Genomic DNA, 120,821 nt, shown 5'->3' with positions numbered 1-120,821 from the left:
CTGGTCCTGGGGTCCGGGGTGTGTCCTGGTCGCAGTGAAGGCTCCCGGTCCTGTGCTCTGCTCAGAGCCTGGCTTGCGTCCACCGCACCCCCAAAAGCCCTGGGCTCAACACCCCAAAGCAGGGCTCTTGGGCCTCGGTCCCTGCTTCCTTACTCAGCGTATGCCGCAAAAGCTCATCTGGGGTCCTGACCTGGGAGCCCCGCAAAGGTGACCTTAGGAACTGGGCTGCGCACACCCTCGCTGGGTAATGAAGACGAGACACAATGGAGTTCAGGAAACACTCGGTCATTCAGGACGAGCCCAGGAGGACACGGAGACGTGTGGGGGGAGCAGCCGCGCGCCAAGGAGAGCGGGCACGAGGGCTGCATCTGCAGAGCGGGGAGCCCAGGGGCTCCAAGGGGAGCAGGAGGAAGCGGGGGAAGGAGGCTCCGGAAGCCCCAGCCAGACATGGCTGGGACCGCGGCTACAGGGGTGCGGAGCCGCACGCTTCCACGTGCAAGACACCGGCTGTGCCCACGCGCCGCGGCCACCGCCGGGGCCTACGCCACCCTTCCTCCCGTCACGCTGGGGCCCTGCGGCGACTCTATCTCTGGGAAGGAAGCCACGTCGGTCTCACGGCTGCCCCGGAAGCCACAGGCCCCCCTAGAAGAGCTCCAAGACGGCCACGGCCGTGCTGTGCCCGAAGATGAAGGTGCCGAGCAGCACGGAGAGCGCCCCCCACAGCTCCAGGCAGCACCTGCCGAGGGACACCCCGTCAGCGCCAGCTCCACGCGCCACACCCACAGGCCCATGCGCACGGACGCGCGTGAGCCGAGGCCCAGCGTTCTCATCCACCCCGACCCGAGACTCGCCTCATAGCTTTGTTCCTCATCCCAGTGTTTCACCAAAGAAATGCAGGAGGGACAACGTTTAACCCCGCTTGCGCTCCACTCTGCACCCACTGATTCGCCCTCCCCCAGGTCCGGGGAGGCAGGGGGGAGCTCACCCACAAACTTCCCAGTGAGGCCACAGTGTCTGTGTGTCTGTGGCCAGGAAGAGCTGGAAGATGGCAGCAAATGGCCAGACCGCCAGAGACTCTGGCCCCTTCACGGAGGCTGGACGGGACCCCTGCCACGGAAGGGGCCTCCTCGGCCGCTCAGGGTGGGGGGGGGGAGGCTGGGGCAGGAGTGACTGGCTGAAGCACTGCCTGCCGGTCCCTGACAGACTGGAGGACCACAGCCGCGAGAACATCACAGAGAAAGCACCTCCGTTAAGAACTGCTGAGCTTGGGGCTGGGGAGGTGGCTCAGCGGTAGAGCGCTTGCCTTGCATGCATGAGGCCCTGGGTTCGATTCCTCAGCACCACATAAGCAGAAAAAGCTGGAAGTGGCGCTGTGGCTCCAGTGGTAGAGTGCTAGCCTTGAGCTGAAGAGCTGAGAGACAGCGCCCAGGCCCAGAGTTCAGGCCCCATGACTGGCAAAAAAAAAACCCCAAAACAAAAAACAACAACAACAAAGAACTGCTGAGCTTGGACCACGTGAGACAGAGCAGCGGCTCCCGCAGAGTGCTGCAGGGCATGGGCTATTCGGGGGCACTGTGGGGCATGGGCTGTTCACGGGGCACTGTGGGGCACGGGCTATTCGGGAGACTCTGCGGGGCACGGGCTATTCGGGAGACTCTGCGGGGCATGGGCTGTTCACGGGGCACTGTGGGGCACGGGCTATTCAGGGGGCCAGATGGCCAGGGCCAGCCGCAGCCCTGAGTGGGGCTTAAAGATGCCCAGAGCAACTCTCATGAGTGCAGACGTGGCCAGGCCACACCTGCGGCTGGAGCAGAGCCAGCTCGGGCTCATGGATCCGGAGGACAGGGCCACGTGAGCCCAGGCTGTGCCGGCCACACTCCAGGCCCCATCCACCGCGTCCCCCTGGGACCTGTGTGACCCGACTTGGAGATGAGTCACTCAAATGCAATGAAAGAGGCCACCTGGTGCAGCATGGGCCCTGCAATCCTTCTTCTAGAAGGATCTTTGAGAGCCAGAGACCAGAGAGAAACCACACAGAGATGGCAAGGGTCACAGGGACTGGTGTGACGCAGCCACAAACCAAGGGACACCTGGAGAGCTGTGGACAGCACGGCCTGCCCGCCTCACGTTAATGTGTGAGTGTGTGTGAGAGTGTGTGAGAGTGTGTGAGAGTGTGTGAGTGTGTGTGAGAGTGTGTGAGTGTGTGTGAGTGTGTGTGTGTGAGTGTGTGTGAGAGTGTGTGTGAGTGTGTGAGTGTGTGTGTGTGTGTGTGAGTGTGTGTGTGTGTGAGTTGTGCGAGTGTGAGTGAGTGTGAGTGTGTGTGAGTGCGTGTGTGTGTGTGTGTGCTCATTGGCCATCTGCGGTCACTACAGCAGCTGAGAGCCAGCGCAGGGCCCGCCTGTCTCCCCTCCGTGTGCACATCTGCGCAGCGGGAATCAGGTTCACTCGGGTCCCGGACCCAGAGGGCCAGGACCAGCCCTGGCCGTGTCCAGCTGCAAAGCCAGCTTCCTGACTCCTCCTCCTCTGGGGGGCAGGGTGGAAGCCCTGCCCCCGCCCCCAGCAACACACAGCCACCAGGCCCCTGTGAGACAGGACCGGCCCGTGCCCCCGTCCTGCCCTGGGGCTGAGCCCCCCCACAGACCCCTGAAGGCTGAGGGACAGGAGCTGGGCCCCGCCACCCAGAGGGGGCCGCGGCACACCGGGGCTTTTGGAATGTGGGTGAGGAGGATGGGCACGCCCACGGGGGCACTCACTGCACTCCTGGTCCCACAGGCTCCACGTCCGCCGCACAGATGAGACACAGACCTGTGGGGGAGACACGGGTCGCCCGATGCCCCTTGTCAGACCACGGGCTGGGGTCCGGGGTCCCCGGGACCTGAGAGGGCTCTCCCCACAGGTGGCCCTGGCTCAGGCTTGCTGAGCGTTCAGGGGTGAGGACCCCAGCTCAGCACCCCAAAACAAGCCAGCCAGGAGGCTGGTAAGGACATGCGCTCTGGGCAGCCTGTGAGGAGATGGGGCGCATCAGACCCTGCACTCCCACCCCAGGTCACTCCCTGCGCCCCTCCTCAGCACCCCCACTCCCCACACCCTGCGCCGTCCACAGTGCAGCCCGACCTGTGGGCGGGGGGACACCACAGCAGAGGCCACCCAGGAGTCTCAGCCTCCCGCGAACCTGGCGTTCCCACGCCCTGGGTCTCCAGCCTCCGGTACTCAGCCCCTGGCCCTTGATTCCACCATTTCCCCAGGCTAGAGGCTACCTACATGGCCGGCCGGCCCTACTGCTCACTGGGGGGCCCCGGCCCTGCTTCCTCTGAACCCTAAGAACTCGCAGCTTTTGCAGACACAGAACCCCTCTGTGACCTGCAGTGCCCTGTGGCTGTAGCCATTCAGGTTTCCTGGCTGTGGCTACCCTTGTGGGACTAGAACCTTCCAGAACCTGGACCTCTCACACACAGGGAGTCTGCGCAGAGACGGGCCGGGCGGGGAGGACCAACACCCACCCGGGAAGATGAAGATGAAGAAGGCGCTGACGCCCCCGACGGCGCGGGTGATCTGGCTGAGGTCGGGCAGCACCAGGGCCAGGGCCAGCGTCGCAGCCACCCACAGGACAGTCAGCGGCAGCCGCACCCACGGCCCCGAGGGGTCGGCCAGCGCCCGGGGACCCTGCGCGCCCCAGCTCCTCTTCCAGAAGTCCTGCAGCACGGACCTGCAGCGTGCGGACACATTCACCCCTCCACAGCTGGCCGGGGTCCCCGCGCCCCGGACCAGGCGTCCCCGCTGCTCCCCCACCGGCTCCGCCCGGCCGGGCAGGGCGCCCACCATCAGCCCCCCCCCCACGCCCGGCCCGGCCCGGCCTCACCTCCCCAGGAAGAGCACGATGGGGTAGACCGTCACAATGGAGACCGCGAAGAGCACACGGGCCACGAGGACAGCCACGTCGTCCTCAGGGTAGGACATCAAGATGTCCGAGGACACCTCTGTCCCGAAGGTCAGGAAGCCGTAAACCCCTGCAGGAGAGCCAGGGCGCCGGGGTGCTGAGATTAGAAAAGTGCCTCCTCTTCCCAGCATCTCAAGGTGCTCATGGTGGAAGGTTCTAGAAGGTTCTGTTCTGCTCTTTCCCAAGGCTGCCCAGTTGGAGGACTAGACCACAGACTTGCCCCTGCCAAGGTCTGGAGGTGGAGGAAAGAAAAGGTGCCAGCCTCGAGAGCAGACACCTGTCGGGGTGGGCCCAGAACCTGGGTCTGTGCGGTGGACGTGCTGTGCAGCCTCGGGCATGTCAGAGCCCTCTCCGGGCTGCACTGCCATCCTTGCCTGTCACCGTGGGAGCACATGTCCTCTCCCACCTCCTCTCTGAACGGGCAGGCGCGTGGGAGGCCGCCGGAGCAGAGGCAGGGGCTCAGCCCTGAACGCGTAGCGCGAAGCCAAGGCTGGGCTCCGCTGTCCCATCTATGAAATGGGCACTAAGGGTTCAACAGCCCGGGAGGCAAAGGGCCGGGCCGGGCACGCAGCAGGCTCTAGACCCCCGGCCCGCTCCTCTGCCCTCTGCCCTCTGCCCCCCGACCCCGCAGGCCCACCTGTCAGCGAGTAGACCACACAGCAGGCCAGCAGGGACAGCACGGAGAGCAGGACCCAGTGGCAGAGGCTCTGCCGACGCATGCTGCGGTAGATGGACACGGCCGCCTCGTGGCACTGGAGGGCAGAGGCGGGCTCAGGGAGGGGCCCGGGGGAGGGCACCCCCACAGCATGGGGGAAAAGACCAGACGAGAACCGCAGACCCCGGAGCAGAAGACACTCCCAGAGGCACTGGGAGCTCAAACGGTCCTGAGGTTCAAGTCCCAGGCAGGGGCCCCGGGATTTCTGGGCCAACATGTTGGGAGGGGGCGGGTCCCGGGGGGGGAGGGCTGCCCGGGGCACCTCCCGCCTCCAGCTTGCCCTTCTGCCCCCCATTTATGACCACTGGAACTGTCTCAAATGCCCCCGGGGACCCGCCACCCCAGTGGGACCAGGGTGGTGCAGTGTAGAGAGTGGGGAGGGTCTGGGAAGGGTGGGGAGGGTCTGGGAGGGTGGGGAGGGTCTGGGAAGGGTGGGGAGGGTCTGGGAAGGGTGGGGAGGGTCTGAGAGGGTGGGGTGTGGTCTAGCAGGGTGGGGAGGGGTCTCGGAGGGGTGGGGAGGGCCTGGGAGGGTGGGGTGTGGTCTAGCAGGGTGGGGAAGGGTCTGGGAGGGGTCTGGGAGGGGTAGGGAGGGTCTAGCAGGGTGGGTGTGGTCTAGCAGGGTGAGGAGGGTCTAGCAGGGTGAGGAGGGTCTAGCAGGGTGGATGTGGTCTAGCAGGGTGGGTGTGGTCTAGCAGGGTGAAGAGGGTCTGGGAGGGTGGCGACGCCTGGCAGGGACTGTCAAGGTCTGTGGAGTTACATGGAACATCCAATGCAGACTCTCACAGGGAACGTACACAGCCAATGCAGATCGCATTTCTCACCCCAGGGTGGGCTGTGGCGTGTTCTGTGACTGAGGGGAAGAGAGTCCCCCCTACACAGTCCTGGGTCTGTCCCTTCCCAGACCCCACCACTATGCTGTCTCTCAGAATGGGGTGCCTCCTCCCCCATGTCTCTCCCTGAACTTAGACTGCCTACACCCTGATTGGTGGCCCCAGGGCTTTGCCCGAGCTGTTCCCTGGGGCTCCCCTTCTACCAGCCCCTACTCATGCTGAGGGGAGCAATCTCCTCTCATGGGGTTCCATGAATTCAGCTCTGCCTTGTCCGGGTCTGCCTTGCTCAGGGCTCTACCGCAGGACAAGCGCAGCACAGCCCAGCTGACCACCATTCTGGGGTCACCCATGAACACCCCCTCAAGTCCACTAGTGGCAGAAGCTTCCCTCTAATCAGCCCTGGGTCCCACCCCACTTTGATGCCAGGCCTACATGGTGGAAGGTGGGCTGCTGTGCCCGCCAGGCACAGACGTATCTGAACCCATTTGGGGAAGGCGGATTGGGCACCTGTGCTTTCCGCTCTGGGCGTCTCTGGGGCCACGGGAGAGCTTGGGCAGGCAGTGGGGGTCACCCTGGCCTCCCGTGAGCGGCGTGGCACCCCGTGGGTAAGTTGCCAGAAAAGCAGAAGTGGCGCTATGGCTCCAAGTGGTAGAGCACTCACCTTGAGTGAAAAAGCTCAGGGACAGAACCCAGGCCCTGAGTTCAAGCCCCACAACCGACCAAAAGAATACAAATAAATAAATGCAAATAAAAACAAAAACTAGCTGGGTGCTGGCAGCTTATGCCTGGAAGCCCAGCTACATGGGAGACCGAGGTGGGGAGAATTATGGTTTGAGGCCAGCCCAGACACACACAAAGACCCTATCTCAAGCACCAGCTGGGGGTAGTGGCATGCAGCCATCATTCCAGTACACGTGAGGCTGAGATTAGAAGGATCATGGTTCCAGCCAAACCTGAGCCAAAGGTTCACGAGGGGATCTCCATCTCAGTGGAAGAAGATGGGCATAGTGACCGGTACCTGTCATCCCAACTACGAATGGACACCACAGCCCAGGCATGAGCCCAGGCAGGAGGTGAGAGACCTGACCTCAGAGTCAGCAGCACAGGAGAGCCAGGGCCTGGCTCAGACCCTTCTGTGCCTCTTCCAGAGCCATCTACAGAACCGGCCTCAGCCGTTCTGTGGCTCACCTGTGTTTTGTTCTCTACCTGGAGGGCCTGCCTAGCAAATGAGAGGCCCTGAGTTCAAATATCAGTACCTCCACCAATAATAATAGTAAGCAGGTTGCTGGTGGCTCACGCCTGTCATCCTTGCTACTCAGGAGGCTGAGATCTGAGGATCACGGTTCAGAGCCAGCCCAGGCAGGAAGGCCGGTGAGACTCTTATCTCCAATAAACCATTAGAAAACTGGAAGTGGCGCTGTAGCTCAAGTGGTAGAGCTCTCGCCTTGAGCTGAAGAGCTGAGGGACAGCGCCCAAGCCCAGAGTTCAAGCCCTACAACTGACCAAAATAATCATAATAATAATTATTATAACCACAGATTTCAGAAGTTCCAGAAGCCGGTGCAGCCAGAACAGACCTTGAAGCCATCTGCTCCTCCTGGCCTGGCCTGGCCTGGCACGTGCACTCACGTTTGGGGGAGAGAGGACACCTTGGAACCAGGCCAGGGATCCTGATCACACGGCCACCTCCACCCAGCCTCAGCCCTACCCCCGACCCCTGGCTCTCCAAGGCAGAGCCTGCCACCTCGCCCTGCCAGCTCTCCCTCCCAGCCCCGGCGCAGCAGCCTGTGTCCCTGGAAACCACAGGCAGCCTGGTTGCTAGGGGAAGCGAAGGGGAGCCGGGCAGAGGTGAGCAGCGAGCATCTGGTAGGCCGCGCCGGCTTCCGCACCATGTGCTCGGGCCAGGAGAGGGGCAGTTATGCTAAATCCAGATGACAGCTGACGGCTAACACCGGGCTGTGCAGCTTTCAAAATATTGCGTGTGCAGAAGAAATGTGAGAAAGTCACGTGGGCTTGGCGGAGCCCCAGAAACCACACTGTTAAAAGGAAGAGAAATCAGAAATGTTTCCGATTTTTTTTTTCCTCCAAAATGGTTCTCACAAACACAAGAGGAAGAAAGAGGAGGCAGCTGGCACACGAGGGACCAGGACGCCAGGGCTGCAAAGCCGGCACTGCTGGAGGAGCTGATGAGCTCGACCCCTCCTTGGGTGTGGAGGTGCTGGTGGAGGGCAGGGTTTTCAGAGACGGAAGCTACCTTCCTCCAGTGAGCTGCGGCAGGTACGGTTTCCCAAAGGCAGCGCTGCTCTCTGAGCTGCCTGGGGCTTCACCCGGTCCCAGGTGGGCCTCCTGGGCTTCGCTCTGGACCTGCAGGCCTCCCTGCCCAGGCGCCTCCCTCTCCCGCCAGGTCCCTCTCCCTCCCGCCACAGTCCTAGGAGCATCTGCCAAGAGGCTCTGGTCCCGGTCCCCATGCTCAGTCCCCAGCCAGCAAGTGCAGGGCTGCAGATGCTGACACCACAGGTGGGGGACAGTTCCCAGTTTCAGTGACAACTCGCGCCTCCTAGAGAGCCCAGACGCTGTGTGCGCAGTCTCCAGCTGACAGCTGCTGGAAGCCATTAAGCGCTAAGTCCTCAAATGTCCCCCTCCCTCCCCCAAACAGGGAGCCACACGGTCCCCAGGGATCAGGGAGCCTCTGGAAATACCACAGTGGACGCTTACCTGAAACCCGAAGCAGATGGTGGGAAAGACACTGAGCGCAGAGGCCCAGGAGACGGGGCTGTGGGGAGACAAGAACAGGGAGTGTGGGGGTCTGAATCAGCCTGAACTGGCTCTGCGGGTGCTCTGCCGCTTGTGCCACGCCCCCACTCCCCCACTTTAGCTATCTTTCAGATAGGGCCTTGCACTCTCTTGCTCAAGCTGTCCTCAGAGGGCGATCCTCCCACCCCTGCTCCTGCCTTCCTGCCTCCACAGGAGCACGCCGCCACCCCCAGGGCACTGATGGAGAGCAGTTTACTAACTTCTTGCAAGGGTTGTTCTTGAACTGTGATCTTTCTAATCTCGACACCCTGGCTGAGAGGATGAATTTAAAGAAGAGCAGAGACACATGACCACGTGGGCTGTAGGTGTGTTCGCAGTGTTTATGGCCAGCTTTGGGGATGGAAAGGAGGTTTATTAAATGTTGCACTTGCTAAATCTGGCTCTGCTGACATTTGGCAAGATGACATTCTCCACGTGGGCAGGACTCGGGCAAGGCAGCAGCTAGGGGAGCTGCCTTCCCACCTCTCCTCGCGCGCGCGTGCGCACGCGCGCACACACACACACACACACACACACACACACACACACATGACTGCCTCCTCCCCAGGCCAGCCACCTCCATCCGGCGCGCCTCCCACAGCCCAGGCCGCTTTGTTCTCATCCAAACTACTCAGAGGACGAGGCGTGCAAGGGCACACTCTCACGCCCTCTCTGGGGTCTTTGCCTGGTGGGCCTGGTCCCTGTGTCAGCAGCCCCACGTGCCTGCCTCCGGCATGCTCAGAGGACATGCGACAGAAGGGTCAGGAGCAGCACCCCTCTGCCTGGTCCTGTTTCTGTCTCGCTGCCTGTCTGTCTGTCTCTCTGCCTGCCTGCCTGCATGTCTGTCTCTGTCTCTATCTCTTTCTGTCTCTCTGTCTCTGTCCCTGTCCCTGTCTCTATCTCTATCTCTGTCTCTGTCTCTTTCTATCTCTCTGTCTCTGTCTCTGTCTCTTTCTGTCTCTGTCTCTCTGTCTCTATCTCTGTCCCTGTCCCTGTCTGTCTCTGTCTCTGTCTCTTTCTGTCTCTGTCTCTGTCTCTGTCCCTGTCCCTGTCTGTCTCTGTTTCTGTCTCTGTCTCTCTGTCTTTCTCTCTCTGTGCAGGTATGCGGAGAGTTGTATTGGGGTAGCCAAGATTACAGGAATGAGTTACCATGCCCATTTGGTCCCATTTCTTCCCCTGACCCCCACAGAACATAGCAGGTGATCTCTTTCGGAGAAAATCAGGTCACACCTTGTGCTTCAACAGAACTCCAATCCCTGTCCCGGCTCCAGGTCTCTCCGCGATACCCTACCCCGCTTGCTGCCTGGCGCGGCTCCCTCTGTCCCTAGAAGCTGTCTCTGCTGCCTCTGCCTGAACCTAGAAGCCCGCCCCAGCTGGGGTAGCCTTTAGTGCCTTCGTGCACAACTAGGTCTGGTCCTTTATTTCTTGTTTCTTTCTTTTTGTGCCAGTCTAGGGCTTGACCTCAGGGCCTGGGCACTGTCCCTGAGCTTTTTTGCTCAAGGCTAGCACTCTATCACTTGAGCCACAGCTCCACTTCTGACTTTTTGCTGGCTTATTAGAGGCTCATGGACTGTCCTGCCTGAGCTGGCTTTGGCCTCTGATCTGATCTCAGATCTCAGCCTCATGAGTAGCTAGGATGACAGGTGTGAGCTGCTGTGCCTGGCTAATGACGCACGCTTTGGCAGAGAAGGGGCCTTGGGGCCACTCTCCCCTCGCCCGAGCCGTCGGGGCCTCACACAAGGGGCCCAGGCTCTGTGGTGGACCTGGGCCCTCCCAGGCTCTGCGGTGGACTGGGCCCGCTTCTCCCGCGGGAAGCAGGGAAAGCCGTTCTCACAAACTCACCTTGGCAAAGGCAGAGGCTCCCGCAGCAGCCCCGGAGGCCGAAGGTAGTACTGCATCGTGACGACCAGAGCCAGGTAGCAGGCAGCCAAGGTGCCCAGGATGCTGCCGTGGAGAGGGGCAGCGTCAGCGGCCGCTCAGCCGCACCCTGCCAGAGGCGTGGGCAGCCCCGTACCTGGTGTACTTCTGGAAAGCGATCTCCCTGGGTGCCGACAGGGGCAGGATGACCAGCACGGACAGCAGGGGCAGCGTGAAGCGCTGGGTAGCGTACCAGGGCTGGGGGTCCCCGAGCAGGAGGGAGTCACACACTGGCGGGGACAGGGGCAGGCGCTGAGGCAGCAAGCACAGCGCGGCCACGCAGGACAGGCACAGGGGCCTCAAGAAGGAAGGAGCCAGAACCTCCCAGAAATCCATTCCACGAGCGCTCGGGAGCTCTGCCCAGGGCCCCATCCCTGCTCCTGTGGCATTCTCGCTGGCCACAGGCCCTTTCTGGCTTGCGCAGGAGCTCCGCGGCTGTGTGGGCTGTGCACGCTGCCGGGGGTTTGGCCATCCTAAGGGAGACGCTTCGCGCCTCACTTCCGTTCTGCTGCTACGCGATAACCTGAATCGATGCTAAGGAAGAGCTAAATAATGCTGTTGTCCACCTTGGCCTAATGGAAGTTTCCAGCATCCTGCACCCACCAACATACAGAACATCTGTTCTCTTGACCCGTTGGACTGAGCGCAAGCTGGGACCAGGCCTCAACAATCTAAATCACCCCAAGGATGCTCTCTGCCCATGATACAATTGAGACAGAAACCAAGCAGGGATCTGGAAAACTCCAGACTGAAATGAAATAATCCAAACATTTGACAAGTCAAGGAAGAAACAGTGGGGGAAAAAAAATCAGCAAAAAAACCCAATCCCGGTTCCGGTGGCTCATGCCTGTAATCCTGGCTGAGATCTGAGGATCACGGTTCAAAGCCAGCCAAGAGCAGGAAAGTCTTTGAGTTTCTTAACTCCACTAAATTACTCAGAAAAAGTTGCAAGTGGCGCTGTGGCTCAAGTGGTAGAGCACCAGCCTTGAGCACAGAGAGGCTCAGGGACAGCGCCCAGGCCCTGAGTTCAAGCCCCAAGACCAGCAGAAAATAAAATTTAAAAAAATATACTTTGGCATAAAAGTGAAAAAAAGAACATACTAGAACTGGTTAAGACGCAGCAAAAGCAGCACTTAGTGGAAGAGTCTCACTAGGAGGCGAGAAGCTGGGGTTGTGGGGGAGAGTTCCGGGGGTCTCTGTGAGGTATTCATGCCATGGCTTGTTTTCCCATCTGTAAAAGGGATTATGTCTTCGAGACACCCTCGCTGCAGCCTCAGTCCCCTCATGTGTGTCTACCTGTGATAATACACTCACTCTCCCTTCCCTGCCCTTTTGCTGTCCCCACCCCCGGGGGGGGGGAGCCAGTGTCTACTGTCCCCGCGTCTACTGTCCACCTGCGTCCCAGCACAGCACTCACGCTTCTCCAGCTGGTCCCCGATCACCCTGAGGAAGGCCACGGAGATCATGAGCAGGTTGAGCAGGAAGCAGGCCTCACACAGCTTCCCCATGGCCGGGCCACACAGCTCGCGGACCACACCCTGGTAGGAGTCCTGGCCGCTGACGGAGGCTGCATAGCCCAGGATGGCCAGCCCACTGGTCAGGAAGACCAAGGAGACCTGCAAGAAGGACCGCAGGACTCCAGCATGCTGCACCGAGGCCTCAACCTCCCCAGAGACAGGCCAGGGCCCCGCCCCGCCTCGCCCCTTCCCACCCTTCTAGTCTGCCAGCCTGTGTCTGCATCTATGCTTCTAACACGGCTCAGCCTCGGCCGGACAGAGGAGACAGCAGAAAGCCAGGGGTGACATGGCTCTCCAGAGCTGGCTGGAGAGGCAGAGTGGGTGGTTAGGAACACAAGGCGGAGCAGGCCTGCCTGGGCCCCAAATCCAGCTGTGAAGTGCCAGCTGTGAAGTGGGAGCAGGCCTGGGGTGCTGGTGATGCCTTCCGCTTGGTGACCTGCCCGGGCGGTGCTCGTCCTTCCCACCACCTCCCGCTGCCTCTACGTCAGCTCTGATGTTTTGTTCCCACATTTTCAGACATACAGGAGGGGTGCAACCCACACAGCAGGCCATCTCTCCAGGGTCCAGGAGAAGCCCCGCCTCTGCCATGTGGCCCCGCCCACAGAACCATGCCCATGCAAAGCCCCGCCCACCGAGCCCCAGACCCCATTCCTTTGTTTACCCCTCCCACACCCAACCCAAGCCCGGCCACTACAGTGTGGCGGGGCCAGCCAGCCCAGCCGTGGTGTGTTGCGTTGGGTAGTGGTGATTTGTGCCAGCCCCGCAGCACATCCAGTCCTCAGTGCTATGCTCCAGGAAGACCGCAGGGTCTTTTCAAATTAGCATCTAGCCCTGGTGAGCTGCCGGGCACGTGGCACAGGGGGCACACAGTGCAAGGCAGACATGTGCGGTTGAAGGGACAGGAGAGGAACAGGCGCCTCGGCCCACCAGTCCCTGCTCCCAGAGCTGATGACCACGAAGTGACCGCACCCAGACACCCCATCTGCACCAGCGAGAGGGGGAATGCTTGAGGAGGGTGCTCTAGAAGTCTGTGAAGCCGGCTTCTAGACCAGGTACCTTAGGCTGCCCAGGCACTACCCCGGATGGCCTCCGCCCAACGGCCTCATTAGCAGAGAGGGGGCCGCCATCTTGCAGAACAAGACAGGGGATCCTACCTGGGAAAGCCACAGCAGTGCCTGCCTGTCCCTGGAGGCCCGGGGACTTACCAGCACCACCAGGAAGGTGGGCAGCACGCCTCCCGCCTGGTGGAAGGCCCAGGGGAAGTTGAGCAGGCCAGCTCCCAGTGCGGACTTGATGAGAATGAAGACGGCGCCCAGCGAGGACAAGCTGGGGGTGACGGCCTCAGGGTGAGGCTTCTCTGTTAGGCCTCTGTTCCCTTGGGTCTGCCCCTCCATGGCTGTCCTGACAAAGGACAGAAGCTAAGGGCCATCTTCACCCCTCTTCTTCCCCAGCTTCCCAAAGTCTCCTCTCCTCAGACCCAACCCTCCCCCCTCCCCCCGCTAGACCCTCACCTCAGCCATAGCCTGAACATGACAGTTTCGTTTGCCCGGTGATTTCTGACCTCACCCCTTCTCCTCACCCTTCCCACTTTTTTTTTTTTTTTTTTTTTTTGCCAGTCATGGTGCCTGAACTCTGGGTCTGGGTGCTGTCCCTCAGCTCTTCAGCTCAAGGCTACTGCACCCTACCAGTCTGACCCTTCCCACTTTCTATCCCTTTTTCACTCCTGTGTGGGACTCCAAGGTGATCCTGACTCCCTCGTGTGGGCTGAACTCTGGGCCTGGGCGCTGTCCCTCAGCTCTTCAGCTCAAGGCTAGTGCTCTACCACTTGAGCCATAGTGCCACTTCTGGCTTTTTCTGCTTATGTGGTGCTGAGGAATCGAATCCAGGGCCTCATGCATGCAAGGCAAGCACCCTACCACTGAGCCACCTTCCCAGCCCCTTTCTTCCCTTGTTCAAACCACCAACCTCCTCCTAGGGAGCCTCAATCTCCCAACCTCCACCCACCCCTGCTTCTTAAGGTCCACACCCATCGTGCCCCCAGGCCCTCCTCCTTACCCCCAAACCCCGACTCCAAGGCAGCAGACAGCCCACGTCTGGGCCACAGCGCCGGGTGTCAGACTTCGTCCTGGTGCTTTGGCTGCAGTCTAGCTCTGGGGAGAGGCACTAATCAGCTGTTCATTAAGGGGGCCTGGAGGGCGTGTGACGGGATCCGGGTTCAAAGCCTAGAAGGGCAGGGACATAGGGGAGCAAGACCACCTATCCTGAGAGTGTCTAGCTCTGACTTCTGACCTGATCAGTGAGGCTCAAGACCTCCTACCACCCACCCAGGCCCCGCCCTGGGGTGGCGCCAGTCCAGCTGCCAGTTCAGGGGCTAAGCTCAGCCAGAAGCCCCTGGGGGCAGGCCCGCAGCAGCCCCACCCTCCACAGGTCCGAGGGTCAGCTGCTGCGCCCCTTGGCCTGCGGCCGGCCGAGCCCTCAGAAAGGCTGTGAGGTCCACAAGCACTCCCTCGGACATCCTCTCCCGTCCCTCCTGCTCCGGCTTCCAGGCAGACTGACCCTGGGCCAGCCGGGGCTGCCATTGTCCAGTGTGTGCTTCCCTGTATCTCTGGGAACACAGGCGTGTGTCACCGAGCCCAGCTATTGTGCTTCCCCTGTGGCTGGTATAATGGAGTCTCTTGAACTTTTTTACCTGGGCTGGCCCCAGGCGCACTCCCATGGAGAAATCTTGCCCTGGCAGGATGTCTACACCATGTCCTCCTTGGTTCCTCCGTGGGAAGATGGCCAGTGCGCGCTGAAGAGGGCGGTGAGGCCCGTGTGGCAGCCCAGGCTGGACGAGGGTCTGGACGACAGGCGGTGTTCACACAGACTGCTCCCTGCCCCTCCTCCAAAACCTGGCCTCCTGAGAAAGAAGATAAAGGGCCTTGCATCAGGTGGAGTCAGATGCTGCGGCCCGGGTACAACCCCCCTCCCCAGCCACCCACCACGGGTCCCTCGTTAGTTGCTCATTAATGTGCATGACTTGGAAATTGGCCGCTGGGCTGTGAAATCGCAAGCATCTGGAAGAAAATCTCTTAATTCGGGGGGGGGGGGTGTTGGTATCCGCCCTCTGCTGGCATCCCGGGCGGGCAGCATGGCCTTTGTGAGCTGCGCAGGGGCGCCCTGCGGTTCCCATCCCCCAGCACTGCCGGCCCCGGCCCTGGAGCAGAGGAGCACACCGCCAGCCTCTGCGCAGGAGCACCCCTGGCTGGCGAGCATTCTCCTCTATGTATTTGGAGCCAGCACAACTTGCTGGGTTGGCAGCTGCCCGCCAGGACTGCCCAAGAATCCTTCCTTCCTTCCCCATGGACCCGTGGCAGACGCCAGGCTGGGTTCCTCATGGGAAAGTGGACTCAGCTAGTTTCTCTGCGCTTACACCCATTAAGAAGTTCTGGATCTGATGAAGGCAGGTCTTGGGCCAGCAATGGTGTCTTTGTCTCCCCCACACCCTTGGCTTCTTGGGGCAGAGGCTGGGGGCTGTAAGGACAGCACCCCTACAGCAGCTTCCACGGTCCTCCACAGGAAATGTACAAGGGCCCCAAGATGTCTGTATCTCAACCTGGGGCATCCAGGTGGGCCTTGAGAGTAAGTGCCCTTGTAATAGGACGCGAGGGGTCAGAGGTCGGCCAGGGACGGTGATGGTGATGGGAAGACAGGGCAGAGGCTGGAGTGGAAGGCCTGGAAGACAGGATGGGGTGGAGAACGCGGGTGTGAGGCGGCCACCAGAGATGGGAAAGGCAGGGCCGACACAGCTGGGTGACAAACCTGCCACTCTCACCACTTTCCAGTGTGCATCTGAGTGGCTCTCAGTCACTCACAAGGCTGTGTAACTGTACACCAATTCCAGACCATTTCCATCACCTCAGAAGAAAGCCTCTTCCCATGGGCCCTGGCAACCACTAATCTGCTTTGTCTCCAGGGATTTGTCTGTCTGGGACCTTTCATGTAAATGTGATCACACACACACGTGCCCTTCCGTGCGTGCTAGGGCTTGGCGAGCCTCCCCGCTGCGTACCCTCGCTCCACCATCTGGGGGCTCTCCCCCACTGCTCCTAGCGGGGCTGAGGGGCCTCTGGAAGCTTTTCAACTAGGGTCCCAGGTGGCGTGCTCTCAAGTGGCAGGAGGGGGGAGTGGAGGGCCAGGCCCAGGACTCTTTCTAGGATTGCTTCTATTTTTAAACATCCAAGTTTTTAAGAATCTTAGTCATGGGGCTGGGAAGGTGGCTCAGGGGTAGAGCGCTTGCCTTGCATGCATGAGGCCCTGGGTTTGATTCCCCAGCACCACATATGCAAAAAGAAAAAGGCCAGAAGTGGCGCTGTGGCTCAAATGGTAGAGTGCTAGCCTTGAGCTGAAGAGCTGAGGGACAGCGCCCAGACCCAGAGTTCAGGCCCCACGACCAGACGACCCCCCCTCAAAAAAAAAAAAAAAAAAAGAATCTTAGTCTTTCTCTGAAATCTCCCATGTAATCTCTGGCAGCCATGTGAGAAACACTTGACGGTGCTCTGCGAATCTCCTCCTCCCTCTTCCATTGGGCTCCCTCTACCTGTGGCACCCCTGTGCTCCCGCACTCAGCCAGGCCAGCCCGTTTCTTTTGGGAGCCTGCGGCAGCCTTGCAGACTGGACATCTGAGCCTGCTGCTAGTCACGGCTCTGGGAGAGCTCGAGCTTTCTCTGCTGGGCTGGCTGGCCCTGGGGACTTCGCCTCAGTGGAGCTCCCGTGTCTCCAGGCAAGGACTGGACCTGAGTGTCCCATTCACAGGGCAGGACGGGGAGGAGCAGGGTTTCTCTGCTGTCACCACTCATATGGTTAAGGTCCCTGAGTGACCCTCCTTGGAGGGGACTCTTCTGCCAATCTGTGGCGGTGGCTAGCTATTGCCTTGATGGTCTTTTTTTTTTTTTTTTTTGTGGGTGCTTACTAAATGATGAATCCATACCAGAGACCCTCAGATGGGTTGGGGGAGCCACCAGTGTCACTTCCAGAGGCCTGGCTGGACCACATACCCAACAGCTCCTACCTGATGTTATTCAGCCAACACACTGCGCTCTGTAAGGCCCTGCCCGAGGCCCATGCAAGACCGTACACACACTGGGGCTATGAACAGTCTGAATCATCAATCTAGGGTCAGTCTGACAGCCTCTCTAGAACATTCCCCCCAGCCAGACCACTGAAATCCCGCTGCCATCATCCATCAAGGGCCACAAGCCTCCAGGACTCTTCTGAATAGTGCACCCTGTGGAGTCAGACAAGGGACCCCAGCACACGGGCAGCCACAGAGAAGCAGAAGAGCTGCACCTCAACAAAATGAAAACATCTAAGCTTCATAGGGTACCATAAGAAGGTGAAGAAAGGTCAGGGCAGGGCTCGAGCAGTACAGGGACTACCTCACAAGCACAAGGCCTTGAGTTCAAACCCCAGTACTGGGCTGGGAAGGTGGCTCAGCGGTAGAGCGCTTGCCTTGCATGCCTTAGGCCCTGGGTTTGATTCCTCAGCACCACATAAGCAAAAAGAGAAAAGCCGGAAGTGGTGCTGTGGCTCAAGTGGTAGAGCGCTAGCCTTGAGCTGAAGAGCTGAGGGACAGCACCCAGGCCCAGAGTTCAGGCCCCATGACCGGACCCAAAAACAAAAACAAAAACAAAAAACAAACCCCAGTACTGCCAAAAGAAAAATATACACACTTCCCCTGAAAAAAGTGAAGACACTCCATCAAAATGAAAAAGAACGTATTTGTTAGTCCAATAAGGACTTGTATTTGGAACATAAAATAAATTCTTAGTTTATTAATAAAAATTAAAACAATCCAATTAAAAAAGTAGATGAAGACTAGACATTCTCCACAAAGGAGATGCACAAATGGCCAAAGAACCCACAGGAAGATTCTCCATCTGACTAGGCTTTATGAACATGCAAACCAAGATGACAAGAGCACCGAGGCACTTGGGGGCCTAACCAGACAGCCACTTCTGCAGTACTGGCACACCACTTTACAAGGGGCCACACGGAGCAAGATTTCCCTGCTCCCAGTGCTGCTCACTGCAGCAGCATGGGACATCACACCCCAAGTGGCCCCTCCACAGCCATCAAAAAGCAGCTCACCTCCAGGAAGCTCACCTCCAAAAGAAGCAAGTTCTGACACGTGGGAGAACCTTGAAGCCAGGACACACAGTGAGAGAGAACAGCTACAAGGGCGCTATGTGGACACTCCGCTGAGATCACACAGGCAAATCCCCGACAGAGCTGGGGGGCTGGAAGGGGAAAAGATGGGTGACTGCTAATGGGGCTGTGGTTTGTCCTGGGACAGTGTTCTGGAGTTAGCATGCCAACTAGTGTTTGCATAACCTACTGGGTTATACACTGTAAAGTGGAACATCTTGGAACAATTAACAGGTTAACTCAGAATTCCTGCAGACTGTCATAAACAGAAATGGACAAGTGAAAGAACTTGTTACACAAATTTTCAGCTTCAGACAGGTTATGTATATTTATTGAAAATTCCTCACCAACAATGGTGAAATCAAGACCCCAAATTACAAAACATGATGGCAGTTGATACTTATAAAAATAAAGCAAAGGTCTATGTTTCACAGATTTGTGCAAGTTTCCTTCAAATCTGTCCTCTCATCCAAAAGGAGACCACGGAATCTGTGTTGTTTCTCATGGTGTAAGAGTAGAAAACTGCATTCCATTAACAAAAAAAATAGCTTTGCTTCAAATAGCACAAGTCTTTAAAGTGACTCTTCTCCACAATAAATATAGAAAATAGCCTTTAACAAGCGCATGTATCTTAGCTCAGTCAGGGCGGCTGAGCTTACGGAGAAAATATGTTGTCCTCTCAGGGCAGAGCCATCTCTGGTGCCTGGTCAGGCATGACACCACGTGAGGCTGACCGTGGAGTCCTTCTTACTGGTGCCCAGGGCCATGAGGTACTTCAGGAGGTACTGCGGACCTGGGTGCATCGGAGGAGGGGAGGCCCTGGCATGGGGACCCCTTGAAACACTGTCTGGGCTCTACTTGCCCACCAGGGTGATCAGGACAATGGTCAGCCAGACCGATGGTCACACTGACGGGGTCTTAGGTGGGTGGGCCTGCTGTATGAGCTGTGGGCGTTTTACCCTGGGCTTCCTCCGCTTCGGCCTGCTCTTGGCCTTATTGATCTGCACCACAAAGAAGGCCAGGACCACCATGGCTCCCAGGAAGGCAAAGACAGGGATGGTCTGGCCTACCTCCTGGTTGTAGCGGCCGGGCCTAATTCCTGCAAAGGGACAGGGAGGCAAGGATTAGCAGAACAGCCTTTCTGTAAGAGTTGCTCGTCAGAAGCTAAAGGCCAGTAGATTCATTAGCTGACCTGGCAAGGCGACCTCACTCTGCAGCCTGAGCCCAGTAACGGAGGCTGCTATGTGGTGTGGGGAGTGTGGGCAGGACAGAATGTACAGCTGCATGCTCCGCATCTGAGCATGAGCACTCCTGTGTGCATAAGGGACTTGGCTCCCAAAAGCACCTGAAGACAGTCAAGTCTCCATCTAGGGAGAAAGAGGGCAGGCCAAGGGCTGTTGGCCAGAGGCCCTGCAGCATGGAACACCTGGTTGGAGAACCGGGGCGCCCTGCAGCATGGGACACCTGGTTGGAGGATTGGGGCGCCCTGCCTGTGTGGGACATCTGGCTGGAGGACCCTTGTGGAGATGTTGCTGAGGAGTCCTAAGCTTGTCCCCATCACTGCACCCTAGGCCTGAGTCAACACACCAAGTCTCCAGGACTAGGTGGCAAAGACTAAGCCTATATGATTCCTGGAGTTCTTGGTCTGTTTTTTTTTTTTTTTTTTGGTCTGGTCGTGGGGCCTGAACTCTGGGCCTGGGTGCTGTCCCTCAGCTCTTCAGCTCAAGGCTAGTGCTCTACCACTTGAGCCACAGCGCCACTTCTGGCTTCTTTTTGCTTATGTGGTGCTGAGGAATCGAACCCAGGGCCTTGAGCATGCAAGGCAAGTGCTCTACCACTGAGCCACCTTCCCAGCCCCTTGGTCTATTTCTGAAGTCCAAAGAGCTCCCTATTGGGAACTGTGACCCGCCCCCCCGCCTCCCCCCCCCCCCCCCGAAGGTGAAGTTCCCAGAGCTGCTCTGTGCTCAGCTGAGTGACTTGGTATCAATGGTCTGGCTGAAGGAGAACCTGGCTACAAAGTCTACTTAGGCTTCAGTGTCCTCCAGGGTCAGGGCAGGACACACCTCAGGGCCACAGGGATCTCAGGCACTAGGGGCTGGGAGAAGAAACAGGAGACCTGCCACTGCACAGCTAGCTGCAGCAGGTAGCCTGAAGAACACAATACATGCTGGCTTGCACAACTTTCATAGGGTATGCAAATGACTAGAAACTTTAATAAAAGAAATGGAGAATGGACTTCGGAAAGAGTGCCATCTTCCTGCTCTTGGTCTTGCTGACCTGTATCACACACACGTGTCCAGGGCTATCATGGTTCCCAGGAAGGCAAACAGGGGTGGCCTGGCCCACCTCTGGAGGAGGGAGGACGGAGGGCAGACCGTGGGACAACTCAAAAGACTCAGCATGCGAGGAAGTGCCTAAGGGCTCACCTCCAGGAATGTCCCAGGCACCACTCTCTCCAGGGGACAAGGGTCTCACTTGAGGGCGATTCGATCGGAAGTTGGGTAATACCACTTTGTCCAGGTCGATGGAGAGTAACTTCTGGTGTTTCCAAAGATTACTTCAAAGAAATGATGAAAACAAAGATAACCAACTGCACCAGCCCAGGAAGCTTAACCCAAGCCTGAGAGCAACACGTGTCTACAGGTCACAGGGAAGGGCTTTGTCTGCCTAACTACCAGCTCAGCAGCCAGTGGGAGCCATCTTTTCCAGGCCAAAACCAACCTCGTGCCATAGACCTCAGGATTTGTAACATCCTGGGTTTGTAACACTGCACACCAGCCCCTCTCCACTCACAGCACTTCTGCAAGGAGCAGTGGATGGAGGAGCCCAAGTTCCACTCCCGAAGCAGTAAGAGAGTGGGCTCCACTTGAACTTCCTGAGGATGTACAGAGCACAGTGAGGACACCCCAACAACACATGAGAACTGGGCATCTTGTGCCCTTAAGGAAACCACCATCCACAGAAAGAACGGGATAAAACTCACGAGCAGCCAAGCAGTGAAGAGAAGCAACACCTGCCTGCTTGGGCTGAAGAGTGGCAGCCACCGATAAAGCATGCACGCTCTGTGCGGGACAAGGTGTCCTACGAGAGGCAGTGTGCTCTGGGGGAGGGACACGGGGCTCTGGGCGGGAGACATTTCTTTCTGTGAGAGGAACACAGCACACTGGGTGGGGACATTTCACTCTGTGAGAGGGACGTGGTGCTCTGGGTGGGAGACATTTCTCTCTGTGAGAGGAACACAGCACACTGGGTGGAGGACATTTCTGTGAGAGGGACGTGGTGCTCTGGGTGGAGGACATTTCGCTCTGTGAGGGACATTTTGCTCCATGAGAGGAATGTGTTGAGCGTTCAAGACATGGTTACTGCTGGTCTTGGTCTGAGGAACTTGTTTGAGCCAGTGCAACTAGACCTGAAGAGCATAGGGGCTGAGCACTGTAGACAGCAGCAGGCGACTCGGGAGGGCCAGTTCAACAGAGGGAAGAGCAGGCCTGCAGTTGGAGAATGCCTGGCTTTTCTGCTGCCATCAGGAGGGGCCGTTAGACACAGGGAGGAGCAGGCCTGCAGTTGGAGAATGCCCTGCTTTTCTGCTGTCATCAGGAAGCTGTCAGCGTGTGTCTGGTTGAATGAAGCCAAAGACAGCCGGTCCCAACAGCAGCACCAGGGTGGAGGTTAGGCTTTCCTAGGAGCAGGACTGGGAATTTCCAAGCCCATAACCTGCCTGTACTTGTGCACGACTTTATAGCTCTGGGGTAACCAGTCTGGACATTTAACTGACAGTCATGGAATCGGTCATATCTGGGCTGAGTGCGCAGGAGCCACTCTGGGTTCTAATGGTCACTCTACTCTGGAGCCCCATGACCTGGTGATGGCATTTCTCGGGGGAGCAGTCACAGTACCAGCATGCTCACATCACCACCACCGAAGTCTTTCAGAGAAGGCAGGTACAGGCAGAGCAACCTCCTCCTAGGGCTGAGGCTCCCAGTGCATCTAAGGACATTTCACACAGCACAGCCCCAGACCCTGCTGCTGGCCAACACTATACTCTAGTCTTCACAGATTCAGAGGTCTCTGAGGACTGAGAATAATTTCCCACTAGATGGGAAATGTGAGATAAATTGATGCAGCAGCACGTTAAGGAGCAGGGATTACTGAGGGTCAGTCAGAATCAAAACTGCAGGAGTTGGACTTTATCAGCACCTCCAATGCACCTCATGTTTGCTGGCTTATTTGATGTGGACGGTAGATAGCGAGGGCACCATTATCTGTTTCAGAGCCTTAAACAGCTTGTGGAGAATAATTGAGTTTCTGGAACTTTAGTGAACACTGACTGTCCTTTGAGTATGAGCTGCTGAGCATGTCTGGAATTTAAAGTCTGGCTTGAATGCCAGGATAATAGAGGGTTATAAATACATAGGGTGCAAAAATGGAAGCATGTCAGAAGTTTAAATAATGGGGTGACACTAGAATGGCAATGTATTCAGTAATTAAAAGTTTAGAGAGAAGACGCTGTGCTGTTCTAATCTCCTTGTTTGCGCTGAGGCGCACTCTGGGTGAAGACACAGCACAGGCTGACCAATTGCTGTTCACGTCAAGCAGAGAACACTTTGCCTCCAGTACGTGTGGAGCCCTGTCCACCATCCACACTGATCCCAGTAGGGGGAGGAAAAAGCGTGTAGAGGGATCTATTGTCAGCAGAAGTGGGGGCAAGGAAGTGGCACTCTGCTGATGGCAGTTCCTGGGATACCTGGCCCCCATCCTCCTCCTTTCATCCTGCTGGGGCAGGAGCACTGGAGAGAGGGAGAGCAGGGACTGGCTTATCCTGACCAAGAGAGACAGCGGTGGAACTTCATGGGTGGCAACTGGAGCGGGATGATTGGAGAAGAGGCGGGGGAGGGGGGAACAGGGCCACTCGGGCCCACAGACAGTGCTACACTGCTCAGTAGGCGGAGGTCAGGGATGGCACAAGAGGAGGTGCTCCCCTAGCAATACAACCAGCACGGAAGGTGAACGGTACCCACACACTCACCTGGGTGGGCTTCCATGGCAGAGGCCACACCCACAGGCAGTCTCCGCCCTGGCAAGTGACAAGAGCCTGTGTTTCACTTCATAGTGGACACCTCAGCAGGGAGTGCAACCGCAGAGGGTAATCACAAGCCCTACGCTGAGCCACAGTGGCTGCTTTGGGGGGGGGGGGGGGGGAGGTGTCTTGGGTTTTAAACAAGGACTGCCAGAGCAGCACAATGCTTATTTCCCAAGGCACTCTTTTGTGCCACCAAAAGGCAATATGGGACTCATCAGAAAATGACAAAGGAGTGAGTCACAGGCCCTGAGGGGCAAGGGAAAGGCACTGGCAGGCACTGACCTGGGCGCTGTCTCATTCAAAGGCTGGGGCTTGGCCCAGGACAAGTGTGGACAGGCTGGTAGTGGCCGAGGTTTCGGGTCTCCCAAGTGGGCTTCGAGAACCTTGGAGTAGCGATGAAGATGGTTTCCTGTGGCAGCAGCAAAAGCAACAAAAGAGCAGCCATCACCCAAGACGCCAGGGAGAAAATGGGCTTTGTGTCTGTGTGCCTGACTGCCGACATGTGTGCAGTCCCCCACATCCCTGCGTGCTTCCAAGGTCATCCCTGATGCCACCAGACAACAGGTGCAGCCCTGGCAGGCCAGCTGTTGCTAGTCACCTTTGAAGAAACAAATCTGACGCCAGTGCCATGGAACCACCTTTTTCTTGCATAATTTTTTTGGCCAAAGTGTGTGTGTGTGTGTGTGTGTGTGTGTGTGTGTGTGTGTGTGTGTGTGTGTGTGTGTGTGTGTGTGTGTGTGTGTGTGTGTGTGTGTGTGTGTGTGTGTGTAAAGTGTGTGTGTGTGTGTGTGTGTGTGTGTGTGTGTGTGTGTGTGTGTGTGTCCGTGTGTGTGTGTCCGGCAGTTTCTGGCCAAAGTGTATGTGTGTACCCCGCAGTTTCTGGCCAAAGTGTGTGTGTGTTCCCCACAGAACCACCTTTTTCTTGCATAATAATTTTCTGGCCAAAGTGTGTGTGTGTGTGTGTGTGTGTGCCTGCAGTTTCTGGTCAAAGTGTGTGTGTGTGTGTGTGTGTGTGTGTGTGTCCGCAGTTTCTAGCCAAACTGTGTGTGTGTGTGTGTGTGTGTGTGTGTGTGTGTCCTGCAGTTTCTGGCCAAAGTGTGTGTATACTCCGCAGTTTCTGGCCAAAGTGTGTGTGTGTGTGTGTCCCGCAGTTTCTGGCCAAAGTGTGTGTATACCCCGCAGTTTCTGGCCAAAGTGTGTGTGTGTGTGTGTGTGTGTGTGTGTGTGTGTCCGCTGTTTCTGGCCAAAGTGTGTGTGTGTGTGTGTGTGTGTCCCGCAGTTTCTGGCCAAAGTGTGTGTGTACCCCGCAGTTTCTGGCCAAAGTGTGTGTATACCCCGCAGTTTCTGGCCAAAGAGTGTGTGTGTACCCTGCAGTTTCAAAGGTTCTGACATCTCTTGGATGTGGGCCATCTTTTACTATAACTGCTAGCTACATGTGGCTGAGCAACTGGAATGGGTGGTGGCATATGTCAAAATGATGCTTTTGATGTTTTACACTAAAGTGATTAAAATAACTTTCACTTAAACTTTAGCCATAAAAATTTCTTTGGGGGAAGTGGTGCTGTGGCTCAAGTGGTAGAGCACTAGCCTTGAGCTGAAGAGCTGAGGACAGTGTTCAGGCCCAGAGTTCAAGCCCCATGACTGACAAAAAAAAAAAATGACTTTGGTTTTGTTTGTTCCTTTTTGAGGCAGGATCTTGTTATGAAGCTCTGGTTGACCCTAGACACTCCAGCTTCAGCCTTCTGAGCGCTAGGATTAGTCAGGTACCACTATGCCTGGTATCTTTAGCTCTATCTCCTTTCTGTGTTGCATAAGGCTGGCGGCCACACACTCAGCAGCAGTGTTCTACAGTTCCAGAACACCCGTGTGCTCATGGGAAATGAGCGTGCCCTTCACACAACTACTGGGTTATACCTATCCCTGCACAGCGCCCAGCCTGGTGTGTTATCTATCGAGTGCTATCCCTGTCCTTGTCCACTGCAGGGGCCTCATCTTGGTGGTAAGGGGGACGATGGATATAGATGACCACGCAGACCACAGTGCCTTCCATCCTGAGTCAGAGAGGATAGCCCCTGCACTCTCTCACCACCCAGTCAGCCCCCAGCAGCCAGCAAGGAAACACGGGCTGCTCACAGGCACACAGGCCCCACTGGCTACAGGACATGACTGATTCCCAACACAGCAATGCGGGGCTGGCTCTGTCTCCCTGCGGAGGCACCTGGGGGCTGCATACTCACCTTCCATCCTCTCGGGAGGGGCCGAGCCCACCCCGCTGGGAGGGCGCTGCCGGTTCCCCGAGTGGCTAAGGCTGGGAGGGGTCACCCCATAGGATGTATACTGCAGAAGGGCATCCAGAAGCCAAAAGCAGTCTGCAAAGGCAACAAGCATGCTGTTAAGGAATGAGTTGTAAAACCAGCTATCGTGGGCTGGGAAGGTGGCTCAGTGGTAGAGCACTTGCCTTGCATGCATGAGGCCCTGGGTTCGATTCCTCAGCACCACATAAGCAAAAAAGAAAAAAAACCGGAAGTGGCACTGTGGCTCAAGTGGTAAAGTGCTAGCCTTGAGCTGAAGAGCTGAGGGACAGCGCCAGGCCCAGAGTTCAGGCCCCATGACCGGGCCAAAAACAAAAACAAAAAAAAACCCAGCTATCGTCACAGGGAAGCAACAGAAAGCTAGCCCCCAGAACGAGGGGAAGGGGTTTAGGATGTCACAAGTACAGGTCCCCTCTTCCCACGAAGCATGTACTTTCCACTCAGTCCCCAGCCCATGTGCTCCACAGCTTCACCCCCAAGGGTCAGTGCAGGTCAGTACGACTGGGCTGGCTTGGCTATCTGGATGTCACACTCAGCCCTGGACCCTCATGACCAAGGACAGAGCAGGGTTCATGCAGAGACAGCAAGACCATGTGACATCCATGAGAAAACAATGGCCTGGAGAGTGGGGACCCCCAGACCAGGGGGCAGAGGGCAGGGCTGGACAGCATGACCAGCAACCAGGGGCAGAAAATGTGATTTACACTGTGAGAGGCACAGCCAGGGTGGCTGAGTTTCTGGGTCCCAGACACACAGTCAGGCCTTTTCTCAGGCCACCTCGCATCTCTGAGCCATACGATAGCTCCTTCCTCAGGGGGCTGTGATGCCCCATCAACACCACCCGGGCAACCTGACAGGAGAGTGCACTACATGCTCTTCTTGAAGCAGCACTTCTGGTCAAGGCGTGAAGCCCACAGAAGATGCTAAAAGCCACTGTTTGAAAGGCAGGGATACGACAGTCCTCTCAGGTATTTAAAATTTTAATAAAGCCTCTTACCAGGAGATCTCAGATCTTAAAAGAGCATCTCTGTGGAAACGAGACATTAATCTTCCATCTACTGTGACTCTAACCTCATTTTTTTAATTTCTAAAAACCCAGTCATATTCTAAGGCTTTACATAACACCTGAAACTTAGTCAGCCACAACTTTACATGGGAGCTGGGAGAGGTGCAATGCACCATGCTCAGCTCGAAAAGGAAGCCTGTGAACCCTGGGTGCTAACAGTCCCTTCCCTTCCCTGCCCTGCCCTGCCCTCCAGTGAGCTGGGAGGTCCTGGCTTCCTCTTACCAGTTAGGAAGGCAGAGCACCTTCACTACCCTACTTTAAAGTCTGTGTCCCAGCTCAAAAGCCTTTCATCCAGAAGACCCAAGACAAGAAGGGGGCTGAGTCCTCTCTCTTTGCCCCATCTTTATCTCCTGCTGGTCAGAGACAGCCATGAACAAGAGTGGACCAGAGCAGAATAGGGCACTCCCACATGGTTGCACTTGCAAAGTGCACCCTGCCCAGCAGGAAGCAAAAGCTGGGTCAGCTGAATCCAGGGCTTACACACAGGTCACCCTGGCCCACTGGCTGTGGGCTGGGAAGACAGGAGTGGCATTGAGGCCTGTAAAGGCAGTTTTCTTTTGCCTAAACCTATCAACCCTTAGATACTTATCAGAATATTGCAAGCAATTCCAGTCCCTGGAGCTCTCGAGCCTGCTGTCCCTGGCTCCTATGAGCAGGTGCTGTTCATTCACTAGCCTCTCAAAAACCCTTTCCAGGCACAAAGGAAATGTGGGGTTCCTGTGTCCAAGCCCCTGTGGTAGCTATTGTTGTTCTGGAGTACTGGGGACAGAACCCAGGGGCTCGTGCTTGTGTGTGGCAGGCAAGAGTTCACCCCCACAGCCCATCCCCTGCTTTATCTCACCCTTCTGTCGGTGACTATCATCCAAGCAATTGGAGTCTCCGTACAGCACAATCCGGCCTCCACCCTCAGACGGAACCTGATAAAGTCCCAAAATGGGGACATTTTCAACAACTGCCGTTTCCTGCTTTAAAACCTCCAATCCTGGAACAACACAACAATGAAACAGAAGAGGTTTTGTTGGGGAATTGTTTTCTAGATTTAATCTACGTGACCAAAAACAAAACCAAACAAAACCCTAATATTCAGTCAAAACAGTGCAAACTTTTAAGAACAGGAAAGCAGTATCTCAAGTCTCAATTTCAGTTTTAGTAAAATTCTACCAGTAGCTCTCACTACAGTGTTTTAAATATTTCCCTAATAATAACAAAACCTCTTCATAAGTCTATCTGTGGACACTTCCTTGTAGTGGGAGCTACTGGTGGAATTTTACTAAAAGCCACAAGTACAAATGTTCCATAAGGAAAGCATCCCTACCTCTGCCTCTACAGATGACACAGTGTGGAATGTTTAATGAGGAGGTTAAAATGGGATAAATGCATGGGCGGCAGCGTCAGGGGTATCGTGCAGTCTCCTCCCCCTCCCCAGAAGCCAGGGCTTGATGCAGCAACAATATCTAACAGGTCTATGGTAAGTGAGTGCTGCATTTCTGGCCCTCCCTGTATAGTCTCACAAGGAGCCAAGTAGAATAAAATGCAGTGTTCTCTGGAGGAGGGCAAGGTGGAGCAAGAGAATAGGAGAACTAGGGAAATGTACACCAAGTAGCCATTTGGCCTCCTGGCTTGATGAGATCCAGCATAACCTGGACTGTACCCCATGTCAAACCAAAGCAGTTGAGTTTTATTCTCAAACACCAAATAGACTGTGAATGGTTAAATCTACCTTTGATATACTACCCCTTCCCCCCCCACCCTGCCTGGTCAAAGCGATGAGCTGCCAGAGGGTAGCTAACTAATCCTGTGATCGTGCTTTTCACCTTTTCCCTGCACCCAGCACTGGAAGTACATGCCTATGAGAACTGCTTTTGTTAGGAAAATTACCACGGGGAACTGGGCTGAGGGCTTGGCAAAACATGATCAGTGTGTCCTTGTGACAGTTGAAATGTATCTCTAGGTAACAGAATTGTTAATGGACTGGCCTTGCCTTGAAGGGGAAAAAAAACCTGACAGTTAAAATATACCCCTAGGTAACAAGGATTGATCTGCCTTGAGGAAAGAAGAAAACCCTCCCAGGCAATATGAATTAAGTTCTATCTTGCAGCCATAAGCAGGTTATCTGAGAAATCTTAGTTTCATGTCTTCAGTGAATAAAACAGTCCCTAATTCTCAATTCCAGAGAATGGTCTCTTTACAGTGGTGGAGGGTAGGCATGCTGAAGACATCACTACCTGCACATGAGATGTGTGGGAAGACCATCCCCAGGTCCTCTTGCTGCCCTATGCTCCATGCCGGGCTTTCAAAGGCTTACCCCTGTTCCTCCCTACTCACCAGGCGGGCTCTGCACATAAAGCACTTGGTGATGTCATGGATACTGAGCTGGGGACTGACCTGCCTTCCTGGCAATGTCTGCCTGTAGCTGAAGCAGAATGCTAAAAGATGGTCAAATTTTTTCTAAAGTGATCTGGAAATTACCAAAGCAGAACCACCCATAGACAGAAACAACAAATATTTGAGCTTCCCTCTTGAAGGAATTCTGTTTCTTTTACAATGGCCCCTATATACGTATATTCAAATTACCAGCAAGAGCCAGGCTTACATTAAGTAGTATAGAAATACTACTGCAAGAAGTTTTAAAATGAATCGATAACAACAACAAATCCAGGCACTCGTGTCTAATGCCCATAATCCTAGCTTCTTGAGAAGTTGAGGAAGGAAGATAGCAGTTTGAGGCCAACCTGGGCAAAAAAGCTTATGAGACTGCCTTTCACCCCACAGCTGTGAGCGATGGTGTGTGTCCATCATCCCAAGGCACATGGAAGGGTGACTGGGATGCCAGCCTAGCCCCGGCAGAAAATCTGTAAGCAAGCCTGTTTCCATGGAAGGTAAGCTGACAGCATGCATGTCTGTCATTCCAAAAGACAAAGGGAAGCCATTGTAGGCTCAGTCATGTAGCCTAACCTAAAAGTAACCAGTAAAAAACAGGACTGGAGGCATACATACACAGCTCAGCAGTACCAAGCCAGCTGAGTTCAAATGTCTAGTACTGCCAATGAAAAGAAAGGCAAAGAAGGGCTGGGCTGTATGAAGCTCAGTGGCAAAGCGCTTGCCTAGCCAGTGCAAGGTCCTGGGTTTGACCCCCAGTACCAAAAAAGACAAAAAAAAAAAAAAAGGGCAAGGAGATCACACTGTTAATGGACCTTTCGGGGGTTGATGGAAATGTTCTCAAAAGCAGACTGTGCCATGTAGACAACTTTTGTGGATACACTAAAATTCATGGAACTGAGCAATTTAGAAGGGTGAATGCTATGCTGTGGGAGTGATATGCAAGAAAGCCATTGAAAGAAAGAGGGAGGGAGGGAGGAGGAAGAGGAGAGGAGAGGGTGGGAGATAAAGGGGAGAGGAGGAGGGAGGGAGAAGGTGGAAAAAGAGGGAAGCAAAAAACCTGGGAACAGCATTCTTTACCTTGGTCCTTAAAAGTCTGTGTTATGACAATGCCATCTTCTGGAAATTTAGCGATACTGCACCCAGATGCATAGTACACTAGAAAACAATTGTTCAGTCACAGGTGCACAGAAACCCCAAGCACTCCACCAACAGCTACTCATTTACATTCTTCACTAGTGCATTCTTGTCTCCCAACTGGATCTATTTGTAAGACTCTCTGTAATCTTGAGAATATACTGTTTCCTTGTCATACTGAAATTAAGTGATCTTCTCAAAATTCAAGTAAGAAACAGATTAATATACAGTGCCTGAACACAGGGCAAGTCAGAGAAGCCAGAAACACAGGGCAAGCTCAGTCAGGGCTCGAAGAGCCGGTCAAGAATAATTATCATTATATGGGCCACAAAAATCACAGCTAAAAATTTATGTGGGAGCAAATATTATTTTATAAGTAATCAGAACCTATGAGGCATTTCCTATTTGAGAATGAGTAGTGCATGAAGACTTTCAGTTTGTTTCCTGATGCTGGGGATAGACTCCAGGGCCTTGCACATTTTGGGTAAACACTCTTCCCTCTGAGCTACATGTCTAGCCTCAGAGGCAGTTCTGAAAGCACTGACTAATCCTTTCCAAATGCTAGAGTGCTTAGGAATCCCATTACCCTGGCTTTGAGACTTTGCTTTACTCACCCCTCCCCCTTGCTCATAGTACATAGCTCATGCCTACGCTCATACAGACATAAGCCTTACTGTCATGGCTGGCCAGGGTGAACTCCCCTTCGTATAGGCCATCACTGAATGCCATGTTCCATACAGACAGCAGCTCGTTCAGAGCTGGGATGTTGGCACCTCCTGTATCTGGCATCCACCACTGTCTGAAAGAAATGGCAACAGCAGAGAGGACAAGAAGTAAAAACCTACACATTTCATGTATCCCTGACAAAACTACACATCTCAGGTAACAATCCCATCCACACCCAAGTGTCAATGGGAACCAGTTGCTTGGTTTGAGAAAAACTTCAAACAACTGGCAACCCATGTGCAGAATATGGCAAGGCTTTATTTTATGGCATTAGAATCAGCACTTCACTGAAATGCACCACCTCTAACTGCTCAGCCACAATCAGAGAAACAAGGGAAAAGACACACGAAACTTACACAGTCAAGTCACAAGACTATACAGAAAAAAAAATCCAAATTTATTACAAATAATATATTTGCTAGTCTAGAGATCCTTGATCAACAGCTAATTAACTAGAAAGTCTCCAAAGTTTTTTAGGTACATTTTGAATTTGCCTACCTTACTATTAAAAGATACAGAATGGAACAGGACTAAACAGAAACTTAAAGCTTGAGTACCTAAGATCAACAAGGAAAGAGACCACCTCTAAACTGTGTGTTAGGTCAACGAGCATCTTTCCTTACAGGCAATTTCTTTCCATACAAAGAGCTTTTCCACTCCTGTTCTCTGCTACCCAGCAAGTCACAAAGGCATGCGCCACCTTGGCTGCTCCAGTACCTCGTGTTTTCATCATAGAACTTCACTTTTCTCATGACGGAAGTGTTATACCAGTCACTGAAGACCACGAGCGAGAGGCCATTGTCTACGTCCCTCCTCAGCTTGGTGATCTCCTCAGGGAAGTACTCCTCCTCACTGTCCACCATCAGCAAAGTCCCTAGGGACAAAGGGTCAAGGCTGAGGACAGCCACTTCTGATAGCAGGTGCCACTGTTTTAGGAACAGTGACAGTACTGACTTTTGATGTTGTTGTTGCTGCTCATGGAGCAAACTCGGGACCTGGATACTGTCCCTGAGCTCTTTTTCCTCAAGGATAGCCCTCTACCACTTGGAGCCATAGCACCACTTCTGGTTCTCTGGTGGTTAACTGGAGACAAAGATTTCACAGGCTTTCTTGACCAAGTTGGCTTGGAACCGTGCTCCCCAGATCTCAGTCTCATGAGTAGTTAGAATTACAGGCGTGAGCCACCAGCACCGGGCTGGTACTGACTTCTAATAGTTTGGTTTGGGCTACCCTGTAGTGAATGCCACAGGAGGAGGCAAGGAGTAAGAGAGCAGGCATTGCTAACTAGTGCTGGCTGCTCGAAGGAGTAAGATACAATTAAAACTAAAAACAAAAGCTGCAGACATCTCTGTCCCCCCATGTCTATCAACCCTGTGTTTAGTTGGGCATCGTGGCCATCATCACCAAGGATGTGTGCACATCATCAGAGCCTCCCTCCCGGTCTCCACTCGATGGGAGCCCCTGCCCAGGTTTCCTTCAATGGTTCACTTTCAGACATTTAACATGTGTCCAATGTGCGGCTCACCATACTGAGTGGCGTCAAAGCATGTGAAGGGAGCGCCAAGAACCTCCACAAAGTAGCCCATGCTTCTCACATGCTGGTACATATCCCTGAAGTTTGTGTGGATGTGATCCCCATTCCTGAAAAGCAAGAGCCACAGGGATAAAGGCCTGTCCTGTTACGGGATTGCCTCAGAAGTGCAGCCGTCTCTGAAGGAGCAGTGCCAGCCTGGGCAGAGGCAGCGTAGGGTGCACAGAAACAGCACTTCGGCTGTGGCAGAAAGCAAACAGCCAGCAGCCACTGCATCTGGCAATGAGCTTAGGGCATGGCCACAGGGAGGCAAGGAGGCTGGTCCACAGCCTGGAGGACAAGCGCCATGTCTTCTATCAGGGACAGCCTGAGTGAGACTGACTGACAGCACGGCCTACTTGATGTGGCTTCTCCAGCCCTCTCTGCCCACAGCTCTTGGCAAAACCAAGGGCCAGGCAAGTCAATGCTCCCCGGCCTCCCTCTAGAACCTGTTTCTACAGTAGCACAAGTGTGCTGGCTTCCCTGTAGGGGACAGCCCTCATATCCCCACATCCCTCTGCTCCTGTAACCCAATCTTCCAGTGCCTCCCGCTCCCTCTGATCCTGTACCCTAGTCAAATCTTCCAGCCTCCCATCCACCTATTTTAAACATGGACCTAAATACCTAACCTAAAGCAGAAACGTCTGGCTTTTGGGCCAAGAACAATGTGTCTCAGATGGCCTAGAAGGGACAGCAAGTGGGCAGGGGCGCGTGAGGGGCCACAGAGGGAAGCGGCTCAGTCTCTGCCAGATAAATGAGTCAGAAGAGGCATCAGGAGAGCTTGTTTTCATGTGACACTTGGGAAATGATCAAGAGAACAGAGTGACACAGGGAGGCAACATGGCATCCAGGTGCGGGATGCTGACGACATACTCAGGTGGGGGCAAAGGATGGAACACACAGCAGGACAGGGCCAGCTGAAGGTGACACTGACTGCATTTACTGGCTAACTGAATGAAGGAGGTGAGGGGAAATGATAACAAGGATTTTACAGCACAAATTAATTGCCAGTCCTGGGCACTGTCCCTGAGCTTTTTTGTTCAAAGCTAATGCTCCACCACTTGAGCCAAGCATTTCTGGCTTTTTGATGATTGATTGGAGAGAAGAGTCTCAGATTTTCCTGCCTGAGCTGGCTACAAACTGTGATCCTCAGATCTCAGCCTCCTGAGTAGCCAGGATTACAGATCTGAGCCATCAGTGCCCGGCTGCAGCAGAATTCCTCTAAGTTTATTTGTGAATATTTAGAAGAGAAGTCGAGATGTCCTCAAAGCATGGCAGAATTGCCAACAGGGCACCATGAGGACAGGGGTTTGGAGCGCATCAGTGCAAGGCAGATGCTTACCAGTCCAGGGGATCGTTTTTCATCCGTAAGTTGTCCCTGGGGAAATAGCCTGGTGGGTAGCGGAGGTTGTGGTACTGATCCCAGAGGACCCGCTTACTCCGAGGAGGGGTGGGAATTATTTTCACCTTAATTGGGAGCTTCACTGTTGAAGTCTGCTCAGCACCATTTTTCGCCTTGAAAAAGAAAACAAAAATCCCTCGAAATTTGGAATGTCCTTTTCCAGGAAAAACTCTTAGGTTTTTCAAGTTTAAAAATATCTCTTTTCTCTTATGTTTTCTTGAAACAGGGTCTCACTATGTAGCCCAGGCTGGTCTTGAATTCTCAATACTTCTGCCTCAGCCTCCCAAGTGCTGGGATTACAGGCATGCACTACCCAGTCTAGCTTAAAAAGGTCATTTCTAAAGCCAGGCACTGGTGGCTCACGCCTGTAATCCTAGCTACTCAGGAGGCTGAGATTTGAGGATCATGGTTCAAAGCCAGGCCGGGCAAGCAAAGTCCGTGAGACTCTTATCTCCAATAAACTACTAGAAAACCAGAAGTGGCGCTGTGGCTAAAGTGGTAGAGTGCTTGCCTTGAGCTGAAGAGCTGAGGGACAGCGCCCAAGCCCAGAGTTCAAGCCCCACGATCAACCGGAAAAAAAAAAAGGTCATTTCTACTTACTAGCTGAACCCACATTAAACACCAGGTAACAACAAACGTTCAGGTATCACAACTAATTTCATTCAAACTCAAGAGCTGAAGACTTAAAACTCAAAGCACTTTGTAAAAGGCCTGCTTCTGATGAGCCCAGGCATGTCCTTGGTGCTGTGGGGCCAACAACAAAGCCAGCAGCCTGTTCTCTATGAGGCTGGCCATCGATGCAGCCACTCTGGAGGCAGTGCATGATGGTCCAGGGCCATCCTATCTGCCACCTGTAGTTCACACCCAACCCTCAGCATCTTCCTCTCTTTCCTGGCTAGGGATGGTAAAAGGTCAAGAAAAACAGGCCCCTGCCTGACATGGACTTACTTCTGCCTCTGCTGGGGAGGCCACCGTGATCATGACATGGCCTTGGGCAATGCCTTCCCACGAAGCTGCCTTCTTGGTCACAGAAATGGAGATGGCCAGGTAGCCGGACCAAGGCCACAATACCGAGGAGGAGGAGAAAGCAACTTCAATGTTGTCTCCATTCTGTGGTAAGTAGGGCTGCCAGTCAGGCTGCAGGAAAACAGAAGCCAAGCCAAGGTGGAAATGAAATGCATACAGAAAACAGAAAGGCCTCATATCCTTCATTACCTACACTGGTTACTAGAAATATTTCAATAAGTTGGCAACTTGATACATGAATACCTAGAAGCCCGGGGGCTGTCTGAAAGATACCAGATAAGCCTGGAAAATACCGCTTCAAATAATCTTCCCGCATTACATAAAAAAGGGTGACACATGCACAGAAGCTGTTTGATAAGGAATTTTTACCTGAATAGAAAGCTTATGTAAATCAAAACACTCAGATTTGAGGTTAGATGTGAGTTTTATGCTGACAGATTCCAAGAACTAGAAAATTAAAATTGCATGGATTCGAATCCTTGCCTACCACACGATTTAAAAGTATGTATTTCAGATTAGGTATGGTAAGTCCTATTTTTTAAAACAGTGGCAGTGTTAGAAGAGTGGGGCTATATAAAGAATGTTCTAGTTTTTTTCCCAGGCCCTTATTGTTCTGATGTTTACTTAGCAAGTAAGCAGTGAACAAACTACAAAGAACTCTCCAAACCCAAAGGCCAAGGAGCAAAGTAATGACAGCGAGGCCTGCATCCCAGCCACCACGATGCAGATGGAGAAGTGATGGGGCCTAGCTGTCAGAAGCCACACTCGAGACACTGAAGCAAGAAAGTAAACAATGTCCTCACCTTTTGGGGCAGGACTGGCTACGAGAAACCCATGTCCCCTATAGAAGAGAAGGGCAACTTTCCTTTCTACACTTCAGGACAGATAACTAAGGCAAAATGTCTAGGCCATGCTAGGTCACCGTCCAGTCAGAGAAGCATCACCTTATCCACAATTCTCCCAGTGACACCCATGCCATTGAGGATGGTGACATTAACGATTGTTGGCATTCCTCCATAGTAGATGGGCTGTGAGCAGTAGGGCCACATGTAGGGACACTCAGTCAGGTCGATGTAGCTGGGGCTCAAGCTGGAATAAGGAAGAGTATGTCAGAAACACAGGCCTCTTAGTGACCGAGGAGCAGGAAACAGTGAACCATGGTCTGGCTTGCGGGGCTGATGTGATGTGAGGAGCTTGCTATGGGGCGCTCCTGGGTTCAGAAGGCTGCTAGGCAGTTGGTGGGAGCACCTGCCTCTGGAGGCTGGAACTGTGGAGCTGCTCTGGCTAACAGAGAACAAGTGTGTGGCCAGCCCCAATGGAAACCTAGACCGAGCCCCAGGAGAGTGTCCCCGCCTCAGAGCAGCCAGGAAGAAGGAGTTAGGAAGCTAAGCCAGGAGTTCTCGAGACTGTGCAACTGAGTTGTCCTCTTTCCCCACAGGTCCCTCTAAACTCTCACTGTGCTGCTGAAACTCACAACCATACACTCAGCTGAGTCCATGAGTGCTAGCAGAGCACAACCCACAGGGACATGGACAGAACTGGTGTGAGGGCTGGAGGAGTGATCAACACTTGTTTCAGTTTCCTTTATCTCAAATGAATCCTGCTGGGCCAGCTCCATTCCTAGTTCAGCACGAGGGGCATCTAACAAATGGGTATGGCCATGTGACAACAGAGAAACTCAGATCCACAACTAAATATGGTCCATAAATCTAAAATCACTTCAAAACAGACCAAAAAACAAAAAAAGCCCCCCTCAGACCCATCAAGAGAAAAGACCTGACAAAACAAGTGCCTGTCAGTCTCTAAGAAAGCCAGTTATGTGATAACGAAGGCTAGATGAGCTATCTAGGGTAGGAGGAAATCATGCCCCACAAAATGCAGTGAGTTTCCAGATCCTGGACAAAGAATGCAAGGGGAACGTGAAGGGCAGCGTCGTGGATTCCTTGTAAGACAGGCCTAGTGGTGGCACCTTACTTTTAACCTGTATTAAACGATATCAGCTAAGGTGGTGTCAGCGGGGAAAGCTGGAAACAAGTTCTTGAGGATTCTTTCTTGCAAAATTTCTGTAAATCTATGTTAAAAGTTTAAATATGCCAACAGGGAGTTGCCATTTTCTTTAACTACTTACACTGAAGGTAACAGAACTTAGGTGACTCAGTGGGTTGAGTTCTGCCGTCAGCACACTAGTAAAAGCCGCACCATAACCCAGAACTGAGCACCCAAATGCGAGGCTGAGTGTCCTTGAGGCTCTTATGTGCAGAGGGAAACATCCAAGGGACCAGTGAAGGAGAAAGGCCCACTGAGACCAGCACACCCACCTTGCCTGTGGCTTGTAGCTGTTGAGGATCTGATAGGCTCTAAGGAGATCCAGTTTGCCATGGCCTTGCTCAAACATGTTGGCTCCAGGAAGCCTCCGGGCTGATGCGATCAGGGCCTGCTTCATACTGGCAGGATTCACCAGCTCACGTTTCTGGACTGTGCTGCGGGAGAATAAAAATTTGCTCATTTCCTCTCAGTGAAAGAATGAAAACTGGACTGTCCCTAACTGCAAAGGTAGGGACTGGGTAGCCCTCCCAGTCTTGTTTCAGTTCTAACAGGAGTTTCTTGGGTGAAGCCGAGAAAAGTGACTGGCTGCTGCACCTGCCTCAGGATGAGCTGTTCAGGAAGTGACCTTCCAGATGGTTTTCTGAACAATGATTTTATCCAGCCTGTTTATGCAAAATTAAGTTTCCCAATAATGATGAAATCTATCACATAGGTATGATCCTCATGAGAGGGGTGAACACAATCTGGGACATCAGCTGGCTGGGGAAGAAAATGAGCATAAGCGGATGCTGGAGAGGGACTCAATGCAGGATGGGACAGAGGTGTGGGCTGGAGACCAAACCTTTGTCTTTTTGTTCCGGCATCTGGAGGATGAGTCACCCAGGTGGATGAGGCCTGGATGTGTGGACCTCGGACGCTTTCAGCATTTCACTGTCAGAATGCATCTTGGAAAACTAATACCCAGCTCTACCTAGCCAGGAACTTAGGTAGCTCTATCATTAAAACATTCATTGTGGTCTGTAACATTCATTTTTGGAGTCTTCATTTCAGGCATGAGTAGCAGGAAATGTTTCTCTTTTACTATTTGTCCCTATTTTAACTTTGTTTTACTAAAATAACTCCTTGCTATCATTAAAAAAAAATCCATTTTGGTCTACCTATAGATTTTATACAAGTAAATTTTAATCTCCAAGCTGGGAGGAAAAATCAATAGGCACAAAGCCTTGGAATATTTCTGCATGACAGTTTGGTCTCAGGGGTAGGCAAGTTTTCTAAATGGAAAATCTGACAGAAGGAGGAGACAGAGAACGATTAATTCTTAATGACAGAATAAAGTAACTGCTAGAAGCTATAGGTCAATAGCCCTCCTTCACTTCCTACCTATAAAGCAAAGGGAAAGGTCAGGCTCCACTTCCCTGTGGCTCAGCATCTATCATGAGCTATTGTCAAGCTACAAGGTATTCCTAACATCACAATAGGTGTTTTTATCTCCAGCAGGAGATGAAAGCAAAAGCTTTCCTTGATGCTGAAGCTGTCTGCAGTCACAGCTGTCACTGGGAATGGCGAGTTCCCATCTTCTCATCCCCCTCACTGGGCAGCACAGAGGTGACAGCTCCACTGAAGCTGGAACCCTCACTTCCTGCTAACAATCACAGCAGGTGGGCGAAGTGGACCGTGTTTTGTTACCAGAATGCACAACACTAGAAACAAGAGCCCTGGCTGAATCTCTGGCACTTGGCAAGAACAAAAGCATGAGCAAGCTATACAACCGGGCTTCCCTCCCCAACGCATCTCAATGTGTGCCTGCGGGAGAGAGCCACACTAATGGGAGAGATGATGTTTCTAGCAGCAAAGGCAACTCAGAGGCCACTGCAGCACTTTCTAGAACCTACCTCTGACCTGCAGGAGTGGACAGATACTTGACCCAAGTACTAATAAACAAAATAAATTCTGCCATCAGAAGCTAAAATAAACATGCAACTCACTTACTTAAAAAAAAAAAATTGAGGGGCTGGGAAGGTGGCTCAGTGGTAGAGTGCTTGCCTTGCATGCCTGAGGCCCTGAGTTCGATTCCTCAGCACCACATAAGAAAAAAGCCAGAAGTGGTGCTGTGGCTCAAGTGGTAGAGTGCTGGCCTTGAGCTGAAGAGCTGAGGGACAGTGTCCAAGCCCAGAGTTCAGTCCCCACGACCGGACCCCCCCCCCAAAAAAAAAAAATTGAGGATAGGAATGTAGCTCAGTGGTAGAGTGCTTGCCTAGCATCATGAAGCCTCAGGTTCGATTCCTTAGTACCACATACACAGAAAAAGCTGGAAGTGGTATTGTGGCTCAAGTGGTAGAGCGCTAGCCTTGAGCAAAAGAAGCTCAAGGACAGTGCCCAGGTGCTGAGTTCAATCAAGCCCCAGGACTGGCAAAAAAACAAACAAGAAACTACAACAAAAACAAGAGTGTCCAAATGTGGACCTCAGCTAAACAGAAGTCAATTTACTGAGGGATAGAGGGGTGAATACAAGCTCCAGAGGCTGGTGTTTAGCCCAGTGAGGGTGAGCCCACGAGGTTCACCTGACCACAGGCAGGGCAAGCAAGATTCCACCCTACCTCCCATGTCTGAGAGCTCTCTACCAGGCACACTATCTGCAGAGACGGGCCTGTGCCTCAGCTCTGCTCTGCCGTAGATGAGATTTAACAGGGAAGAACCCAGCCTGTCTCAGCCCCTCACGGTCCAGCCTGAGCTGCCACAAAAGCAAACAAGGACCAGCTGGGCGCCGCTGGCTCACGCCTGTCATCCCAGCCATCCAGGAGGCTGAGATCTGAGGATCACAGTTAAAAGCCACCCTGGGCAGAAACGTCCATGAGACTCTTATCTTCAATGAACCACCAGAAAACTGGAAGTGGTGCTGTGGTTCAAGTGGTAGTCTTCAGCTGAAGAGCACCCAGGCCCAGAGTTCAAGCCCCACAACGGACCAAAAACAAAAACAAAAAAAACCCAAACAAACAAGGGTCACTGAGAAGATGGACATGCTCACCTGCTTCACAACACTGCTATCTCTCTGTAACCACAACATCAGAGTGGGCATATTAAGTGGGTACAACAAAGCTGACGACTCCTAACAGAAACAGGACATGAAAAAGATGCAACTTCTTCCCCGACCAATACATGGCACTCAGGTGAAGAGAAAATGCACAGGTCTAGCACACAATGTATTTAAAACCGCAGTCAATAGCTATTCTCCACACACAGCGCTCTCTGGCTTCCTCCAGATTACAAGGTGCATTGGCATACATCACCTAACCCTAACAGTGGGGACCCTGCCTCTCCTGCAGAGATAGCACCAGTCTGCATGCCTTGAGCCCCAAACCCACTGTCTGCTCCACTGTTGCCCCTTTGCCCCAAGGTCAGATAGAGCTGACACTCTGTGCTGCACATGCTTACCTCACTAACAGGGTGACAGCGCCAGCGACCACTGGAGAGGCGACACTGGTCCCTGAGAGGGCCCTGCACCCCCCTTTCACACCAGAACCTCGCACTCCAGCACCATAGGTGACAATGTCAGGCTTCACACGACCATAGCCTCCTGGTAGTTCCTAGAAACAAGAACAGCTTGGTTTCCCCTGGAACCCAGGCACATAGCCACGTGGGGAAAGGAGTGAATAGATTAGGACAGAAACACAGGACTTCACACACTGAAACCTGAGGCAGCTACAGGCTCGAATCTGAAATTCCCTGTAAACCAGAAACAAGCTTCAGTGCTAGTGTGGGATTCAGAATCATTTTTAGTATGTTTTACAATACCCAGTAAAAGAAGACAGCCAAAAAACAAATTATTATTATTTTTGTCTGTCATGGGGCCTGAACTCTGGGCCTGGGCGCTGTCCCTCAGCTCTTCAGCTCAAGGCTAGCGCTCTACCACTTGAGCTACAGTGCCACTTCCGGTTTTCTGGTGGTTTATTGGAGATAAGAGTTTCACAGACTTTCCTGCCCGGGCTGGCTTTGAACAGCGATCCTCAGATCTAAGCCTCCTTAGTAGCTAGAATTACAGGCGTGAGACACTGGCGCCCGGCAACAAATTATTATTATTTTTTTTTGGTTGGTTGTGGGGCTTGAACTCTGGGCCTGGGCGCTGTCCCTCAGCTCTTCAGCTCAAGGTGAGCGCTCTACCACTTGAGCTACAGCGCCACTTCCGGTTTTCTGGTGGTTTATTGGAGATAGGAGTCTCACGGTCTCTCTTGCCCGGGCTGGCTTTGAACCACGATCCTCAGATCTCAGCCTCCTGAGTAGCTAGGATTACAGGCGTGAGCCACCAGCGCCCGGCAACAAATTATTTTTTAAGTGCTAGTATTTTAGCTAGTTGCTAAAACCAGACACTAGTCAATCTGAATAGAATTGAGAAACTACTCTCTTTAGATAAGTTTTAAATGTTAGAAAAATCAGAAAACTAAAAATTAGAAAAAAAGTAGCATATTTCTGTGTGTGTGTGTGTATGCATGCACATGGTCTGTTTCAAAGGGAAGAAGAAGCCAATGTAGAATGACCAAAGGCTCACAATAAACTTGCAGTCAGTTTAAGCACTTCTTAAGTCTCCTGAAATTTGGAGCAAAATGAGAAGTACAACAGAAGCTGATGTTCCTTTCATCCTTCCCCCCTTCCTTCTTTTTTCTTTTTGAGATACATTCTTATTATATAGCCTAGCTGGCCTTGAACTTGTTACCACCACACTTGGCCAGGATCTTAAATTCTGTTGAGAAAAAGCATACCAATGTCTCACAAAAGGAATGTAGGAGGATCTGTGGGCACCGAGGAAGACATGTCAGCCCAAGCACTCTCTGTAGGTAACTAAAGAACACTGCTCAGACTGCCACTAAAAAACAAGTCCCCGATGAGGGCCAAAGGCGTGACATCCCGTCACAGATCAATGAAGACGCCTACACAAGAGCCTGAGACTTGCACTGGCAGAGGCCAGGTCTCCTCTGACCGAGGAGTACAGATAAGGACACATGGCACAGCACCAGGTGTGGTCCCTGTGCTGAGTGGGGTCTCTGGCGTGCAGGCAGTGGCAAATCCAGCAGGTGGCATCCAGTGAATGCATCAGGAAGGGAGCCCTGGCAGCTGACAGAAGGGGGCACCCAGGAGCGCACAATGTCTTGCACTAAGGCTGCCATAGAAGACTATCCCATGGAGTTCTGCAGATGTGAATGAGTCCCAAGTGTGAATCTGGAGCCTTACTTGGGACCTCGAGTTGGAGGTCCTACGCAAAGTTTGAGCACCAAGAGATGACCTGACACCAAAGAATGCCAGGGCAGGTGTCCCCCAGCCATCTCAAGGGTCAGAGTACTTGAGTGTCACTCTGAGAAAGTTCCAAATTCCGAATCAAATTTCAAGGGCAAGGGAGGGTGAACTCACCATGAACCCACTGGGTTATAAACTTGCTGGGAGTCATTCTGATTGTGTGAAACTAAATACTATTATTTCCGTGTTAGCAGATTTCATATTAAGCTTTCTTACTGGATTTACTTTGAAAGGTGAAAAGCAAATCATCTCAGTTGCACTGAGGAGCCCTGAGGGTGAGTGAGCAGAGTCAGCTCACCTACGAGCAAGTTTTACTCAGAAACAAGCCAAGAGGAGGAGGAATTGGGAAATGGCCCTCAGAACCATTCACACCTCACAGTGGCTCTGGATGCTAGACTGAGACAGCACACACCAAAGGAGCTGGAAGTTCTGACTTCCTGAAGAGCACACGCCCGCAGCCCTGGCTGCTTATCTACTGTGTGCTAAGAAGTCCATCTCAAGGCTCACACCCAGGCTCTGGGGGCCAACGTTAGACTAGTACAGGAAAGCATACCCAAGTAGTCATTCCCCTGGAAGAAAAGCGGGCGATGTTATCTTCAAAGTCAATGCCACCCACTCCAATCACATCCATCTGATCAGCAGGATTATTCAGAGTGCTAAATTGGGACACACAAAAAAAAGGGGGGAGAGAAATAATTTACAATGAATCATTCAAACAAGGAAAAACACTGCCAGAAAAATCTAAAGCTTCCTTAGGTTCTTCTGTGACAAGACCTGTGCAGCTCTGACAGCCTGCTACCCTCCTCGGTCTTGTGAGATGCCATTGCCCTGGTCAACTCCACACTGTTTAACTACTACCTCTCACCTGCAGCGCTCTTCCTCTTTTCCCTCTTCTCCCTGTCACCTTACCACACAGGCAAGTTTCCTCTTTGACTCCAGGCTCCCTAACTTGCTCCTTACTCTGAACCTCCACGTGTGAACATGTCACAAATCCACCACCTAACTACATATCCTCACATCACTTCTGAGTTGTTCCAAGTGTACTCATTCTGCTTCCTCCACCAGATTAGCCCCAACAACATCACCGCAGAGGATGAAGCTTCATTTGACCTTTAGCAGTGCACCTCACTTCTTCAGACAACGTGGGTACAACTATTACCTTGCCATCTTCTGCCCTTAGAGAAAGCCCTCAGAGAATGGCCAGCAAAAAACAAAAACAAAAAAACCCAAAGCTGTTCTCTCCTGTACCTCAAGGGTACTAGATGTGCAAAGAAGCTACTGTGACATTAGTAATGACAAAAGCATACAAATTCTAAAATCAACATGAAGTGCTTCTGAAATAACCAGTTATGTGCTTAGACATGCACACGTCTAAACTCCATTATCAAAAGGAAAAACTCTTTGACAATTCAACAACTGTAACAGATTCCAAGACTGCAGTGTCTTCAAACTATGCCCACTCAACAATGACACTGACATCTGAGCTCAGTGGGGACAACATGCCACAGGGAAGGGAGACCATTCAGAGGAAGCAGGCTTAATGCTGGATGTCTACACAGGCCTATGATTCTAAGGAACATAGGCTAACTGAAGTCACTAGTAGAACCTCTCACTGAAGCCATCAAAAGAACACTGCCTTCCTACCCTCCCACCCATCCACTCTTGATCTGTCAATACCTAACACACTCAAGAGTGTTAAAAAGGGAAGCTATTGAGAGGACTGAGCCAGAAAATCAAGACATCACTGCTGGTACTGAAAAGGGGAGAGCCACGACTGCAGACTCAGGTTGGGGTACAGGGCCCCAAAAGAAAGATCCTGGCAAGGGGCCTGGCTTGGGATGGACACACGCCTCACTTTCAGCCAGCATGTTTCCGTCCTCTACTCTCCCAATGCCCGAGCTGTCAGCCTGCGCGTGTCTCCAGCTGGGTGATAGGGATGGTCACATGGCACTTACCATCACTGCAGGAGGCACTGCAGATATCCAGGTCCATGTGTGCACCACAAGAACAAAATACGCGGAGACAAGGCCTTCCTCTCTAAGTTTTCCCAACAACACAACTTAAATTCACTACTCTGATTAAAAATGGTCAAAGACAACTTCCCACAAAAGCCATGGGGTTTCAGGAGGGCAACTGTGTGACAAGGTAGTAAGAACAGCATGGAAAAGAGCAGACAGGTGTGAACAGGAGGACTAGCAGCAGGGTCGGAGAGAGGGAATATGAAATAAACACAGCTTCTACTACAGACACAGGAGGACCAGACCTGAGGTAAAGGTGCCAGCTGTAAATAAAGGTGAGCCAACAGGTTCTGACTAGAGTTGGCAAAAAGTGGCTGTGGGCCCAATCAAATGCCACCTGTTTTTGTAAGTATGGTTTTACTGGAATACAGCCATGCCCATCAACTTCCACATAACTCATTGCTGCTTTCATGCCACAAGGCCAAAGCCAAGTAGCAGAGACTATCTGGCCACAAAGCTTGAAATGTTTACTCTCCGACCCCTAACAGGAAAAGTTTGCCAATTCCAGCCTAGAATTTCAAAGCCCTTGGAATATGTGGATTTTATCGACTACTCAGTACAATCTAGTGCAAACTACTGAGTAAAAAACTGCTAGGGAACTATTTGAACAGAAAAACAGACAAAAAGGAAGGCAACATCTGTGTGGTGCTCTTCCTACAGCCTAGCTCCACCACTGTAACTGCTATGTGAGCAGTCCTGTCACACCTGTCATTCCCTATGCCCCCACTCAGTGACAGGCAATGACCTAGGGCTCAGAAAAGGGAAGGCTCTCAGCCTGGGGGCAGGTCAGCTCAAACCCTGGACCCACTGATCTATACCAGAAGAGCTGGAGTGAAAAAGACGAAATGAAGGAAGAAGAGCTAGAAACTGACAAGCTAGCAAGTGGGAATTAAGCAGAGATGTCAGAAATAGAAAGCAGGGGACCAGGAGGAACACATGCAAGGAAAATGAGAAAACCTAACAGGACTGCACAGCAACTAGAGCTTTTGGGAGGGGAAGTATGGGAAGGGCAGTCCACCCACTGACAATTATATCTCACAACACACATTGCTATGCCACAGCCAATCCAGAACCTTGGACCTCTTGCAAGGGGAGAGTCATCTTCTAAGCTAAGCTATTCATTATTTATGTCTGCTCACCTACATAAACACCAACTTTACATAGCTTAGCCTCATACAATGTGGTGGGTGCTTTGCATTAGCTCCCTTTATCCTCCAGACAACCTGCCTTCCCTCAGCAGGTGCCTCAGCCCAGGCTGTCCAGCTGGCTTTGGTGCATGTCCACACCAGAAGCATGTGCACACAGGGAGAACAGACATTCAGTCTCTCCCCCACTGTACACAGCACATGGAACATACATCCAGCATTTCCTCTCTGCCTTGGTTAACTCAAACAATTCTCCCAAGTCAATAACACAGGATGCTAAACACAAGAAATTACCTACACACATTAAACACAGAATAAAAATCAGAGGTGCAGGTAGAAAGAAAATTGAGATCTAAAGCCATACAGAGAGGCTAGTGGGCTGTGTTTCTTGCCACTTGGCTCCTGCTGCTCTCCTACTTGAGGTCTCTCACAAGCCGCTAGGTCTCTCACAGCAGGAAGCATTTTCTTACTCCTGGAGCTTCATAGTGTATACCCCATCTTTCCCAGAAAGGCAGGCATGCCTCTACTTCTCCTTGAACCCCCTGTGCTTTATATATAGTTATATTCTCAATACATACTCAGAACCCATTCCTTCCTAACCGTCATTTTCCTGACCTGTTTCAGGGAAGGTAGAAAGAATATTAAGAAATTTAGTAGTATAGGGGAGGGGAGGAGGATGGGAAGGGATGGGAAGGGGAAACAAAGGAAGAGATTACAATGCTTGGTAAGAAATGTACTCATTGGGGCTGGGAAGGTGGCTCAGTGATAGAGTGCTTGCCTTGCATGCATGAGGCCCTGGGTTCGATTCCTAAGCACCACATAAGTGAAAAGAAAAAAGCCGGAAGTGGCGCTGTGGCTCAAGTGGTAGAGTGCTAGCCTTGAGCTGAAGAGCTGAGGGACAGTGCCCAGGCCCAGAATTCAGGCCCCACGACCGGCCCCCCCCCAAAAAAAAAAGAAAGAAAAAAAGAAATGTACTCATTATCTTGCCCATGTAATTGTAACCCCTCTGTACAGTATTTTCACAATAAAAAAAGAAATTTAGCACTATAACCACTCTGGTACATCAACTTTGTAATAACTACTTTTAAAAAAGAAATAAATGAATTTGGGCCTTTAAATGGCTATTTGTAGCAATTTAAAAAAAAAAAAAGGGAGCTGGGAAGGTGGCTCAGTGGTAGAACGCTCGCCTAGCATGCTTGAGTCCCTAGGTTCGATTCCTCAGTACCACATAAGCAGAAAAAAAAAAGCCAGAAGTGGCACTGTGGCTCAAGTGGTAGAGTCCTAGCCTTGAGTTGAAGAGCTGAGGGACAGCGCCCAGGCCCAGAGTTCAGGCCCCACGACTGGAACCCTCCCACCAAAAAAAAAAAAAAAAAAACAGAAGAATGGCCTTATGCTGACAACTGCTAAGCAGATTGGTAAATACTCAAGGTTTTCTTACACATTGTTGTTTTATTTAATTGACAGTATTTGTTAACACACACGCGAGTATTAGATACAAACAAGTACTTGTAGACATGTACAGACTGACATAATTTTTCAGTTGTTTCAGGGAAAGTATTCCAAAACCACTCTGTTGAGGCCACTTACCCATACAGAGGTCCATCGTTGCCAATAGCAGAAACCATGATAACATTGTTAGCAGTTAATTCCCACACCTACAAAATTAGCATGCATTTAGTTAATACAAGTATGCCACTCTAAACAGTCAACACATAATTATAAAACCCTATGACTTCAACAATCTTCAAAAGGAGGAGCCTCTCTAAGCCGGGCGCTGGTGGCTCACGCCTGTAATCCTAGCTACTCAGGAGGCTGAGATCTGAGGATCGTGGTTCAAAGCCAGCCCGGGCAAGAGAGACCGTGAGACTCCTATCTCCAATAAACCACCAGAAAACCGGAAGTGGCGCTGTAGCTCAAGTGGTAGAGCGCTCACCTTGAGCTGAAGAGCTGAGGGACAGCTCTCAGGCCCAGAGTTCAAGCCCCACGACCGACAAAAAAAAAAAAAAAAAAAAAAAAAAAAAAAAAAAAAGGAGGAGCCTCTCCAAGGCAGTGTGGGCATGACAAGGTAGGCACATCTGGACTGTTCTCTACACGAGAGAGAACAGTACCCATGATGCAGGACTGAGCAGTGCAGGGCACACAGCTCACTAGCCTGGTTCAGGAAGACATGGCGTGGAGTGGAGGGGAGGGGAGCGGAGTGGAGCAGAACAGAGCAAAGGAGAACAGAACAGAACAGAGCAGAGCAGAGCAGCTGAGCAGAGCAAAGCCTATACAGGTTAGAAAGGAATTAACAGGCCTTTAATCCACTGGTTTATAACATACAAGTCATTAAAGCTCATGTCAGTATCTGTTTTCACAAAGCTGTCACTTGGGTAAGAAGCCACTAACCCACTGGAAATGACAGAGGTGGGAGACAAAAGAGTAGGAGCTACGCAATAACTTGACCAACCTTGTCAACAAAGGGGTGATCCATGAAGTCAGGGCCACCAATGCTGAGGTTTAGTACATCAATTTTCTTCAAGATGGCGTAGTTGAAGGCATCCAAAAACCAAGACGTGTAAGACACCTAGTTAAATTAAAACACCTCCCAGTGTATCAGTGACCCTTTTTTTTAGGATAAAGAATACACTCTACATAAAGCATAATTTGTGTGTGTGTGTGTGTGTGTGTGTGTGTGTGTGTGTGTGTGTGTGTGTGTGTGTGTGTGTGTGTGTGTGTGTGTGTGTGTGTGTGTGTGTGTGTGTGTGTGTGTGTGTGTGTGTGTGTGTGTGTGTGTGTGTGTGTGTGTGTGTGTGTGTGTTGAACTAGGGTTTGAACTCAAGGCCTCATACTTGCTAGGCTGGCACAATACCAACGAGCCATGCCCCTAGTTCTTCCATAAGTATCTTTTAAAACAACAACAACAAAAACCTCAAATAAATCTCAAGCACAAATGAAACAGAAAACTTAGGAATCACTGAACACAGTGGGCCTGGAGCGAGGTCTTCAGAGCTCAAGGTAGGTCAAGGCAAGTGGTGGTAGAAGGGCAAAGTCACACAGAGACAGAAAGGACTAGGGCAAGGCTCTAGCACAAGTGGGGCACTAGAGGGAAGCTTGGCATCACTGACAGGCACTACTTATAAACACATTTTTACTTTTTACATTTCAGGATGGGTCCCATCAGTTTCAGGGGTCCTCAAACACCCACCTGGTTGTTGGTAAAGACCCTGAAGATATGAAGCTCTGCATCTGGGGCAAATCCTTGGCATTCTCTCATGCTGGCAATCACGCCTGCCACAAACGTACCATGGCCCAGACCTATGCCCACAGGAAGAAGAAGTCCTGTGAGACACTGCCATTTTACAAGTGCAATGCTGCTGCCAAGCCATCTATGTAAATGTCATTCTCCAGCCCCACGGGAGACCTTGGTGGTACTCCACTGTCCTATACCCAAACTGCTGCCACTGACCCCCGTGGTACCCCCACCTGGCACCCCACCTCCGCTTCCCTACACCTCCTGAGATCTTCAGAAAAGCTTCTGTCATACAAAAAGGCACAAACAAGTGAAGTCTGACCACATAACTGTGGTACACAGACTGTGGACCATTAGCACACGGAAAAGCACTGACATGGACAAGGACAGGAAGGAGTGACAGCCTGAGGCCCCCAGGGGCCACTCTCTGTACGCTGACACCTACCATCATCCAGAGTCCGCTCATTGGTCCAGTTGGTTCTCTCCTTCACATTCTTAAAGTGGGGGTGCTTCTCGCTCAGCCCAGTATCAAAAACAGCAACCCTGACATTTGCACCTATTCCAAAATGAAGAAATACAAGATCATATTTGGAAACATCTTTCTAAATTTGTGTCTATAAAATCAAGTTATGCATTTTGGTGCATACTTGTAATCCTAGCACTTGATGGGGGAGAGAGGGAGGCAAAGGTTGAAGGCTTAAGTTCAAGGCAACTCTGAGCTACAGACACAGACACACACAGACACAGACACAGACACAGACACAGACACAGACACACACACACACACACACACACACACACACACACACACACACACACACAGAGTCTCTGAGAAAAATGTTTCTAGTGATTACAGAGAATTTCTCACTCTAAAAATAACTTAAACAGGAAAAGAAAATAATTTTACTAAAATGTCTGTCTAAACTGGGCGCCGGTGACTCACATCTGTAATCTTAGCTACTCAGGAGGCTGAGATCTGAGGATCGCAGTTCAAAGCCAGCCCAGGCAGGAAAGTCCGTGAGACTCTTATCTCCAATAAACCACTAGAAAACCGGAAGTGGCACTGTGGCTCAAGCGGTAGAGCACTCGCCTTGAGCTGAAGAGCGCAGGAACAGTGCCCAAGCCCAGAGGTCAAGCTCCACGACCGACAAAAAAAAAAATAAAATGTCTGTCTACCAGGTATTAAATGTTGAAGTATCTCTGAGATGGTGAGGGTATCAGGATAAGAAACCACAAGAGAGGCAAATCTTCAACCAGGAGATTGAAACCTAACCACCTGTGACAGTCTACAGGCAAGACTCTGGCTTATACTTGAATACGGGAAAAAATTCTCACATTAGTTCAAGCAGGAATGTTCTGCATGATGGATGGTAAAACAATGGAACCTTATTGCTTTTATTTCAAAGATATGACCTTAATAGTTTCTCATTCTGAAACAGATCAGCAAGGGGAGTCAGTCACTAAGTCATTCTACATACAAAGCACCAAACTCAAGTGATAAAAACTGATTTTCACAAAATTACACAAATCCAGGTGACCATCTTGCAACATGATCTCTTTCCTAGGAAGTACAGACCTCTAAAGACTGCCAGCCAGCCCAGGCTTTGTGTGTATGTTGATAGGAAATAAATGCTCTGCAATCTGCCATTCTGGACTCAGGACACATCTGGTGCCATATAGAAAAGTCACAGACACAGATGCCAGCTACCAGAAGTCAAAGACAGGTGTAGCTCACTGCATGTTGCTCAACAAACAGCAAGGACAAACACATAAGGTGGCAGGGCCATGGCACTGGGCACTGCACAAGATAGCCTCTGACACCAGACTTCCCACAGTCCCTACTGAGGGCACATACCTGTGTAGCCCATCTGCCACAGCACATCTGCCTGTAGTGTCTGAGCAACCTGGCGTGGAATGGCTCTCAGCAACCGTCTACTTGAATGCCTTCCAGTGGCATGCCAGAAACCAGAGCCCAGAGAGAGACTGGCCCTCCTCAGGGGACGTGATGACTGCCACTTCTGGCTCCAGCGAGTTTCATTACAAGGCACAACAGGGTCCGCTGGAGCCAAGAAAGAGAACAATCAGAAAAAAAGAGAAAAATACACCACACTACAGCAGTGGTTCCTTGAAATCACATTTGAGGAGAAGTGGAATTCTCTCCTTTTTAGGATTTTTCTCAAAGCAGTAGAACCGTATGTAGTTCCCATACTATTCCCAAACTGTCCTCTACTTAGAATTTTCTAACCAAGGTAAGGCAAAACAGGACTAACAAATTTTAAGAAGTTTTGCTAGGTGTGGTAGTACATGTCTATAATCACAGCACTTGGGAGAGGATTTTGAATTTGAGGCCAACTTGGGCTATATAAAAAGTTCCATGCCAGACTGGATTACTTATTGAGACCATCTTTTAAAAAAAAAAAAAGTTCAATTCTGTTACTTCATTTTTCACTAGCAGCTTGTTCTCACTAAGCCGGAGAGGAATAAACTGGCCACAAGAAGGTCATGAAGCCTTACACTACTGCCTTGTGCAACAGAGAAAGGCTATGTTGGCTACTAAATCTATCTCTGGCTAAACCTTTTATTCTGGTGGAGGGAGGAAGGAGAGGGTTGGGAAAGGGTCTCATCTCAGGCTGGCCTTGAACTTGGAATTGTTCTGCCTCAGCCTCCTGAGGGCTGGTATACAGACCACAGGTATGCACCATCATGCCCAGCACATAAGAGCCTTCCAAAACTATGCATTGCTCAGTATACTAATATTCTTACCTGGTTAAATTTCACATTTCATAACCCAGAATAAATACAAGGGGGAGAAGGAGGGAAAATTTCTGAAGATAATGGAACAATTCTGTATCACAATGGACTATATACTTTGGGGGGAGGGGAGTAATGGGACATGAGCCTCAGATCTCAGTCTCCTGAGTAGCCAGGATCACAGGCATGAGCCACTGGCACCTGGCTTGGACATATACTTTTGCCAAAACTTAGTTGCTAAGGATGATGCATTTTCCCATTTGTAAATCAATTTTTTTAATGGGAGAGAAAAGTGAAACAAATACAAGTTTTCTTTTTCTTTCAGTAAGTTCATATTATAATGCACCATCCATTTTAAGAACAAACCTATACTAGCAGCTGTTTCTAACACAAATGACTCTCCCAGGCTTAGCAGGTGACTCCTAGAGAGAACAAAATGTGGAAGCCCACTCAAAGTCAGCTATGTGAAACAAGTGCTGGCCCAGCCTACACACCCCCTGCATGGCACTGCTGCTCTGCCTGCTAAGTCCCTTCAGAAATAACACTGGAGTTACCAACACTCAATCAAGGGTCAGGCTCTCTGCTTCACCCTGAGTGACTCACACTGCACTTGCGCTATAAAACTCAGTTGTAACCTTCACTATTTAAGAACAATTTAGAAAACCTGTAGAGCCATCATGGAACAGATACCTTCATAATACCTTTAAATACTGTCTTGTGGACAACAGGTTCATTTAGTCTGAGGGCTCATGGGATAGAACTAAGGCTGAAATCCAGGGCAGAACAGGATCATCCAAAACCAAGTGAAATGGTCTTCAAGTTAGAGGAAGAAACCATCACCATTCCACATCATTTACAATATTCTGCACACTCCTGAGCTATCTTTAAATGCCTGATTTCATTTAATCTTCCAGGAGCCCAGTAAGGGAGGTGGTAGATCCATTTTAGGGATAAGGAAAAAAAAGCTTCAGTGAAAAGGAGTTTACTGCTCAAGGGCACCACTAAGGGTAAGAAGAGCAGAGGCTCTATGTGTCTTTGTGGAATGATGCACATAGGACCACCACCAGGACAGTGTAGGGTTCCTGTGCTAAAACATTCTAGAGTGCTCTATGATGAAAAAAACAAAATACAGATGAGTTCAAGTAAATACAATGTATGCAAACTGGCCAACTATCCCAGGTTTAATTTGATTTTCCTGGATCATTTTAGGGTACTATTACCTTTTAAGGAGAAAAAAATAACACAAAACATCTGGACTAGCAGAAAGGACTCTGAAGAAGTTAGATCCCAGAAGTCTGCAGCTGAGTCAAGAACTAGCTTCCAACACTGTATGTTAACTTTTCAAAAAATGCATGCACGAGGCTCCCAACCTAGTATGTGACAGATATTCCTTTTAGTGAAGGAAAGGACAATAAACAGGACTAGCTAAAGCAGCTAAAACTATTTTCCTGGTTCATGATGAAGAAGACGGCCCTTTTGGCGATATACACTTTCGAAAACACTGCATGGTAGTTTGAACTTTTTACCTGAGGATAACTCTATGCTGACCTGAACAACTGGGATGGAGTGGCAGCTGTGGCCTTGGAGCCAACATGGGGAGCCAGACCCCCTTCCCCTCACCCCTGTGTCCGGCCCAGCTGAGACACAGTTGTTCATAGACAGGAGGCTGGGACAGAAACATTAAAAACCAAGAAAAGATATTTTATAACAAAAACCTATGCTGAGAAAGCCAAACTCAGGCAAAGAGGAGACACAAAGGTAAGGTCTATGGGGAAGGTGGCACATGTCCCAGCACTCAGAGACTGAGGCAGGACTGACTCCCAGGCCATCCTGGGCTATACAGCAACACTGTGTCACCAGAAAAAAAAGACAAGGTTGTTTCCCCTTCAGTAGTTTAGGGGCCCCAAGGTGATCCTGGACAGAATCCCTCCTGACAAGAGCAATCGCACCTCAACTGCAGAACCTCAGGCTTCCTTTACCGCAAAGCCACAGAGCCTCATTGTACATGCCAGCCAGTAACATGTGGTAACACACCGCACTGCCTCCATGCTTCCTGCAGTGTGAACCTCAAGGGGACTAAAGAGGCCCGGTACTCACGCTCAGCAAATTTCAGGGAACGGAAGACCCTCCTCTGGGGCGTCACCCGCTTGATGTTGGGGTGGCCCTCAAGCGTCAGCAGCCCTGTCTTCTGCTTTTCTTTGATCTGAATCACCTCAAAGTCACTAGGGTAGTCACTGGAGGGATTGTTCCGAGGTATAATTCTCCAGTTGTCCACTTCACTGCTCTTCAGGGCGCTTGAAATAAATGAATTTCTAGCTTTGGCTGTAAAATAGCCGTTGAAAGCCACAATATATTCTGAAATCAATGATCACAAAGAAAAATAAGGATATATGTGTATATAACAGAGTACATGTAATATGAACTTCCACCAGTAAAAGAAAGTAGCCCTAAAAGCCCAGAGTAAACAGAACAGATGGAAAGGAGTCTGGGGCCTGGAGCTCTGAATTAAGCCAATTTCACAATACACCATTCAAAACTATACTCCTATGAGAGCTTTATCAGTTGTTGCTGTTGTTTTTTAACAAAACTTTTTATCTAAGTAAGTATGAACTTACAATGAAAAATAGTTTTTCAAAAGGAAAAAGGAATTTAGAGAGTCAAGTGATCTGTTTTCATTTTGCTAAAAATGAACATACAACTGGAGAGTAGATGAAATGGCCTATTTGCTTCGCTATCACACTTGGACAGTTGGGCTTTAGAACATGCACTCAGCAACTCCAAGCACCAGTGCTCCTGTCAACAAGGGTATTTGTTCCACAGAATCAAGTAGCCTGTGTTTCTCACAAGCAACCCGTCCTGGGAAAAGACTTGACTGAAGGTAAACCTTCATGTAGTGTGTGCTCATCTCATTAGACATCTACTGTAGAAAATCAGGACAAGTTCCCTGGCAACAGCAGAGGGTAGGGGCTAACACTTCAGAAACACCATTACCATATTCCACAACTGTTGAGGAGAATTCCACCTTCAGAGTCAGATGGGAACAGCCAGGGCATGGCACTTTTTCAAACGCTTTCTTCTCCAGCCTGTCACCCAGATGTTTCTTCCCACAGAGCAAAACCACTAGCAAAAGCAGCCAGACATTGACAAGCTTCATGGTCACAAGTGAATAAAATTGCTAAAATCCAACCACACTTTTTCTTCCTTGATCAAAAAAGAACTTGTGTTTTGGCTAAATGCTGCAACTTTACTGGTCAACCAGCCTACAGTCTTGTCCAACGTAAGTAGAAGTTAAGTCCCATGGCCATCCGCAGCTTGGCCCGTAGGGAGGCTTTCATTTCTTCCTCCGCTTCTTCTCCATTTTGGACAGAAGGCTGCTGTCATTCGGACCGACACCACTGAGTCCTCGACTCCATCTGCACAGAGCCAAGTCAAGCAGAGCTCAGCCAATATCACTGTGTGACGTGATCTCTGAAGCAGAAAGAGGAACACAAGCATTAGGAGCACCTGAGAGAGGCAGGCATGATCCAGTGACAGCTGCAATTAAGACTAAAGGAACAAAGGGTCCCAATGATAAGACATCGTATTTCATTTCTGTTCATGAGTCACTTGTTTCATAGAAACAAGCTTTAAGGCAGCATTAAAATAAAGCAAGGGCAGTAAATGAAAAAGTGGACAAACCAGCCTAAGAGAATTGTAGACATCAGAAGCCTGAGCTCACAGACCACAAGCAGCCAGGCACACACAGGAGGAGGTGGAGGCTTGTTCGGATTCTGTGTGGCTCCTGTTACCTGTAACTCACCACCAGGCCATCTTACCAATACGCTCCTAATTCCCAACCAATTTCACCAAGTTTTCAGGAAAACTCAGTTTATGAGCATTATTTTCTGCTGTAAAATTAATACCTAATGGCAAGATAGTTTCTATCAAAGCCATTTTAACACAATCTTTAAGAGACAGTGTAGCCGGGCACTGGTGGCTCATGCCTATCATCCTAGCTACTCAGGAGGCTGAGATCTGAGGATCGTGGTTCAAAGCCAGCCCAGGTAGAAAAGTCCGTGAAAATCATCTCCAATAAATCACCAGAAAACCGGAAGTGGTGCTGTGGCTCAAGTGGTAGAGTGCTTGCCTTGAGCTGAAGAGCTGAGGGACAGTTTTCAAGCCCAGAGCTCAAGCCCCATGACCGACCAAAAAAAAAGAGACAGTGCATTAAAAGTGCTCAGACTGTAAAATACTTCCTGCCAATTCCATGAAAAGTGCATAGAAAGGTTTTTACTGTCATTAGACTTGTTTTGCCAAACCCTCAAACTTAAAAAAACATTTAACCTGCTAAATTTGTTATAAAACCAGATCAGCCCTTTATTGGAACTGACATAAGAGGACAGCTTTGGAGGCAAGCTATTGCTAAAGAATGTTATTTCAGTATTAAATTATTCATGGTACAGGTATCTTTCAAAATATATGAATTGTAGGAGAAAGGAAAAAAATCAGTCTTCCCAATGAACACAGCAAAAAATTATACATAAACACACACAGACGCACACACACACACACACGCACACACACGCACACACGCACACACACGCACACGCGCACACACACACACACGCACACGCACACGCACGCACTAAGTACAGTGGCTCATGCCTATAATCCAACTACTTGGGAGACTGGAGGGGGAAGCTGGTTTATGGTCATCCCAAGCAAAAAGTTAGCAGAAACCACTTCAACTAACAGGCTGAGTTATACAATAGTCCCAGCTACATGGGAAGATGTGTATATACATAGAAGGATCACAATCTAAGGTCAGCCTGGACAAAAATCTAAGACTCTTTCTAAAAAATAAGTAAAAAGCCTAGAGACATGTCTGAAGTGGTAGTGTTTACCTAACATGTGTAAGGTTCAAACTCCAGTACTGAAAGAAAAAAAAGAAATGCTGGCTATGGTGTTACTAGAAAACCCAGCTGCACTGATGAACGTGAGACAAATAATGCAGAAGGAAGAGGGAGTGGGGAAGAGGACAGGTGAAAAGCATCAGCCACCTCTCAAGGGGGGTAGCCAGGGGTTAAATCCTGGCAGAAAGCCACACTTTAGAGCAACAAGGGTTCAGCTTCTGCCCCTATCCACATGCTGGACACCTCCACAAACAGAATGAGAAGTTTGAGGCCCTCCATTGCTGCCATGAGCAACTACTCTGGAAAGCCTCTACTGCTAAAGGGTGCTGGGGGTAGGGGGAATTACTGGGGAAGATGAAACTGACAGCTGCCCTGTGGACCTCAGCAGAAAGAACTACTACAATGTCAACAAGAGCAAAATACACCATGGAGAAGGAGCCTAGGATTCCTATTGTCACCCTAACACTTGCTAGGAACCCACCCAGACTTTGTGTGTCTTTATGCTGGGCATTTCCCACAATGGGGGAATCAAAGAATGTGATTTCATGAAGAATATACCCAGCTTAAAGATTACTGGTCAAATGATAATACTAAATGATAACACAAAAATGGTAGCATGCTAACAACCTGGAATGTCTAAAAGGTTTAAATGGGCCCCTCACTCAGTGTGTCTTTTTTTTTAATGAAGAAAACAAATCTTAGAACTCTTCTGCCTCAAACTAAAGAATCTATGACCTGCCAGGCGCCAATGGCTCACGCCTGTAATCCTAGGCTAGCAGGAGGCTGAGATCTGAGGATCTCAGTTCAAAGCCAGCCTGGGCAGGAAAGTCCGTGAAACTCTTATGTCCAATAAACCACCAGAAAACCAGAAGTGTTAGCCTTGAGCTGAAGAGCACAGGGACAGTGCTCAGGCCAAGTTCAAGCCCCACGACCGACCAAAAAAAAAAGAATCTATGACCTATTTGGACAACATAATTGAACACTGGAAGCAATACCATCAAAACTGTAGGCCAACTGGGATAAAACCACTTTGATTCTAAACAGTTCACTTACAGAAAAAGAGAATGAACTTGTACTGTGCTGTGGTCTATGTGGAAGGGAGCTATGTGTCCTCATGACTCAGGCAGGAGCCTGACTTGAAAAGAAAGAAGTCAGGCAGAAACAGGAAATTCAAGAGTTTGAAGCCAATCTGAAAAAAGGAAAAGGGGAAGGTAAAAGGGAAAAAAAAGGAAGGAAGAAAAGAGTACAAGAAATAAACTAGAGGTTTTTAAATGAAGAGACTTCATAAGGTAAACAATTCTCCTCCAAATTAAAAAAAAATAGTACTTTAAGAGGGTTCCAGAAAATCAATGTAATTTTAGTGCTTCCCTAGTTCAGACACTGCCAGGTGCTGCAGAGCACACAAGTACATCAGGGGCAGATTCCTCTAGGTAGGATACAGCACAGGAGGCCAACCCTAGCTCACACAGCCGAATCAAAAGCACAAAAGGAAAACGGCAGAGAGCTGAGACTAGGGCATCAGGGAAGCTGAGCTGACACAGTCCCTGCTGACTGTAAGAAGGGAGACATTGCAGCCAGCTTCTGCGGAACTAAGCTGGGGAGGAGCTGGAGGAAGGCCCTGTGGAAGGGGGAGAGGCTAGGAAGGCCAGGTATAGGAGTGACACAGAGCCACAGATGGCCAGCAGAGCCACCGCTCTCTAGCTTGGCCTGAGTTGCCCTGTTCCAGGGAATAAACCCAGCAGAAACCTCTGACCTCAAAGATGACCTTCCACATAAGAAGCCCAGAAAGTGAAACATAGCATTTAGCTACTGATAAATTGTGTATTTGGAAGGAAGAAAGATAGGGGGAATGATTTGTGCAACTGGAGAAGGTACTGATCATGAGGGTCCTGCAGGTCAGTCCCAGACTTGTCCAGTGTACTTGAAAATGCAGACTGCCTCTAGTCATTCATGTAAACAACTGAGCCTCCCAGGAGCCCCACAGAACCAAGGCTGGCATGCATAAGCCCTGACACAGGCTTGCTGAAGCCACACAGTGTGTGTACAGTGTGAACATGTGGAACGAAATCCTACTTCTTCCCTTCCTCCCTTTCTGACTACATATGCTGAGGACAAGAAGGCGGGTGTTCTAAAGAGGGGTACACAGGGAGCTGGAGAATGGGCAGATGAGGACAGCATTGCACAAGCAATGGATTATGGCAGGGAAGACTAAGCTGGTTTGATCAAATAATATTAATAACTAACAAGCAACAGGAAGAAGTCAGAAATGAAAAACAACTGCCAGGCACAGTGACACCTATAATCCCAGCTCCTCAGAAGGCAGAAGCAGATGGATCATGTGGATCATACACTCAAGGGCAATTTAAGCAAGGTTAGCAACGCCCTGTTTCAAAAAAACCAAAACAAAAGGTCTAGCCAGGCACTGGTATCTCACACCTGTAATCCTAGCAACTCAGGAGGCTGAGATATGAAGATCATGATTAGAAGTCAGGCCAGGGAGAAAAGTCCCCATGAGACTCTTTTATCTCCAATTAACCACTCAAAAAACCTGAAGTAGAGCTGTGGCTCAAAGTGGTAGAGTGCTAGCCTTGAGCAAAAGAGCTCAGGGACTGAATCCAGGCCCTGAGTTCAAGGTTCACAACCACTTCCCCTCCAAAAAAAAAGACTGGGTGCAGCTCATGTGGTAGAGAGCTTGCCTATTAAGCCCAAAGCCCAAAGGTTTAGTCCCCAATAATAGATGATGAAAATTAGATGGATGAATGGAATGATGCAGTGTTTCCATATAACCTTGCCATCCTTCTGAGTATTTTAAATGATCACTAGATGGTCTGTGACATCTAATACAACACAGATACTATGTGAGTGGTTGTTATGCAGCACTGTCTAGAAATGACAGCAAAAGAAAGTTACACAATCAGCACCAATATGATTTATTCCCTAGGTCTATCTGACTATCAACTGATTGAACCCATGGACATGGAACTGGGACATGGGCTGACCATCTATCTCATTCTAAGGAGATGGCACTTCCTCTAGAAACATTCACACTCAAGAAAACTTTTGGCCAGGCCTGGTGGCTCACAACTGTAATCTTAGCTACTTAGGAGGAACAGAGCTGAGGATTTGGGTTCAAAGCCAGCCCAGGGAAGGGAAAACCAAGACTTTTACTTTCAATTAACCACCAAAAAGCACAGCTTTTGAGGCATGGCTCAAGTGGTAGAGCAGTGGGAGAGGGAAAAGAGGCTAAGTGAGAACACCCTGGCCCTGAATTCAAGCCCTAGTAGTAACGGCACACAACACAAACCCTGTTAAAATTAACCTGGGTTTGTATGATTAACACTATAAAAGTGACACCTTTAAAAAAAAGTTGAGGTACTCAGTATATAATAAGTTTAAGAATTCAGCTAACCCAAACAGCATGAGGGTGCATACCTGTAATCCCAGGACTCAGAAGGCTGAGGCAGGAGTATTTCAAGTTCCAGGCCATCCTGGGCTACAAAGTGAGAGCCTGTCTCAAAAACAAAACAAAACAAATTCAAGCCAGGTATGTATGGTGGCTCATGCCTGTAATCCTAGATATTCAAGAGGCTGAGATTGAGAGCACCACTGTTTAAAAGCCAGCTCAGGCAAAAAGTTCAGAAGACTCCACCTCAACCAATTTTAGCTGGGCATGGTGGCTTGTACCTGTCATCCCTGCTACAGCTACAGAAGGCATAAACAGAAGCAAGGGCTCAGCCAGGGCAAAAGTCAAAAGTGAGACCCTATTTTTAAAAATAACAAAAGCAAAAATGGCTGGGGTGTTGGCTTAAGTGGTGGAACACCTGCCTAGTATGCGTGAGAGTCCCAAGTTCATCATACTGTCACCAATAAATGAATAAATAATGCAATTCAACAAACCTAATAACAGATGTAACCTAATGTGTTACTGGTAAATATAAAAAACAAAACTGTTAGAACTTTTGTTAGAACAGCAATTTTCCAAAACCCTTAAAATGTACATAGCTTCAGGGTTTGGCCTAATAAATCCAGTAATTGCAAAAACCTGACACTAATGGATCATTTCTTATGTGGCCAGTGCTATTCTAAGTAATTTGCATGTATAATTCATTTAATCATCACAACAGCCTGCTATTGTAATATTTTCAGAAGAGATATCGGGCCCAGGGGAGCTAAGCCACTTGCCCAAGACCCCATGCCATGCTAGCAAGAGGGAAAGCCAGCTGGGAACTGCAGAGGACACAGAGTTAGAAGGAGGAGCCTGCCTTTCTAAAATTCTCTGAACTCCATCCCAACACGTGAACCTGAAAGCATATAACCATTTACGACTGAGGACACAATAAAAATGGGAAAAATTAGAGATCATCTAAATGTGCAATAGTAGGGAAGGTTGAAATAATTATGGTTCATCTACACTAGGGAATGCTATGCAGCAATTTTAAACTGTCCTGACAGAAGCCTAAGAAAAAGGCACCCTTTGAAAATGTTCACCATCTCGCTGGCTCCCATTGGTATATCATCTTCTCTTGGGCCTAATTAATGTGCTACTGGATCTACAAAGGCTAATTAGATTTAATTTCTAGGAATTCTTGATGTACAAGATCTCTTGCAGGTCCATAAAGGGAATACCTAAAAGATCTTTCATGAGCCTGACTGTTCCTCTAACACACCTGTCACATGAGCGACTCAGCAGAGGCTGAGACGTGAGGATCGCCATATGAAGTAAGACCAGGCGGTTAAGTCCTATGCCCGTGAGATTCTTATCTCCACTTACTTGCCAAAAAGCCAGAAGTGGAGCTGTGGCTCAATCAGTAGACTGCTAGCTATGAGCAAAAAAGACTCAGGGACAGTGCCCAGATCCTGAGGAATAGCACCAAAAAAAAGGAAAAAGGAAATGACATCAAATACTAAATGAATGAAAAAGACATAGTTCAAATCCCATGTACCAGAAATAAGACACGATGAAATGTATGTAAAATGAGACAAAATAAAGCAAATTTATTACCTAGGTAAACATATGGTCTTCCTGTCTGTCAGTTAATATCTGCTCTAAGATTCTTTACTTATAATTAGCATAATAGAAGAATATCACAAAGATTATACTTTTGGTGTAACTTAAAGACATCGGAAATTATCTGGAAATACTTTTAAGACCTAATTCAGGTAGAGGACATTATTTGTAGCACAGATGGATAACCATCTAATTATGAAGCCAAGCCTTGCATTCTAATAAGCTAGTTACTGAGATAGCTCCAGGAAGAATGAATGTTTAAGCCATGCAAGGGTACTAACCACTTTAATTAAAAGCTGGCTACATAGCTACCACTTCCCTAACTAATTGCATACTTGAAATATTACCATTGTTTAACAGGCTAGCAATTAAGCAATGTCAGTACATACTATCTTAAAATAAAGGTATATACTTAAAAATCTTAAAATAAAGGTATATACTTAAGTCTGATTGAACTATTTCTTCTGGCACATTCTGACCATCAGTAAGTTGTAGGGTTTTTTATTGTTATGTGTGAGTGTTTTGGGGTCTCATGCTTATTGGACAGTCACTCTACTATTTGAGTTATGCCCCCTCAACACTTCCTGCTAGTTGGTTTTCAGACAGTTATTCTTCAAACTTTTGTAGCTAAGATAGCAGACATGCACCAACAGGAGATGAGATCTCCTTAACTTTTGCTCAGGCTGGCCTGGAACTGGAATCACCTCTTGAGTTATGCACAATAACACCTGGTCTTTGTTTTTTTTTGTTTTTTTGTCAGTCATGGGGCCTGAACTCTGGGCCTGGGCACTGTCCTTCAGCTCTTCAGCTCAAGGCTAGCACTCTACCACTTGAGCATAGCTCCACTTCCGGCTTTTTCTGCTTATGTGGTGCTGAGGAATGAAACCCAGAGTCTCATGCATTCAAGGCAAGCACTCTACCACTGAGCCACCTTCCCAGCCCTGTTTTTTTTGTTTTTGAGACAGGGCCTTACTAGGTCACCAAAGCTGGCCTCAAACTCACTATGTAGCTGAAAATAGCCCCCAACTCAAAATCATCCTGTCTCAACCTCCTGAATGTTACTACGTCTAATTTAGCTCTATATTAAAAAAAAAAAAAAAAAGGAAGAAAGAAAAGAAAAGAGACCTGTACTGTAGCTCTTGTGTCAACAGATAACCCTGGGTTTACTGTGTCATTGACTTTTATGTTATTTATATAGCCATCCTACGTCCTTCATGTATTTCTCTTGGTTCCTAGCAGCCTTTGCTTATCCTTTGATCATCTGGCAATACCAGCCACATGAAGTACCTCCAAACTATCTACTTTCCTCATTTTAAATTCATTTCTTTAAGCAAAAAGACATTGTCAAGATTAATAAATATAGCAAAAAGATCTCTGCAACATGTCAGAACAAACTAGTCAACAAAGGAAGACTTACCAGCCTTTTTTTTTTTTAAAATCACCTCCTAAACCTGCCTCAAAGACAAAGAAAGGGAAGAGACCCTTCATCTCTTTTTATCCAAATACCAAACCTAAGTTCTGGCCTCTTGTTAGTATTTCAGCTCACCAACCTGCTAATAAATACGACTCCCTCCTGAAGTAAGAACTTGCTATAAATCCTTTGAGAGGGAGAGGTGCAGGTCACTGCCTAGGTCCTTCTAGTTGTGTTACTCTCTTTGTCTGTCACCCTGTGGCAGCCACACAAATTGAAAGGCAGCAGTCCAGCCAGACAGATGGAAGAGAACCAAAGAACACAGGAATTGGGAGCGATAATGAAACTCATTCCTAGTGTTCCCAAGGTTCTTCAAGCGCTGCCTTAGAGCTCACTTTTTTAGAAACAACCACCCTGGGTGTCTGGGAATTCAGGAGAGACCTCAGGGACAGAGGAGGGATTGGGCCGTCAGCTCCCACCATCAGCTCCTGCCATCATCTACTAGAGCAGAAAATTTTGCTGGGTAAAAAGTGTTCCGCGTGGCTGAACAACCTGTGTGCTCTCCATCTGACAAACGCCCTTCCACAGTAACAAGGGAGGAGCACTGACACACCTTCAACACCTGGCTCTGCGGGAAGGCTGCCAGACCCAGAGGCCACGGGCAGGAGATGCTGAGTGCAAAAGGCAACCCCGGGAAAACCGGCCGGAAATGGGGACCGACGGCAGGCGGGTACCAGGTGTCTCTGGGGTGGCAGGACGTGGTCCCGCAGTGGCTCGCGGGGCCGACCGCACCACGCTGCACATTCACTAAGAGTAAAGTGAGAACGCTGGAGAGTACGCTTGAAAAAGGGGGCTTTACGGCACGACGCCTCCGCAGGACGCGGCCGTGGCTCGGGTGCCGAGTTCAAACCCCCAGAAGCACAAGGAAAGGAAGTCTCCGGTCTCCGACCCCGGCCGGGGGGCGGCGCCCCTCCGCGCGGAGAGCGGTGGCTCCCGCGGACCCGCGAGCCGCGACGCCGCGGGCTCCGCGTCCAGCGCGGGGCGGCCGTCCGCCGAGGTCGGCGCCGGGGCCCGCGCGCGCGGGCGGGCGACCCCGCCGGACCTCGCGCCCGCCTCCCCGGCTCCCGCAGGCGGGCAGCGGCCGGCCGGGGCCGGGCCGGGCCCGCCGCCTCGTCCCGCTCAAGTGTACCTCACGGGAAGAGATGGCGAACCGGCCCGGGGGGACCGAACGGCGCGCGGCCGCGGGCAGGGACCGGGGCCGGGGTCCTCCTGCCCGCCCGCCCGCCCGCCCGCCCGCCCGCCCGCCGCAGTGCGGGGCCGCGAGGAGCACGGCGGCCTCGGGCCCCGGCCCCGGGCGCGGCCTCTGAGGCGCAGCGGCGGGACGGCGGGACGGCGGGCCCGGCGCGCGGATGACGTACCTGCCGCCGCCTCAGGCTCGGGGTCGGCGGGCCCGGAGAAACGGCGCCTCCGCCGCAAACGCGCCTCGGCTCTCCATTCGGGGCTGTTTACTCACAACTCTCGCGAGACTTGGCCCGTGGTGTAGCGGGGAGACCCACGGCGGACGGCGTCCACCCTGCGTGCCCTGCGTACCCTGCGTGCGCGCTCCAGGCGCCGGGGGCCGCGGGGAGGGACGGAGGTCTCGCGGCGTTTGAGGCCCGGGGCTGCGCGCGGGGCGGCGGCGGGCAGCGGGCGTGGCCGGCGGGCCGGCGGCGGCGGCGGCAGAGAGCGCACCTGGGCCCTCCGGGCCGGAAGTGCCCCTCTGGGGTGGTCTTCTGGGATCAGCCCAGGTCGAGGGGTCACACAGCCTCCACCCCCCCCAGCGTAGGCCGGAGGGGCATTCGCCCCTCTCGGAATCTAGGGACCAGCAAGGGCCGGGTAAAGGGTCCCGGGCTACCACCGTTCCCAGCCCTACCGCAACCTCCCAGACCCACGGTCCACGTACAGAAGAGAGGATCTGCAGTCCCGCGAAGCGGAGCTATTTGAAATAGAAACAGCCAAAGGCAGCAGCTGACCCGGGGGACCCCGGGGCTCCCAGGCCCTGGCAGCTACTTCACAAGCAAAAGATGCCCGAGGTTAAGTGGACCTGCAGCTGGCGGCGCTGGGAGCCGCCTCGTAGGCAGCTTCAAGCATGAGCTTTAGCCTTGACACAGGTGTGAAGAGGTGCTGGGGGGCCAGGTGTATGGGCTCAAGTCTGGGATACCATCCATTTGGGAGGCAGAGATCAGGAAGCCAGCCAGGCCCCCTCCTCCCAAAACAAATGGCAAGACCCCATCCCAACAAACATATTGAACATGGAGATTCACATCTGTAATCTTAGCTACAAAAAAAAAAAATGTACAGGTAAGAGGATTGCAGTCTGAGGCAAATCCTGGGCAAAAGCAGAAGACCCTATTTAAACAAAAAAGCAAAAAGGGATGTGGGAGCTTGGCTTAATGCTTGGTAAAGCATTAGGCTAGCAAGCACCAGGCTGAGTTCAAACTCCAGTCCTGCCAAAATAAAAGGAAGAATCTCCACAACTTCATGAGTGAGAATCCACCGAAGGCAGCTGTTAGGATTACATTTTAGGAAAGCAATGAGGCAGCCTGGCCAGCCTGGCCAGCCCAGCACCTGCAGCCCCATGGTCCTGCCCCTTAGTGATGGCTGGGTGAAAGTAACTCCAATGACCATGCCATACTCATCTTGTGCAAGAACCCATTACTTGGGCTCATCCCTACCACCTGACTACAGTGGCTCAGAGCAAGCCACCATGTCCATGCTGCCAAAATCATTGATCACAGCCCCCCCCCCTTAGCAGGTGTGGTGGTACACACCTGTAATCTCAGCACTCGGGAGGCTGAGGCAGGAGGATGGAGAGTTGGAGTCCAACTTTGTAGCTGAGCTACAAAGCAGTTCAAGGCCAACCTGGGTTACAAACAAACCTGTTTCAAAAATAAAGAAAAACTTCACTGTACACACAGCTAAGCAGAGGTCAGGAGCCACTCGGCACCCTGGGCTTCCCAGGCCCGGGGCAGGTATACCATTGTCACGGCAACATCATTCTAGTGAATTACAGCCACACACGCTCTCAGATTAATTCTTCCCATCATCTCCACAAGAAGAACCCTCTTTCCAAACCATCAGCTGACAAACATTGACAACAAAATCTTTTCCAAGGAAATGCAATGCTTTTATTGTTCCACCTGCAGATTCCATCTCCAAGACGCAGATGCCCCACATCCTTAACACTGGCTGGAAACGTGCACGGTCTGATGAATTCTCCAACAAGCTTCCAGGGGAGAAAGCTCTTTACCAGGGCTAGAAAACCTAAGCAGTCTCTGTGTTGATCATATGCTGAAAGGAGGGACAAACTGCCCACAGCTGCCCCAATCAGCCCATCTGGCTGAGTCCCACCAGGGGGAGAAGCTGAAAACATCACTGATGAGCTGCGCAAATTGTTTTCACCACGTGGCAAGGACTTCCTACCACACCACAGAACTTTACACATGACTGGCACGAGTCTAGGCTGTCCTAGAACTCTAGATCCTACCTCACCATCCAGAGTGCTGGAGTCACAGGCATGCACCACCACACCCAGCCTGACAGTTTTTACACAAAGTTGCTGGGACTTATTTCACATCAACAATGTTCTCATCCATGCAACAAGAAGAGGAATTTGAGTCATCTGTGCTGAATCCTTTGCTGCCATACAGTATCTTCAAGCATAGTTTTCACATCTTTGAACACATGATTTAGGAGTGAAAGAACTTCAGAACTTCAGCAGCAACACCTTCCAGGTCCATGTCTCAGCTGGCGATGCTATGGGCAAGGTTGCAGGCCCAAGAGTTTAAAAGCACCACTGACACAACACCCACATAGCTCTACCAGTCCCCACTGCCAACCAAGTTCCCAGCTTTCACATCACAGTATTATATTATTACTATGTATCACAATATTTTATCCCAGCATTGGCATCACAGTAGTGACCTCTGAGTTTTAAATCTGCACCTTCTGCCATGTTTGCATAGGGACATGACACTGGGAGCATGGCCCTTAAGGACTACGGGCTTCCTAAGATCTGAACTAAAGCCATCTCACAGTAGGTACAAAACTAACCTGTATCGTGGGGGGCTGCACCCAGCCATTTGTCTTCACACCAATAAAAGCATTCACTATGTAACGCACAAGGCCACTACAGAGGCCAAAAGTGAGCTTCTAAATTACTATTTAACAGATACAATACATTGTATCACACATATAATGTGTCCATATTTTAACTACGATTCCATAAATACTTGATGTTTACATCCATGACATCAGGGGAATGCAGTAGGACTACATAGAAAAGTGTATGAAAATCAGACAGAACAAGCTCTGAGGGGGGATGTCACACTGGGAAGTCACTACTTATCCACAATAATCAAAAGCTGACTGAGGGTTACCTGATGCAGCCAAATCTAGGAACAAAGAGCACTGTAGAGGAGCAGGGTGAGACATGGTAACCTACAGCACAGGCTGGGGGCTGGTTTATAGGACCAAGAGGAGGACAGACTTCTGATACCCTGGAAGGTTCCACTTATGTCATCTGGACAAGTCCTCACTTTAAAACACAACTATAAATAAAGCTGCTCAGAAACATAATGCATACAGCACACGTGGTCCTCTGGGCCCTCAGGGAAGGGCAGCATCTCCACACACCCACCACAGCTGCTGCCTTGGCGCCATATACGTTTCCACGCTGTGGCCCTCTGCTTTGCCCTGGTCTTCCTAGTGAACATCTGAAAACTAACCCCACAGTCGTCTACCAGGAAGAAATAAGTAACTCCCTTAAAAAGCAACAGCAGCAGCGGTAGGCGCCACCAGGTGACATGGGGTTAGGTTGCTGTGGCTCTTATGAAGACAACATGATGACACACACGATGGACAGACGTGAGTCACACCACTGCTGGGCAGTGGGAGGCAAGCCACACTGAGGCCCCTCCCCAGCTCCCCGCCCGGGCAGCTGGCACTGTGCTCTGTGCCACACCTGTGGCCCAAGAGCTTTTCACAGCACTCTCCAAGTCTGCTTTGCAAATGAGGAATCAGTGTGCCAAATAATCAGCAATGAAAGAAAATACAGCACAGAAGTTACATGTGTTTCTCCAAACGTGGGAACACTGCAGGCTCCCAGCGCAGGCTCAGGCCATGCAGGACAAGGCCTGCTTACGTAAGGATCGGTGGAGCAGGTTTGCGCCCCATACCCACAGCCATTCGGGCATGTACTGTGCAAAGAGAAACTGAAAATGAGAGAGAAAAAAAGCTGAAGGTTAGAGTCCAAAGCCATCAACACTCATGCACATGATTTATCAGACAAATAGCTGCAACCTTACAAAGGACAGCCCCTGGTTTGTATGGAATAACTTTTGCAGAAGATACAATCCTATAATCATTGGGGAACAAGCAGACGTGATCAACTTAAGTTGTTACTATCTCTCCTTCCCTTCTCCCCTCTTCCTCCCCACCCTGCACACACACACACACACACACACACACACACACACACACACACACACACACACACACACACACACACACACACACACACACACACACGTGTGCATGCGCACATCCTGTCTGGAATGATGTGTATGGTTGCCAATGCCATCTTTATCTCACATGGGATGAACAGCTACTAACAGGTTAGTAGCCCACGAAGAGCCGACTTCGGGGGACAGGCTGGAACATACTTAAAGAAGAACTAAGAAACTCTAGTACTTGAAAAGGTGGCTGGGGACATAAGGAAGGAGCTCAGGGAACCAGGAAGGGTCTCGACCCATCCCAGCCAGAGATGGCAGTGTCTGGAAACACGTCTGGCTGTCACACTGGGTGTTCCTGGTTCCTAATGACACAGGGATGTTGCACAACAGATTGATAATATTGGAAATAATTTGAGTAAAATAAAAATGATATTGAAGGGGCTGGGAAGGTGGCTCAGTGGTAGAGCGCTTGCCTTGCATGCATGAGGCCCTGGGTTCAATTCACATAAGCAAAAAGAAAAAAGCCGGAAGTGGAGCTATGGCTCAAGTGGTAGAGTGCTAGCCTTGAGCTGAAGAGCTGAGGGACAGCGCCCAGGCCCAGAGTTCAGGCCCCACGACCGGACCCAAAAAAAAAAAAAAAAAAATGATATTGAAAAGGTGGAAATGTAACAGTTCTGGGGGGGGGGGAATCTACCTCAGGAATCAAATGAGCTTCATAAACACTCAGGAGAACACTCTAAGGAGCTCATCCGTGCACACAAGGTTTGCCACTAGAACATTGGTGCATATAAATTATACAATACTGGAGGCTGAGGTTGGAAGGACCAAAGTTTGAGGTAAGCCTAAGCAGAAAAAAAAAGAAAAAGAAAGGGAGGGAGGGAGGGAGGGAGGGAAGAAACCTCCAAGTATTAAAAAATTCTAGCCGGGCGCTGGTGGCTCACGCCTGTAATCCTAGCTACTCAGGAAGCTGAGATCTGAGGATCGCGGTTCAAAGCCAGCCCGGGCAGGAGAGACCATGAGACTCCTATCTCCAATAAACCACCAGAAAACCGGAAGTGGCGCTGTAGCTCAAGTGGTAGAGCGCTCGCCTTGAGCTGAAGAGCTGAGGGACAGCGCCCAGGCCCAGAGTTCAAGCCCCACAGCCGACCAAAAAAAAAAAAAAAAATTCTGAATTAGTGCACAGCTAATTTCAATGCTAGGTAATAAGGCACAAATTATTGAATGAACCACAAACCAGTTGTTATAAATCACTGAGTTCTCTCCCTAATACTCAGAATCATAATTTTAAATATTTAACAAATCCAAGATTCTCTTAACAGACCGAGGTCTTTGTCATATCTGAACAACAAACTTTAAACAACAAACTTTGCTGCCTGAACAAATGAGTCCAATACAGAGACACTCTGGAGGTCATGGCCATGTGAGGGAGATGTGCACTATCTTGGGGTCTCAGGCTTTTCACCTTGAGGTTCATGTGGAGGTCACCCTTCGAGTAGTGCTGGAGTCTTCACTATGGAGTCCCAGCCCAGCCTTCTCACTCTGGCCCCCACCCTCTCTCACTAAGGCAGTGTGTTCCATCTGTAGCTGTTAGACAGGCTGAGAGCATCTTCATGTTGTAAGCTGAGACTGTGAGTACAGTCAGCATGCACAGTCCTCCCCTCTCCACCGTGTGTCACTGAGCAAGCTTAGAAGCCACCCTACCTGAATGGAGTGAGACCAGTATCCTGTGGTCCTCTTCGAAATCCCCAGAGTAGAAACCGCATGATGTGCATATACCTTAGGTGAAGGCACCAGCCATGAGCTTCGGTGCAGAAAGCTGCCAGGTGTAGCCACATTGGTGGCTACGTAGAAAGGAATTAGACTCTGCACAAAGATTCCCTTAGAAGCATACTCATACTGCAAGGCTCTGCTGAAGTGGTCTAAGTAAGCCTAGAAGAAAGAAGAGGAGGCAGCTCTTAACTTAAGAGGAAACATGGAAGCAAATGTGGAGGGAGAGCAGACTTGTTTATTATCATTCCAGAAAAAAAATACAGCCTAAGCAAACAGGAGCTGCTGGAAAAGAGCTCATGGCTGTAATAAACGGCCTATCGTTTGAGGATTTCATTTTCCAGGAAGGAAAAACTGACCTTCGATGCAGAAAATGCAGCCAGCTGTGGAGTAGGTTTACAGCAAGAGCCAGACGAGATGGTAACGATGGCGCCCCTCTTCCTCTCCACCATTCCTGGCAACACCATGTGGACCAGCAAACTAGCAGCAGCAATGTTGACATTTATGATGTCCCACAGCTTGTCCTCTGAGACCTGAGCAAAATACTGCGGGTAGGGGTAGGACACGCCCACGTCATTTACCAAGATGCCAACGTCCCTGTCTTTCAGGGCTTCTCGAATGGGAACATAGATCTCTCGTCCTCGGCTGAAGTCTGCCACTATAACATCAGTTTCCACTTTGTAGGTGTCGGCTATATCCTTGGCAACAGTCTGCACCTTCTCTTTGTTCCCACTAATGAGGATAATGTTGAGACCTTGGCTCGCTAATTCTTCTGCATAGGCTTTTCCTATCCCATCTGCTGCACCTGAAATGCAAGCCAAGAAACCTGAGCATGCTTGTTCCAAGGGACCTTCACAAGAAACCTCCCTCCCCACAGCCAGTTCAACAGAGACGACTGCACCCCAGAGAGTGCACATTCCACCCCCACAGGGCAAGGGCATGCTGAATGAGGGATGCAAAGGCTGAGTGCCAGACACCCCAGCACTCCACAGTCAGACAGGGCTGTTTTACATCCAGCACAAGGGCAAGAGATGAAGTAGGAGTTTGTTTCCAAACTTCCATCTGGCTTGTATGAGCACCAGGAGGTGCTTTTCTGGGACACTGTGATAGAAATTCAAAAATCAAAAAGGGAATGTGAGGGGCAGGAAGTGCGACTGCCGCAGGCTGAGATGAGGCGGTGGAAGGAAGACGCTGTCTGGAGCCAAGGTCTTTTGAAGAGGAGGGCAGGCAGGGAGAGAGAGGCATTCTTAACCACCTGTTCAAGGAAAACATCGCAGCAAATGCAACAACTCCTTGACTACAGCTTCCCGCTTAAAATACAAAAGAACACAAAATCTGGTTACCACTGACAACAGCCCATCTTCCGTACTGCTTGATCAGGTCTGCCCTGCTGCCCAGGCGTGGGATGAAGTGCAGCCTGACCAGGCTGTAGAAGTCACAGATGACGGTGATGCTTTTCCTGGCCGTGTACCAGGCTCCCACCAATGCCAGGGCTTCCATGTAGCAATTGCAAGACCTGGCAATTTCTCTGTACAAGAGGTAGAAGCTGTCCACAGCAGCCATGGTACCCTGCAGGGACAGGAAAAAGGAGTTCAAGGACCACGCAGGACACATATCCTGAGGCCTGCATTCAGGTAACAGTGACTCCTCCAAGGCCTGCGGCCTGTGCACCCTGCCAGCTGATGATCTGCTCAGTTAATACCTGGGTCTTCACAAGTTCCTTTCTCCCCAGGAGACTCATCAATACAATTACCAAATTCCCAGATTCCTCCTAAAATTCTGATGCTGTACTATGTGTTGTGGGGAAAGAAGTAACTACAATGTACTGAACTCTTTTTTTTTTAAAAAGTTCCTGTTCCTGCAGGAGATGACAGACTCAAAAGATACAGGCTCAATTCATAGAGAGTCGTCAGCAAGTACAGAGGCCTCCATAGCCACAGGCACGGTGGAGGAGGCAGAGGCAGTGTGGGGCAAGGCCCTAGCCTAATGACCTTAGCATCCTCCTAGACAAAACCAAGCTTGCACAGAAAAGTATTCTGTACAAGGGTAAGGTGGCCAAATCTGTTAGTGTTTGGGAGGCTGAGGCAGGAGGATGGTGAGTTAGAGGCCAGCGTGGGCTGTCCATGCACTGACAATTGGTCTTGGCAAAACAACCTAAAGCAAATAAACAAAGAGTGAAGAGGCAGACACCTAACCAGATGATGAAAACATCATGTGACTGGTGGGTATACATTGTGCTGGCCATCGGAGGTAGGCTGGAGATGCTGACCAAGGAGATGCATGACCTACAGGCAAAGTCAGGGGCCACAGTGTCTGAGTGGTTATCATTATGAGAGCCATATCCAACGACCAAAACACTGACTTCTTGTAAGAAAGAGCGTTGGGGCTGGGGATGCACTGCTCACACCTATTAATTTCAGTTACTCATATCTCAGTCCAAGGCTGGCCCAAGTGAAAGCACAAGCCCCTATTAAAAACAAAGTGACACTCTGAATTGCTGGGAATGGGGCTCAAGTGATAGAAACTGGTCTAGCAAGCTCTAGGCCATGAGTTCAATCCCAGTAGCCCCTGCTCCACATGCACAGGAAAGAAAGATAAAGAGTATTAAAATTTCAAGCTCTATGTTAAATCATCCTAAATGAGCTGGTCCTGAAATAGCTTTTTTTAAAGCATGTGTTTCTTCATTATGACTAATCAAACTCCAGAGTATATATAAAGCAAACACAAGTCAGACACAATGGTGCAAAACTGTCATCCCAGCACTCAAGAGACTGAGACAGGAGGATAGGGAGTTCAAGACCAGCTTGGGTGGAAAAAGAAGGGGAGGGATTGGAGGGGAAGAAAAGTTACTTGTGTTAGGCCTTCTCAATTAAAGGATAACAGAATGACAAGGCAGAGGAGCAGCTCAGGAGCAAAGCAAAGCATGTGCCTAGCATGGGCTAGATTCCCAAAGAAAGGAAAGGAAGAAAGTGAGGACTGCAGACCACTGAGCACTTGGGACAGAAGCCTATTCTGGTGGTGGGGTGTGTCCAGGAGGCTGGAACAGTACTTTCAATGAAGCTGCACGCCCCACGTACAGACCGTAGGCTGGTGTGGGCACACTTGTGGGCGGACCACGCACTGAGCGCAGTGCCCACTGTTCATGCGCAGCTCCAAGACAGAGGCCAGGGCCGCCTCTGGGGACCTCACACCACAGCTGTGGAGAGGAAACTCCTGCCCCTGGAGCCCAACTGTCTCAACGGCCGGAACAGCTGGGGAGGAGTCAGACATCAAGGGCTCCCAAGCGTCCCGCTGCAGTCGCTGCTCGCAGCCTCTCTTACCTTCTCTCCGTGGGCCTGGGCCTTCTGACCACTGACCGCGTCTTCTGAAGGCCGAGCTGTGAATAAAAGCCAACAAGAGCAGACTTCTTTCTTTTCCCTGACAGCACAGCTGGGAAGACATTACATAACATTAAGATTCAAGTTTTCCAGAGAAGCCACAAAACTTCTCCTGCACCAGGGGCATAGACGGCCTTCATCTCAGAACGCGGCACGGGGTGCACCTGCCCAGTCCACCTGCCTGTCTCAGAATGAGTCACAGGAGGGGGTGCACCTGGCCACCCGCCTTTGTCTCAGAACAAGTTGGGGGGGGCTGGTCAGTCCACCCACTTTCACCTCAGAATAAGGCACCAGGGTGTGCCTGGCCTCCCGCCTTTGTCTCAGAACGAAGCACTGACCAGTCCACCAGCCTGCATCTTGTGCGTCTGGGCAGTCCACCCACCCCAGCACCCCCCTTCCTACACCTCTTCTCCCAGTAATGCAACCAAATGGACAGATGGACAGTTTGGAGGAAATTAACTTGGGGAGAATGGCAACAAAAATACCAGGGGCCTCAGGCAGGCAGCTGTGTTTCCGGAGACACCTCACCTGCCATCCCACCTCTCCCTGCTGGCATGATGAAGCCCGGGGTTCCATTCCTCAGCACACATACACAGACAAAGCAGGAAGGGGCGCTGTGGCTCAAGAGGGACAGCGCTAGCCTTGAGCACAGAGAGACTCAGGGACAGCGCCCAGGCTCTGAATTCAAGCCCCAGGATTGGCAAAAGAAGAAAGAAAGAAAGAAAGAAAGAAAGAAAGAAAGAAAGAAAGAAAGAAAGAAAGAAAGAAAGAAAGAAAGAAAGAAAGAAAGAGAGAGAGAGAGAGACAAAGAGAGAGAGAGAAAGAGAGGGACTGGGAAGGTGGCTCAGTGGTAGACCGCTTGCCTTGCATGCTCGATCGAGGCCCTGGGTTCGATTCCTCAGCACCACATAAGCAAAAAGAAAAAAGCCGGAAGTGGCGCTGTGGCTCAAGTGGTAGAGCGCTAGCCTTGAGCTCAAGAGCTGAGGGACAGCACCCAGGCCGAGAGTTCAGGCCCCATGACCGGACCCAAAAAAAAAAAAAGAAAGAGAGAAAGAAAGGAAGAAAAAAAAAAAGAAAAAAGAGGGAGGGAGAGAGGGAGGGAGAAAGAGGAAGAAAGAGAGAAAGAAAGAGAAAAAGAAAAACAGAATGACAGAAAGACAAAAAGGAAGGAAGGAAGGTAGGTAGGTAAATGTGTGGAACTTATTTTCAGGGCACGTAGGAGGGCACTGATTTGGGGAGGGGACAGGTGAGGTGGGAGGGGCAGCCTGAGCCCTGGGCTGGGGTCTGATGGACAGCACGGACCTCGGCAGACCTCGCTGCATTTCCACATCTGCTCAGACCCCATTAAGAGAAGTGTCAGCAAATCACCCGCACTGTCCTCCCAGTCCTGACCCTTCAGTGCACCATGGAAAGTAATCTCTTCCAGGAGAAGAAATCCAGCCTTGCCCCAGAGCCATTACATTACACTCCAAGAGAGCCCAGCCCCTCACCCAAACAGTCCTAACCCATCTCCTGCTCAGTGACAGCCACACCCAGCCAGACACCACGCTGCACTAATCCTTCGGAAGTCTGATTACATAAAGTAATCCCCACAAGTCCTTCTATTAGACCCTGGGGGGGCGGGCAGGGGCAGCAAGGCCTGTGGCTCACTGACTGGACGGTCAGCTGAACAATCCAACCTGCATGCCAGTCAACACAGCATCGTGCATGGCAGAAGGGCATCTGTAGGTGTGACCAAGGACCCCAAGGACCTCTGCCCAGGAGGAAGTGCTTCTGCTCTTCCTTCTGGAACAGAGGAAGACCAAACATGGAGATGGAACCACAGAGGCAGAATGCAAGAGCATGTGATCTCATGGTACCCCGCAACAGGGTGTGAAGATAGAGATGGGGTCACCAGACAAGGACTGGCGGTGCCTCTGGAAGCCAGCAAAGGAGACAAAGGAGTCTCCTCCAGAAGGAGCCAGCCCTGTTGGGTGCCTTCAACTTAGCCCAGCAAGATCAATCTTAGCCTTTTGACCTTCAGAACCCTAAACCCTAAGGCTAAACTTGTGGGGGTCTTTTGTTTGGCAGTGCTGGGGCCTCACACTTGAAAGGCTGGTGTGCTACCACTTGAGCCACACCTCTACCCCCTTTCTACACTGCTTGCTTTCTTCCCTGGGCTGCCCTGGGCTCCAATCCTCCGACTTGGGCTACCTAGAACTTCTAGAATGGGCAGCATGTGCCACAGTACCCAACTACTGTCCCAGGATCACAGGTGGGTGAGCAGCACTGGGCCTAGCCGTTGAAATGTCTCATGAGCTATCTGCCTGTTTGGTAAAACCTGGACTCCCACATCTCCAGCTCCCACATAGCTCAGGAGCAGGAGTGTGAGCCAGCACACTCAGCTTAAACGTGTGTGGTTTTAAGTCGTTTCTGTGGTAATGGGAAAAGGGATAAACTGTCAGTCTGGCAGCTAGGAGAGTAGAAAGGAAGCTGAAAATGCAGCCAGGTTCCCAAAGCAAGAGCCATCAAGCAGAAGCAGACACCGGAGTCTCAGACGCAGGTGCGAGGAGCTGAGGTGCCCGCCTAGAGCCACGCCATGTGTAGCCCAGGTCTTTGGCAAGATTAATTCATTTAAATAATTAATTCCAGGGCCATGGATGATACTAAGTTCAGGCTGACAGAGGACAGGAACTGTATCTAAAGCAAACTTTTCTGTCATTTGAAAAATATACTCAAGTGTGCAGAACCTACTATGGCAGCCGCCGGTCTAGTTAACCAACAATACCAGAGGCCAGGAGCCCCTGGGATCTGCCCTGACCAGGTCCCTCCCCTGCACAGGAGGAGCTGCCCTTAAGTTCTGAAGACCTCATGGTTTCTCTGATCCCCAAAGGAGCTGAAATTCTTTTCACATTTATGTACTGTTGTTTAATCCATGAAATCTGTTCCCATCTGGTGCCTCTTTTCCCACAGTGTTGTCTTCTTTTTCCTCAGAGAATTGGAAGACTCTAGGGCCAAGGAGTGGCTCAGGTGGTAAAGCAAAGCGAAGTTCAGACCCCAGTACAATTTTTAAAAAATTCTTTAGCTTTTAGATGCAAGTTCTCTGCATATTCTGTGTCTCTTTCTGCAGCATCTGATCAATATCTTAATTGTCCATGGAGAAAAATGTATCAGTGTTTCTCCTTGAAGGTTCATGATTGTTTTATTTCAGAAATACTACCTTAGCTCCAAGTCATGAAGCCATCTCCACAATATTTTCTAGAAACCTTACAGCTCTGCTTTTCAGATTTAAGTTCTTACCCTGGTGGGACTTTTGTAAGGATGTGCTATAATCTCATACATCTTGAATATTATTACTCCCCAACTCCTGGCACACTGCTACGCAAATAATATTTAATAAACAGACTAAAATACTCCTTTGAGTGAACCTCACTATTTGGGGGGACCTTGAACTCAGGGCCTGAGTGCTGTTCCCCTCACCCCTGCTTTTTTGCTAATGGCTGGAGCTCTATCACTTGAGCCAGGGCCCAATTCTGAGTTTTGCTGGTTGAGAGAAGGAATCTTGAAGACTTTGCTGCCCAGGATGTTTTCCAACAATCCTCCGCGTCTCCACCCCCTGAGTAGTTAGGATTGTAAGCACGAGCCACGGGCGCCCGGGAAGACCACGGTTCTCTTCCAACACCCAGTACCCATCAGCACACAGGAGGCGTTAAAATAAGAAGGCCGACACCCAAGACAATGGAGCCACTGGGCTGCATTTAAACGGCAGCCTCCTCACCGAAAGGGGAGGCGGCCAAGCCGTGCGTCCTCGGGGACCAGACGACCAGCGGCTGCCCACCGCACCGTGCAGGGGAGCGGCCTGGGAAGCCGGACACCGCGCACCACTCAGGCCGCGCGTGGGGGCCGTGCCCGAGGCTCCTCCGGCTCCCCGGGCCCCGCGCCCCCCCGGGTCCCCCGCGCCCCCCCGGGTCCCCCGCGCCCCCCCAGCCCCGCTCCCCCCGGGCCCCGCGCTCCCCGGCCCCTCGCTCCCCCCCGGCCCCGCTCCCCCCCGGGCCCCGCTCCCCCCCGGGTCCCCCGCGCCCCCCCGGGCCCCGCTCCCCCCGGGCCCCGCGCTCCCCAGCCCCGCGCCCCCCGGGCCCCGCGCTCCCCGGCCCCGCTCCTCCCCGGCCCCGCGCCCCCCGGCCCCGCGCCCCCCGGCCCCGCGCTCCCCAGCCCCGCGCTCCCCGCCCCCCCCGCCGCCAGCCACGCGCGCCGCCCCCCCCCCGCGCCCTCCTCCGGAGCACCGCCATTCCCGACTAACTCCACGCCGGAGACCCGCACGCACGGCCCCGCACCTACTCGAGCCGAGCCCTTCGGGACCGAGGAGGCGGAGGCCCCCGCGGAGGGGGCGCGGGGCGCTCGGGCGCGGGGCCGGCCGCAGAGGGCGAGGCCGCGCCCGGGGCGGGGGGGGGGGACCCGCGAGGGACGGAGGACGCGCGGGGCGCGGTACCTGCAGGGAGCCGCTCCCGCCCGAGCCGCGCGGCCGCCGCCCGCGTCGCCGCCACCCCTGGGCTCCGCCCCACGTGTGGAGCCCACGTGACCCGCCCTACACGCCGAGGGGCGGAGCCCGCGCCAGGCCCGCCTCCGGCGTGGCGCAGTGCGCGTGCGCGGCGGTTACCCTGGCGACCCTGGGAAGCGTTGGGCTGCCGCAGAGCCGGCGCCGGCGTCGGAGCGGAAAGCGGGGCTCCTTGGGCAGGGCTGCGGGGCGCTCGGCGTGAGAGGCGTGGACATGCACCCCGAGGCCGCGGAGCCCGCCGCGGACGGCGCTCAGGGGCCCGGCGAGGAGGGGCCCCGAGCGCAGGAGCCTGGGGCGGACAGGCCCAGACTGGACAAGCCCCGAGTGGAGGAGTCCGCGGGCGACCACCCGGACCAGGGCGTCCGCGGGGAAGGTGCTGAGCGCAGCAGGCCCGGGGACGAGGCCGGGGGTGAGCGTCCCGCGCCGCGGCGGCGGCCCCCCGCAGCCAGGGCATGCGTCCGCTCCCGGCCATCCCCCGGGCCCCTCTCCCCACTGGAGCCAAACCAGCCACAGAACCGAGACCCGGCCCGGCGGGGCCTAGCCCTGGCCTAACCACCCCCCTCCCTCCTCCACCCCAACTTTGGTTTTGAGCCTTGCAGCTAAATTGCTCACCGCCTGACCCGGGTTGCTTGGGAGTGACTGGACCAAGACGTGGGCCTAGAACCTGAAGGCTGTGAGACTCAGCCTTCTTGTCTACCTGTGAGCAGGGATCATTGTATAGACATAGAGGGAGATCATTATAAAGTCTCTAGCCAGGCCGGGGGCTCACACCATCATCCCAGCTAGTCAGGAGGCTGAAATCTAGAGGGTTGCAGCTCAGAGCCTGGGCAAAAAATGTCCACAAGATTCCATCTCCATAAGAACCAGTAAAGTGCTGGGCTTGGAAGTAGGACACCAGTGGAAGAGAGCTGGTTATGAGCAAAAAAGTAGCAAGCAAAGGCTCTGAGTTCAAACCCTAGTGACACACACACACACACACACACACACACACACACACACACACACACAGTTTGCAGCTTGTACTGGGTCACTAATAAATGGTAGCTCTTGTTATTAAAACAATCCGTCAGTCTTTTCACTGAGCACCCACTCCTTATTCTGCAAACGCCCGTCTGCTTGCTGTGTGACTGGGCGTTGTAGGCAGTGAGGTAGCAAGGACGTGTGACATAGCTCAGACTCATCCCATGACACTAGGACACACAGCCCTTAAAATTACATGCCTTAGCCTGGTGCCAGTGACTCACGTCTGTCATCCTAGCTACTCAGGAGGCTGAGATCTGAGGATCGCAGTTCAAAGCCAGCCCAGGCAAGAAAGTTTGTGAGACTCTTTACGTCCAATGAACCACCAGGAAATCCGAAGTGGTGCTGTGGCTCAAGTGGTAGAGTGCTCACCTTGAGCTGAAGAGCTGAGGGACAGTGCCCAGACTCAGAGTTCAAGACCCATGACTGACAAAAAAAAAAAAGAAAAAAAAAGTTACATGCCTTTTGCCAGGCATCAGTGGCTCATACCCATAATAACAGCTAGTCAGGAAGCTGAGATCTGAGCATCAAAATTTAGAGTCAGCCCAGGTAGGAATATCTGTGAGACTCTTATCTCCAATTAAAACCACCAAAAATTCAGAAGTAGAGCTGTGGCTCAGAGGGTAGAGTGCCAGCCTTGAGCAAAAAGGCACTCAGGGACAGTGCCCAGGCCCAAAGTACAAGCCCAAGACAGAAAAAGAATGAACAGAAAATATAACAAATACCTATGCATCGCTACAAAGCTGAAATTGATGAACATTTTGTCTTATTTTTTTTAGCTAAGGAAATAAAACATTTCACATAAGGATGATGGTCACATTTCCACCCTTTTCTCCCCCCATCCCCTTTCTCAAGTAGATTTTGCACAGATTTTTAAAAAATCACTGCTTAGTACTCGTGTGCCCTAAGCAACATATTGCACTGGCTTGCATATTTAAAAATTCATATAAAAGGGATCTTGGTGTTTCTGACGAAGCTTGTTTGGTCAGTCCACATTTATTTGAGAACAGTTCATATACCAATCAATCAAGGACATTTTTTCTTAATGTAGTCTTTGCTAACGTTTTAAAAATGGCCCTTTATCGGACGATTTCTAGTGCTCCCTGCTAAAAGTGGACAGTTAGCAATCAAACTGAAAAGGGAGGGAACCTTTTGGGGGCCTTTGTTGATCTCGATAAAGAGAATCTCCTTGATTTTACAGATGTTAATGACCCTAAGGAAGTAGGTGTGGGTTCTTCCGACACAGAGTTCCAGAGCCAGAACCAGCCCCGTGGTGACAGCGGAGCCGATGCTCACCTTGCACACACACGAGATGACAGGGATGAGCGAGGACCCAGGTTTGTGGCATGCTGCACATTCCCTGGGTGGAGGGCAGATGAGAGGGGATGGGGCTCCAGACGTTGGAGAGCTGAGTGGTGGGCTCGGTCTGTGGATCACGCACACCCCGTGCACTTCTAGCATCACCTCTGCAGGGGGCAGTGTCGGCATTTTTATTAGAACATAACCAGCAGTTTGTAAGAATGCTGAATGTAGCAATGGCAGACGAGGCTCTGAAAATGTGCCAAAAAGAAGGGGGAGTGGGTGCAAAAGAGAAAGGGAGGAGGAATGAAAATAGATGCCCAACATATCAGAGGGTGTAGAGGTTTCAATGTAAGTGGGCATAGTCCTGGACCCTAGCGGCTCACATCTCTAATCTTAGTTACTGAAGGAGGCTGAGAGCTGAGGATAAAGGTTCAAAGCCAGCCCAGCAGAAAATCCTGTGAGACCCTTACCTCCAATTAACCAGAAAAAAGGATAGAAGTGGATCTGGTGGCTCATCTGGTAGATAGCCAGAATGGAGCAGAAAAGGCCAAGTAAGAGGGCGTGGCTGAGTTCAAGTCCCAGAACCTGCACAAAATACAAACATAAATTGATACATTAAAAAGCTTTGAAACTTATATTTCAGCTGGCAAGCTGAAATAAATGTTTGTTTTTTTAATTGTCATTGTAAGCTGGGCGCTGGTGGCTCACGCCTGCAATCCTAGCTATTCAGGAGGCTGACGCAGTTCAAAGCCAGCCCAGGCAGGAAAGTCCATGAGACTCTTATCTCCAATAAACCACTAGAAAACCTGGAATGGCACTGTGGCTCAAAGCAGTAGAGTGCTCACCTTGAGCTGAAGAGCTGAAGGACAGCGCCTAGACCCAGAATTCAAGCCCTACAACCGACAAAATAAAATAATAAAAAATGTCATTATAAAGGTGAGGTACAGAGGGGTTACAATTATAAAAGTCAGGTAAAAATACATTCACCCCCTTTGCTCCCTTCCTCCCTCCTTCCCTCCCATTTTTCCCCTCCCACCCATACCCACATGGTGAAATAAATTTTTTTGTTGTTTGTTTTCCACCTGAACAGAATGACTAAGAATTTCCTTCAAAAACTCTGCAAACAGCACAAGCTCTACCTGACACCTGCACTGAATGACACTCTGTATCTGCACTTCAAAGGTGAGAGCATGGATTCAGAGGATTCATTATCTGCAGAGATCATCTTGTAGTTAAATTAAACCGGCAGAGTATGGTGGACATCCATGAAAAAACACTCTTTTAGCCAGGCCTGGTGACTCACACCTGTAATCCCAACTACTCAGGAGGCTAAGATTGAGGATCACAGTTCAAAGCCAGCCCAGAAAGGAAAGTCCATGAGACTCTTATCTCCAATTAACCACCAAAAAGTTGAGAGGAGAGCTGTGGCTCAAGCAGTAGAGCACTAGCCTTGAGAGAAAAGGCTCAGGAACAATGCCCCAGGTCCTGAATTCAAGCCCCAGTACTAGCACATAGGAAAAAAAAAAGGAAATTTTTGCCTAACAGTCATAAAGTTGCTGCTGGCTGTCTAGATAAAAAGGAAGCATGCTGTATTACTTTTTTTGTATTCTAAGAACATAGGATTTTTTTATTATTTATTTTTATTGTGAAAATACTGTACAGAGGGGTTACAATTACATGGGCAAGATAATGAGTACATTTCTTATCAAGCATTGCAGCCTCCTCCTTTGTTTCCCCTTCCCATCCCTTTCCATCTTCCCCTCCCCCCTCCCGTCCCCCCCCCCAAAGTTGTAAAGTTCGTTCTTCAACATAACAACTTGTACATCTCATTGTTGCAACGGGTCCTCCTGTATCCCTGTTTTAACGATTAGAACATAGGTTTTTCAAAGCTTCCTAACACCTGGCCTTGCTGGGTAGGATTTCAACATCAGAATCCCTATCATGGACAACAGCAACCATGCCTTGCCTCCCTTGCCTCCTCCCCACCCTTGCCCCCCTTCCCCCCCCCCCCCCCAGTCGACCGCGGGAGCTCAGTCACCTCACCGGCTCTCTCCCAAGGCTTTGACCGCATCGAGAACCTGGAAGAGTACACGGGCCTGCGCTGCCTCTGGCTGGAGTGTAACGGGATACGGAAAATCGAGAACCTGCAAGCCCAAACTGACCTGCGCTGCCTTTTCCTGCATGTGAACCTGCTCAGCAAGATCGAGAACCTGGAGTCCCTGCAGAAGCTGGACGCACTCAACCTCAGCAACAACCACATCAAGACCATCGAGAACCTCTGTAAGAGCGGCAGCAGGCACCTTCCAGACCTCAGCATCCACTCCCTCCTCTCCCCTGGGGCGGCTCCGGGGCTCACTCTACCCACCCCCCCTTCCAGCCTGCCTCCCCGTGCTGAACACACTGCAGATGGCCCACAACCACCTGGAGACAGTGGACGACATTCGCCACCTGAAGGACTGCAGGAAACTTTGTGTCCTCGACCTTTCCCACAACAGGCTGAGCGACCCGGAGATCCTGAGCGTCCTTGAGACCATGCCCAATTTGGTAAACAGAAAAAAAAATCACCACAGAACCACGTGTGTGTGTGTGTGTGTGTGTGTGTGTGTGTGTGTGTGTGTGTGTGTGTGTGTGTGTGTGTGTGTGTGTGTGTGTGTGTGTGTGTGTGTGTGTGTGTGTGTTACCAGGGCTTGAACTCAGGGCCTGTCCATTGGCTTTTCTACTTAAGGCTGGCACTCTGCCGCTTGAGCCACAACTCCACTTCCTGATCTTTGGTGGTTAATTAGAAATGAGTCTCACAGATTTTCCTGCCCAGGCTGGCACCAAACAACAATCCTCCGATCTCAGCCTCCTGTGTGGCTAGGATTACAGGCGTGAGCCACCGTGCCTGGCTCTGTGTGCCTTTTGAGGCAGAAGGGGAGCTTACAGCATTTGAAAATAGTCCACTGCTGTTCTGACCTTTGGGGCACCTGCAAGCCCAGCAAGAAGGGCCCAGTCCAGGGAGGCTCACGGGAAATAGGGGCTGCATTTCCCTCCTGTCTATAACTTTTTATCTATGTGCACAAGCTTCCTTGAAAGGACATGCCGACTGGACAGGAAAGAACCTCAGTTACACAGCGATGCAGGGCCAGAAGAGCAATTGGGCAGCAAACTAGTTTGAGCTGCACTTGGCAAAGCCTCAGGGAATGTTTTTCCAATACTTCTCTGGAAGGGGACACCAAGCTGGAAAGTTCCAGTTGAAGGGAGGGTCACCCCACCCAATCAACTGCACCAGAAGCAATGAAAAGCATTGCTCCGATTCTTGCGCTTGGATGTGATACTCACACCTCCATTTTTCTCAAGGAAGCACATTGTATTCTGAGGGTATTCACTTTGGGGCCTGGTGTGGTGGCGTACCCCTCTGATCCCAGCTACACGGAGGCAATGGAAGGAGGACTCACAGTCTGAGACCAGCCCTGGGCAAAAGCACAAGACCCTATCTGAAAAATAATGAAAGCAAAGAGGGGTGTGGCTGAAGGGCTGGAGTGCCTGTCTAGGTGAGACCCTGAGTTCAAACCCCAGTGCTACCCCCCAAAAAGCAAAGCATCATGTTGGTGCTGCCTGTCTGCTCCACAGCGCGTGCTGAACTTGATGGGAAACACAGTCATCCGACAGATCCCTTACTACCGCAGGACCGTCACCATCCGGCTGAAGCAGCTCACGTACCTGGATGACAGACCCGTGTTTCCCAAGGACAGGTGAGAAGAGCACTTCTCATTAGCCTTCAACAGTGTTTGAGCACTGAGTCCCTGTGGCTCACGCCTGAAAATGCTGGCAACTCAGGAGGCTGAGATCTGAGGAACCTGTTTCCAACACAGTCTGGGCAGGAAAGCCCATGGGACTCTTATCTCCAATTAACCACTAAAAGGCCATAGTGAAGGTGTGGCTCAAATGGTAGAGCAGCAGCCTCAAGAACATGAAGCCTTGGCTGAGTTCAAACCAACATACTGGCACAATAAAATAAACCAGGGTTCCAATTTTTTCCACATCCTCATCAAACTTAATTTCCTCCTCCCCGCTCTCCCTTCCCTTTGACCTCACTGTGTAGCCCAGGATGGGGGATTTCAGGTATGCCCAGTTCATCTACCTTTTTTTTTTTTTAAAGTCAGTTGTGGGGCTTGAACTCTGGGCCTGGGCTGTCCCTCAGCTCTTCAGCTCAAGGAGAGTGCTCTACCACTCAAACCACAGCACCACTTTCAGTTTTCTGGTAGTTCATTGGAGATAAGAGTCTCATGGACTTTCCTTCCCAGGCTGGCTTTTTATTGTGATCCTCAGATCTCAGCCTCCTGAGTAGGATTACAGGCATGAACCACCAGCACCCGGCTCATCTACTTTCCTACAGAATGTGACCCATTACAGTTGTGATTTGCACTTACCTAGAAGCTAATACATAATAGCTTCCTCTCACGTAATTGCTGGCAATCTGTCTGTGCTTTGAGAAAATCAATTCCATTTCTTTGCTCATAAAAAGATAACCAGAAGCTGGGCACTGGTGGCACACGCCTGTAACCCTAGCTACTCAGGTGGCTGAGATCTGAGGATCACAGTTCAAAGCCAACCCAAGCAGGAAAGTGAGAGACACTTATCTCCAATAAATTACTCAGAAAAAGCCAGAAGTGGTGCTGTGGCTCAAGTGGGAGAGTGCTAACCTTGAGCAAAAGCAGCTCAGGGACAGCGCCAAGGCCCTGAGTTCAAGTCCCAGGAGAGGGAGGGGGGGGAGGAAGGAAGGGAGGAAGGGAGGAAGGAAGGGAGGGAGGAAGGAAGGAAGGAAGAAGGGGGAAGGGAGGGAGGGAAAAGACTAGACTTTTCAAATAGTTGTTTTGGGTCATCAGAGAAAGAGAGCAGGCTTCTTTCAGTATAGTAGTGCGTTTCAGTCTCCCCCATGTTGTTCTGTGGCCCAACACCTTATTTCTGTTCATGGGTATATGATATTCCATTGTCAGGAGCCGCTGGATCCACTTAGCCACTCACCTATTGAAGGGCTTTGACCAATGAGAATAAAACTGCCCCGAGCACGCACGAGCAGGCGGTGTGGGCAGCGGCCATGAGCAAGTCTGTTGAGACAGCCCGTGCTTGGCGTGTGCCCCTCGCTGCTGAGAGCTCATCCCCATGTCTGGGTCTCCCCTCCTCCTCCTCCACAGGGCTTGCGCCGAGGCCTGGGCCCGGGGTGGGCTAGCAGCCGAGAAGGAGGAAAGGCGGCAGTGGGAGACAAGGGAGCGCAAGAAGATCCTGGACAGCCTGGAGGCCTTGGCCATGATCAAGCGCCGGTCTGAGGAGCGGCGAAGGGAGAAGGCAGGCCAGGAGAGAGGTGCGTGCTCCAGGGGGACACCCCTGAGCTGCCGGTGAAGCCACAGCCTTTTGTCTCTGGGACGTTTTGAGCATGTGTTCACTCACCTGTGGCTCGGCCTCCAACAATTATGTGTAAATTTCAGACCGATTCTAGAGCTGGGTGTGTTGGCTCACACCTGTAAACCCTGCTACTCAGGAGGTGGCATTTGGGAGGATGGAGGTTCAAGGCCAGTCCAGGCACAAAGTTAGAGACCTCCATCTCAATCAGTAACCTAGCATTGTGGTCCATCCTGTGGTTCTGTGCGGGTGGCCACAGGAAAGAGCAGCACAGTCCCTTTCCAGCTGGGGGGGGGGGGTGCATGCCAGTGGGGAGGCTGAGGCAGGGGAATCACGTGTTCAAGGCCAGCCTGGGTTGCAATTTGAGACAAAGAGCATACCATGCACTGGAACAAGAGTTCCTCCTGGCATTTCCCTCCTCGCTGTGTTTGACTGTAACAAAAGACTTTTCATATTCAAAAATGGCAAAATCCCCCGCCCGACCAAAAAGTGGCAAAATTATATTGCTTTCTACCTACTTGAATGACCATACCATGAAGAGAAGACATTTTCCTGGTGGGTGGGCATGTATTTTTTTAATGTTTTGGAAAACTCATGTTTTCAGGAAAGCTGAAAGAACAGTGAAGTGGTGACTATTAATACCATTGAGATGGGGTGGCTTTAAGCATCTTGCCATACATCTGCCCCCACCACATACTTTCCTCCTGAGTCAGTTGTTTTTCTTTAGGGCAAGGTCTCACCCCGTAGCCCAGGCTCCTCTGGAACTCAAAATCCTCTTTCCTCTGCCTCTGAGTGCTGGGATTACAGGGGTATGCTACCGTGCCTGGCTTTCCAGCTTTGTGCCCTTTAAAAAGTGTGGCATCTCCTAAACGACCTCGGGCTCGGCTCCTCCAAGCCACGCTCTGGTCAGTGGGTTCTGGAGGGCCCTTCCCGTGGGCACGAAGGGGAGGAGGCCCGCCGCCCTGCATTCCCAAAGACCCTCAACGCGCACCCATGGACCTGCCCTGTCCAGGGGAGAAGCCACAGCCACAAGGTGCGGAGAGTGAGCCTGCCAGCGAGGAAGGGCCGCCAGCGCCCCCCGCGGACGCAGAAACGCAGCGGAAAGTAGAGTTGTTGGTTAACGAAAGCTTTGAGGCCAAGGACGAGCTGTTTCCAGAAAAGTCGGGTGGAGAAGAGGAGCTGCCCATGGAGGCGAACAGAGAGAGAGAAGAGCCAGCGCAGGCCCTGGCCCCTGGGGGAGCTGCACCCCACGGTAACGCAGCTGACTGCTGGAGGACCCTCTGCCCTAGAGTTCCGAGCCCACGGCAGTGATGCCCAACCCCCAGGCCAGCCTAGGGAGGGAGGCGGCTTCTGGTGCTTTCTGTGGCTTGTCACGGGCTGCCCATTTGCCTGGGGAAAGCAAGCGCAGGAGTAGTGACCCATCCTTGTTCCGCAGAGTCCCCCAGCCCGGGGTCAGCGGCTGACGGCGGCTTAGCTGTGGCGTCTGGTGAGGATTTAGAACCTGTGGCCCTGGAGACCAAGGAGAAGCTCTTCATCGATGTAGGTGGAGGCCCAAGCTTGGGGGGCACCGGCGCGCAGCTGGCAGCGCAGGGATGGGGTCCACACCCCGTGTCCTTGCCACCACAGGGTGGCCCGGGCTAGCGGTCTGCACCCCCGAGGGGCGGGGCTGTGCACTCAGGTGCGGGCAGCGGGCCTCGGGGCCCGGGGCAGGTCCACCATCACCAGAGGCCTCTCTGCAAAGCCCTTGCAGCCCGCTAATGGCCACAGCCCGGGAGTGGCCGTTCCTGACTGCCTTTCCCCGGGGGTGCTGAGTGAGCGCTGGCCTTCAGCCTCGGAGTCTAGCCATTTCCCAGGGGAAAAGGTGCTCTGGGGACAGGCCAGGGCACAGGACTTGGGCATGGCGGCTGCTGCCCCCTCTGCTTGGCCCCAGGCCACATCCTGGCTCATTTCTAATGCCACACTTCGCATTGTCACCTGGCTCAGTGCCGGGTGGCCTACGTGTTTGGTTGTGTATATGCATTCTTATGTTTACACATAGCTAGACAATTCCAAACTAAGTCCTGTTGGTTCTGGGCTCTGTGAACATACCAGGGCTGCTGCTGGGAGGCCGGGGTGGGGAGATGCTCCACAGTTTGGGTGACCGGTGGTGTCTCCAGACTTGGCCATACAGAAGGCGGACGCTTCTTGCCTCCCTGGTGACGCGTGCGCATTGGCTCTTTCAGGACCTGCCTGACTTGGAGGACGTTGACGGAACTGATGCGTCTCTGGAGGAGCAGGTGAGGCTGCCCGCGCTCTGCCACGCTCAGCCTTGATTGCGTTGGTTCTCATCTACAAAGCACATTCCTCTTGGAGATAAATGTCCTTGTGCCCCAGCCTTCCTGGAGGTGGCGCTGCCCTGCTCTCAAGGCCCTGGCAGACACTGGCTTTCTCCCACTTATCTTCCTGCTGACTTGTCGCAGCTGTGCCTGCACCTGAGCCGTGCACTGGCTGAATTATGTGTGGACAGAGGGGAGGGCGAGGGGTGAGGCCCACCCCTCAAAGCAAGCCCAGGTGGCCAGGGCTCCCGGGGAGCTGTGGTACAGGGGCAGCAGGTGGGCAGACGCTCAGTTGGCAAGGCCACCCTGTGGTGTGGGGGAGAGGGTAGGTACCCCGGGTGACTGGTGCAGATGGAACTTGCTCAGTTTTTGTCCCCAGCAGGAATCTTGTCCAAAGATCGAGGCCATCTCAAGCTTGAGTGACGATGATGCCGACAGTGACCCTGAGCTGAACCACACCCACACGGGCACCCTGACGGGCATCTTCACCCTCTCTAAGGACCCCTCCAAGAAGACCCGGCAGCCTTTTGCAGGCATATTTAAGGAAGGGACAAGTGAGCAGACGCAAAGGCAGACCACAGCAGCCCTGGGGCCACTCATTCAGGAGCTCAGTGACCCTGAGCCCGCAGGCCAGCTGCCCCTACCCTGCACGACAGACCCTGCACCTGCCCCTTCCCAAGAGGCTGGGGACAGTCACCCACCAGGTAACATGCCTGTACCCCAAACCTGGGGGCCATCCACCCTGGAACAAGATCCGGGTGTAGAGGGATGAGGATGGTGGGTGACAATGAACCTCAGCCTGGAGCTCTGGTTCATGACTCAGGACAACTCCCAGGCTCATGGGTCAGCTGCCACTTGTGGGGTGTAGCCTGGGCTGAGCCTCCAGCTGCCTGGTGGCCACAGAGCCCAGCAAGTCCCAGGCTAAGAAACGGGCTTTCACATCATCCTTGGCTTTTCTGGCCTGGGACAAGGCTGAGGTGCTGGCTGAGGTGTAGCTGCAGGTGGAGAAGGGGGGAGCTGTAGGGGGTGAGCTGCAGGTGGGGAGGGGAGAGGAGGGAGCTGCAGGTGGGCAGCAGCATGGGGAAGGGGAGGGAGCTGCAGGTAGGCAGCAGCATGGGGAAGGGGAGGGAGCTGCAGGTGGGCAGCAGCATGGGGAAGGGTGAGGGCGCGCTGCGGGGCAGTGAGCACCCTTCTCTTCCTCTTGTGTCTTCAGGTGACAAAATGGAAAAGCATGAGGTATGGTCTGTGGCAAAGCCCAGCATGGAGACAGGCCGAGAGGACATTGAGTTTGGCTTGGACTGAAGCCAAGGTGGCCCTCACCATCAAACTGGCAGGGGCAGGGAGTGGGCAGGGGCTACCCCTTCCTCCCAAAGGGTGGCCACGGAGCCCACTCTGAAGGCTGGGCTGTGAGAGGTTCCCCCGCCCCCCATGTGGGACCCCAGGTTCCCTGTACACAAGCAGCATGGCTAGTGCAGTCACGCGATGTGATTATAAACTTCTTGTTAGCAGTGTCACAGGGCTGGTGTGCACCGATCACGTGCCTTTCCTGCTAGGCCGGGACCATGCGACCCAAAGGGGCAGAGAGGTCGTGGGCAGTGTGGAGCACTGCAGGGGTGTCCACAGTGGGCCCTGAGAAGCTGGGGTGAACTGAGCAGATGGTCCCCCCATTCCCACCAGACACCAGTGCCCCCCAGCCCAACTGCTGCCTGCGGGCTCCCCAGGGAGGCAGCCTCCCTGGCCCTCAGAATCCCATGCGCGGCTTCTTCCGGGGAGGCTGGGAGCTGGTGAGGCCAGGCGTCTGCTGCGAGAGGGGCACCGTGGCTTGTTTGGGGGTGTCCTCAGGTGGCAGCCTGGCCACCTGGTCCCGGAGGGGCTGCCGCCGCTCCAACGGGGCGCGGGGTAACCAGGGTCCCGACAAGGATGCCTGGGAGGGTGGCGTCACTGGGGGCCGTGGCGTGGCCTCCGAGGGGCTCGGGGTGGGGCCGCCGGGGCTGTCCGGGCGGTCTGTGCAGCTGCTCTGTGAGAAGGTGCTGGACAGCTGAGTCCGGCGCTTGGCCCGCTTGGCCTGTTTCTTGGGCCCTGAAATCTTGTCCTGCTGTCTCCCCCACCAGGCAGCACCCCGGCCTTCCCAGGCCTCCCCCAGACGCTTGGTGAGCTGGTCCTGAGGGCCTGGCTGGGGGCCGGGGGGTGGTTCTGCAGCAGGGAGGGGGCCCAGGTCCCCGCGCCGCAGCAGCCGCCCCTCGGCCATGGCTGCCCGCAGGCACTCCGTGGTCTTCCCTGCGCTCTGCTGCAGTTCCAGGCGGCCCAGCAGGTGGCGGTGGGAAAAGGTGGGTGCAGTCCACGTACGGGGTGCACGGGGTACCTGCAGCAGGGCCTCCAGCCACCGGCTGCAGTGGGCAGTGGCCTGGGCGTCCCAGGACGGTGTGGGCGCATGGTCCTGAGGGGGAAGGCGGCGGGGCCCCGGGCTGCCTGGAGCCCCCTCATGGCGGAGGCTGCAGGCCGTCTGCAGGCGGAGGTGTTGGTAGAAGATGTCCCCGGCGGCCGAGAGCTGGAAGACTGACAGGATGGGCGTGGAGCCACAGGGTGGTGGGATGGTGGCAGACAGGCCTGGAGGGAGAACATGGTGATGGGCAAGGCTGGCACCTCCCTTCCCGTAGCCGCTGACCCTCTCCCTGCCCGGCTACCTATAGTTGGAGCTTCCAGGCGCTCTTGTAGCTGCTGATGGCTCTTGGGCTCCAGCAGGGGAAAGGCAGACAGGGAGTCGGTGCAGGAGGGCAGGGACTGCGGGTGTGCGGCCAGCCTGGGCGGGGAGGTCCCGTCTCCTGGAGGAAGGACAGTCAGCCAGGCCTGGGGACCCCCCGCCCCGCAGGCTCGCCACGCGCCCCCGGCCGGCCCAACCCACCTGTGATGGGCAGCAGCTGCAGCTGCCCCCCCTGGCCCCCCAGAAGCAGGGGCTGCGGGCAGCTGGGGCCAGGAGGAGGCAGCAGGCGGGCCAGCAGGGGCGGGGAGGCCAGGCCGTGGTCCCATTTCATCATCGGCACCAGGGGGAGGCGCTCGTCCACCAGGTAGAGGGAGAACTGGGGCGGGAAGGAAGCAGGACTGACATCTGGAGAGGGCCCGCGGAGGCCTGCCGGACCACCAGGCTCTCGGGGCACGTGGGAACCCAGCAGCAGCGCTCCGCCCAGCCTCGGGACCACCCCGGGCGAGCCGCTGGCACAACTGGAGACATTCTTAGAAGACTACACAGGGTCCCACCCGGAAACCTGCCCCCAGCCAGGACCCCGCAGGGGAGGACAGACGCGTGCCTCAGCAGGAGCCACCTGCCCCGCACAGGCGCCCAGCTCGGCCCCCGCCTGGACGCCCACTCATCTCCAGACAGCAATTCACGTGCTGCGCAGAGGCCGAGGCCGTGGGCAGCTCAGGTGTCTGAGGACGGGGTGGAGGTGTGCTCACCTGCGTGCAGACGAGGTGCAGCGTGGGCGGGAGAGACCCGCCGTCCGTCTGGCCCAGGTACTGGACGAGCAGCACACGTTCCCCTTTCTGGCAGGAAGCCTCTGCCCCCGCTCGGAAAAGCATCAGCCCGCAGCCCGGGGGTGCCTAGGGAGGACACGGGGTCAGAGCTCCCCTCCCCCCACCGTGTAGGGGTCGGAGCCTGGGGGGGGGGGCACCTCCACCTATGCCCACCTGTGTGTCGATCATCTTCACACCGGTGCGGTCACCCACGGTGAGCACCCGAGGGTGGGCCGTGAAGTCTGCCCAGCGCCAGGGCGAGAGGTCCCGGAACACGAGCGTGTCCGAGTCCTTGTAGATCTGCTGTAGCCTAAGGGAGAAGGCAGATGTGGGCACCAAGGCGGGACACGGAGGCCAGGCCCGGGTGAGCGCGGGTGGCATGCTTATGGGGAGAGGGGCAGTACCCGTCCTGGGGCGTCCAGAGGCACACGGCTCCGGAGCGGCTGCACACGGCCAGCTCCCCCGGCAGGTGGGGGCTGTGGGCACAGGAAAGCGTGAGGCGGATGTGGGGGGGGGGACAGCCGGCCCTTCTCCCAGCCGCCTCCGGCCCCTCACCTGAGACTGACCCCGGTGGCACCCTTCTCCACCTGGACCACCTGCAAAGGGGCGGGCCGCCCCTGCCTGCCCACCTTCCACACGGCACAGTGGTAGTCGGAGCGGACAGCCAGCAGGGCTGCGGAGGAGAGGTGGGGGGGGTCAGGCTCCGGTCAGGCGGCAGGCTGGGTGGGGTAGAGGAGAGGTGCCAGGGCCTTACTTTCTCCCTGGACGGTGGAGGTGACAACCTGCCGAACAGGTCCCCGGAGCTGGATGCATCCAGGGTCCCCTAGGACCTGGGGGTCACCGGCGGAAGCCAAACTGACCTCCTGGAGATCTGAGCCTCTGGCTAAGGATCACACGGGCTCCCACCCCAGCTCCGGCCCTTCCCCTCCTCCAGCCAGTGAGAGAGGATACACAGCCTGTCCAGGGCGCCTCCGGTGGGGTAGACCAGCTGCCCGGTGTCCGCAGTCCTGCCAGGCAGCCAGGCCAAGGCACCCCCGGTGAAGGCCTCGTCCAGCATCAGCTGCTCCCACTTCAGGGCCAGCTCCTCCCGCAGCAGACGCCCCAGCAGGCTCGAGACCGTCCTGCTGAGGACGGGACCCCCGAGGATGGAGAAGCGGCGTTGCCGGTGGGTGAGGTAAGCCCAGGGACACCTGGGGGCAGGACGGCAGAGGATGATGCTGAGCAGCCACGGACAGGACACTGGCCAGCCTAGGGGGCCCAGGCTCGCAGTGTTTCTATCCACCCACAACCACCCGCCCTGTGCCCCACACCCGGAGCACACGTGTGAACCCTGCACAGAAACGGCAGGAAGATGGACGTGGGACCTCAGCCAAGCCTCCCCAAGTCCCTTCTGGGACCTCAGCCAAGCCTCAAGAGGAACAGCCTCTTCACTCGGAACCACAGGCCACCTTGCAGGCCCTTAAAACAGCTGTGCAGGAGTCAGGCCGGGTGGAGGGGAGCGCGTGATTGAACAGGAGACAGAGCCCCCCCCCCCCCATTAACATTATCCAACACCTGGACGCAGCCACGCCTGAGATCCAGGAACAGGCTCCTGGAGTTGAGTATTTCTGGCACAGGGAAACCTAGCTCGTGACCACATGGGGTGGGGAGGCGGATGCGACAGAAACCTGGGTCACACTGCGGCCCCTTCCATATCCCCACCACCAGCGCCGCCTCGCCGCCATCCGGTCCTTCCTCCCTGGCCACTTGCCCCCAGGGTTGGTGTCCGCTGAGGTCCCGGACCAGGTTCTTCACGCTGACGACCGTCACCTTCTTGGAGCGGCTCTGCGAGGAGAGGCCTCGTCAGGACCCCGCGCCCCGGGCCTCCAAGTGAGGGAGCCTTTTCCCGGCCACTCCGGTCCACTCACCCGGTTTCCCTCCAGCTTGAAGTTCTCCAGCATCAGCTTCCCCAGCGGGGTGAAGGCCACGTCCCCATGATCCCACAGGAAGTGGCTGAGCTGTGGAGGGGAGGGGGACACAGGAAGTGACCCAGCTGCAGGGGGGCGGGCAGGTGCCAGGTCACTGAGCATGGCCAGGGCTCCGTGGCACCCCTCACCTGCTCAGTAATGTCCAGCACAGCCCGGGGCTGCCTCCGATAGGGGTTTGCGCCTCGGAAAAGGAGGTCACGGGCTGTCAGGCCAGGGTCCCAGGGGTCTAAGGAAGACGAAGTTAGGGGAGAGACTGGGAAGCCCCAGTGATGGCGGGAGTCTGGGGGTGTCTGGCTGGATGCCATTAGCAGGGCCAGAGGGAGGTGGGCAGGGAGGAAGCAGGCCGTTACCGGGACCGGGAGGCAGCAGGGGGACGGGTCCTGGCAGCGCAGGCTCCCACAGCAGGTCCTGGGCCGGGTGCAGTGCCCCACCCTAGGGAAACAAGCAGTCCAGCCCGGGCTGGTCAGGGCTGGTCAGGGCTGATCGTCACGCCTGCTCCCACCCCACCCAGCAACCCGCTAGCTGGTCCGAGTGTTACGGTCCTTTTGCTGATGGGAGACTGTGGCATGGAAGGCGTCACTTGTCCCGGGGGACAGAGCCAGTAATAGAGAATAGCTGGGCAGATCATGGCTGCATTGCGTTTTAGAGCCAAAGAGTGAACCACCCAAATGTCCACCACCCAAGTGTCCTCCAGCAGATAAATGGAGGCCAGGCGCATCCACAGCGTGGGTATCATTCAGCCACAAAAAGGGATCAAGTACCAAACGAGAGAGAGCCTGAGCCAGAGGATGACAGGAAAAGTGGGCCTGGTTTCTGCCAAGTCACCCGTGTGGACACACACACACCCAGGGGACCGGCCAGGGCCCCTCCGGAGCCGCCAGGGCCCTGGGGCCATCCTCACCTTGGAGCAGGGGAGAGGGGACTCCGGGAGGGTCAGGGCATCTCTCCAGCTGCACATGAATGACAAGTCGGGGATATCACTCATGCCAAGGGGGCCAGTCATGAAGAAGGCTGGGCGGAGGGGGCTGGGGAAGTCCATCCTGGAAAGCAAGCAGGGGCAGACATCGCCTCAACAAGGCTCCCGGGTTTCTTGGGATGCACAAGTGCCCAGAGGCATCCACGCGGAGGGAGGAAGAGCAGCAGACGGGCAGCCTGCCTGCTGGCCTAGCCTGGGTGAGCCACGGGGGGGAGGGAAGGGGAGGGGACGGGCACCCAGGAGCAGCATCTTAGAGATGGGCTCAGTCTGAAGCAGCGAGGGGAGGTGAACCCCCATGCACGCATACCTGGAAAGATGGCTCCAAACCCAGGGACCAGCAACTGTTGGAGAAGCGTGAGGAACAGCGAAACGTGGAAGGTAGGGGATGCAGGCAGCTGGGTGAGCGTGAGCTGCGCCACGCAAGACTATGGCTGGTGCCGGGGCCCAGCCTCGTCCACCTGTCCTCCCACTGTCAGGCTTGGTGCTTGGCTGTGTGTGGAATGAAAAGCTAAGTGAACACAAAGCTCTCCCGACTCGGGAAGAACCTACCAGCTCTCGTTGGTGAAACCCACAGCAGAAGGAAGTGTCCTGTTCTGGTGCTGAGGACAGACGGGATCCCCGGGCCCCCCACGCTAGCAAGGCGGTCTTTCTCAGCAAACCTTTCCCTACACCCCGACTGCATGTCATCCCCGCCTCTGCACGCCCACGGGCCGTCGGCACCACACACAGCCCAGCACACCAGCGACGGCCACTGAGTCCGGTGCGCGCCCCGGGGCTGCCCAGGACGCTCGGGCCTCCGCTAGCTACGAGCTCGCTGAGGATGGAGGCCGCGCGGATCCACTGAGCCCGGGCCCCCCTGGCCTGGCCTCTACCACGTTCTTTCGACATGGCTTTCCTGGCACCCACAGCAGCCAGCTCGGGGAAGGGCGCCTCGCAGCGACGCTGCGTCCCCGAGGGGCGAACGCGAGGACACCATCTCCGCGGCCCGGGCTCCAGCCACACGGACCTTCGTAGGGCGGCTTCCCACCCCAGGGCCTTTGCACCTCCTCGCTCCACTCGGAAGAGCCCAGCCCTCGCCGGGGGCCGGAGGCGCCTCTGCCGGCCTCGGGCGCTCCAGGACGCAGCTGTGCCCCCCCCCCCACGAAGGCGGCCCCCACGGCGCACAGACCCGGGCACCACCGACGCCCTCGGGCTCCGCGGCCTCGACCTCCCCCGCGGCTCCCCCCGCCCCGCCTGGGGTTCTCCCAGAGGCCTCCGCGGCGCAGACCTCGGGCCTCCCGAGGGGGCGGAGCCCGGCCGCGCGCCGTCCCGGGGTCGCGCGTGCTTACCGGAGAAGCGGCGCCCAGCAGGAGCCTCGCTGGCCCCGGAGAGCGGGGCGAGAGTCGCGGCGCCCGCCCAGGCGGCCTCCAGAGCGGCACTGACTCGTCTTCCGGGCCTGGCCGGAAGAGCTCCCTGGGCGGCAGGAAGTCCCGCCTCCCAGGCCAGCCCCTCCCGCGCCGCCCTCCAGCGCCCCCGTGCGGGCGGAGCTGAGTCTGCACGTCTGCGGCGCCACGCGTAGACCTGATGCACCCATGGCTGGCTCCCGGGCCTGACCGCCCCGGCGCCCTCCGGGGCGCCTGGCTCTGCTGCCCTGGGGTTTTGTACGTTTTAGGCTATGCCCAATGATCAGGGCTGATGGCGAGATGTCTTCGCGGGCTGTCAGTATGGTCTCCTCACCCTAGGAAGGGTCACACAGGTGTGGTCAAGGTGGACAGGCATGCTTTTCTGCGGAGAAGCTACACTCCCATGAAAAACTCTTGTGAGAGGAGGAAAGCTTGGGAGGCCGGGTACACAGGAGGATCTCTGTTTGAGGCCGGTCCAGGCAAGAAAAGCTCACCAGCATCTCCTCAGCCTTCTCTGAGCTGGCCACATGGCACATACCTGTCGTTACAAACGACGTGGAAGGCTGGGAGGGTCTGAGTTCCCCGCCAGCCCAGGAGAGAAAAGTCTGTGAAATTCCATCTCCACAAGAAAACGAGCTAGGATGGCATGCACCTGTTACACCAGCTTCACTTGGGAAGTAAGACTCTAGCTCAAAAATAGTGAAAGACAGGCCTGGAGGAGTGGCTTAAATGGTAGAGGGGAGAGGAGGGAAGTAAGGAGAAGCACTTTTGGCTTGTCTCCTTAAGACTCGGCACTCCAGACTGCAGATGTCTTCCCTGACCACCTCAGAAGCCGACTTCAAAAGTTCCTTTTCAAGGACAAAGACGTTTTCTGTCTGGAGCAGTCCCTGGGGCATCCCGAGTATTGCTTGGTAATATTGAGTCGCTGAAAACGGAAATGAGATGAGACAATTCTCCTGAGAAAATACCAACACATCTACCCAGATTGAAAACTGAAGTCAGATGGTGTCTGATTTAGCTGCCTGTTTTGCCTCTGAGGATGGGCCTGGCCAATTAGGTCATCTGGGGTGCATTTTTCATAAACGGGATGAGCTACGGCAGCATCTCCACAATTTTGATGATAATATATTTAAAAAGTGATTATAACAAACCAGCAGTCAGAAATGACACCTTTTGTAACTAGACGAGTGATTTTAACACTTAGGCAACTTAAGCTCTCAAAATTACTTCAGAATATAAGCAACCAAAACAATTGAAGATGATTTGTTTACTTATTTTGAGATAGGGTCTTATATGAAGGTCCAGGCCAGTCTTAAACTCTCTATGTAGCTCAAGCTGGCCTTGAACCCTTGATCACCTGCCTAAGGAGTGATTCTTCACCACACCTAGCTGGAAGACGGTTTAAATCAGTGGCCCATTTCTGCTACAAGTTGTCACAGCCTACTGGCTTCAGAAAATGAAATACCTTACAGTTGTGGAGGTCACAATTCCAACCCACTTCTCACTGGGATAAAATCAAGGCATAGCAGACACCGGTCAGCAGCTCCAGAAGAATCCACGATAGGCATTTTCCTGCATCTGGAAGCGGCCTGCACTCCTTGGCTCCTGGCCCCTTCCATCCTCGTTAAATGTTCCTCAGGAAGCCACTCTCCAATTCCGACTCTTCTGTTTCCCCCCTGTGATTACCTTATCCACATAAGGCAGTGGGGGGGGGGGCCTGAGATTTGAGGATTATGGCACAAAGCCTACCAGGGCAGGAAGGTCCTTAAGGAGCTGTGGCTCAAGTGTTTGAGTGCTAGCCTTTAGTTTAAAAAAAACTAAGAGACTGCACCCAGGTCCTGAATTCAAGCCCCAGGACCAGCACATGCACACACATACACAAAAGAAGGAAAGAAGAAATTTCCTGATACTACTGTCAGCCAATAGCCTTCCTTCTAGAATAACCATCATGGTGACTCATTGCTCTAGATGAGTTGTGCCACTTGTGATCCACCAGCTACTGCTAACTACCACTTGCGGCAGCTCTACAGGATACCAAAGCCAAAGAAATGAGAAAAACCCAGAACAGAGGCAGCAGGGATCAGGGTGCCCATGGCGCACCGATTCCTGAATCCTGAGTTCCTAGAGATAAGCTTATTTATTTGGTCTAACAACAAATAAAGGTTGCCATAGGTACATTATTTGTTATTACAGTCATTGACATGAAACAGAGTTGGTGTAAAGAACAACTGGCTCCCTTGTTGTTGTTGTTGTTTTTTGTTGGTCATGGGACTTGAACTCTGGGCCTGGGCGCTGTCCCTCAGCTCTTCAGCTCAAGGCGAGCGCTCTACCACTTGAGCTACAGCACCACTTCCGGTTTTCTGGTGGTTTATTGGAGATAGGAGTCTCACGGTCTCTCCTGCCCGGGCTGGCTTTGAACCGCGATCCTCAGATCTCAGCCTCCTGAATAGCTAGGATTACAGGCATGAGCCACCAGCGCCCGGCTAAATGTACTCATTTTTTTTTCTTTTTGCTTATGTGGTGCTGAGGAATCGAACCCAGGGCCTCAGGCATGCGAGGCAAGCGCTCTACCACTGAGCCACCTTCCCAGCCCTCCCTTGTTGTTTTGAGAGTAAAAACTGCCACCTGGCATAATTCAAACATGGATTCTCCTTCATCTGTCTTTCAAGGTCCAGCTCTCAGGCCTTCCAGCATGAATGAGGGGGGCGGCGTTCTAGCCTCTTCACCCTCTCCAGAACTGTCTGTTTCAACCTTCCCAACGCCAGGTCTCAGTGGTCGGCTACTGTCGAGGAGGCTCTCCAACCTCTCAAACCTTTTCCATGCCTCACAGCTCAGCTTCAAAATTCCCTACAACCAGCGCTGCATGGTTCAAGTTAACGAGGAATGTGGCATCGTGCGGTGGAATTACCACTTGTCCACATGCTGTGGTGTCAGTGGGCATTTGGGAGGGATCTGGGTCCGGTGACTCTGCTTTTGTCTCTCTGTGAATTTGACCAGTCGGAACACCTGTTGCATTATCTCATCTCTTTAGGAGGGTGATACTGTTCCATCCCAGACCAGCCACAAAATGGGGAGTCGTAGGGGCTGGGAAGGTGGCTCAGTGGTAGAGTGCTTGCCTTGCATGCATGAGGCCCTGAGTTCGATTCCTTAGCAGCACATAAGCAGGAAAGGCTGGAAGTGGTGTAGAGCACTAGCCTTGAGCTGAAGAGCTGAGGGACAATGCCTAGGCCCAGAGTTCAGGCCCCACAACCGACAAAAAATAAAAATAAAAAACAATGGGGAGTGGCCCATTCTGATTTGGGCCACTGAACCGTGAGGGCTCATCTACACGAGCCACCACACCAATTCTTTGGAAGATCCAAGTTCCTGGTACATCAACGGTTCCTGTGTCCCAGGAGTTACACTGCCATGTCCCGCGGTCATGTCCCCATGAGCCCTGTCAGGCCCTAGAGCACAAAGCAACCGCCACTATGAATGAGACCCAGAAAGAAGCAGCTGGGCCTGCTTGCTCACTACCTGGATGTACTGTAAGATTTCATTTACAAGTCCTCTCCCAGCAAATTGTGTGCATCCCTGGCTCCATCTTATCCTTCCTGTCCCTCCCCCCACTCCTGGCCCTTCACCTCTAGCCTCTCACCTTGAAGATCTGGCATCTTCGGGTATTTTTGTGAACCAATTCAGAACTGCTCCTCCTGGGAAAGCCAGGGTACTAAGGTTTTGGGCTGGTGAGCACTTCTGTTTGGCTTCGGCCAGGCCTCCAGGGAAGTCTGAAACATGGATGCTAATAGCTTTGTGGTCCTCTGGGCAAACACAGCTGCCTGGTGTCCCAGGCCCCAGGCCCCAGCTGTGCTTTGGAGGCCTCCTGGGTGGTAGCTACACAGCGTAAAGCCAAGTTCAAAAGCCCTCTGCCCTTCTTCACGGGTTCTCCAACCTTCAGGACCACCCGAGGTTGGAGACCAGGCTGATGGAAGGAGCCCGGCCCGGCCCGGCCCGGCCCAGGGCACGGCCTCGCCCCGGGACAGGCGCGTGGGCCGGGGGGATCAGCATCCGCATGGCCCCGGAGAGCCTGGCCTTCCGATTGGTTAATTGCACTGCAGCCCCGAGGGTTCCCATTGGTCGGCCGCAGGCGAGGGAGGCGGAGCTCACAACCTGCCGTCGACCACCTGCTCCCCACGCGGGCCGCACAGAGCCGCGCATGCGCCGCTCCAGATCGCTCCTGGCCATGGCGGCGCAGCCCGGCGTGGGGGTGGCGGGTGCGGACGACGGAGGCCGCAGGAAGCCCCGCCTGGCCGCCTCGCTGCAGATCAGCCCGGGGCCAGGCTCCTGGCGGCCGGCGGGGGCCGGCTCGGGTCACGACGCCTGGGGGGCCCCGCCGGCTCCCTGCGCGGAGGGGGACGCGGCCCGGGGCGCGGCGGGGGCCGGGGGGCCGCGCGGGGCGGCGCGCGCAGGGGAAGACCCCGGGGTCAGCCCGCAGGTCCCGCCCGCAGGCCCCGCCCGGGACCTCCCGCCGGCCCCCGCGCCGCCCGGCCCGCTGCCCCGAGACCCGCCGCCCGGCCAGGCCGTGGCCTTGCTGGAGCAGTACACGGCCAGCCTGGGCGTGGCCCTGGCCTTCCGCGAGGACCAGGAGGCAGGTGAGGCCGGGCCTAGAGCTGGCCTGGGCCGCGGTGGGACCCCCCAGCCCCACCCCAGGACACGAGGACACCTCACCAACCCCAGGTGACCAGGCGGAGGGGGACGCAAGGGGCTGACCCCCGCCCCCCAGCCTGGGACCTCCAGCTTGGACGCCGTGAACCAGCTGCGCCTCGGGTCTCCAGGCATGGATCTGCCTGTGGCAGGGTCACACCTGTTGGGTGTGTTGGCTGCAGGCTCTTGGGAGGATGAGGCAGAAGGATCATGAGCCCAAGGTGGGCCTGGTTTACAGAGCAAAACCCTATCTCGAGAGACCGAGACACGGTTCATCTACAAGCTGAGCTAAGGACGGTTCCCCCCAAGCTTTCTGACCTTTAGCACATCAGTTCTGAATTATTGGGGCTCAGACGTAGAGCCTAGGTTTTTGGATGAAGCCAGGCACTTTGCCACTTGAGCCACAGTCCACTTCTGGCTTTTTGCTGGTTAATGGGAGATAGGAGCCTCACAGACTTTCCTACCCGGGCTGGCTTCAAACTGCAGTCCTCGTGTAGCGCCGTGTCCTGAGTGACTCCTCCCTCACACCTTCTTCCCCCCTGACACCCCCAGGTCCTGGCTTCCCCTTCTCTGTGTGTGTGGAACTGGATGGTGTGGTCTGCCCTGCAGGAACCGCGAGCAGCAAGACAGAGGCCAAACAGCAAGCAGCGCTCTCGGCCCTCCGCTACATCCAGAGCCACCTGGACAGCACCGGTATGGGGGCCTCCCTTGGGGGAGGCTTGCTGCCCTAAAGCCAACCTGGCTCTAGGGTGGGTGGGAGGTTGAACAGGTTGCAGCTCCGAGAAGCGTCTGATCCTGCTCTAACGTTCTTTGAAGGACAGGGACTGTTAGAAGAGCAGCTTCCCAGGTCTCCAAGGTGGAAACTGTCCCCTTCTTGGCATCCCAAAGGAGAGGAGGAGGGCAGGCCTAGCACCCAGGGAACCCAGCTCCCCCTGCCTCTGAGGGTCCCCTGGGGCAGCGAAAGCCCACTTACTTCCCTGAGCGTCGGTAGATGCTTGGCCCAAGTCCCAGTGCTGGGGAGAGCGGCCTGGCCTGTGGGACCCGCCACTGATCTCTGGCCCTCATGCAGAGACCATCCTGACCCACGAGCAGCGCTGTGCGGCTGTGGTGAGCGCTGGCTTGGCTCGCTTGCTGGATGAGAATTCTCCATACCAGGCCTGCAAGGGGACGGTGGCGGCCGTCATCCTGGAGAGGGGTGAGGATGGCCCCGTCCCTGCCTGCCTCTGCCCTTCCCCCCCCCCCCGCCCATCACCAAGCCTTCTCCACCTCCCTATGCAGAGATCCCCAGTGCCAAGGGCCACACCAAGGAGATCTATGAGCTAGTGGCGCTGGGCACCGGCAGTGGCAGCTGTGCCAGCTGGCTGGAGTTCTCAGGTCGGCAGCTGCATGACTGCCACGGTCTGATCATTGCCCGTAGGGCGCTGCTGAGGTGAGGGGCGGGGGGGGGCGGGGGGCGGCGGGCTGGGCCTCGGCTGGCCAGGGTGACGGCCCCAGCCCCTCTCTACCTGCCGCTCCCAGGTTCTTCTTCCGGCAGCTGCTGCTGGCCACCCAGGGGGGCCCCCAGGGCAAGGAGCAGGCTGTGCTGGTCCCGCAGCCGGGGCCCGGGCCCCCCTTTGCTCTCAAGCCTGGGATCTTCCTGCACCTGTATGTCAGCAACACCCCCAAGGGAGCAGCTCACGATGTCTAGTATGTGGGGCTCCCGGGCTGGGCACCCCTCAGTTTGGCTGTTGAGGGGGCCAGGATCAGAAAAGCACAGCTGACTCTGGATCCCCCACAGCCTCCCGCTGTCCTCGGAGGGGAGTGTCCTGAACATCCCAGCCTTCCGCCTGCAGGTCCACGTCTGTGGGCAGCTGAAGCCAGTGTCCTATGTGGCCCCAGCGCTCCGGGACACCCGAGTGGGCTGCCTGTCAGCCAGCGACAAGCTGGCGCGCTGGGCCGTGCTGGGCCTGGGCGGCGCGCTGCTGGCCCACTTTCTGCCACCGCTCTACGCCACCAGCCTGGTCCTGGGTAAGAGGCCCGAACGGCGAAGGGGCTCTGGGACCTTGTGGGGGTGCAGGGAGATGACTCTGACCACGGCCTGTGCCTTTTGCTCCACAGCTGACCCCTGCCACGACCCTCCAACTCTGAACAGGGCCATCCATGCCCGCCCCAGCCTAGATGGGGCCTCGTGCCTGCCCCCGCCCTACGTCCGCACCACCCTGCATCTGTTTTCAGGGCCTCCAGTGGCCCCCTCCAGCCCTACCCCCAGTACCTGCCATGGCCTGAGCCTCAACTGGAGTCTGGGGGATCCTGACATTGAAGTGGTGGACGTGGCCACGGGGCGTGTGAAGAGCAAGTGAGGAGGGCCTGCGGTTGGGGGGAGGCAGGCCCATCCCTCAGGGCTGAATGGCGGGCAGGCCTGCGGTTCCTCCTCCCCCGCTGCTCATCTCTCCTCTCCTTCCGCTCAGTGCCGCTGTGGGCCCCCCCTCGCGCCTCTGTAAGGCCGCCTTCCTCAGGGCCTTCCGCCAGGCTGCCCAGGCTCTGGGGAAGCTGCAGCTCCTGGCCCTGCAGACCTACGAGGACATCAAGGTCAGCGCGTGCCTCGTCCTGCGGCCCCATCGCCAGTCCTCTGTCTCCTAGTGCCAGCCTTGCTCACCCTCCCTTTGCCCTTCTCTCCCCACCCCGCTCTGTCTCCCCCTAGGCGGGACCCTACCAGGAGGCTCGCCAGCAGCTCTCCCTCCTCCTGGACCAGCAGGGCCTGGGTTCTTGGCCCTCCAAGCCATTGGTGGGCAAATTCAAGAGCTGAACTGATGGCCAGCAAGTTGGGCCCCTGCAGGGGTAGGGCCTGCTGAGCTGTGGATGCGCAGAGGCGGGGGGGGGGGGGGATGGAGGGGGGGGTTGGAGGGGGCTGCTGTACACCGTCTTTAATAAAGAGTTGCTTCTGGTGGTTCGGGCCTCTGTGCGTGTTGCTGGTTTGGGGGAGACAGAGACCTTGTGACGCACCCTGTGCGTGCCGGGCCCCACCCAAGCCCTGGTCTCCAGGATTATGGAGCAGCAGGGCCAGGGCCAGGCCCAGTTCACCCGTGCAGCTTGGGAGGGAAGGGCTGGCGGCCCCCGCCTTCCAGGCCACAGCTATTGTAGATGGGCCTTGGGAAGCTGGCTCCGGGGCCCCAGGGCGACCATGTTTAGTGTCACCTGACCTCTGCAATGGACAGAGATGCCCCACACTCCCATGCCCATCGGGGGCATCGCAGCAGAGAGCAGCACTGACATTGGTTTAGTATATGCTGTAGGAAGCCTCGCACTGGGACTTAAGCCCTTGCAGGAACAATGCACAGGCCCCCAGGCCTCCCGGGCCAGACAGCAAGTCCCAGGCCTCATGGCCTCTAGAGAGGGGTGAGCCCATCCCCACCCCTCCCTCCGTGTCCGTGTTCCCAGCTGTCCTGGCCGGGAGAGCCCCCACTGGGGCTGTGGAGAGCCTGGCTCTGCACAGCTCTGGTCCAGGCCCAGGCCAGTCCTTGTGTGGAAGCCCTGAGGTTGGGTCCCCCCAGCACCGCCGCCGCTGGGCATGTGTGGCTTGGCTGTGTGCACGCTGCTGGCGGCTTCAGCTAGACAGTGCAGGACCCAGCCTCGTCCCTCATCCTGCCAGCCAGCGGTGCTGTGTACCTGTGGGCACCTCGTTCTCATCATTGTCCCCTCTACACATTACAACTACTTCCAAAGCACCACCATGGTCCTAGGTGGAGGCCTAAGTCACACCCAGTGCTGTGTAGTTTGCCACTCGATAGGGATGTGTCCTGGGGATCCTGAAGCTGCAGAGGGACAGTGGATCAGAGGGCCTGCCTGGACGGGAGGAAGGTGAGTGAAGGACAGAGAGAAAATACCATCCTCCCCCAGGGCCAGGCCCAGCACTCTCCACAGGCTGCGGAAAGTAGAGCTTCTGAGCTGCGCACAGGTGGCTCACGCCTGAAATCCTAGCTCTTCAGGAAGTTGAGATCAGAGGATCATGGTTCAAGGCCAGCCTGGGCTGCAAAGTCTGTGAGACTCTTACCTCCAATAAATCACCAAAAAGCTGGAAGTGGAGCATACCAGTGGTAGAGCACCAGCCTTGAGTGAAAAAGCCAAGGGATATCACCCAGATCCTGAGCTCAAGCTCCGCTACTGGAACAAAAGAAAGTCAAGTTTCTACCGACTCCGAACTAGGAGTCAGCCCATCACCCCATTGCTCAAGTGCCCACCCCACCCCGTGAGGCTGAGCTCGCCCAGCCTGGTGCCTCACCCCAGCCTCCCACCTCAGTTGCTACCCAGGATGGCTGCCAGGATCTCTAGGTCCTTGGAGCACACAACCCTTTTGAGCCCTGAGTAGCTGGCCTACAGGAGGAGTGGAGACTTGGCGTAGTGGACCTTGCTCTGCCCTCTCCTGACAGCCAGGAAGAAGGAGGTTGGAAACGGGAAGGAGGAAGCTAGTTCCCTCCTCTGCCTGCAGGGAGGGGACACCTGAGCTGTGGACATTCCTCCCAGAGCTGGGGGGGGCAGCCAAGCACCTCTAAAGAGGAGAGAGACTGCAGGAGCACAGAAGAAGCAGGGACAGGCGCCCTGACTCAAGCAGGACACTTACCAGGCAAAGGCCAGGTAAGTACGGAGAAAAGTAATTCCACCATTTACCTTTAAGTGCTGTTGAAAGAAAAAAATCAAGCCACCTCTGGAATAAACATTTCTCACAGTCACACCTGCCCAGGGATGGAGGGTTTTCTTTTTAAAGTTCCCAGCCTATTGATGAGCTCACTTCTCACACACTGTTCACCCCAGAAATAATGAGATTGAGGCGCCACTGGGCTTCTGTGGTGACTAGAGCCCAGGCCAGAAATGACGCCATCATTTCCATTCAGCTTCACATCCCAGACCCATGGCCTTCATTAATCACATAATCACTGGGTAAGCACGTTACTCAGAGTGACATTAACTGCTGTGTTCTGCCAAGTAAGTACTATTTGTCCCCTGTTGCACAGATCTGCCTGCCCAAGCTTTCCATTCTGCAGTCTGTGCTCTGTTCTGACTCAGCGTGCTCCGTGGCAGGGGGGTGGTGACCTCAGCTTTTGAAATGGACAGTCTGCTGATGTCTTTTTGGCCTAATCCCCCCCCCAACATTTTGCAAAGAGTAGCATATTTAGATTGGGGGCTGAGGTAATTTAGCTTGGCACATGCCAGTGCTGAGCCCTTGGGGTGCCTCTCCCCACTTCCAGCAGGGCCTCCCTCCTCTGCAGTCCCAGGCCCTGGGAACCATCGCTGGACCATGGACAGCCTGGGGCAAGGGCACTGAGTAGAAACATGGACCTGGGATGCCAGCCTCAGTTTCCGAGGGTGGGTTACAACGTGCACATGCAGGGGCACAGTGGGAGGAGGGGGGAGGAGGGGGGGATGCTGCGGTCAGACCCCACGGCCATCAGCCTGGAATGAGACGTTCATTTCTGCCCATCCCCAGTAGGGGGTCCACTGCATCCTACACGAGATGGAAAATTAACAGACTGGGTTTTTTTTTTACAGCATTGTGTTGGAAAGGGAACAGAGGCCCTAAACTAAGACTCGGAAGGCATTTTGCAAAGTTCCACGGAGTCCGAGCAGAGGGTCTGTCCTGTGAATCCTCATCCTGCTCCACAGCCCAGGAGAAATTAGCATTTAACTATTTATACACATACACAGATTTTTCTAATACGGCCTTAAGAAATATTTTTAAAATCCATGTTCCTAAGCAGCCACCATCGATAAATGAGGCCGGCTCCTTCCTTTTGTGCCACACGCCTGCTACAGCAGGAAAATGTCATGCCTTGAACCAGGGCAGGCTTTCCTAGGTATGGTGCCAAATAAAAGAATATGGGGACTCCACTGAACTAAAAAGTCTTGTGCTTCGGAGCGTCAGAAGAGTGAAAGGAAACCCACAGAACTGGGAAGGCGCTGGTAAGTCCTGTTCATAATGACAGGCTTGTATGTACAATATTTAAAAACAAAAACAAAAACACCTCTGACAATTCAATGACAGAAGCGGCCAACCCAGCAAATGGAGAAAGGTCTAACTGGAAGACATTCAAGTAAGGACGTACAAAGATCCCTTCCTTTTTAACCACCAGAAAATTGCAAATCAAAAACCTGCCCTTGCATGGCGATAAAAACAAAAAGAGCAGCACGTGTGGGTGAGAATGAGAGGAGGGGAAATGAAAGCTTGGCACGGGGCCGGGGGCCGTGGGAAGCGCCGCGGCGGCTGCCCAGCAGTTCTCCAAAGTGGTTAAATGCAGTCCCATCAATTCCGCTTCTGGGTAATGCAAAGGATACAACAACATCTACACAATGGCAGTGGCGGTGGCAGCATAATGCCGTTTCTTTCCCCAAATGGAAACAACCCAAAAGTCCATTAGCTAATGATCAAATAAGCAAAACTCAGTGCATCAGTGCCAGGGAGAATCCTTCAGGCATGCAGGCAATAAAGCTCTGACGCCTGCCACAGGAGACCCCAAGGTCACTGCAAAGACTGTCCAGAGCAGCTGTGGGTGGAGAGGAAGTGGAGCATGGGCCCGGGCCCGGCTGTGGAGAGGCCCTGGCTCTGCGAGTGCCCCTGGGGTTCTGCGCTGTTTCACCCTTGGAGTGCAGAGCCTTGCTTCCACAGTGGCAGGTCAGCCGGGCCGATCCTCACTCCTGACAGGAGACCGGGCTCAGTCCACCCCCTGACCTGGACACCCTCAGAGCTTCTAGGGGACAGGGCAGGATGGGAACCAAAGCTGTGGGCTCTTTTGCTCAGTGTCCCATCACCACTAAGGTACTGGGGAGGGGGTGTGTGGGGTGTTGGAGGTGGCATGTGCCTTGACAATGCTGGGGGTTCGCTGATGGGTGCAGGTGGAACTCGCGGGCTGAGCTGTCTCTCCAGCCCCTGGCCCCTACCTGTGGGGAGCAGAGCAGACAGCTACCACCCTGGAAGAGCCCAACGACCTTGAAAACCACTGTGCTGTCAGGTCTAGGGAAGGGCAGAGCACGGCTTTGAGGTTTGGGACCAGGACAGACCTGGAACCTGAGAGCTCATTTCCCTGCAGGGGGAGCGGTCGGTTCTTCCTGAGGAGCCCCTCACCCACTTTCCCCATCATGGCTTTCCCCAGGCCTTGTTGGGGTGCCTGCTCTCTCTTTGATTTACCAATACACCTTTGTGCTCTCTGCCACCCGTGTCCTGGGATTCTTTTTCATTCTCTGTAGGCCCAAGCGGCCTCCTCTGCTCTGGAGGCCTCCTTGGAGCCTTGCTGGTTCTGGGGCCCTCCTTCTGCAACCCACCCCCACCCCCATTGCCTGGACAGAGCACCTTCGCTTTCCACGCTCGGCTGCAGGATACCCGCCTCTCCACAGATGACGATGAATAAGGCTGCTGTAAATACCCGTGTGCCAGTTTTCTGTGTGCATTCACGGGTTCGGCTCCTTCGGGCTGGTGGGCTTTTGAAGTGCAAGGTGCACATCTGTGATTCCAGTCCTCGGGGGCTGAGGCAGGAGGATCCCAAATTTGAGGCCAGCCTGGGCTATGTTACAGTGAGACCCTGGCACACGCACATGAATAAAAAGGAAAATAATAAACAACTCGAGCTGTTGGAAATCTACTAATGTGGCTGAGCTTGGCGGAGTCCAGGACGTGTCCTGTGCAGCCCAGTCCCCACGGCAGCTTAGAGGACCCCGCCAGCTGCTGTCTGGCCTGCCCGCTGTGACTGTGGCCTGGCCTCGCCAGGGAAGCCCAAAGCTAAGCCCTATGACTCCACTCCCCAAGCTGAGGACCCAGCCCAGGCCCACCAAGACTGCATCCTTGCCCCTGCTCTTCCGCCTTTCCATCTCCTCCTCTCGTTACTGAGAATTCACTTGCCAGAGAAGTCAGCCTTTAAAAGGTGCACACTGCAGTCTTTGCGGTGCATTCGCAGAGTTGCACCATCATCATTGGTATCGAATTCTACATTTGTGTCACCCCCCAAGGAACCCGGTGCTCATTAGCAGCCTCTTCCCCCCCCCCCCACCCCTCGACAGCCACTCAGCTACGTTCTCCCATGGATTTGCTGATTCTGGGCATGCCATGCAAATGTAGTTGTAGGGGCTGGGAAGATGGCCCAGTGGTAGAGTGCTTGCCTTGTATGCATGAGGCCCTGGGTTCGATTCCTCAGCACCACATAAGCAAAAAGAAAAAAGCCGGAAGTGGTGCTGTGGCTCAAGTGGTAGAGCGCTAGCCTTGAGCTGAAGAGCTGAGGGACAGTGCCCAGGCCCAGAGTTCAGGCCCCATGACCGGACCCCCCCCCCGAAAAAAGAAACAGAGATATGGAATCTAGGAGAATTACAGATAGTGACAGAGTAAGAGAGAGACAGAGACAGACAGAGAGAGACAGAGAGACAGAGACAGAGAGAGACTACCTATCCTTGGTCCCACTTGGCCTCTTGCTGGGAGGCGTCCTGCCTCTTGCTAAATCCCCAAAGTCAACCCAGCAGCCTCCTGGCTGGACGCGCTGGACACACCAGACGAGCCACAACACGCTTCTTAGTATGTTTAATGGTTTTCTCGGGGCACACGGGGGGCTCTGAAAGCTCAGCCAGGCAGGAGCAAGGGACCCAGAGCCTCTCGAGGTCTCCGGTCTTCATCTGCTCACCGCCACTCAGCGGAGCTCCGGAGGCGGTGGGAGGGGGGATTTGAGCTCGGGTTGCCCGAGCCTGCGTCCCAGGCCGGGCTCCTTTTGTCTTACTTTTAATGAGACGTTGCCGCTGAACCGCCCGGTGGATGGATGCCAAATGCTGGCTAGAGGCTGGCACTGGGCAGAGAACAGGTAGGTCAGAGCTGGGGGTCCTGGGCTGGGGCTGCATCCTGGCTTTGCTGTCCCTGGCTGTGTCCCTGGCTTGCCTCTGTGTCCCTGGCTAAATCACGCCCTGTCCTGCGCCTTCTCATTCAGACAGGGAAAATGGGCAGGTGGGACCCGTGACCTTTGAGTCCTTATAGCTGTAAGAATGAGTGAAGCCCGCTGGCACTGGGAAAGGGCAAAGGAAGGTCCCTTGCAGGCACATGTGGAGAGACGGACATGCCGAGGGGCAGACCTGCAGGGGAGACCCGCTCCCCTGTACACACAGGTGGTCTGGGTTGGCCAGCACAGGTCCTGCACCTGGGCACATTCTACAGCCACGCTTAGGTGGCCCCAGAGGGCATAACTGTGGGAACCACAAGGCTCCTGTCAGCCAATGGGGATGAAGAAGCTACCTAGCAACTTGCTGGTCACTCCCACTCCATCCAATCACGGGCAAGATGCTGCAGGCAAGGCTAGACCAAGACAGTTTAGACCCGCCTCCTGGGATATTCACAGGAAGGGGGGGATTAGAGCATTTAAAGAGGCCCCACATGTGAGCAATCAATCTCAATTTTCCACCTCTCATTTAGTAGAGAACTTCCACGGGTGTGTGTGGAGGGTCGGTGGAACCGTGTAATGCCGCTGAGTTCATCCAATATTGATGCTGAGCGTTCCTTTGGGTCTTGGTGCACTTAGGGCGGTGGAATGGCGGGGTGGGAGGCGGTCACAGCACGGCATGGCTGTGGCGGAGAGTGATGTGAACGCCAGGGACTCCCGCAGCGCAAGCCAGGCTTCGCTCAGAAGAGAGGGCAGATGTGAGGGAGGCTCCTGCGGGCCCCAGGCCCGCCACGGCTTCTCCTCTGATGACTCCCCGGGCCCGGCCCGCTGCGGCCAGGCACTGAGCGGGAGGGGAGAGGTCTGGCAATTGTACATTCTTCTAGCCATCCTCCTTGACCAGTGAGCGGGACGCAGAGCTCCGTCTGCTGGGCTGGTCTTCACCCCCAGCAGCCCACCAAAGGGGTCTCTGGGACCCCAGACAGAGAACCACAGATCCAGCCCGAGTCTGCAGCAGTGAGAGTTCACGGATGAGAAGCCCCGGTCCCACCCACACGGCCCAGCACCCAGCAGACAGGAAGTGGGAGGCTTTGGCCTTTCAATATTTTGCCTAAGAGAAAAAATTAGAAGATTCGTGGCTGCTGAAATGCCCCATTGCACAGCCAAATGTCCACGGGACTCCGCCAGGCCCTTCCTGCAGCAGACCCACGCCTCACAGGGCATAATGAAAGGCTAGGGGCGTCCCCACCGACTCCTGGGGATGGTTGTCTGGAGGAGGGGGAGGACGAGGCCACCCCCCCCCAGGCCCTTGGGCCCTGACGGTTCAGAGTCCATTGCTCGTTCTCGCTAGTCTGGGCGTGGGCTGTCTCGTCCCGGCAGTCAGGCCCGAGTACACCCACATGCACGGTTGGGGTGCTCCGAAGCAGGGCTCTGGCCTGGGCAGCCGGTAAGGAGCAGACAGAAGGCTGCTCTGTTGCTGCCCGGAGGGTGTGCTGGGTCCGAGGCGGCCTCGCTGAGTTGGCTGGCTGAGCTCCCCGAATTGGTGGACCAGTCCCCCAACACCTGGGACAAGGTGGAACCTCCAGCCAGCCACGGCTGGCTACGTGGAGTTCAGCACCAAGGGCACCGACTACCCTGTCAGTGTCTCCTGTCCAGGCCCAGGCTCGAGACCCCGCCCCTCCCAGCCCCCAGCCTGGGATTTGCTGCAGAGATCAGCTCTGCCCTCCTTGCCAAGAGCTTGCTCCAGATCTGGGGGAACAGCGGTAATGGGCAACGCCGAGGATGGTGGTGAGCTCCCCGTGGACTCCTGAGGGGAGGGTGGCACCCCCAGTTCCCAGTGGTGAGGTGGCCAGGACACAGGCTCTGAGGGTGAGGGGTGGCACTCCACGGGCTGTGTGGAGGGGAGCTGGGGCAAAGCGTGGCAGGGAGACTGAGCCCTCTGGGGGAGCTGCGTGTGTTGGGGGGCCAGCAGGGAGCGGAGGAAGGGAGTGGATGCCGTGAGGGCCAAGGATGCCAAGGATTGCACAGACGGAGGACCTCTTTGGCTCTGTCCCCTTCTTCCTTTGGGAGATGCTCCCTGGGGTGCAGGCCGGGGGCTGGGGCGCGGCTAGGCGGCGGCTGGCGGTGGAGTTACACGTAGGTGGCGGGGGAGGCCGTGTCCTGGAGGATGGGGTCGTCCCCGTCGGCGAGGAGCTTGCGCTCGCTGCCCGAGCCAGCCGTGTTCTGGAAGCGGCAGAGACGAGCCTGGAGCCGCTCCTGCTCCTTTTTGAGCTCCAGGTAGGAGTGGGAGAAGGTGTGGAAGATGGACGTGGCCGGGAAGGCCATGATGAGAATTCCGCTCAGGATGCTGCTGAGGGCCACCATCTGGCCCGGCACGCTGCGGGGGACCATGTCCCCATAGCCCACCGTGGTCATGGAGATGATGGCCCACCAATAGGAGGCGGGGATGCTGGTGAACTCCAGGACCCGCCCGGATTCGTTCTCGGCCACGTAGACCAGGGGTGAGAAGAGGGTGACGGCCACGCCGAGGAAGAGCAGCAGCAGGCCGAGCTCGCGCGCGCAGCGGCGCACAGTGAGGCCCAGCGTCTGCAGCCCCAGCGAGTGGCGCGCCAGGCGCATGACGTAGAGGATGCGCAGCGCCCGCAGCACGCGCAGCACCAGCCCCACCTTCTCCAGGTAGGAGCCGGCAGCGCTCGGCCTCTCCCGGGCCTCTTCCCCGGCCTCCTCGGACACGGCCAGCGACACGTAGTACGGCGAGATGGCCAGGATGTCGATGATGTTCAGCGGCCCGCGGAAGAACTGGCACTTGTCCGGGGCCTGGACGAATCTCAGGCAGAACTCCAGGGAGAACCAGGCCACGCAGATGGTCTCCACCACGAAGATGTAGTAGCACTTGTGAGAACATTCGCCCTGGGACAGAGAACAGGAAGAGGCAGGTGCAGGGAAATGGGAGGGAACGAGAGCCTGGGTGCGTGGGCCTGTGTTGTGGGCAGAGCTGCCCCGGGCCCTCCTGTTTAACCTGGCTGTCTAGGGGGCCAGCTGCCCGGGAGCCCTCACCCCAATTCCCAGCCTCTCCTGCAAACAGGTGTGCAGGAATGTCTGAGGTCTCACGGAGAGCACAGGTGAGCCTGCTCCTGACCAGGCTCCAAGCAGGCAGATTGGATCCATGTCCCAGGGGGAGAAGGGAACACAAAGGTGGAGAAATTGGGGGTGTCAAGACATGGGTACTCAGATCTCTTCACTCGGAGAACTGGTTCATGAGAAAGAGAAATCAACGTTTTTGTTGTTTGGGTTTTTTTTTTTTTTTGTGGTAGTGGGGTTTGAACCCAGGACCTTGTGCTTGCTAGACTGGCACTTCAATTCTTGAAACACATCTCCCAGTCTTCCTGATTTCTGCCTCCTGAAAAGCTGGGATTACAGGTGTGAGCTATCGTACCTGGCCTCAGAATCTACATTTTACTGAGATAACCAGATGACTAAAGAGCCTGTTACACTTCTAGAGCGACCTTAGCCTTACATATGTCACGCTCAGGCTTGGAGAAGTCTTCATGCCCAGGAGGGATCCTGGAGACCCTTAAGCATGAGCAGTAGAATTTCCCCAAAGATAGATGATTCTAGTATGGAGCCAGGATTGAGGAATTGGCTATAGATATTATAGGTGTTATATACATATGTGCACGCATGCACATGTGCACACGCACACACACACACACACACACACGAGTGGACGAATGACTACTTATGCGAAACCTAAAATGTTGACAGTTGCAGGTTTTCTGTGGAAGAAAATGCTCTGAAGTGGAAAAAGCCAGTGCGTGGGCCCAGCTCAGCCACGGGCCTGTGCGTGGCCTTTGTGAGGAGCAGTGCTGGTCCCTCCTCACCCTGCTGGTCAGCCCAGCCCGGCAGCCTCTCTGCTCCCCCCCGAGGTCCCAAAGCTGCTGTGCGGAGAGACAACTCAGATTGCTTGGGGCCCAGGTTCAAATCCCAGCTCTTCCACTCCCTGGAGCAATCAGGGCTCCCCTCTGGATGTTCGTTGCTTTGCCCCAAGGGGGCTGTTTGAGTGGAAGGAAGTCATGTCTACAAAGCAGTTATTAGAATACTGTTCCTGGCAGCACACCTGGCCATCGGTGTGTGTGCGTGTGTGTGTGTGTACGTGCGTGTGTGTGTGTGTGTGTGTCTGTGTGTGTGATCACACAGGAAGGTGAGGACATTCTCATGGAGCTCTGTTGCAAATTTGCTTCAGGATCTGGGAGGGCTCAGGAGTTTTAGCTCCTGATTCCCCAGTCCAACCGCCAACTTGCTGTGTGACTCGGATGAGGTCCCCGGGGCCCCTCTGTGCTTCTGTGTCTAGTGGGGGAGATTGAGCCCACAAAGCAGACATTGTGCCCTGGTCTCACCCCACCTCACGGCTTGTTCAGTGTCCAGATCCCACCACAAACCAGGAACGGGTGCAGGTGGGGCAGGAAGGAGCCTACCAGGGCTCCCTCCCACCCCCACCCTGCCGAGCTTGGCAAGTCCAGGCCCAGCCTCCTGCTCCCTGTGGAGCCTCTTCCCACGCTGGCCTCCAGGGGGAGGTCTCTTCTGCTTAAGAGTCTTTCCAAGTGGCCGGCCAAGAGCGCAGGAAGGTGACTCTGAGGCTCGGCAGGCCCGGCAGGCTCGGCCTCCGCCTCCTGGCTGCCATTTGCCTCTCCAGGCCACGCACCCTGTCCCCCTCGCTGGGCCCCCCTGCACTGCACCAAGCTGGCTTTGCCGAGTCACTCCACCTGAACCCCACGCTGCTCTGCATCCGAAACAGCCTGCAGGCGTCTGTCCTGGAGGGTGGGCATCCGTCCTGGAGGGTGGGCATCTGTCCTGGGGGGTGGGCATCCGTCCTGGAGGGTGGGCATCTGTCCTGGGGGTGGGCATCCGTCCTGGGGGGTGGGCATCCGTCCTGGGGGGTGGGCATCCGTCCTGGAGGGTGGGCATCTGTGCTGGAGGGTGGGCATCCGTCCTGGAGGGTGGGCATCTGTGCTGGGGGGTGGGCATCCGTCCTGGGGGGTGGGCATCCGTCCTGGGGGGTGGGCATCCGTCCTGGAGGGTGGGCATCTGTGCTGGAGCGTGGGCATCCGTCCTGGGGGGTGGGCATCCGTCCTGGGGGGTGGGCATCTGTCCTGGGGGGTGGGCATCTGTGCTGGAGGGTGGGCATCCGTCCTGGAGGGTGGGCATCCGTCCTGGAGGGTGGGCATCTGTGCTGGAGGGTGGGCATCCGTCCTGGAGGGTGGGCATCTGTCCTGGGGGGTGGGCATCTGTCCTGGGGGGTGGGCATCTGTGCTGGAGGGTGGGCATCCGTCCTGGAGGGTGGGCATCTGTGCTGGGGGGTGGGCATCCGTCCTGGAGGGCGGCACTGCCTCAGCCACACTGGGCAGGGGGCGTAGGGATTTCGGCCTAGGAAAGATTCTCTAGCCCAGCGGATGTTGAAGACGAAAAGACAAAGGAGGAGGGGCCATGAGCCACATCCCCCCCTCGGAGGAGGAGGGGCGATGATGAGCCACATCCCCCTCTCAGAGGAGGAGGGGCGATGGGCCACGTCCCCCCCCTCGGAGGAGGGGCGATGAGCCACATCGCCCCCTCGGAGGAGGAGGGGCGATGGGCCATGTCCCCCCTCTCTCGGAGGAGGGGCCATGGGCCACGTCCCCCCCCTCGGAGGAGGGGCGATGAGCCACATCCCCCCCTCGGAGGAGGAGGGGCCATGGGCCACATCCCCCCCCTCGGAGGAGGAGGGGCGATGGGCCACGTTCCCCCCTGGGAGGAGGAGGGGCGATGGGCCACGTTCCCCCCTGGGAGGAGGAGGGGCGATGGGCCACGCCCCCCCTCGGAGGAGGGGCGATGAGCCACATCCCCCCCTTGGAGGAGGAGGGGCGATGGGCCACGCCCCCTCTCGGAGGAGGAGGGGCGATGGGCCACGTTCCCCCCTGGGAGGAGGAGGGGCGATGGGCCACGTTCCCCCCTGGGAGGAGGAGGGGCGATGGGCCACGTCCCCCCCTCGGAGGAGGAGGGGCGATGGGCCACGTACCCCCCCCAGGAGGGGCAATGAGCCACATCCCCCCCTCGGAGGAGGAGGGGCGATGGGCCACGCCCCCTCTCGGAGGAGGGGCGATGGGCCACGCCCCCCCTCGGAGGAGGAGGGGCGATGAGCCACATCCCCCCCTTGGAGGAGGAGGGGCGATGGGCCACGCCCCCTCTCGGAGGAGGGGCGATGGGCCACGCCCCCTCTTGGAGGAGGGGCGATGAGCCACATCCCCCTCTCGGAGGAGGAGGGGCAATGGGCCACGCCCCCTCTCGGAGGAGGAGGGGCGATGGGCCACGCCCCCTCTCGGAGGAGGAGGGGCGATGGGCCACGCCCCCTCTCGGAGGAGGAGGAGGGGCGATGGGCCACGTTCCCCCCTGGGAGGAGGAGGGGCGATGGGCCACGCCCCCTCGGAGGAGGGGTGATGGGCCACGCCCCCTCTTGGAGGAGGGGCGATGGGCCACGCCCCCTCTCGGAGGAGGAGGGGCGATGGGCCACGCCCCCCTCGGAGGAGGAGGGGCGATGGGCCACGCCCCCTCTCGGAGGAGGAGGGGCGATGGGCCACGCCCCCTCTCGGAGGAGGGGCGATGGGCCACGCCCCCTCTCGGAGGAGGAGGGGCGATGGGCCACGCCCCCTCTCGGAGGAGGAGGGGCGATGGGCCACGCCCCCTCTCGGAGGAGGGGCGATGGGCCACGCCCCCTCTCGGAGGAGGGGCGATGGGCCACGCCCTCTCGGAGGAGGAGGGGCGATGAGCCACGCCCCCTCTCGGAGGAGGAGGGGCGATGGGCCACGCCCTCTCGGAGGAGGAGGGGCGATGGGCCACGCCCCCTTGGAGGAGGAGGGGCGATGGGCCACGCCCTCTCGGAGGAGGCGTCTGGTGTTTTACAGGGAGGCCACCTCACCAGCCTAGTGGTCCCACCCCACCTTTCTGGATTTGGTCACGGAACATTCCAGATCTGGGAGCTCCTCGAAGGCGGGGTGAGGCTGGCCTTCCTGCCGGTGGGCCTTGCCGGTGGTAGCGGGGTGTCCTACGTGCGTGGAGCGGAGAGGAACACGGGGCTTTCCACGCACAGGTGCGCGCGTGGACGGGGCACCAGCCTTCAAAATGGCCGCCCTGGGTGTGGTGGTGGGACGGGTGCGAAAGAGCCCTAAGCGTCATTCGGGTGAGGGAATGTTCTAGATCACCAGGGGGCCGGGTTAGCACGAGTGGGTCCACTTGCTCCAAGGCGCAGAGCTCACAGGACTGCCGGGAGCCACAGTGCCTGGTCAGGACCCCTGAGGCCCAGCCCGAGTGGAAGCTCAGGTTGGGGACAGCAGCTGTGTCTGGGGCGCGGGGGCCTTGTTCCCGGCAAGGTGTCCAGGATCCTTCCTGGTCCTCACAGCCCAGCCTCACAAGACAGCCCAGGTGCCCCCCAGGGGAAATCGAGACCACCCCCCCCCCCCCCGCAGCCTCTTAGCGTCCAGGAGGTGACTCTGTGCCCCCCGGGGGCCGAGGAGACTCAGAACATGGCAGTTTCCCAGCTTGGCTGTCCCGTTCCCCTTAATTTACAATCCGGGGCGCCAGCCCGTGAAGGGGGAGCCTGGGGGCCTGCCAGTCCTCAGGGAGTCTCGGCCTCTGCGGGTCTGTGGTCTCTGTGCCGGGAATGCCCGTGACCTTCACTCATCTGGGCCAATGTCATCCAGGCCCCTGCCTGACCCAGCCCTCAGCTGTCCCCACAGCAGCTGGCCAGCTTGGCGGCCAGCTGACCATCCCCTGGGGGCAGATGTGAAGCCCGGCGTGTGTGCTGCACTGCGGGACAGAGCAGCTTTTTTATGCAAATGGCAGGACACAGTCCTGAAAGAACCGCCCCCCCACTCGCTCGCTCTCTCGCTGTCTGGGTTACCGCCCCACAGGGGAGCAGGCCCTCTCCACCCCGGATTCTACGGGTGTCTCTGCACAGAACAGACGTCCCCCGCTAGCCCCAGAGCTGTGGCCGCCCCCTCCTTGGCCCCATCAGGGTTCGGCTGTCCCGGGCTGCCAGCCCCGAAGCGAGGCCCAGGCCCCTGCCTCTGTCATTTTCAAAAGTCCTTGGTCCTCTGTATACTCCAGATCGTGGTGTCCTTACAAATGTCCCACGCCTCAGTTTCTCCATCTGAAAATGGAGCTAGGATGAGGGATGCTGGTTGGGATGTGAGCTCAGTAGCTGCTCGGGCCTGCAGGTCAATGTCACAGCTTTTTAAAAAAGCGTCACCCATTCTAGCAAGGAGGAAGCTAGGCTCAGAGAGGTAATGTGACGACCTGTGGTCGCAGAGACCCTCCCAGCCCGCCGAGGCCAGCTGTGGGCGGATCCTTTCTCCATATCGATGGATTCTGTTTAAGCGAGGGGCACAAATGGCTTTCAAAGGCTGGTCACTTTGCCCTTATGGGCTCCTTTGTCAAAAAACAGCAACACACACACACACACACACACACACACACACACACACACACACACACACACACACACACACCAGGCTCACACCTATAATCCTAACTACTCAGGAGGAGGACCCCAGTCTGAAGCCAGCCTGGGCAGAAAATTCTGTGACACAACTAGCAAAAAGCCAGAAATGGAGCTGTGGCTCAAGTGGTTAAGTGTCAGCCTTGAGCAAACAGCTTAAGGACAGTAGGTAGGCTGTGAGTTCGAGCCTTGGTACCTGCACACATGCACGCACATGTGCGCACGCACACAGTGATCGTTTATGAATGGGCTGGTCTAGAACTGCAGGCAGTTCACATGGGATAACATTCCTATTTTAGTACTTTGAGAAGCGCCATTTCCGGCTTGTGCGTCTCTGGGGTCTCGGCTGCACAGGAGGCATCCTTAGGGGATCGCAATCCAAGGCTAGCCTAGATAAAAGCCAACCCCACTTCACGGCACGCAAAGTGAACGCGCCGGCCGGGATCCTGGCTGAGCGGTGGAGCGCGTGTCTGCGAGCGTGAGGCTCTTCCTTTGGCCTGCGCGCGCCCACTCTCTCGGGGTCCCCGCCCGGAGGCCACTCACCTTGTCCTCCTCGGCTCTGAGGTCGGGCATGGTGCTGACGCACAGGCTGACCGCCGTGGTAGCCACGAAGAGGATGGAGAGGCAGGCGAAGACCTTGCCGGGCAGCCCGGACCGCGGGTTCTCCACCATCTCGCGCAGCCGGTGCATGCAGCGCGCGCGGCGCGAGGGGCGGGCGGCGGGGCCGCGGGCGTCGCGCTGCCGCTCCAGGGCCTCCTCCCGGCGCAGCTCGGCGGCCTCGTCCAGCCTGGCCAGCAGCTGGCGCAGGCAGCAGCGCTGCAGGTGGCCCTCCTCGATGCCCCAGTAGCTCAGCTCCTCCCGGAAGGACAGGGCGCACATCTCCCGCAGCAGCACCAGCTTCCCGGCCGCCAGGAAGCTGGCGATGGCGCCGAACGCCCTGGGGTTCCTGTCGAAGAAGAACTCGCGGCTGCGGTGGTCGTAGTCATCGCAGAGCCGGCCGATCTCCTCGCGGCTGCGGCACAGCCGGAGCCGGCCCAGGCGGCTGAGCGGGAAGGCGTCGAGCGCGCTGCACGCCAGGCGGTACCGGCAGCCGCCCACGTTCACCAGCATCTCCTGCTGCGGGTCGGCCGCCGGCGCGGCGGCGTCGGGAGGGCTCACCCTTCGCGCCCGGCGGTAGTACAGGCCCTTGGCCGGCGGGGCCTCAGGCGGACCCGGCCTGACCGGGGTCAGGGGGCTGCAGGCGCCCAAGTGAGGATGTCCAAGGTGCAAACTCTGGTCTGCAGGGGGGACGGGCATGGCGGACGATGTCCTGGGGGTGGGGCGGGGGCTTCAGGTCGGCTGAGAGAGAAGAGGAAGAGGAAGAGGAGGAGGGTGGAGGGCAGTCATCTTCCTGGCACCTCCCAGCCGGCCACACAGACCCGCGCCGTCCTGAAACCGTGGCGGGCGCTCACGTTTATTGAGCAGCTACTATGTGCCCACGGAACCACCCGGAGGGGCTCAGGCTGGACAAGGCGGGGGAGGGGGCGGCCTTCCAGGCTGGGTGGCCTCCACCTCTGACCTGACACGGTGCCAGCCCCCCGGCAGCGTGGAGGGCGGAGGCTGTGTCCGCTGCGAGGGGCCACGCCGGCCCCCACAGGGGTGGCATGGCCGCCCGGGTGCTGTGCTCGCTCCCGCGCCCCGAGGGGCGCAGTGCCACGGCGCAGGCACCGAGGGGGCGAAGCGCTCTGCTGTGCCTGAGGCAGCCCCCCGCGTTAGCCCCCCTCCACCCCATGGGGCAGGCAGGATGCGCTCTACTTTATAGACAGGGAAACTGAGGCACAGGATGGGCAAACACCGTGCCTGCGGTTTGGCAAGCCCCGACTTAGAGTGAGGCTCAGGGAAGGAGGCCCATGGCAGGGTCAGGAGATGGGGCCCGCGACGCTGCCCGGAGGAGCCCCAAGATGGCCTCACCCCTCGGCTCTGCTTCTCCAGAGGGAGGGCCTAGGCCTGGAAGGTGAGGGCACCTTGGATTTTCAGCGCCCCTTGCTGTGTGACCTTGAGCAGGTCACTCTCCCCCTCTGGGCCTTGCTCTTTTTAATCTGCACATGGAAGCAGGCCTCTAACGCACCTTCGTTTCAGGCTATTTGGGGCGCTCGGTTTAGGATCGCAGGTGGAACCCCCTTTTTTAAATTTACAAGGTATTTACAGGATCACCTCCACAATAGCTCTCACCCTCAGCAACGATTTCTACGCGATTCACGGCAGCCAGAGCCGGCTCCAAACCGCCTCTCCTACCAGAAGGAAAGCTGGCGGCAGCGCGGGAGGCGGACAGGGAGGGGAACCTCCGAGTCAGGGCGGGCGGGATTCAGGGGATGGGGGGGTGAGGACTAAATCACAGCCGTTGCGTTTCCCACGCGGTGCGGTGCGCTGCTGCTCTGCATGCAGGACCTCACAAGGAGACGCCTGGAGGCTGCAGAGAGCACGGAGCCGGCTCCAGGCTGGCCAATCTCCCCAGGGCAAACACCGAGACCCAGAGAGCCGCAGTGATTTGTCCAAGGTCACACAGCAAGTGCCAATCCGCCCCAGACGGACATCTCCTCCTTCCCAGAACCCCAGCTCTAATTCTGCAGCCTCCTGCTCCCCCCAACAGCTGACAGCAAAGCTTCAGGCTCACAGAAAAGGGGCTCACCCAACACAGTCACACACACACACACACACAGCCAGAAACTTCTCCTGAAGTTGAACCCACCTCTAGTCTCAGGAAACCTGTGCCCAGCGTCTGTCTGCTGCTGGAGGGGAGCCGGGGTCGGGGCCAGGAGAAGGGGTGAGCTGCGGCAGCGGGGAGTTGGCCCCTCGGGGCAGCTCCTGGCAGTCAGTTTCCAGCCTTTCTGCCCCGGCCTCCTCGGGAGCTGAGAAGTCCATTCATTCCGCGTCTCCCTCCCGCCACTGTGCAGGAGCCAGGGGCGCGGGGCGGGGCTTGCAGAGGGTCCCGAGGCCCGTGGTCCTGTGGACAGTGTCAGCGGCCAGGCTGCGTCCCTGGGGGGCAGCGGGGTGGGGGGGGGAGGCTGGAGGCTCTCGAGAGTGCTCCATCCAGCGAGCGCGCTCCGTCCAGCCGCCAGGCAGCCTCCGGGCAGCTCTGCAGCACCGGGAGAGGCCGAGAGCGTCTCCCTCCCCTGCGCCCGGCTCGGGAGGGGTGAGGGCAGCCCGGGCCGGGCCAGCTGCAGCGTCCTGTGCCCGGGCAGGCTGGCAGCTCCTCAGGGAGCAGCGGGGAAGGGGGGTGCGGGGGGGGGGGAGGCTCAGGCTAGGACTGCAGAGGGACTGAGCGGCTGTGACCGGCCAGGCCTGGGATAGGC

At 54.3% G+C, this 120,821-nt stretch overlaps 7 protein-coding genes across 9 annotated transcripts; 2 read left to right on the top strand and 5 right to left on the bottom strand.

Moving 5' to 3' along the window:
* Positions 1-599: 599 nt before the first annotated feature.
* LOC138822803 (solute carrier family 38 member 8-like) lies at positions 600-13,103 on the bottom strand. Its single transcript, XM_070015727.1, has 10 exons — positions 12,915-13,103; positions 11,610-11,808; positions 10,290-10,422; positions 10,118-10,219; positions 8,198-8,255; positions 4,575-4,689; positions 3,860-4,007; positions 3,501-3,706; positions 2,754-2,805; positions 600-736 (listed from the first exon to the last, which is right to left on the bottom strand). Exons 1-10 carry the CDS (start codon positions 13,101-13,103, stop codon positions 643-645), a joined length of 1,296 nt encoding a protein of 431 aa, XP_069871828.1. The 3' UTR covers positions 600-642.
* A 5,093-nt stretch (positions 13,104-18,196) lies between these two features.
* Positions 18,197-63,921, bottom strand: LOC138822870 (membrane-bound transcription factor site-1 protease). Of its 2 annotated transcripts, XM_070015834.1 has the most exons (24): positions 63,801-63,921; positions 59,396-59,471; positions 54,063-54,539; positions 53,169-53,426; positions 50,176-50,379; positions 48,766-48,876; positions 48,276-48,385; positions 47,538-47,654; positions 46,676-46,743; positions 42,479-42,581; positions 40,072-40,223; positions 36,912-37,073; positions 35,538-35,682; positions 34,516-34,704; positions 33,508-33,680; positions 32,121-32,236; positions 31,313-31,469; positions 30,544-30,668; positions 29,813-29,890; positions 27,195-27,335; positions 25,213-25,344; positions 23,258-23,384; positions 20,322-20,452; positions 18,197-18,994 (listed from the first exon to the last, which is right to left on the bottom strand). In XM_070015834.1, exons 3-24 carry the CDS (start codon positions 54,223-54,225, stop codon positions 18,798-18,800), a joined length of 3,159 nt encoding a protein of 1,052 aa, XP_069871935.1. In that variant the 5' UTR covers positions 54,226-54,539; positions 59,396-59,471; positions 63,801-63,921; the 3' UTR covers positions 18,197-18,797. The 2 variants fall into 2 exon arrangements, with proteins under 2 accessions (XP_069871935.1, XP_069871934.1); XM_070015833.1 differs by lacking the exon at positions 59,396-59,471.
* Positions 63,922-65,526: 1,605 nt separating this feature from the next.
* LOC138822869 (inactive hydroxysteroid dehydrogenase-like protein 1) lies at positions 65,527-77,567 on the bottom strand. The gene is made up of 6 exons (XM_070015832.1): positions 77,487-77,567; positions 72,962-73,017; positions 70,985-71,210; positions 70,001-70,446; positions 69,576-69,803; positions 65,527-67,634 (listed from the first exon to the last, which is right to left on the bottom strand). The coding sequence occupies exons 3-6, from the start codon at positions 71,202-71,204 to the stop codon at positions 67,536-67,538; spliced, it is 993 nt and encodes a 330-aa protein (XP_069871933.1). The 5' UTR covers positions 71,205-71,210; positions 72,962-73,017; positions 77,487-77,567; the 3' UTR covers positions 65,527-67,535.
* A 93-nt stretch (positions 77,568-77,660) lies between these two features.
* On the top strand, positions 77,661-89,085 carry LOC138822868 (dynein axonemal assembly factor 1-like). 2 transcript variants are annotated; one of them, XM_070015830.1, is made up of 12 exons: positions 77,661-77,961; positions 79,774-79,909; positions 80,965-81,056; positions 81,933-82,154; positions 82,252-82,418; positions 83,487-83,608; positions 85,052-85,218; positions 86,269-86,508; positions 86,692-86,795; positions 87,479-87,532; positions 87,954-88,275; positions 88,785-89,085. In XM_070015830.1, the coding sequence occupies exons 1-12, from the start codon at positions 77,766-77,768 to the stop codon at positions 88,871-88,873; spliced, it is 1,911 nt and encodes a 636-aa protein (XP_069871931.1). In that variant the 5' UTR covers positions 77,661-77,765; the 3' UTR covers positions 88,874-89,085. The 2 variants fall into 2 exon arrangements, with proteins under 2 accessions (XP_069871931.1, XP_069871930.1); XM_070015829.1 differs by having other exon boundaries at positions 87,951-88,275.
* LOC138822867 (TATA box-binding protein-associated factor, RNA polymerase I, subunit C-like) lies at positions 89,055-95,449 on the bottom strand. The gene is made up of 16 exons (XM_070015828.1): positions 95,353-95,449; positions 94,332-94,513; positions 93,950-94,088; positions 93,399-93,480; positions 93,177-93,274; positions 92,989-93,078; positions 92,832-92,905; positions 92,033-92,271; positions 91,836-91,952; positions 91,637-91,754; positions 91,486-91,557; positions 91,256-91,391; positions 91,025-91,168; positions 90,474-90,648; positions 90,256-90,393; positions 89,055-90,178 (listed from the first exon to the last, which is right to left on the bottom strand). Exons 3-16 carry the CDS (start codon positions 94,085-94,087, stop codon positions 89,313-89,315), a joined length of 2,487 nt encoding a protein of 828 aa, XP_069871929.1. The 5' UTR covers position 94,088; positions 94,332-94,513; positions 95,353-95,449; the 3' UTR covers positions 89,055-89,312.
* Positions 95,450-99,457: 4,008 nt separating this feature from the next.
* LOC138822816 (adenosine deaminase domain-containing protein 2-like) lies at positions 99,458-102,888 on the top strand. Its single transcript, XM_070015741.1, has 9 exons — positions 99,458-100,037; positions 100,642-100,782; positions 101,159-101,284; positions 101,368-101,518; positions 101,608-101,775; positions 101,867-102,096; positions 102,187-102,424; positions 102,537-102,657; positions 102,770-102,888. Exons 1-9 carry the CDS (start codon positions 99,458-99,460, stop codon positions 102,872-102,874), a joined length of 1,860 nt encoding a protein of 619 aa, XP_069871842.1. The 3' UTR covers positions 102,875-102,888.
* A 5,717-nt stretch (positions 102,889-108,605) lies between these two features.
* LOC138822866 (voltage-gated potassium channel regulatory subunit KCNG4-like) lies at positions 108,606-120,442 on the bottom strand. Its single transcript, XM_070015827.1, has 3 exons — positions 120,218-120,442; positions 118,033-118,827; positions 108,606-111,872 (listed from the first exon to the last, which is right to left on the bottom strand). The coding sequence occupies exons 2-3, from the start codon at positions 118,783-118,785 to the stop codon at positions 111,093-111,095; spliced, it is 1,533 nt and encodes a 510-aa protein (XP_069871928.1). The 5' UTR covers positions 118,786-118,827; positions 120,218-120,442; the 3' UTR covers positions 108,606-111,092.
* Between the last annotated feature and the right edge of the window lie 379 nt (positions 120,443-120,821).

The sequence above is a fragment of the Dipodomys merriami genome, unplaced genomic scaffold (assembly GCF_024711535.1).
Source record: "Dipodomys merriami isolate MVZ:Mamm:240054 unplaced genomic scaffold, mDipMer1.0.p SCAF_116, whole genome shotgun sequence".
NCBI classification, from domain to species: Eukaryota; Metazoa; Chordata; class Mammalia; order Rodentia; family Heteromyidae; genus Dipodomys; species Dipodomys merriami.
The sequence above is the reverse complement of the archived record's forward strand: the minus strand, read 5'-3'. Positions and strand labels throughout refer to the sequence as shown.

Excerpts from the sequence above, each read along its gene's own strand:
- LOC138822866 (XM_070015827.1), bottom strand. The coding sequence starts at position 118,785 with ATGCCCGTCCCCCCTGCAGACCAGAGTTTGCACCTTGGACATCCTCAC. Across the intron at positions 111,873-118,032 it reads TCAGAGCCGAGGAGGACAAG|GGCGAATGTTCTCACAAGTG; the intron begins GTGAGTGGCCTC and ends TCTCTGTCCCAG.
- LOC138822868 (XM_070015829.1), top strand. The coding sequence starts at position 77,766 with ATGCACCCCGAGGCCGCGGAGCCCGCCGCGGACGGCGCTCAGGGGCCC. Across the intron at positions 83,609-85,051 it reads CCCGTGTTTCCCAAGGACAG|GGCTTGCGCCGAGGCCTGGG; the intron begins GTGAGAAGAGCA and ends CCTCCTCCACAG. Across the intron at positions 85,219-86,268 it reads GAAGGCAGGCCAGGAGAGAG|GGGAGAAGCCACAGCCACAA; the intron begins GTGCGTGCTCCA and ends TGCCCTGTCCAG.
- LOC138822803 (XM_070015727.1), bottom strand. The coding sequence starts at position 13,103 with ATGGAGGGGCAGACCCAAGGGAACAGAGGCCTAACAGAGAAGCCTCAC. Across the intron at positions 4,690-8,197 it reads CCATCTGCTTCGGGTTTCAG|TGCCACGAGGCGGCCGTGTC; the intron begins GTAAGCGTCCAC and ends TCTGCCCTCCAG. Across the intron at positions 737-2,753 it reads CCTGTGGGACCAGGAGTGCA|GTGCTGCCTGGAGCTGTGGG; the intron begins GTGAGTGCCCCC and ends GTCCCTCGGCAG.
- LOC138822816 (XM_070015741.1), top strand. The coding sequence starts at position 99,458 with ATGGCCCCGGAGAGCCTGGCCTTCCGATTGGTTAATTGCACTGCAGCC. Across the intron at positions 101,285-101,367 it reads GGCCGTCATCCTGGAGAGGG|AGATCCCCAGTGCCAAGGGC; the intron begins GTGAGGATGGCC and ends CTCCCTATGCAG. Across the intron at positions 102,658-102,769 it reads AGACCTACGAGGACATCAAG|GCGGGACCCTACCAGGAGGC; the intron begins GTCAGCGCGTGC and ends GTCTCCCCCTAG.
- LOC138822870 (XM_070015834.1), bottom strand. The coding sequence starts at position 54,225 with ATGAAGCTTGTCAATGTCTGGCTGCTTTTGCTAGTGGTTTTGCTCTGT. Across the intron at positions 42,582-46,675 it reads AACGATGGACCTCTGTATGG|CACTCTGAATAATCCTGCTG; the intron begins GTAAGTGGCCTC and ends GTCCCAATTTAG. Across the intron at positions 33,681-34,515 it reads CCTCCCCAGCAGAGGCAGAA|GCGAAAAATGGTGCTGAGCA; the intron begins GTAAGTCCATGT and ends TTCTTTTTCAAG.
- LOC138822867 (XM_070015828.1), bottom strand. The coding sequence starts at position 94,087 with ATGGACTTCCCCAGCCCCCTCCGCCCAGCCTTCTTCATGACTGGCCCC. Across the intron at positions 91,953-92,032 it reads AGGCGCCCTGGACAGGCTGT|ATCTCCAGGAGGTCAGTTTG; the intron begins GTATCCTCTCTC and ends CCAGAGGCTCAG. Across the intron at positions 91,558-91,636 it reads GCCACCGGGGTCAGTCTCAG|CCCCCACCTGCCGGGGGAGC; the intron begins GTGAGGGGCCGG and ends CTGTGCCCACAG.
- LOC138822869 (XM_070015832.1), bottom strand. The coding sequence starts at position 71,204 with ATGGCTGCTGTGGACAGCTTCTACCTCTTGTACAGAGAAATTGCCAGG. Across the intron at positions 70,447-70,984 it reads AAGATGGGCTGTTGTCAGTG|GTGCAGCAGATGGGATAGGA; the intron begins GTAACCAGATTT and ends CTTGCATTTCAG. Across the intron at positions 67,635-69,575 it reads ACTGGTCTCACTCCATTCAG|TTTCTCTTTGCACAGTACAT; the intron begins GTAGGGTGGCTT and ends TCTCATTTTCAG.